This window comes from Rhinoderma darwinii, chromosome 1 (genome assembly GCF_050947455.1).
Source record: "Rhinoderma darwinii isolate aRhiDar2 chromosome 1, aRhiDar2.hap1, whole genome shotgun sequence".
NCBI classification, from domain to species: domain Eukaryota; kingdom Metazoa; phylum Chordata; class Amphibia; order Anura; family Rhinodermatidae; genus Rhinoderma; species Rhinoderma darwinii.
The window spans coordinates 283,613,237-283,757,415 of record NC_134687.1 but is presented as its reverse complement, the minus strand read 5'-3'; the positions used below and the strand labels follow the sequence as shown (position 1 = coordinate 283,757,415).

Here is a 144,179-nt window from a genome sequence, read left to right as displayed (position 1 = left end):
TTGACCCTATCTGATACTGTCCCATAGCAGGGTAAGACAACAGCTTGGCAGCAGACCAAACGCTCAGGAAAGGCAAACTAGTGGAACTACTGATCCCAGGATACGCATAAAACCACTATACAAAAACTAGATCTCTCAGAGGACCAACAGGCCCCACAGTACCAGCAAACAAGTAGACAAGAACAAAGTCACCAACTAGAATCTGAAAGCGTTTAGCACATTTGAGAAGCAGTATAATCAGCACCTGAGTAATCCAGGCCTGAAATATATATAACCCCAAGAAAAATACTCTGACCTAATCAACCAGGCAAAGGTAAATCATGACCAAATCCAGAATCAGACCAAAGGTATTGTCTAGCAACGCCCAAACACAGAGATAACTGAAATCATTGATTAGAAGCAGTCCTGCTGCTAATCGTAACAACATACAGATACTGTCAATAAATAAAGGGGTTGTCCGGTTTTAGCAAATACATTTTTTTTGTAGAATTAAAAGTTATGCAGTATTCCAATATATTTTCTTTATTAATTCCTCATGGTTTTCAAGATCTCTGCTGGTTGGTTCTTAGTGCAAACATATATTGTTTACTTCCAGTGGATAAAATTCTGTCCATGGTCATGTGACGGACACAGGTGCACAGCTCGTTACAGTATGTGTATCAGAGCTGTGTCCGTCACATGGCCGCAGTAGGAACAATAGACCCCAAATGGGGCTATTCACACGGCCGACTTTTTAACTGTGCCATCAAAAATTGCAGCATGCCCTATTTTGGCCCGTTCCCCCGGCCGCACGGCTCCCATAAATGTCTATGAGGCCGAGTAAAGCACGGCTGCCATTTGAATGTGATCTGAGTGACGGCTGTGCTTTCTGACACCCGTTTCGCTCCCTTCTCCTCCTCACAGTACAAAGTGCATGTGAGGAGGAGGAGATTTTTTTTGATCACTGCAGGAGTGGAATTCCTAATCAGTGGCCACAGCGTTGCCGAAACTTTTTTTTTTACATCATGCGCCGTGCAGTATAACTAATAAATGATGTTTGTTCTACGGGTCGTTACGATTGCAGCGGCACCTAATACGTAGATTATTTTTTTACAGTGACCCATTTTTAAAGAAACCTAAAGATTTTTAAGGGAAAATGCTTTCGTTTACTAATCAAATTTTATTTTTTTTGTCCCACTAGGGAACTTGAAGCAGCTATTCTTTGATTGTTTGTATAATGCTATGGAATACATAATATTCCAAAGCATTACTGCTTGTCAGTGTAAAGGTATGTTCACACGAGGTCATTACGTCCGTAATTGACGGACGTATTTCGGCCGCAAGTACCGGACCGAACACAGTGCAGGGAGCCGGGCTCCTAGCATCATAGTTATGTACGATGCTAGGAGTCCCTGCCTCGCTGCCGGACAACTGTCTCGTACTGAAAACATGATTACAGTACGAGCAGGGGCGTAGCTAAAGGCTCATGGGCCCGGGTGCAAGAATTCAGCTTGGGCCCCCCTACCCCTCCCCAGCACCACCATCATCATCAGACCCCTGCACGCTCCTATGCCCAGACGCCTGGCCCAACAGCCCCCATAGTATAATGCCCCCACACAGTTAATGCTCCCATAGATGCCCCCACACAGTATAATGTCCCATAACGTATACTGCCCCCCCATAACAGCCCCATACCGTATAATGCTCCCCATATCAGCCCCCCATACAGTATAAAGCCCCCATATGTGCATAATTACTTACCTATCCCCGTTCCCACGTCGAGTGGAGGATCCTTCGCCTCCTCCGGTGTGTGCTATGAGTGACTCAGCGAGGCAGGCGTGATGATGTCGCTACATCCCGCCTGCGTCGAGCCGCTCAGGGCACAGGGAATGCTGGATCAAGGAGATGTCAGCTCCTTGCTCCAGCATTGATTGGAACCGGGACCTCGGTGAGTGACTCACGAACCCCCAGGGGGACGCGATCCACAGTGTAGGGATGTCACGATACCAAAATTTGGACTTCGATACCGATACTTCGTTTACTTTGCCAACAGTAATAAAAAAGTTCTTTCGTTTTCTAATGTGAGGCGCGTGGTGTGATGATGAATTTTGAATGTGCCCCACATTAATAGTAATTAACCCCATCATGTTTCTCAGTCATAATGGGTTAATATGTAAGGTACATGATTGGGTTAATTACTATTAATGTGAGGCACATGGAGGTTAAATTCATCAACTCACCTTGTGCCTCACAATTAGGCCCCATGCACACGACCGTAAATAACAAAAACGGACCCATTCACTTTCATTGGGCGCGGACACATTTCCGTAGCGCTACGGATGGGTGTCCGTGCCGTAGAAATGTTCCGAAAATTATGGAACATGGCCGTCCTTTTGCATTTTGCGGGCCGTGCTCCCATACTTTGTATGTGAGCACGGCCCGAAAATGCGGGTGGCAGTCGGTGGCCGGCCGTGCCCGCAATCGCGGGCCGTGATTGCAGGCACGGTCGTATAAATGGGGCCTAAGTGATAGAAAGCAATTTTTTTTAAATTTTTTTACAAAGTACACATCATAAATGATGCAAAAGAATAGTTGTGCAGGTTATTACGGCCGCGTCAAGACCGATTATGTGCATGTTTTATGTATTGAGACTTATTTTAATGTTTATTGTAAAAAAGGTGTATGTGTATTTTTTTTAATTTAACATTACTTTGTTTTTACTTTATTTTTAAACGTCAATGTACTGGCCTATAGCTATATACCTGTACATTAGCCTGTGTACTGATAGTACACAGGCAGTTGTTAGGACATAACTCAGTATGCCCTAACAGGAAATATGGTAGGACAGCCCTGGGGTCCTTCAATAGACCCTGGGCTGTCTGCCCATATATGGTATGTCCCGTAAATCGCGTCACAGGAATTCCCTGTGATGCGATCCAGGGGCATCCCCCCTTCTCATTTTACCCTGAATGCTGCAGTCAGCTTTGATCGCAGTATTCAGGAGAATAGCGGTGGAGATGAGAGGTTTCTATGATCTCCGCCGTTATAGAGCGGGGCTGCGGCTGTGTAATACAGCCATTGCCCCGCTCCTGACAGGAAGTGTGCGCGCGGTCAGCATGAGGAGATGTGGCCAGCGCTGCACTAATGAGCGGCGGTTCAGGCACTGAGGACAGAACATGGGGGTGTTTTGTAGTGTGCCCGCCATGTTCTGTCTTCAGTGTCGCAGATCATTAGTGCAGCGCCGGCCGCATCGCATCATCCTGACGGCGCGCACATGTCAGGACTCAGGAGTGGGGCAGTGACTGTATTACACAGCCGCAGCCCCGCTCTCATAGTCATGTGTACTATACTGTATTGTGCAGTTTGTGGTGGAGGAGGGGGGGGCTGTGATTTAACACCCCCCCCCTCTCCACCGCAAACAACACAAGGCATCACAACACAACACAATACATTACATTACAACACAATACATTACATTACACTGCAGCTTACCTGGAGTCCTCCGCACCGACTCTTCTGCTCCGTCTGGAAGCCGTGTCACGTGACAACACGGTCACATGGTACACTAAGTGTACCATGTGACCGCAATCAGGAAGTGCCGGCTTCACGGCACAGAAGATTAATAGGAAACATGCTGTATGGCAACGGGGGCCCGTGGGCCCCCCAGGCTTAGGGGCCCGGTCGCAACTGCGACCGCTGCGACCCCTATTGCTACGCCACTGAGTACGAGACAGTTGTCCGGCAGCGAGGCAGGGACTCCTAGCATCGTACATAACTATGATGCTAGGAGCCCGGCTCCCTGCACTGTGTTCGGTCCGGTACTTGCGGCCGAAATACGTCCGTCAATTACGGACGTAATGACCTCGTGTGAACATACCCTTAGGGTATGTACACATGATAGCGACCATTACGTCTGAAATTACGGAGCTGTTTTCAGGAGAATCGAGCTGATCTGCAGGTATGGGATGACTTCTTGGGCCAGTATAACGGTCGCTCGCTTTGGATGGCTCCAGCACAGGATACGAGTGATTTAAATATTTTTACGGATGCGGCTGGGGCGGGCGGTTTCGGAGCATACGGAGGGGTCCGTGGTGCGCAGGTCAATGGCCGGCTTGCTGGGTGTCCAGTGGACTCACGCAGAATCTGGCCCTGCTCGAGCTGTTCCCCATCGTGGTTGCGGCAACCATTTGGGGGGACAGGCTCAAGGATAAGAAGGTTCGTTTTTACTGCGACAACATGGGGGTGGTGCTGGCCATTAATAACATCACGGCATCCTCTCCTCCGGTAGTTTAGTTGTTGCAAAATTTAGCGTTGGTGTGCTTGTCGTTGAACGCGTGGGTGGTGGCGGTTCATGTGCCGGGAGTACGGAATTGTGTCGCTGATGCTCTTTCTCGCTCGCAGTGGGACCGGTTTCGGCAATTGGCACCGGGAGCGGACCATCTCGGTTTGGCTTGTCCGGAACATCTCTGGGATCTGGTCTCGGTCCCGTAGAACGATTGGTGGAAAGGTCGTTGGCGCGCACAACGTGGAGTGCTTATTCTGCTTGTTGGAGACAGTGGGAGGAGTGGGTAAGAGAGTTGGGTGACGTCAACACGGATAGAGACAGGTTTGTGGCACTTTTGTACTGGTTAGGGGACGCCTGGGAGGCGGGGTTTTCATTGGCAAAGGTTAATCGTTTCATGTCGGCGGTCGCGTTTGGTTTTAAGTTGCGGGGTTTTCGGGATATGTCTAAGGAATTTTTAGTGGGACAGGCTTTGAAGGGTCTGCGCCGAGGTAGGGTCGAGGTGGATCGTAGAAGGCCTGTGTCGTTTGCTCTGCTTAGCTCTTTGGGCGGATCTTTAGCATCGGTCTGTCGTTCTTCGGCCGAGATGGAGTTGTTTCGGTTAGCATTTTCTTTGGCGTTCTTTGGGGCATTTAGAATTGGCGAGCTGGTGTCGCCTAGTACCAAGCGGGCAGGGGGGTTGAGACTGGGGGAGGTGAGCCTACATACGGATCGGCTCGAGGTATGGTTGCGCCGGTCAAAAACTGACCAATTGGGAAAGGGAAAGCTGATAGTTTTGTTCGCCCTCCCGGGTTCGGCTATGTGCCCGGTCGCTTGCATGAGGGGTTCTAAGTCACAAGGGGGGTCTCCAGAGTTGCCATTGTTATGTCATGAGGATGGGTCATTTTTGTCCAGATTTCAATTTGGAGCTGTATTTAAAAAATGTTTGGCGTCGGTCGGTGTCGCGGCGGGCCTGTATTCATCTCATTCATTCAGGATTGGCGCAGCTACAGAAGCAGGGCGCTGGGGGTTGGATGATGAAGGGGTGCGGCGCATCGGTCGTTGGGAGTACAACAGATTTAGGTCTTATGTCCGCCCCCATTTGTTATAGTCATGTTGTTAGCGGTTAAAAAATGTTGTGTGCTGGTGTCTAACTTTCTTTTCCGTTTCAGATCCCCCTCTGTGTCTGGTGTGGTTGTTGGGCCACTCGTACGTGCATTGGGGGGCTTTGAGGGCGGATGTCCGCCCGGACGGTCGCCAGTTGCGCATTCCGCGGCAGGATGCGGTTTTGCATTGGCTGGGATTTAGAGGTATGTCATGGAGCAGGGTGTTAGCAGAATTCCAGACATATGCCCGGCTGGATAGGGTCCCAGAGGTTTTGGTATTGCACGTGGGTGGGAATGACTTGGGGGTCCGCCCCTTTCGTGAGTTGGTGCGGGATATTAAACACGATATGTTGTGTTTGTGGGTTTCTTATCCCAGGTTGGTGATAGTGTGGTCGGACATTGTCCCAAGGAAACATTGGCGACTGGCTAGGTCAGTGGAAAGAGTCAATAAGGCTCGCATTAAAGTTAATCGGGCGGTGTCCCGTTTTGTAGCCAAAAATGGGAGCATTTGCGTGCGGCACAGGGATTTGGAGTCAGGAGTGGGTAACTACTGGAGGAGTGATGGGGTTCATTTGACCGAGGTTGGGATTGATCTGTGGAGCCTGGCAATAGCAGAGGGAATTGAAAGGGCGGTGGTGGTGTGGCGGAACTCACAGGCTTAAGGTGGTCAAGGCCTGTTTTGCTGTGGCGGGGGGAGTCCTTGAGGTCAGTCAGTACAAAATGGTGGGGGGGTCGCATCGGGGGTATGCGTCCCCCAATAAAGGTACATGGTTGAAGACTTCATCGGGTGTTATCCCTTTGAAGTGGTCTTCTGGTGGTTGGAGCCATCTGCAGAGGTGAGCGGTGCCTCCGAGCTGGTTTACGGCTGGAGGTAAGGTCTTGGTGGTGGTTGCAGATGGCTAACTCGGGGTGTTTAAAAAGGAATATCTAAAATGGCTTCAAGGACTTCCCCTGCTCGGATTAATGTTAACGTTAAATTGTTATTTATGATTCTGACCCATGTTGGGTCATGTGAATTATTAGGAGGAATTCTCTGGTTGGATTCCTAATTAGTTATCCGAATGTTTCGGATTTAAATTGTATTCTATAAACTGTGAAATTAATAAACGGCTGCTGTGGCCATTTCACATCCAACCTCGGTGTCACGTGTCTTTTCTAAAAGGTGGGGTGGAAGGATAGGAAGGGATAAGTGAAGGTTCACTAACACACGACTCTACTTAGGCAGGTCAAGAAGAGGCTGGAAGCAGCCTGCAGGGCTTAGGAAGGAAGCCTCCATGACGGACCTAGTAGGGAAAGGGTTAACTAGGAGGGAGAGTTAGAAGGAGGTGGATTAGAGGCAGGGAGGAGTTAGGGGCCATTACCAGGCTTCCCGCTGTTTTCGGCATTGAGCCGGAAGCAGCGGGAGGAGTAACACGTACAGTAATAAGCTCCCACCCTCCCGCCCTTTGTTCGTTATCCCTTGTGGGCTTTATGTGAGTCCGTCTATGAGTGTTAATTTTTACTGTGTGCTTATCTAACATGTTGTTTTTATTTTCATTCGGAGCAGGTCCAGGTGTCATAGCAGCTGGCGGGGGGAGTCCTTGAGGTCAGTCAGTACAAAATGGTGGGGGGGTCGCATCGGGGGTATGCGTCCCCCAAAAAAGGTACATGGTTGAAGACTTCACCGGGTGTTATCCCTTTGAAGTGGTCTTCTGGTGGTTGGAGCCATCTGCAGAGGTGAGCGGTGCCTCCGAGCTGGTTTACGGCTGGAGGTAAGGTCTTGGTGGTGGTTGCAGATGGCTAACTCTGGGTGTTTAAAAAGGAATATCTAAAATGGCTTCAAGGACTTCCCCTGCTCGGATTAATGTTAACGTTAAATTGTTATTTATGATTCTGACCCATGTTGGGTCATGTGAATTATTAGGAGGAATTCTCTGGTTGGATTCCTAATTAGTTATCCGAATGTTTCGGATTTAAATTGTATTCTATAAACTGTGAAATTAATAAACGGCTGCTGTGGCCATTTCACATCCAACCTCGGTGTCACGTGTCTTTTCTAAAAGGTGGGGTGGAAGGATAGGAAGTGATAAGTGAAGGTTCACTAACACACGACTCTACTTAGGCAGGTCATGAGCTTTCAAATTGATTTGCCTGGGCATGCACAGTATTCTAATAAATAAATTGGGCAGAGCACAGACTTCTGAGTGGGGCTTGCCGACCAAATGTGAATTTCTTGTAGATGGGAAGGGCGACCTAGAACATGTATGCATTAACCAAAAAAACAATACTTTATGATTGCTCAGAAATGTAGAAATCACTGCCGCATTTACGCAGGCCTCAATGCATAGCCTTCCTCCTGAAGGCTGTACAAAAGGTGACTCAAACAAGTGTATAAAGCAGTGGATTATCTCTTCCTGCTTCAAGGACAACATAATAACGTTGCTGTAGAAACATATTTGCATTTAAATGCTCACATTACATTCATTTTTTCTTTTTGCTATTCTGGTCCATCACATCATAACAGCATAGTGTTGCAAGATGACTGCGGAAGTCTCAAACACCTTAGCAAAGCATCAAGCTAAATAATATGTAGCCACAGCTATGTACTGCATAGGAATATGAGCGTATAGGTCAGGGGTCTCAAGCACGCGGCCTGCGGGCTGCATGCGGCCCCTGGGGCTGTCATCTGCGGCCCGCGGGACACAGAGCCGCTAGTATCGGCTCTGCTCCGAGACTCTGGAATTCCCTGACATCTCTGTCCACATATGAGCAGCGATGTCTGGGGCTTCCCCAGAGCCGGAGTCCCGGGCAGAGTGCTAGTGCAGGCTCTGCTCCGGGACTCTGTGGAATTCCCTGACATCGCTGCCCATATGTGGACAGTGTGTCAGGGTCTTCCCCATAGCGGAGTCCCGGGCAGAGCGCTAGTATAGGCTCTGCTCCGGGACGCTGCGGAATTCCCTGACATATCTGCCCATATATGAACAGCGATGTCTGGTGCTTCCCCAGAGCCGGAGTCCCGTGCAGAGCGCTAGTACAGGCTCTGCTCCGGGACTCTGTGGAATTCCCTGACATCGCTGCCCATATATGGACAGTGTGTCAGGGTCTTGCCCAGAGCGGAGCAGAGCGCTGGTGTCGGCTCTGCTCCTGGACTCTGTGGAATTCCCTGACATCACTGTCCACATATGAACAGCGATGTCTGGGGCTTCCCCAGAGCCGGAGTCTCGAGCAGAGCGCTGGTGTCGGCTCTGCTCCTGGACTCTATGGAATTCCCTGACATCACTGTCAACATATGAACAGCGATGTCTGGGGCTTCCCCAGAGCCGGAGTCCCGGGCCGAGCGCTAGTACAGGCTCTGCTCCGGGACTCTGTGGAATTCCTTGACATCGCTGCCCATATGTGGACAGTGTGTCAGGGTCTTCCCCATAGCGGAGGCCGGGGCAGAGCGCTAGTACAGGCTCTGCTCCGGGACTCTGTGGAATTCCCTGACATCGCTGCCCATATATGGACAGTGTGTCAGGGTCTTGCCCACAGCGGAGCAGAGTGCTGGTGTCGGCTCTGGTCCGGGACTCTGTGGAATTCCCTGACATCGCTGCCCATATATGGACAGTGTGTCAGGGTCTTCCCCAGAGCGGAGTCCCGGGCAGAGCGCTATTATCGGCTCTGCTCCGGGACTCTGTGGAATTCCCTGACATCGCTGCCCATATATGGACAGTGTGTCAGGGTCTTCCCCAGAGCGGAGTCCCGGGCAGAGCACTATTATCGGCTCTGCTCCGGGACTCTGGGGAAGCCTCTGACATCGCTGTCCATACATCGACAATGATGTCATGGGCTTCCCCAGAGCAGGAGTCCCAGTGATGTCAGGAGCACAGCTGGAGTCCCAGGAAGAGCCTACTAGCGCTCTGCCTGGGACTCCAGCTCTGGGGTTGCCCCTGACATCTCTGTCCATATATAGACAGTGATGTCAGGAGCAGAGCTGGAATCCCAGGCAGAGTGCCAGAAGCGGCTCTGCTCCGGGACTCCAGCTCTGGGCAAGTCCCTGACATCACTGTGGCAGCATCTACAGAGGGCACTGTGGCAGAATGTACAGAGGGCACTGTGGCAGCATCTACAGAGGGCACTGTGGCAGAATGTACAGAGGGCACTGTGGCAACCTCTACAGAGGGCACTGTGGCAGCCTCTACAGAGGGCACTGTGGCAGCTTCTACAGAGGGCACTGTGGCAGCCTCTACAGAGGGCACTGTGGCATTATCTACAAGTGGGTGTGTGGCAGTATCTGAAGAGGACACTGGCATTATCTAGGGGTGTGTTGCATTATTTACAGAGGGCACTGTGGCCTTATCTACAGAGGGCACTGTGGCCTTATCTACAGAGGGCACTGTGGCCTTATCTAGGGGTGTGTTGCATTATCTACAGAGGGCACTGTGGCCTTATCTACAGAGGGCACTGTGGCCTTATCTACAGAGGGCACTGTGGCCTTATCTAGGGGTGTGTTGCATTATCCACAGAGGGCACTGCGGCAGCATCCACAGAGGGCACTGTGGCAGCCTCTACAGAGGGCACTGTGGCATTATCTACAAGTGGGTGTGTGGCAGTATCTGAAGAGGACACTGGCATTATCTAGGGGTGTGTTGCATTATCTACAGAGGGCACTGTGGCCTTATCTACAGAGGGCACTGTGGCCTTATCTACAGAGGGCACTGTGGCCTTATCTACAGAGGGCACTGTGGCCTTATCTAGGGGTGTGTTGCATTATCTACAGAGGGCACTGCGGCAGCATCCACAGAGGGCACTGCGGCACTATCTAAAAAGGGGCTGCCCAATCTTGACACGTGGAGAAATATCTCAAATTTTAAACCTAGCGCTATTATTATAGTAATGTAGTATTATTATTCTAGTAATATAGTGTTATAGTAGTTCAAACAACTAATTGATTAACAATAATTTTGTATTGTATCAAATTTGAAAGTAATGCGGCCCGTCAACTTCCCATTTTTTCTATATGTGGCCCACTTACCTGGCCGAGTTTGAGACCCCTGGTTTAGGTTGAGTACTAGGTTGCAAGAAATCATTCTAGTTTATGCTTTTTGTTGTAGTATTTCTGTGGCAAATTTTCTAGTTTAGCAATCAATTTACATAATGTCACACACATTACGTACACCGAAATAACCAAACAGTAAAGGGTATCTGAAAACTTAAGCATGAACTGTATGTGATAGGAGGATGTGAACAAGATAAGGATTATAGGGAGGGCAGAAGGGGCAATTACCCAGTGGCCTTCATTACCTAGTTCCCCCCAGTCATTTCTAGATCATTTCAGCAGCAAGACATGGAAGTTTGAAAAGAGTTAAAGTTTATCTGCAACAATATAAGTTTTAGGCTTCGTTTACATCTGCATCGGGACTCCGTTCATGGGTTCCGTCTGAGCTTTCCGTCAGGGGAACGCATGAATGGAATCCGAACTGAAACAAATGGAAACCATAGCTATTCGTTTGCATCCGGTGCAAATGGTTCCAGATCCGGATCCGGTTTAAATGGTTTCCGTTTGTCACCGTACTGCTAGGGTTCCGCCGCTTTGGCGGAATCAATACCGTAGACGACTACGCTATTTATTCAAAAAGTTGAGTCTCATTGCAGCTATTCTCCAGGAAAGATAGCAGGTGGTTTTAAAAGTGTTTTCTGGGATTATTTTTTTAAAATTTATCCCTCTTATTATAAGAGGGCTTTGCACTTATATGTTTTAAAAGTTTCCCCTTTACCTCCCTAGGGTGCCCGCTGTCCTGATCTCTGCTGCATGTAAACATTGCACAGAGAGTGTGTCCCCGCTGCAGCCATGTCGCATTATATCAGTTTTTGACACGGCTGGAGTGGGAACAGCTTTTTCTGTGCAGAGTGAGAGCGGGAGGCCCATGAACATGCAGCAGCACTCAGGATAATGTACACACTAGGAAGGGATGGGGGGAATTTACAAAACCCTCTTATTCCTAATGAAAGAGAGAGTTAAATAAAAAATCACGGACAACCCCTTTTGACTTCCATTAAGCTTATTTGTTGTAAAGAAGTAGTTTGGAAGAGTGGTAAGCTTGCTGTCTTGCTCTCTCTCTCTCTCTCTCTCAGAGATAGATGGAGAAAGAACCCAACCAGATACCACATGTCACGATCTGTGGGTATGTGGACCCACTGGGCCGTACTGCCGTAGCGGGATAGCAGTTGGCCAAACAGTGTACCAAGTAAAGACTATAGTTCGAGCAAGGGTACCTGTGGTAGTACAGACAGTGGCGATGACTAGGCTCAGAATGGAGCTTGGCAGCAGACACCATGCGTGGTGTAACACAACAGGACTTCAACTCTTTTAAGGCACAGGAACAAGGTAGCACGGGATACAGGATACAGGTAGCAGGAACAGGAATACTGGGAACAGGAAAACACTAAGGGACCATTTGCTAGACTAACATGGGAAAACACAACAACGCTTAGGCAATGAGTGAAAGGGCAGGGCCCTTCTTATAGTTCAGGTGATCATGGGTTGATTAGACAATTCTTAACATGTGTGCACGCTGGCCCTTTAAGGCCGGGACTGAGCTCGCGCGCACACCTTAGTGGTCAATGCAGGCCAGGACGGCCGCATGTGCTGGCATCTCCAGGGAGGAAGGCGTCGGCAGGATGAGAGGAGTCTGCGGTCTGCGACAGCGGACGTTACACCACAATTTATCTAAAGGACCTCCTTTTCCTGCCTCTTTGGCAGAGGTTTAGGTCTTGGTACTCTGATGCTAGAAATATTGAAAAGCCACTATAACTGCCATCAGTCAGGTGCCAGAAGCAGATACAAACACTGGCGTAGCTATAGGGGTCGCAGCGGTCGCAATTGCGACCGGGCCCCGAAGCCAAGGGGCCCACGGCCCCCCGCACCACATCAATAAAAAGTTACTATAGTAACTCGGGCCGCGGGCCCCTGTTACTATAGTAACATACTTTATTTACCTTCCTGGTTCCGGATCGCAGCGGAGGTCCTGACGTCAATCGCTGTGCGCAGTGCATGACGTCATAGCGCTATGCGCCACGCACAGCATCGAGACGACAGAACTCCCGCCGCGGCTGAAGAGGAAGGTAAGGTTTGCCCTGACTGAATCAGCTGTTTTGAAGGGGCCGCAGCACTCGTACGAGAGCTGCTCCCCTTCATTCCTGTCACTTCATTCCGGTCACACTGTGAATCCGTGTCGGCGATTCACAGTGTGAGCGAGTAGTGAAATGAAGGGGAAGCAGCTCTCGTACGAGTGCTGCGGCCCCTTCAAAACAGCTGATTTGCGGGTCCCGAGAGACACATCAGCTATTGATGGCCTATCCTGAGGATAGGCCATCAATGTTTAGGGACCGTACAACCCCTAAGCCTACGATGTAGCAGGCTTAGGGGGCCCATGAGACAGGATCACAGATTGTGTGATCCTGTCTGCTGGGCCCTGTATCTAAGCCAATCACATGGTAGGCTTAGATACATGGCCCATGCGTGATACTGTCTGCTGGGCCCTGTATCTAAGCCAATCACATGGTAGGCTTAGATACATGGCCCATGCGTGATCCTGTCTGCTTGGCCCTGTATCTAAGCCAATCACATGGTAGGCTTAGATACATGGCCCATGTGTGATTCTGTCTGATGGGCCCTGTATATAAGCCTACCACACTGTAGGTTTAGATACAGGGTCCCAGCACACAGTAATCTTATACTGTATAAGATTACTGTCTGCTGGACCCTGTATCTAAGCCTACATTGTGGTAGGCTTAGATACAGGGTCCCACAGACAGTATCACACAGGGGCCCTGTATCTAAGCCTAACACATGTGTTACTAATAATTTTTTGTGTGTTTTCTCACAGGTTCGGTCGTTAGACTACGTCGGATTCCAGGACTACTTCGATGACAGCTTTTTTTTTATTATCAATAAAATGGTTAATGAGGGCTGTGTGGGTTTTTTTTTTATTTCAATAAAATATTTTTTCTATGTCTTTGTGTTTTTTTTTAAACTATATTACTACCGCCTTTGTAATGGCCGCCGGCTGATTGACAGCATCCATTGCTAAGGCAGGGCTTAGTGTTAGCCGGTGCAGAGGCTATCACTAACCCCCTTTATTACCCCAGTACCCACCGCCACCAGGGGTGCTGGGAAGAGCCGGGTACGATCCAGTACCTGACCATCTGTAGTGATGGTCGGCCACTGGGGTGGCCGCAGGCTGGTGTTATCAGGAGGGGAAAGGCCAAAAACAGTGGCCCTTCCCACCCTGGTAATGCTGCTTTATTGTATCTGGCTGGTTATGAAAAATGGGGGGAACCCCACGTCATTAAAAAAAATAAAATTGGAAAGAACGATGTGGGGTCCCCCCCAATTTTCATAACCAGCCAAATACAGCACGGCAGCAGCAGGCAGCATTACAAGGGTGGGAAGGGCCACTGTTTTTGGCCTTCCCCAGCCTAATACTACCAGCCTGCGGCCACCCCGGTGCCTGCCCGTCACTACAGATGGTCGGGTACTGGTTCGTACCCGGCTCTTCCCAGTACTCCTGGTGGTGGTGGGTACCGGGGTAATAATGGGGGTTAGTGTTGGCCTCCTCACCTGCTAACATTAAGCCCCGCCTTAGTAATGGAGGTTGTCAATCAGCCAGCGGCCATTACTAAGGCGGTGATAATAAAGTTTAAAAAGATACAAGCACATAGAAAAAATATTTTATTGAAATAAAAAAAACACAACCCTCATTAACCATTTTATTGAGAAAAAAAACGCCGTCATTGAAGTCCTCGTATCCGAAGTCCAACAACCGAACCTGTAAAAAAAACACAAACACACAAAAATAATCAGTAACACATAAAGAAGCAAAATTATTATTCTTACCTATCCTGGGTCCAGCGCTGGAGACGCAATGTCAGCGAGCTGGGCCCTGTATCTAATCCAATCATGTGTGATACGGTCTGCTGAGCTGTGTATCTAATCCAATCATGTGTGATACTGTCTGCTGGGCCCTGTATCTAATCGTATCTTGTGTGATACTGTCTCCTGGGCCCTATATCTAATCCGATCATGTGTGATACTGTCTGCTGAACCACTGTATCTAATCATATCATGTGTGATACTGCCTTCTGAGTCCTGTATCTAATCCTATCATGTGTGGTACTGTCTGCTGAGCCACTGTATCTAATCCTATCATGTGTGATACTGTCTGCTGGGCCACTGTATCTAATCCTATCATGTGTGATACTGCCTTCTAAGCCACTGTATCTAATCCTATCATGTGTGATACTGTCTGCTGAGCCACTGTATCTAATCCTATCCATAGTTTATAGGGTCGTAGTGCTATAGATATGCTATGCTGTCTCATATACACACTTTTTTTTGGGCGGACACATATGTATTGGGGCTATTTCCCTGACATTTTAAGCCCTGAGGGTATGTTCAGTGGCGTAACTACCGCGGTAGCAGCAGTGGCGGCTGCTACGGGGCCCGGGGCTTGAGGGGGCCCGGTGGCGCCGCTAGCAGCCGTTATGGCTACTACAGCGGTAGCGCCGCTACTGTGGGGCCCGCGACGCCGAGCCTTACACAGGCCCTCTCATGCCTGTAGGTGTCGCTAGCACCGGAGGGGGCCCCAGTGCTAGCGGCAGCCAAATACATGTATTAGCACTGAATGGCCGGGCATGTTCCGTGCCTGACCATCCAGTGCCTTACAATGACACTGATTGGCTAGCGGCGCGATGACATCATCGCGCCGCTTCCATGCTTGGAAGGTGCTGATTGGCGGGGCAAGTCATTCTGCCCCGCCAATCGGCGTCATTGGAGGACGCTCGTTCAGCTCCTGCAGACATGCTCAGAAGAGAGCATGTCTGCATCGCCAGTGAACAGCGTGGGAACCGGCGAATGTGAGTATGTCAAGTTTTTTTTTTTCCCCTCATAAAAATGTGAATGGCATTATCTATAGTGGGGGGGGGGGTCATCTTTATGTGGGCTATTATATATAGGGGGTCTATATGTGGGGCAGTAGCTACAGGGGGGTCTATATGTGGGGCAGTAGCTACAGGGGGGTCTATATGTGGGGCAGTAGCTACAGGGGGGTCTATATGTGGGGTAGTAGCTACAGGGGGGTCTATATGTGGTTGTGTGGGCCATTATATACAGGGGGCTCTATATGTGGGCCATTATATACAGGGGGGTCTATATGTGGGGGTGGGGGCCACTATATACAGGGGGCTCTATATGTGGGCCATTATATACAGGGGGCTCTATATGTGGGCCACTATATACAGGTGGGGGTCTATATGTGGGCCACTATATACAGGGGGGTCTATATGTGGGCCACTATATACAGGGGGGTCTATATGTGGGACACTATATACAGGGGTGGGTTACCTGTGGGGCACTATATACAGGGGGGTCTATATGTGGAACACTATATACAGGGGTGGGTTACCTGTGGGGCACTAGCAACAGGGTGGCTATATGTAGTGCACAGTCTACAGGGGTGGGCTATATGTGGGACACTATATACAGGGGGAGCTATATGTGAGACACTATATACAGAGGTGGGCTATACGTGGAGCACTAACTATAGGGGAAGCTATATGTAGGGCAGCACGGTGGCTCAGTGGTTAGCACTATTGCCTTGCAGCTCTGGAGTCCATATGTGGGCACTATCTATAGGGGCTTCTATGTAGGTCACTATCTACAGGGGGCATGTTGTGTGTTTGTGACAGTTATATTTAGATGTGTTGAGAATTTTAACTTTGTTTATAGGAGCAGAAATGTTTTAAAAGTGAGAAGCTGAAGACATCTGAACGGAAAACTGCAGAAATGGGTCATGGCCGGGAGAAATCCATCATAGATGTCTGAACCGGAGGGAGAAGAAAAGAACTAGAATCTGAGACGTCACCGGTGAGTCACTTAATGTAAATGTTTATTCTGCCTCTAATCAGTATTGTAGTCACTGTATGATCTGCAGCGAGATGATGGTGATAGGATTTTTTTTGTGAAACCGCATCTCCCAGCATATCCTTACCATTGTTCAGGCCATGCTGGGAGCTGTAGTTTTCCGCCGTACAAACCTATACGCAGTGGCGTAACTACCGCTATAGCAGCCGTAGCGACTTCTACAGAGCCTGCAGCATGAGGGGGCCCGTGCCACCCGCCGGCACGGCCCCCTCCCATGGCCGCAGGCTCCGCTAGCAGCCGCTATAGCTGCTACAGCGCGACGCCACTGAAGGGGTTGTTCCTACATAAGACATGTATCCCCTATCCACAGGATAGGGGATACATGTGTGATCGCTGGCAGGGATGAGGAGAACAGGGGACCAAAAGTCCCCCCTAAGTTCTCCATGACAAACCTCAGACTTCCGGGGTCTGTGTCGGCAGCTCCGTAGAAATGAATGGAGCGCCGGTCGCGCTTGTGCGCATGCGTGACTAGCGCTCCTTTCATTTTTATTGAACTGCGCAGACGCCGGAAGTCCGAGGTTAGTCATGGAGAACTTCGGGGGACTTTCGGTCCCCCGTTCTCCTTATCGCTGCCAGCGATCACACATGTATCCCCTATCCTGTGGATAGGGGATGCATGTCTTTTGTAGGACAAACTATAGGCCGTTTTTTTTGGGGGGGGGGGGGGGCTATATGGCGTTATCTACAGAGGGGTTCTGTATGGCGTTATCTACAGGGGGGGCTGTATGGCGTTATCTACAGGGGGGGCTGTATGGCGTTATCTACAGAGGGGGTCTGTATGGCGTTATCTACAGGGGGGCTGTATGGCGTTATCTGCAGGGGGCTGTGTATGGTGCTATCTATAGGGGGGCGCTGTGTGGTGGAATCTATAGGGAGGCACTATCTACAAGGGGGGGGGGGTTGTGTGATTCCCAGCAGAGGGGGGGCCCCAGTCAAAAGTTTGCTATGGGGCCCAGTCTTTCCTAGTTACGCCCCTGGGTATGTTCACACGGCAGCGTCTGTTACGGCTGAAATTACGGTGCTGTTTTCAGGAGAATATGGCATGTGCAGGCGTCTTTCGCTGCGTCCATTACGGACGTAATTGGAGCTGTTTTTCTATGGAGTCCATGGAAAACGGCTCCATTTACGTCTGAAGAAGTGACAGGCACTTCTTTGACGCGGGCGTCTTTTTTACGCGCCGCCTTTTGACAGCGGCGCGTAAAAAAAAATGACCTTCGGCACAGAACATCGTAAGACCCATTCAAATGAATGGGCAGATGTTTGCCAACGCTTTTGAGCCGCATTTTCGGACGTAATTCAATGCTAAAACGCCCGAATTACGTCCGTAAATAGGGTGTGTGAACCCAGCCTTAGTGACGCTAGTGCTGCATTGTTGGGGGGTCATTTAGGAGACCCAGCGATGCAGCTGAAAGCTGCGGACCGTCGGCCATGAGAAGTTTGCGGGGGGGGGGGGAGGGCAGTAAGAATTTTTGCATCGGGGCCCATGAGCCTTTAGCTACGCCCCTGGATACAAATAACGGTGGCTTAACGTTGATGGCCGAGCAGCTGTTCACAATGTACATCCTGGACAGCTTTCTTTCCCAGTGCACAAAGCTCAAATCGGCTGCCATGGACAGGCCTCTAAGATTGGGATTTCAAGTTGGAAAGGAATATTAGAGAGATGAAGTGAAAGGATTGAGCACATTTTTTGCATTATGTTTCATTCTTTAGTTATTAAACAAAATGGAACTATTTATGGGTGAGAGGGCACTTGGGTTAATAGCAGCTAAATATGATGCAACACTACGAAGACCATCTGTATTATATCTTATGTGTAAAAGTTTAGATTTATTTGGCGCCTCACAAATATATTGTTGTATTTTTTGCGAAGACCCAAGAAATTAGGTTGAAGCGGCATGGTAGGATATGCTTACTTATTGAAGCTGTGAAGAGTGGAACAACTAACTCAGCTATTTCACTGTAACCAAGACACTGTATTAAAAACTCAAAAGCATCAAATAGTTGTGTCACATAGGATTAGGAGGAGTTCCATGTAACAACGAATCAAAATAAATGTATTTTTCGGAGCTTCACCAGAAGGTTACTATTGATATCCAATCTCAAATTGATGAAGCAATGTAAAGGTCATTTTGGACAACCTGATACTGGTCGGAAAAATGAGTGCTGATCAACGATACAGCATGTCGATCAGTGTTTGTTAGTTCCATTCACAAGGAGTAATAGTTGGTAATGTACAGTATGGGGACGAACAATCGTTACTACGATCATTTGTCCCTATTGTAACATCTATGGCCGCGGTCCGTCGTTCTAACTTACCCCTCGACGACCGCGGCCATGAACATCCTGCTGCTGTGCTGCCTTGTCCCTCTGTGAGGCGCCGGCACTCACTTCCGGCCAGCGAGACGGTCTACCGGAGGGTGCACGCGCGCTCGTGCCCGCTCTTAAAATCATCATCATCAACCCACATGATTTCCTGGACTATCAGAAGGCCACCGCCCTTCTGATCCTCGCCTGAGCGTTGTTGTTGTTTCCCAAAATCTGTCTTGCAAATGGTCTCCTAAGTGTCTTCCAGCTTCCCAGAGTTCCCCGTACTTGTATCCTGTATCCCGTGCTATCCAGTACTATCCTGATTTACTGCCGTGCTGAGCTGTTGTCGTGCTGTGCTGCATTTCCACGCCTGCTCTGCTACTCCACGCCTGACGTCTACCTGCCGCCTGGTCCCAGCCGAGCCTGCCTTGCTACTGTCTACATTGCCTGGTAACCTTTCTGGACTATAAACTCTGTACCATACCTGTTTGGCCAGCTACCATCCCGCTATGCGGTACGGGCCAGTGGGTCCACACCCCACGCCGTGACAGTATGCTCTGTCAATTTAATGGCATGTCACCCTCCCAAGCCATGCAGGCGGACCTGCAGGATCTCCGAGCAAGACAGGAGCAAATTCTTGTGGCAGTGGACTCCATGGTGCAGCAGCTAGGGGCGCTAGCTGCTTCCCTTCCTGCTTCTATGCAAGCTCCTCCGACTGACCCTCCTGCTACACCTCCTGGCGGTTCCGGTTCGGATCCTCGGTTCTCACTGCCATTACCTTCTCGGTTCCATGGAGACGCAAGTACGTGCAGGGGATTTCTGAACCAATGCTATATCCATTTTACCCTGCACGCCCGAGCATTTCCGTCAGACGGAACCAAGATCGTCTTCATCGTGTCTCTACTTGCTGGAAAGGCCCTGGCATGGGCGAACCCAATCTGGGAACGTCAGGGACCTGAGACTCAAGATTTTCAGGGGTACATGGGGTTGTTCCGTACTGTTTTTGAGGAGCCAGGATGTGTCTCGTCAGCAGCCACTGCTATCTTCAACCTGCGCTAAGAGGACACCTCCGTGGGCGAATACACCATCCTGTTCCGGACCCTGGCACGAGAGCTGTCCTGGAACAATGAGGCCTTGGTAGCATCCTTCTGGCATGGCCTATCGCCCGAGATCAAGGACGAACTTGCTGCCCGAGATCTACCACCTGCCTTGGACGACCTGATTCTGCTGGCTACCCGGGTGGAGATAAGGCTCAGGGAGAGATCTCATGAGGTTCGACAGGAGAGACGGCTTCCTACATTGGCGCCCAACTTCCAGCAACCAGTCTTGCCATCCTCTACTGCCTTACCCGAGGTGCCTTGCAGGTGAATCATCTAAAATTGTCTGTACAAGAGAAATAGCGCAGGCACATATTGCGGCCTCACTGGCCATGTCGTGCGTCTGTGTCCACAAAAGTAAAAAAAAAACGCCTAGGTTTGGTTGGAGAGACAACCCTGGGCGCCACTGCATTTAATCATGAACTGTCTTCCAAACTGTTTATTCCCGTGGCCATCATTGTTGGCCAGAAACCCCATCTGGTCTCTGCCTACCTGGAATCTGGCTCTGCAGCTAATTTCATCTGTCAAGACCTTGTGGATCTTCTCCAGTTGCCCACTGTCCATCTGGAAAGGCCGTTGATTGTCGCCTCGGTAGATGGACTGCCATTGCCTGACCCAGTTTTGTCTGTGACCAAGCCATTGAGACTACAAGTGAGAGCTCTTCACACTGAGCTCATCTCCCTGTTTGTCCTGCCCAAGGCCATCAAGCCCGTGCTGCTGGGTTTGCCTTGGCTCTGTTTGCACGCCCCAATCCTGGATTGGAACTCTGGAGAGGTTCTCCAGTGGGGTCCCAAGTGTCTCGACCGCTGTCTGGGTCATATCTATCCACCGCAGTCTTCGCCGCATCAGTCATTGGCAGGGTTGCCTTCTTGCTTCTCTATGTTCTCTGATGTCTTCAACAAAAGGGAAACGGAGACCTTGCCGTCACATCGAGCATATGATTGTCCGATTAACTTGGTTCCTGATTCCTCTCTTCCTCGCGGTAGAGTATACCCACTCTCCCTGCCAGAGAGTCAGTCTATGTCGACCTACATCAAGGAGCATCTGGAGAGGGGCTTCATTCGTAAGTCCTCATCCCCGGCCGGAGCTGGGTTCTTCCGACCCTGCATTGACTACCGGGGCCTCAATCAGATCACGGTGAAGAACAGGTACCCATTTCTTTTGATTTCGGAACTGTTTGATCGCATACGGGGGCAATTTTTTTTCCTAAACTGGACTTACGGGAGGCCTACAACCTGATTCGGATTCATCAGAGTAATGAGTGGAAGACCGCATTTAATACACATGATGGGCACTATGAATACCTTCGGCCTGTGTAACGCCCCCGCTGTGTTTCAAGAATTTGTCAATTAAATTTTTCGTGATCTCCTCTATGCCTGTGTTATGGTGTATCTCAATGACATTTTGATTTTTTTCCCCAGATCCGGTAACTCATCAGAGTCATGTCCGCCAGGTGTTGCTTCGTTTAAGGGAGAATCATCTTTATGCCAAGCTGGAGAAGTGCATGCTTGAAAAAAAGATCTCTTCCCTTCCTGGGTTATATCATCTCCGATCAGGGCCTCAAGATGGACCCGGAGAAGGTAAAAGCTGTCCTGGAGTGGCCACGCCCCCAAGGCTTAAGGGCCATACAACGCTTCCTGGGATTCGCCAACTTCTACCGGCTGTCATTCCCAACTTCTCGTCATTGACAGTCCCCATCTCTACCCTCACAAAAAAGGGTATGAATGCCAAAGTGTGGATTCCAGAGGCAGAAGCCGCATTTGAGACCTTAAAAAAAGCCTTTACGTCAGCCTCTATTCTTCACCATCCTGATGTGTCCCTACAGTTTTCTTTAGAGCTGGACGCTTCCTCTGTTGGAGCAGGTGCACTGTTGTTCCAGAGAGGTTCTAAAGGCAAGACTGTGGTATGTGGCTACTATTCCAAACGGTTTTCTTCCGAAGAGCGCAACTACTCGATTGGGGATCGGGAGTTACTGGCCATCAAGCTGACCCTGCAGGAGTGGAGACATCTACTGGAAGGCGCAGTCTGTCCTATCCTGGTCTTCACGATTCACAAGAATCTGACCTATTTACAAAAGGCTCAACGGTTGAACCCTCGTCAAGTCAGGTGGTCGTTGTTCTTTGTTCGGTTCCGGTTCCGTCATGGACTTTGTCTCCTCTTGTACGGTGTGTGCAGCAAACAAAGTTGACCACTCCAGACCAGTCGGTCTGCTCCAACCACTGCCTGTGCCCGATGCCCCCTGGCGTCATGTTGCTATGGACTTTGTCACAGATCTGCCTCTCTCTGCAGGATGCAGTGTAATCTGGGTGGTGGTGGATCGATTCTCTAAAATGGCTAATTTTGTTCCCCTGACTAGTCTGCCTTCTGCTGCTCGACTGGCTGACCTCTTCATACAACACATCTTCCGTCTGCATGGCTTGCCTCTGCATATTGTCTCGGATCGAGGTGTCCAGTTCACCTCGAAGTTTTGGAGAGCACTCTGCGGCCTCCTCGGTGTAAAGTTGGACTTTTCTTCGGCCTATTATCTCCAGTCCAATGGGCAAGTCGAGAGGATTAACCAAATTATGGAGAACTATCTATGTCACTTTGTTTCCAGGCGACATGATGACTGGGTGCAGCTGCTCCCGTGGGCAGAATTCTCCTATAATAACCATACTAGTGAGTCTAACACCTCCAGCCCGTTCTTCATAGTCTACGGCCAACATCCTCGAATAACTCTTCCTGTCTCTACTATGTTCCAGGTGCCTGCAGCTGACTCGACCATCAGGGACTTTCTGCAAATATGGCAACAGACCCGATCTTCTATTCTGCTGGCAGTTGACCGCATGAAGAAAAAAGTAGATACTAGAAGACGGGATCCTCCTCAGTTTCTTCCAGGTACGAAGGTCTGGTTGTCCTCAAAGAATATCCGGCTGAGGGTGCCGTCCTGCAAATTTGCTCCCAGGTTCAAGATCCTGCTACAAGTTACCCCGGTCTCTTACAAACTGCGGCTGCCTCCTACCCTCAAGATCCCTAACTCCTTCCATGTCTCCTTGCTGAAGCCTGTGGTCCTGAACCGCTACTCTAGGACTCCTAATCCTGCAGTGGCTTGTCTGGGACTTTCGAGGTAAGGGAGATTCTAGCCACCAAGAAGGTGGAAGGAAGGAGGTTTTATTTGGTGGATTGGAGGGGATTCGGTCCAGAAGAGAGGTCTTGGGAGCCAGAGGAGAACATCGATGCCCTTGTCCTCATGAGGAAGTTTTTCTCCCGCTCTGGCCCCAAGAAGAGGGGGCGTAAGAGGGGGGATACTGTAACGTCTATGGCCGCGGTCCGTCGTTCTAATTTACCCCTCGACGGCCATGGACATCCTGCTGCTGTGCTGCGTCGTCCCCCTGTGAGGCTCCGGCACTCACTTCCGGGTATCGAGACTGTCTCCCGGAGGGTGCTCGTGCCCGCTCTTAAAGGGCCAGTGCGCGCGTGAGAAGACATTAGACACATCCAATGCATTCACATGAGCTGCCCTTCCACCCTTTCTCACCAGGTAATGGTATTCCATGAGGTAGCCATAAGCCCATGCCCTTCCCCCCCTTGCACGTGCATGAGCATGTGATGTCACACAGATGTGCATGGGAGGGTTTAAAAGGACAAACGGTCCCAAAGTTCTCTCTCATTTCCTGCTCCCAATGGACTCGCCTTCCCTCCTGGTCTGCTCTTGCCTCATGGCCCTTCCTGAGAGACCACACCAACTTGGACCACATAAAGCGCTAAGTATCTTCTCCCCTATACACCCTAAGTAACCCTTTCTCTCCAGCTTCTCACCTGCATATTCCCATACCCTGTTAGCCCTGAGTTCCCTAAGTAACCCTTGCAGGCTTGAGTTCCCCTACTACCCCTTCCGGCCCTGAGTAACCCCTGCAGTAACCATAGTAATCCCTAAGCAACGTGGAAAAAAGTTTGGGAGGATTCCTCCAGCTCACCTTATCGCATGTGTAGACTTGCGCACGGGTCCTCGTGTCGGCACACGTATGGAATACAGAGAAAAACAAAGAGATGGATCCAGCGCTGTGTCCTTGAGGATTGTTTAAAAACGGAAACTATTTCCAAATTTTAATGAAAATTGGTATAAAAACAGGTAGCGTTACAATGGATATTCTCAAATAAGTAGTAGGATTTATGGCAGTGTGAGCGGTCACACTGCCATAAATCCTACTACTTATTTGAGAATATCCATTGTAACGCTAACTGTTTTTATACCAATTTTCATTAAAACTTGGAAATAGTTTCAGTTTTTAAACAATCCTCAAGAACACAGCGCTGGATCCATTTCTTTGTTTTTCTCTGAATCCCTAAGCAACCCCTGCAGTAACTTGCTAGCCCTGCAGTACCTGCTATTCCCTGGTATACAGCAACCCTGAAGTTAATCCTTGCAGTCCTAAGTTAACCCTTGCAGTCCTAAGTTAACCCTTGCAGTCCCTGTTACCTGATTAACCCTTACTGTACAGGGATAGTTATTGCTAGGTGGGAGTGGGACAGAAACAGTGAGCATGTGCATGTGTGTTGTATTGTAACGTAACTTCTATGTATGTTTAGGTAAGTGGGTGGCGGTATAATTAGGATCGTGATACCGGGTTTATACTGTACTACGTATAGTGTGAGTATACTCAATATATATTAACGTCTTATATGTATTGGGGTATACTGATACTATACCGTGATCAGTTACTGTGTTCTGTGTTTGGTGTATTTTATATGTAAGTGTGATTATTGTTAGTAATAAATATTACCCTTTTGTAATGATGGGGGCAAGGAAACCGAAAAGTGAGCCCTAATCTACCCGCAACTCAGTCCCTGCCTACTTGCAACGACCCACCCTAGGCGACGGGGTACAACTGGACGATGGTCCCTACGCTCAATAAGTGCACGACAGACAAACAGACAAGGGTACACAGAAGCAAGGGAAAAGGGGCAGTTGCCCACGGCAACACCGTGAGCAACAAGAGTGATGAACGAGCCGAGTCAAACCAGGAGTGTACGAGGTACCAAACGCAGAGTACGAGAGCAGTGAACAAGCCGAGTCAAACCAGGAGTGTATGAGGTACCAAACGCAGAGCATGAGAGTAGTCAGTAAGCCAGGGTCAATATAAAGCAGGGTCAAATGGTACAAGAAGCTGCAGCAGGGCCAGGAAACAAAACGAGAAGAATCACAAGCAAGGAGGAACAGGAAAGGCAGGTATAAATAGACAGAGGGCGGGAGCTAGCTCTGTCTGGCCAGGCTGTGATAGGCTCTCCCACTCCTAAGCCTGCCATCCTGAGTGGTGGAAGATGGAGTCAGTCTCACAGACATAGAAGCAGGTGCAGACTGATTACCTATGGGCGTGGATACAGAAGCTGTGCCTGGCAGATCCTTAACAGTACCCCCCCTTTTATGAGGGGCCACCGGACCCTTTCTAGATGGACCTGGTTTATTTGGGAAACGAAGGTGGAACCTCCTGACCAATACCCCAGAGTGAAGATCCCGGGCGGGTACCCAAGTCCTCTCCTCAGGCCCGTATCCTCTCCAATGGACAAGGGTACTGGAGGGAGCCTTGGACCATCTTGCTGTCCACAATCTTGGCCACCTCGAATTCTACCCCCTCAGGGGTGAGAACGGGGACAGGAGGTTTCCTCGAGGGAGCTAAGGACGGGGAGCAGCGTTTAAGGAGGGAGGAATGAAACACGTCGTGTACTCGAAAAGATGGGGGCAACTCCAGTCGGAAGGAGACAGGATTGAGGACTTCAATGACCTTGTACGGCCCTATAAACCGGGGAGCAAACTTCTTGGACGGGACTTTAAGGTGCAAGCTCTTTGACGATAGCCACACCAGATCCCCGACCATAAACAAGGGGTTAGCAGAACGTCTTCTATCTGCCTGAGTTTTTTGTATGCTCTGGGACGCCTCTAGGATCTTCTGAACCTGGGCCCAGACTGTGCACAGTTCCCGATGAACGACCTCTACCTCGGGATTGTTGGAACTACCAGGTGAAATGGAGGAGAACCGTGGATTAAACCCAAAATTACAGAAAAAGGGGGAGACCCCTGACGAGTAACTGACCCGGTTATTAAGGGAAAATTCGGCGAGGGGAATGAATGAGACCCAATCATATTGACAGTCAGAGATAAAACACCTTAAATATTGTTCTAGAGACTGATTAGTCCTCTCAGTTTGGCCATTAGTTTCAGGATGGAAGGCAGAGGAGAAGGACAGATCAATCTCCAACTTTTTACAGAACGCTCTCCAAAACAAAGAAACAAATTGTACCCCTCTGTCAGAAACAATATTGACAGGGACCCAATGGAGACGCAGGATGTGTTTGACAAACAAGGTAGCTAACGTCTTAGCATTGGGTAGTTTTTGAGGTGCACAAAGTGGCACATCTTACTGAAGCGGTCTACTACAACCCACCGACTTGCCTTGAGATGGAGGCAAATCGGTGATAAAATCCATGGAGATATGGGTCCAAGGTCTCTGGGGAATGGGCAAAGAACGTAGTAAGCCCGCTGGTCGGGACCTGGGAGTCTTGGACCTAGCACAAACCTCACAAGCGGCGACGTAGGCCTTAACGTCTTTAGGCAACCCAGGCCACCAATAGTTTCTGGCAATGAGGTGCTTGGTACCCAGGATGCCTGGATGACCAGATAGTGCAGAGTCATGATTTTCCCTAAGTACCCTTAGCCGGAATTGCAGGGGAACAAACAGCTTGTTCTCAGGAAGGTTCCCGGGAGCTCAACCTTGATCAGCAGCAATTTCAGAGACTAAATCAGAATCAATAGAGGAAATGATTATACCTGGAGGCAAAATACAAGCAGGATCTTCCTCCGAAGGAGGGCTGGCCATGAAGCTACGCGACAGTGCATCAGCCTTAATATTTTTAGACCCAGCCCTATAGGTAACCAAAAAATTTAATCAGGTAAAAAATAACGCCCATCGAGCTTGTCTCGGGTTTAGCCTCCGGGCAGATTCTAGGAAAACCAGATTCTTGTGGTCGGTAAGGACCGTTACCTGGTGCCTAGCCCCCTCCAGGAAGTGATGCCACTCTTCAAATGCCCATTTAATGGCTAAGAGTTTGCGGTTGCCAATATCATAGTTACTCTCAGTGGGCGAAAACTTCCTGGAGAAGTAGGCACAGGGAAGGAGATGGGTGAGGGACCTGGTACCCTGGGACAAGACAGCCCCCACTCCCACCTCGGACGCGTCAACCTCCACGATAAATGGCTCCATTTGGCTGGGCTGAACCAACACCGGGGCCGAGATAAGGCACTTCTTAATGACCTCAAAAGCCTGGACAGCCTCAGGAGGCCAGCAGAGGAGATCAGCACCCTTGCGAGTGAGGTCCGTAAGAGGCTTAGCGATGACCGAGAAGTTAGCAATAAATCTCCTGTAATAATTAGCGAACCCCAAGAAGCACTGTAACGCCTTCAGGGAGGCAGGTTGGACCCATTCCGCCACAGCCTGGACCTTGGCGGGGTCCATGCAGAATTTATGAGGAGTGAGGATTTGACCCAAAAATGGTATCTCCTGCACCCCAAACACACATTTTTCGGTCTTCGCAAACAGTTTGTTTTCCCGAAGGACCTGGAGCACCTTCCTGACATGCTCAATATGGGAGGACCAGTCCTTGGAAAATACAAGTATGTCATCAAGGTAGACTACAAGAAATACCCCCAGGTAATCTCTTAAAATCTCATTTATGACATTCTGGAAGACCGCGGGAGCATTACACAACCCAAAGGGCATGACGAGGTAGTCGAAATGACCTTCGGGCGTGTTAAACGCTGTCTTCCACTCATCCCCCTCTTTAAAACGGATAAGGTTATACGCCCCCCGTATATCAAACTTAGAGAATCATTGGGCCCCCTGAACCTGATTAAAGAGATCAGGAATCAAAGGAAGGGGATACTGGTTCCTTACAGTGACCTTATTCAAGTTACAGTAGTCAATGCATGGCCTAAGACCACCATCCTTCTTCCCTACGAAGAAGCCAGCACCTACCGGAGAAGTAGAGGGCGAATGTAACCCTTGGCCAGGCATTCCTGGATATACTCTCTCATGGCTTCACGTTCGGGACAAGAGAGATTAAATATCCTACCCTTAGGGAGCTTAGCTCCCGGTACCAAATCGATAGCGCAATCGTATTCTCTATGAGTAGGTAACACTTCGGAGGCCTCCTTACAGAAAACATCAGCGAAGTCCTGAACAAACTCAGGTAGCGTGTTCACCTCCTCAGGGGGAGAAATAGAATTAACAGAAAAACATGACGTCAAGCATTCATTACCCCATTTGGTAATATCCCCAGTATTCCAGTCAAACGTGGGATTATGCAACTGCAACCAGGGAAGGCCTAAAACCAAATCGGACGATAATCCCTGCATCAACAGTACAGAGCACTGCTCCAAATGCATGGAGCCAACAAGGAGTTCAAAAACAGGGGTATGCGGTGTAAAATAACCATTAGCAAGAGGAGTGGAGTCGATACCCACTACCGGGACAGGTTTAGGCAAATCAATCAAAGGCATAGCTAGAGACATAGCAAATTCCACAGACATGATATTAGCAGACGACCCTGAATCCACGAAGGCACTGCCGGTAGCAGACCTACCACCAAAAGAGACCTGAAAGGGAAGCAAGATTTTATTACGTTTCATATTTACGGGAAATACCTGTGCGCCCAAGTGACCTCCCCGATGATCACTTAGGCGCGGAAGTTTTCCGGCTGCTTATTCTTACGCCTAGGACAGGTGTTCACTTTATGCTTGTCATCCCCACAATAGAAGCAGAGACCATTCTTCCTGCGGAACTCCCTACGTTGTTGGGGGGACACGGAGGCCCCGAGTTGCATAGGTACCTCCGAGTCTTCCATGGAAGAACGAAGCAACGGAACCTCGGGAGGCATCATAGGGGAGTCAGAGGAGAAAACACAAAAACTTTCCAGTTGTCGTTCCCTGAGACGTCGGTCAAGTCGTGCCGCTAAAGCCATAACCTGGTCTAGGGAGTCAGAAGAGGGATAGCTAACTAGCAGGTCTTTCAGGGCGTTCGACAGACCCAACCTAAACTGGCACCTTAAGGCAGGGTCATTCCACCGAGAAGCTACGCACCACTTCCTAAAGTCAGAGCAATACTCCTCAACAGGTCTCTTACCCTGACGTAAGGTCACCAGCTGACTCTCGGCAAAGGCAGTCCTGTCAGTCTCGTCATAAAGGAGTCCGAGAGCAGAAAAGAAAAGATCAACGGAGGAAAGTTCAGGGGCGTCAGGAGCCAAGGAGAAGGCCCATTCTTGGGGCCCTTCCTGGGGCCGGGACATAATTATACCCACCCGCTGGCTCTCAGAACCTGAGGAGTGGGGCTTTAAACGAAAATAGAGCCTACAACTCTCCCGAAAAGGAGAGAAAAGTCTTCCCCTGAGAACCGGTCAGGCAACTTGAGGTGGGGTTCAAGAGGTGAGGTGAGGGGCACTACCATGGTAGCATCAGGCTGGTTGACCCTGTGAGCCAGGGCCTGGACCTGTAGGGAGAGACCCTGCATTTGCTGAACCAGGGTCTCAAGGGGGTCCATAGTAGTGTGAGGGACCAGGGTAGAGTAGGTATATGGGCTTGTGATTATGTAATGATGGGGGTAAGGAAACAGACAAGTGAGCCCTAATCTACCCGCCACTCAGTCCCTGCCTACTTGCAACGACCCGCCCTAGGCGACGGGGTACAACTGGGCGACGGTCCCTACGCTCAATAAGTGCACGACAGACAAACAGACAAGGGTACACAGAAGCAAGAGTGGTGAATGAGCCGAGTCAAACCAGGAGTGTACGAGGTACCAAACGCAGAGTAGGAGAGTAGTGAACAAGCCGAGTCAAACCAGGAGTGTACGAGGTACCAAACGCAAAGCAGGAGAGTAGTCAGTAAGCCAGGGTCAATATGAAGCAGGGTCAAATGGTACAAGAAGCTGCAGCAGGGCCAGGAAACCAGCAGAGAAGAATCACAAGCAAAGGAGGAACAGGAAAGGCAGGTATAAATAGAATGCTCCGTCTGGCCAGGCTGTGATAGGCTCTCCCACTCCTAAGCCTGCCATCCTGAGTGGTGGAAGATGGAGTCAGTCTCACAAAACATAGAAGCAGGTGCAGACTGATTACCTATTGGCATGGATACAGAAGCTGTGCCTGGCAGATCCTTAACACCTTTATTTACTATACAATTGTATTTATTGTACGGTCTTATTCCCTTGAGTAGCAGCAAAGCAAATAAATTAACGTTAGTATAAGGAAAAGGTAGGGGAACTAGGCATAACCCTAGTGATCCTGATTATAAAGAAGGTAGTAATAGTGGGTGACACAAGTAGGTGAAATCCACCATTTGTGTGTGTGTGTGTGTGTGTGTGTGTGTGTGTGTGTGTGTATATATGTATATATATATATATATATATATATATATATATTATTTATTTAGATATTTATTTATATATTTATTTATATAGAGCCCTTTTACAGTGCGCATGAAAATCATCATCATCAACCCACATGATTTCCTGGACTATAAAAAGGCCACCGCCCAAAAACTGGAAGTCAGTCTCGGTCCCGTCCTTGAGGGAAATTATAGAAAAGGTCTCATCCCATTGTGTATATGAAAGATTATTTGCACGTCGTCAGAACAGAATGAATAGGTTTGAGGCTCAGTGGCAAAGGTGGACTGACATGTTCCCGGGGTGAGCCAGACGAAGGTAATGGGGGACTTCCATGTGGAATACATTGACTATAAGAGGAGAAGCGGTTAATAATAATAATAATAATGGTGGAATACAATACAATAAAGGATACAAGAATGTTTTTGAGAAAACTCTCCCTGTTTTCCTATCCCTCCCTTCCTTCCCACCTTCCCTTACAAGTTGATATTCTCAGGTTGCCTACCTCAGTTGTACTGGATGGTATTATTGTGTTTTGGGACCATCTTATTGATGGTATAATTTGTATGCTTATGTACAACAATGTTTTTCTGTGTTTAAAACCAATAAAAATTCAATGTTGAAAAAAAAAAAAAAGCCCACCGCCCTTCTGATCCTCACCTGAGCGTTGTTGTTTCCCAAAGTCTGTCTTGCAAATGGTCTCCTAAGTGTCGTCCAGCTTCCCAGTGTTCGCTGTACCTTTATCCTGTATCCCGTGCTATCCATATCTACTGCCGTGATGAGCTGTAGTCGTGCTGTGCTGCATTTCCACGCCTGCTCTGCTACTCCACGCCTGACGTCTACCTGCCGCCTGGTCCCAGCCGAGCGTGCCTTGCTACTGTCTACATTGACTCAGGTAACCTTTCAGGGCTAAAGACTCTGTACCATACCTGTTTGGCCAGCTGCCATGCGGCTACGCGGTACGACCCAGTGGGTCCACACCCCGCACCGTGACACCTATGCATTTTCATCATGTCGGCGGCACATCTCCCTGTTTACACAGGGAGATGTGCTGCCGACTAGCAAACATTTTTTTTAAATCGCATAAGATGCGATCAGCCAGTGAAAAAGCATTGGCTCGTTCTTCGGCTGACCGCTGCCCTGTTTATAGAAGGCAATAATCGGGAATGAGCTTTGGGTATGGGTGCTCATTCAACTAATCATTTGCCCGTGTTAAGTATTGTAAATGTTAACTTATACCTACAAAGAAATGGGTCAGTTACTAAACTGATAATATCCCTAAACATCAATTGCACCTTAAGAAAAGTGTATAAACAAATTTAAGGTCTTAGATTGGCCCAGTCCATAATCTGGTCCAAATTTAACGGAAGATTTTTGGGACAAACTGAGCCGTTGTATTAGATATCGCAATAAGAAAAATAATGAATTAAATTAATTAATTAGATCTATGGGGGCCACTATATACAGGGGGATCTATGTAGGGCACTATCTACAGGGGCACTATCTACATGGGGCTCTATAGGGCAGTATTTACAGGGAGCTCTATAGGAGGCACTGCATATGTCTACAGGGGTCTTTATCTGGAGCACTGCCTACAGGAGGCTCTATGTGGGGCACTGCCTACAGGAGGCTCTATGTGGGGCACTGTTTACAGGGGGCACTAGAAGGGTGGCTCTATCTACAGGGGACACTGTGTGTGTGTGTATGTTTGTCGGACACTGTGCATGGTGCTATTATAATCAGGGACACAGTGTATGGTGCTATTAGAATTAGAGGTGCAGTGTATGGCGCTATTATAATTAGGGGCATAGTGTGTGGCACCATGAGAATTTTATCTTGGTTTATAGGTGCAGAAATGTTGAAAAGTGAGAAGCTGAGGACATCTGAGCGGCAAACTGCAGAACTGGGCTGTGGCCGTGAGAAGTCATCATAGAGGTCTGGATCCGGATGGAGAAGAAAAGAGAAAAAGAACAACCAGAATCTGGGAAAACGTCACCTGGGAGTCACTTAATGTAAATATTTATTCTGCCTGTAATCAGTACTGTAGTCACTGTATGATCTGCAGCAAGATGACCTGACAATATTTCCAAACATTTCCCTGTATGTCTTTTGCAGATGCAGCAAAATCTATAAATCTTTAAAACGGCGCACACTATATGCTATTTATTAAGGGGTCATGGGTCGGTGCCGAAATCCTCAAGAGTCACATAGTCCTGCCTCAAAACCCACCTTTCCATGCTTGATTGACATTCCGCTGGCTGTTCTACGTCACTACCAGTTAGAACTTTCGCAGCAATTTCTCATATTTTAAAGAAAATTTCAAAAGGCTATTTTTTTCAGGGACCAGTTCAGTTCTGAAGTGGCTTTGAGGGCATTATATATTAGAAAGTCCCCGTAAATCACCCCATTTTGAAAACTGCACCCCTCAAAGTTATCGAATCAGCATTCATAAAGTGTTTTAACCCTTTTGGCATTTCAGAAGAATTAAAGCAAAGTAGAGGTGAAATGTACAACTTTGTTTTTTTGCCGAAATTCATTTATAATAATAAAAAAATTGTACCACAGAAAGTTTTACCCGAGAAATGCAACTCAATATTTTAATGCTCAGATTTTTCAGTTATTAGAAGTATCCCACATGTGGCTCTAGTCTGGTAAAGGAGCACCTAGAGGATTTTGGGCCTCCTTTTTGTTTTTTTAGAATTTTAGGCACCTTGTCAGGTTTGAAGAGGTCTTGTGGTGCCAAAACAATGGAAACACCCAAAAAGTTACCCCATTTTGGAAAATACACCTCTCAAGGAATTTATCTAGGGGTATAGTTAGCATTTTGACCACACAAGTTTTTTGCTAAATATATTGGAATTAGTGTGTAAAAAAGAAAATCTACTTTTTTTCTAAAAAAACATAGAATTTTTTTTTAATATTTACAAGGAATGAAGAAGAAAATGCACCCCTACATTTGTAAAGCAATGTCTCCCGATTACGGAAATACCCCATATGTGGTAATAAACTGCTGATTGGACCCACAGCAGGGCTCAGAAGGGAATGAGCACCATTTCGATTTTGGAGCACAGATTTTGCTGGAATGGTTTTCAGTGCCATGTTGCGTTTGCAACGCCCTGGAGGGACCAAAATAGTGGAAACACCCCAAAAGTTAACCTATTTTGAAAACTACACCCCTCGAGAAATTTTTCTAGGGGTAAAGTTAGCATTTTGACAACCCAGTTTTTTTGCAGAATGTAGTGGAATTAGGCCGTGAAAATGAAAATCTACTTTTTTTCTAAAAAAAACATAGAAATTTTTCATGTTTACAAGGAATAAAAGGAACCACAAGATTTGTAAAGCAATTTCTCCTGATTACGGCAATACCCCATATGTGGTAATAAACTGCTAATTGGACCCATAGCAGCGCACAGAAGGGAAGGAGCGCCATTTGGATTTTGGAGCACGGATTTTGCTGGAATGGTTTTTGGTGCGATGTCGGGTTTGTAACACCCTGGATGGACCAAAACAGTGGAAACACCAAAAAGTGACTCCATTTTGGAAACACCCCTAGAGGATTTTTCTAGAGGTATAGGTAGCAATTAGACCCCACAGGCCACGAAAATGAATATCAAAATTTTTTCCACTAAAATGTTGCATTTTCTCATTTTCACAAGGGATAAAGGTGAAAAGAGACCCCAACATTTGTAAAGCAAATTCTCCGCAGTACGGAAGTACCCCATATGTGGTCATACATTTTTTTCATTAGAAATGAATTAACCCTTTCAGGACTGATCCATTTTTTGCTTTCTTATTTTCGTTTTTCACTCCCCGCATTTCAAGAGCCATAACATTTTTCCGTGAATAGAGTGTTGTGAGGGCTTATTTCTTGTGGGAGGAGTTGTAGTTTCTATTGACACCATTTAAAGTGCCATAAAATGCACTGGGAAACTGAAAAAAAAATCTTTACGGGCTGAAATTGGGAAAAACTGTGATTCCTCCATTTTTTGGGGGTTTCGTTTTTACAGCTATTGCCGTGCGGTAAAAACGAAAACTTTACTTTATTCTGCGGCTCAAAACAATTATGGTGATACCAAATTTATATAGTTTTTTTATATTTTACTACTTTTACAAAGAAAAATCTATTTGTTAAAATAAAAAATTGTTTTGTTTCACCACATTCTGAGAGCCGTAACTTTTTTATTTTTCGATTGAGCGGTGTGAGGGCTTATTTTTTGCGGGACGAGCTGTAGTTTTTATTGGTACCATTTTTTGGTACATAAAAACTGATCGAAAAGTTGTATGAAATTTTTTTTTTGAGAGCTAAGGTGCCAAAAAAACAGAGTTTAAATTATTAATTTTTTTATGGTGTTCACCGTGCGAGTTAGATAATGGTATATTGTAATGGTTCGGACTTTTACAGATGTAGCAATACCAATTTTGTTTATTTTTTTACATTAGTTTAGAAGAAAAATGGGAAAAGGTGTTTTTTTTTTAACCTTTAAAAAAATTCTCTCACTACTAATAACTTTAACTTTTTTACACATTTTATTAGTCCCCTTAGGGGATTTGAACCAGCGATCATTGGATCGCTGGTACAATACACTGCAATACTAATGTATTGCAGTTTATTGTTAATTTTACAGGCTTCTCAACAGCACGATCGCTGTTCCTGTCCGTTAGTCCCAGGTGTCAGCTGTAATACACAGCTGACACCCGCAGCGTATGGAGCAGGCTCAACACGTGAGCCGGCTTCATACATCAACCCCCCGCACCATGACGTGCTCTTAAGTCATAGTGCGCAAAGGGGTTAATGCACAGCAGATGGTGCAAAGTGAAAATTGCAATTTTCCACTGATATGCCATTTTAGTGCACAATATGTTGTGCCCAGTTTGTACCACTAAAGACAAATACCTCATAAAATGTTAAGCGGGTTCTCTCGGGTATAGCGATGCCATATATGTGGGCGCAAACTGCTGTTTGGGCACGCTGCAGGGCTCAGAAGAGAGGGAGCGCCATTTTGCTTTTGGAGTGCATATTTAGCTTGGTAGTAGTTTTGTTTGGGGTTTTAGGCCCCCATGCACACGAACTTGCTTTTGCGGCCTCAATACCCACGAAAATCCACGGGAGAATTGCGGCCCCATTCATTTCTATGGGCCCATGCACATAACCATGGTTTCCACGGTCTGTGCATGGCCCAGGAGCCCGGACCGCAGAAAGAACGGCCATGTCTTATTACGGCCGTGTTCTGCGGTCCGGGCTCATAGAAAATAATGGACGTGGCTATGTGCACGGCCCGCGATTTGCGGGCGGCTCGCGGGTGGCACTCCGCCCCCGGCCGACCCGAAAATCACGGCCGTGCACATGGCTACGGTCGTGTGCATGAGGCCTTACTGGTATTTCAGTTTATAATGTGGGGGCATATGTAAGCTGTGCAGAGTACATCAGGGCATAATAAGAGGGTATAATAATGCGGTAAATAAATAATAATCCGCAGATATGTGCCCGGGGTCGCACTGATAAATTGCGCCCGATCTTATCCGCTTTTAGAACACTCTGCACATTTTGCATCGCCATATTCTGAGAGCCAGAACTTCTTTATTTTTTCACCATCGGAGCTGTGTGAGGGCTTATTTGTTGCGGGACAATCTGTAATTCACATTGGTACTATTTTGGGGTTCCAGGCGATTTTTTTATTCCATTTTTTTGCAAGCCGGGTGACCAAAAACCAGCAATTCTGACAAAGTTTTTTAATTAATTTTTTTTTGCAGCGTTCACCGTGCGCTATAAATGCCAATTTGACCTCATTCTGCGGGTTGGTACGATTACGGCGATACCATATGTATATAGGTTTTTTTTATGTTATGTGGCATTTGCACAATAACATATCTTTTTTATAAAATTATTTATTTTCTGTCTCGCCATATTCTGAGACACAACTTTTTTATTTTTCAGTCAAAAAAAGCTGTGTAAGGGCTTGTTTTTTGCGGGACGGGTTGTAGTTTTTATTGGTACAATTTTGGGGTACATGCGACTTTTTGATCACTTTTTATTCTCTATTTTGGGAGGGGTGGTGACCAAAAAAAATAGGAATTCTGACATCGTTTTTTATAGATTTTTTGCGGTGTTCATCGTGCGGGAAGAGGTTAGGGCCTAAAATAAGAGGGTCACTAGGGGGTTAAATAAAATTGTATTATACTGCCACCTTTAATACAAAGGCATTGAATGCAGAGAATTATTAGTGTAAGTCAGAATTCATGGCAGCAGTCTGAGGTACATTTCCTTTGATTTTTCTTGTTATATGTGCTATGGATACAATTTTCGGGTTTAAAAAAAAATTTTTTTAAAAAAAGTGAAAGCATATTTCTTGTACCTCCTTTTAAGAGCTTCAGAAGATGTGGGCTTTATAGCCGCATTTTTTTTCATGTATAAGCCCCTCCTCAAATATTTGCCTTATACCTCCACAATTACTTCTCAGCCCCCCCCCCTAATATCAGGACCAGCAACGGTGTACACAAGCGTCATGGCTTCCATTTATAATGAAACCATGACAGTTATGCTAGATACATTTTCTATAGGGATTAATGGTGTCCATCAGTATTTCTGAAAGCAAAACTAGTGCTGCAGACTGCTATTCATCCTGTCAAAAATACCACAAAATCCCATGGAAACTCAGACATACGCCATTAATGCTAATGTGAGTAAAACCTTAAGCAGAAAAAAGAATAACTATAGAAAAATATACTAACCTCCTCCCTGGTTAAAACATTTTTCATTTGAGCAGACAACTTGCATGGCTTGTTCTCCCTAATTTCAGGTCTGTACAGGAAGGTGGTTAACTGCATATACTCATTAGATTATAGCCAATTATCTAACGTGTATGGGTGAAGTTCAACTTCATAGGAAAGTTGGATTTCAATGCTTTCAATTCTTTGTACCCTTAGAAGATAAGGGCTGCCAGAAGGATGCAGTAAACATGTACGCCTTGCCGATCAAAACATTCAGCCATCTGTCTACAGATATATGGCCAGCTTTTGGGATGTTTATGTACGTGGTCTCCTGGGCAGGGAGGTTAGGAATGTCAAAGTACTCCTTCTTGCCCATATGGGCAAAAAAGGTACCAAAGGTGAAATAAAATATTCTGTTCCTCCTCATCTAACTTAATCTCGGAATTTGTGGGAGATGTGAAGAAAGAGACCTTTATTTTGGTTTAATATCTTGGCTCCTAAAAACTTCTGGATAAATCAAGAAACACATTTAAAGGATGTGAAGCTTATAACAGTTAGTGAGAAGTATTAAAACACATTACTTAATTAACATACTTTCTGAATAAAATTCTAAAAATAGCTAAATATTAAAAATCATTTGTAATCCAGTTGCCTAATAATGGTTTACCCCTGTATTTTAGCGATTATTGCTATGCATAAATGGGCCTTTAATGATGAGGCACGAAATATACTAACCAATGTCACATATAGTACAATAAATTTGGTGAAAATTTTACCCTTTTCAAAAAAATTGTAAATATGCAAGGTCATACTTTGAGTTTAGAGAACTGGACGTTTCAAAGCTAAGCAGGTTCATAATTGTCGGAGTTATGTTGTAGAAAATGATGTAAAAGGACATTACTCAAAGTAGTATCCCAACAAACCAGTTTCATTTAAAAACTTTTATTTGCATTATGTGTTTACATAAAAACCGGCATTGCATCCTTTACATATTATTTTAGAATTTACAAGATTATGGCTCACTAAAGCTTTGGCCCAATGTTTAGACAAACTCCTTACATATGAACAGCACATACAAGTCTACATCTTTTAAGAAAAACGTGTATCATTATTAAGCAGTTGTACAATATATGCATATAATGTTAATACCACAGAATTACCTCACCAATATCTAATTCACCACTGCAAGAGTTACAAAAGAAACGGTGAAATTAACATTCACTAATAAGATGCCCTCGGATCCTTGATAAATTAGTGTTAAAGCAAAGTCTATAGTGTGAAGTAGGATAACAATTAGACAAGATAGTTGTCTTGTCTATAACTATACATATAAAATAAAAGTCGATATCGTTCCGCCAGCTTAGAAACCACATATGCAGTAGGAAGACAGCTTAGTACGAACCTATCTGCATAGTACTCAAATTTAATAGAACTTCGAAATAGCAGAACAAAGAGTAAAGTAAAGAAAAGCTTAAAACTGGACTGCCATAAAATTAAGCATGCCAAACACACCAATCATTTCAGAAGATGTATAAATTAATCCTCAAGTACAGAAACGTTATGTGCGGCCAATGAAGATGTTAAAACCAATATTTACTCTGCACTTCTGATATTTACACATGCTGCATCTGAAGTTTTGCTTTTGATAAGTGTGCTTAGAGGTTTTCGAAAAGTCGCATTTGTGTTGGTCATCTGATCTGTGAAGAACATGGCTTGGTTAGTGCTTATTGACTGGTTGATCCAGAAAATGGACAGAAGGTCATTTCATGGGCTTCTCTTAGGCTACAAGAACCGGAAGGAGATCATTAGGCACAGAGTTCCTCAGGCCATGCCCTTCTCAAGTGAAGATGGCCACCAAAAATTTGATTAAAAGAAAAAAGGCAATTGAAGGTCTAGGATTATTCCATAGTGTTGTATAGACAATACATAACATAGCCTTTGAGTCTACTTTGCAGACGTATTACCCCAGAAAATCATACAAAAGGCTACTGAGCTTCATAGTGTAGCTTAGTCATACAAATGACATCCGTAACTTAAAATGGGTTGCCTGAGATAAAATCAAAAGTGCTTGCCCATCGGTTGTGTCTAGAATTGCAGCTCAGCCCATTGAAGTGACTGTGGCGGAGCTACAACACCCTACACAGCCAATGGATAAGAGTGGTGCGGTTTCTGGAGAAAAAGTAGACACTCTTGTCTAATCTTATACAACTTCTTTAAACTAAACCCAATCAAATATTGATATATAGACTTATGAGGAGATGTTGCGGTAATAAAGGAATAGTACGGTCTTAATAACACAATAGCAAAGAAACACTTAAAAATGCAGAATATTTGAGCAAGGTATTTATCACACAACGCTGTCACTCACTCAATATTACTAAAGCATTCTACTAAACATGAAGTATTTTATAAAATGAAAATCAAATATGAAAACATAAAATCTCTTGAAATCCTAAAACAATGAAAAAATGATTATGACATCTATATATTATTTTTATTAACATATTGGTCACAAATGTTAGTAATGTACAGTAAAGGTTGCACTCACACGGCCACATATAATTTCTGTGTTTAGTCTATTTTAAGCCAAAAGTGGCATCCGATTCCTATTTCGAGAAAAGCAGTAGTAACTTTCCTTTCCAGCTTTCCACTTGGGGAACTGGACCACATACCATTTTTGGCTCAAAATAGATGGTGCTCACACAGAACGCAAATATAGTTGTGTGGGTAAAGCGTAACAGTCAGTTTAGACATAACACATCAAGTCAAAATCACCCGCATTCTCAATTAAGACGGGCACTACTTTGCTTGAGAATGCCCAAAACGCACCCTGTCCACTGACAGCTATTTAAATAGTTTGGTATCAAAAGGAAAAAAAAAATGAAAAAAGGGTTAGCATTTTGCCCCAGAAACAGCCCAACATTTCTCAATGGGATGTGTTCACCCTTTCAGATGAATAGGGATAAACTGCAATACCAGACATTGAAAAATGTGGTGCTGTTTCTGGAAAAATAAAGCAAAACCTTTTTTTCTAATCCTGGACACCTTTAAGTTAATATCAGTACATTGGTTTCCGTTAACTGACCTCATCCATCCACAAATCTTTGTCCAAGCACACAAACCGATGCAAAGTGCAAATAGAATGACCCCATCTTATTCATTCATATACCTTAGCAAATAGAAGTCAACGAATAAGAGGTGGTTTTATTTATTTTTTTATTTGATGGACTATAAAATAATGTGCCGTGATGTCATTTTATTTACCCTTTCTCTGCCAGTGAAATCTTTCCATAGCCATTATAATGTTAGACAACTCGTACCAATGAACCAAATTGATATTTTTTAGAATTAGGTTTTTTGTTTTACTGTAGTTAAAAACAATAGTATCGGTGCGGTTAAGTAAGAGTTTCACGATTACCAGCACAAGAATTCTCCCAGGAGCCGCGTACATAGGGAAAAATACGAGGCCGATTTTAAGAGAAATCCAGGCGTTTTGAGAACTGATTTTCAAAGCGTTTTGGACTTTTGCAAGCGTTTTTGAAGAGCATTTTCGCAGCGTTTTTTGAAGTTAAATGTGAAAAATCAGCTTGTAAAACACTTAAAGTGACGTCACTTCTTTTTTACAAAGCGTATATTTACAAGGCGTTTTTTTAATACAGCAGCGTAAAAAAAATATGCCTCGTATGAAATACATAGTGTATATCCCATTGAAATCAATGGGAAGCGGTTTGTAGACATATTTCAAGTGTATTACGGAGCGGAATACGAGCGTTTTATGCTCGAAATACGCCTGAAAACCATGGCCTTACTGATAAACTCATTAAAACAAGTTTCTTTGAGATGACACAAATTGTATAGTTATTTCTGAATTAAGAAAGTATGCGCAGACAGTTATTAGACATTGCAACATGAGTAAATACTTTGGTAATCAGATCACTGCTTCCTTTGCCAGGTTTTTACGGCTGACCTAAATGGGAAAAAATGTGGTATTGAAACCAGTGCTTGGGACTGAGCCCAATAGATGCCCTTTTTTTTTTTTTTTTTTAAATAGCAGAGGGTGTGAAGAAGTAAGTGCCTGTCCGTAAAGGGGTTTTCCGAGCCATTCCAAAAAGTGGCAGGACTAGGAGGGATGCATAAAAAAAAAAAAAATAAATAAATAAAAGCCACTACTCACCTCATAGATCCCCAGCGTTCCAGCGCCACAGCTCCCGTCCTCCCTGCCACTGTTTACTGACATGACTGAAGCGATGATGTGCTTGTATACCCACATGAACGCTGCAGCCAATCACTGGTCTCAATGGGTATACGGAACAGGATCGCTGAGGCCAGTGATTTAGCTGCAGCGATCACGTGGGTAAACGGGCAAGTTATCACTGAAGCTATTTCAATAAACAGAGATGGGGAGGACCGGAGCGGCAGCGCTGGAATGAAGGCTCTGTAAGGGGAGTAATAGCTTTTTTTTTTAATGCATCTCTCCTATCCCTGCTACTTTTTGGAATCACTCAGAAAACCACTTTAAAGAGGCTCTGTCACCAGATTCTCAAATCCCTATCTCCTATTGCATGTGATCGGCGCTGCAATGTAGATAACAGTAACGTGTTTTTGTTTTTTTTTTAAACTTTCATTTTCGGCCAAGTTATGAGCCATTTTATATATATGCAAATGAGCTTTGAAATGGACAATTGGGCGTTTTTTTTTCATTATGTCCAACTGGGCGTGTATTGTGTTTTTAACTGGGCGTGTTTACTGTATGACGCTGACCAATCAGTGACTAGTCAGCGTCATACACTCCTCTCCATTCATTTACACAGCAGCGATGTGCAGCCACATACACAGAGATTAACGTTAATCAAGTGTCCTGATAATTAATACACATGAAATCCAGCCTGGACGTCATGTGTACTCAGAATCCTGACACTTCTGAATCTTTTCTGTGAGATTCCAGCAAGCCACGCGTAATCTCGCGAGATTACGGAGGTAAACGAGATTTCGTTTCCCTTGCTGGAAATCTCAAAGAAAAGAGTCAGAAGTGTCAGGATTCTGAATTCACATGACGTCCAGGCTTGGAGGTCATGTGTATTAATTATCAGGACACTTGATTAACGTTAATCTCTGTTTATGTGGCTGCACATCGCTGCTGTGTAAATGAATGGAGAGGAGTGTATGACGCTAACTGGTCACAGATTGGTCAGCGTCATACACGTAAACACGCCCAGTTAAAAACACAATACATGCCCAGTTGGACATAACGAAAAAAAAAAACCCCAGTTGTCCATTTCAAAGCTCATTTGCATATATATAAAATAGCTCATAACTTGGCCAAAAATGAAAGTTTTAAAAAAAAAAACAAAGCGTTACTGTTATCTACATTGCAGCGCCGATCACATGCAATAGGAGATAGGGATTTGAGAATCTGGTGACAGAGCCTCTTTAAGGATTCAGGGCTGTAGGGAAATATTACTTGGCTGCTCAGCCAAGAGGACTCACCGCTGTATAGAATATATTACATCTATTTTTCATCTCTCTGTTCATCCCCTAGGAAGGTGGGTTTAATGGGCACAATTGCCCCCACAAGTTGAAATTTAGTATGGTGCCTGTTGGTTGCCCTAATGTAAAGGGCCTGTCCTGGTGAAACAGTTATAAAAGTAGTAATAAAACAGCCTATTGCAATTCAGGCAATAAAAAAAAGCAAGCATTAGAAGTAGACAGATGGTCCAAAGTGATTCATCCTTGGATTTTTAATTGACAAACTTTAGCAATGTAAACAGCAGCAATAAAAATGGAACATAAAACAAGATCTAACACCAAGACTGCTTTATCAAAAACTGTTTTTATAAATGAGGAAGATACGTTTGTGGAGAGAAAACCATCCCCATGTACCAGTGGACATCAGTATGATATGATGTATCAGAAATAGAGGTACTCACGGTATGGGAAAATAATAATGATTATGTAAAGATAATATGTACACATAAATGATATGTCTGTAAGATCAAAGACCAGGATTATCCAGGCTATGGTATTTTCTGTGGCTCTGCATGGATGTGAAAGTCAGATAATAGGGTAGTGAGTAAGAAATCATTAACATATCAATAAGAAGCCTAAAGACATTCTGGAGGAATCTTCCTGTCACGACTTATGATGTCGAGAGTTTTTACCAATAACATATGGGATGTCAGTGGTGGTGTGCATTGTGCATTCCTTCATGAGCACTCACTAGGTCTTTGTAGGGCCTCCTAAATCTTGTCATTTACCAGAGTTCTTTCTACGAGTTTCTCTTACCGCCATAGCAGGATGACACTCACTGGATTACGAGATTCTTTATAGCGCAACCTTATAGTACAATACATTGCCCATAACTGCTCACAGCTTAGTTACCAAATAATATGCAGGTGTAAAATAATATACAGGAAACGCATAAGCCCAGGATGAATATGCCATTCAGAGGTTTCCCAGTGCTGCAAAACAACAGCGATAACCATCAAATATTTTCTCATTCATTGCATTAAAAAAAAACAAGCCAAATATAAGAATGCCTAATAGAAGCAGTGTAAAAACTTTCTATACTACAGATTGAATCGGTTTACAAAAAGTGCCTACGGTATCTTCAGTCGATCATTAAATCCCTCGCTTATTATTTTTTAATATATTGCCAGTAAACTAATTGTGCTAATAACTTTACATTAAACATGTTGAAAAAGGGAAGTCTTGTACCGTGCCTTCCTTGAAGGAATGGCTGACTGAACGGAATGAGATTATGAGTATGGAGGAGTTAATGTCTGCTGATCGTGGTAAGTCCGAGGTTTTTGTTCGAACTTAGTCAGTATGGTCCGAATTCCGGGGGGGTCCTGATATGAGACTTTGGTTGGATGGCCTCTATTGAACACTCATTTCGCCAAATTCTGTGTGCTTTTGTCCGTCTGTGTTTCCCTTCGTTGTCTTGTGTATATGTAACTGTGTGTTAGAATTTGCACTTAAACGTGTCATTAATACTCGTCTTTGGGACTGGTTTCCCTAAATATTGCACTACTTTTGCTGTAGTTATGGTATTGTTACTTAACATTAGATTTTATTATTTAGTTCCTCTTACTTTGATGTTTAGGAGGCTACCTCCTACCATTACTCATATGTTTTTGTAATATTTCTTACAATTCGACTTTCTTGTATTGCACTATGTGCCAACTTTTGCAATTTTGTGTAATGTTTTATATGCTTTGTTTATTTTCTAATAAAAAATGTTTTGATAACGAAAAAAAAACAAAAACATGTTGAAAAAGCTATTTGAATACGGTGACCGACCGCCAGATGGCCATCCTATCAATTCCATAGCACAATTATCAGGCAAGATGTGAAATGCAATCGGGAGTTTTCATGAGTACAGTGTATGGCATCCTCTTCTGAACACACCAGTTTACTGCTATGAACTATTCAAGCTCTTTTTCACAAAATGGTAATATTTCAACAGATTTGGCCAAACAAATGTATGGCAAATCAGACATTTACCTTTTAGTTAAGCTGCAGGATCCAGCCAAGTTTGATAGGTGATAAAGGTCTGATCGCTGGGGGGCCTCACCGCTTAGAGACCCACACTGATCACGCAAATCGGGGGTCTCGAACCCCTATTCCCCCTCAGTGCACGATGGCAGTAAGGAGAAACTTGAATGGAGCGGAGGACGAGAAAGTAATCGGTCATCATCTATGGGACTGATGGAGATAGTCAAGTACAGCGCGGCTGTTTCCATTAGCCCCATAGACATTATATGGAGTGTCAGGGCACATGCTCACCCTACGCTCCTTTCAAGCTCCTCCTCACTGTGATTGTACAGTACGAAGGAATGGTTGGGGGGTCATGACACCCATTCTAGTGATCAATGGGGCTCCCAGCGATCAGACATTTATCATATATCCTACGGATAGGTGATAATTGTTAACATGTGATTGTCAGGGTTCCCAGTGGAACTCCCTGAAATCATATGTACTCCTGAGGACCTTCTTGCACAAAAGGAAAAATAGATATGTTTTTTTTATGTAAAGGAAACAAAGGGACATTGCAGTTGATGGAAAACATACTGTTATGTGCAACAATTAACTGCAATTCTACGTGCAAAGAAAATACCAAAAGGCCTACAGAATATCTCACATCCCAAAGAGCAGAGGAAACCTTAGCCTGCTTACATAATGAATTTAGCAATCTACTTGGTATAAAGAAAATATACAGCAAGGGGCACATTTATAAAAATACATTTCCTTTGTGAAAGCTGCATTGAACTTTAGCTTCACCATAATTTTTTGAAAAACAAAATACATATAAATAATGATCACTGGCACAGAAGCTGGTTACAATGGTTCATGCAGTACCAGTAGTGTCTTCATAGAGATAGAAAGACACACGCCAATATAGTTTATTGAAGGTTGCTAAAAATTGTGAAGATTAGTGTTTGTGAGTCAACCTGAGCATGTCTCTTAGCTGTAACGGACATCTTCTAAATTGTGAATAATATTAAATTATTTTATAATGAACATTTCTAGAGATCTTACAAACGGTATAGCTCCGTAAATTGCCTTCGTACATCAGAAGACACAAACAAGAGGTTTTCATAGCGTTGTGGGAAAATTAGATCCATGAAAACCTTTTAAACCGATAAAGGAATATCATTGTTATCAAAACCAACAACGTAACAGTCACCCCACAGTAGACACCACAAGATTCGGAGCATTTGTGGTGGGTTCTACATCTGTAGATCAATCATCCTAGATGCTTTGCAACAAAAGGAAGCAAAAGAGTACAGTTCATGAAACCAGTATAACGAGAAAATTACCCCCTTTGATGCATTGTGGTCTACAAACCCCTCAAGCACTAAAGGTGTAAAAAAGACCGTTTTAAATTATGGTCTTATCTAGGTCCACTTTCACTGGCAGTGGTCCAGCTTCCTCACTCTCTTCAGTAGGGCAGATTGTAACAGCCACAACGGAAGGCAGTGGAAAGGGGTCTGGCTTTTCCATGTCTTCCAGATACTCCTTGTCTCCATTTATGCTCAGTGGCTGTCAGGAATCAGAGATAAAAAAAAAGAAAGGGTTTACTTCCTCATAAATTGACAACAGGTACATTATATTATTTGAAGCTCATTGTATTGTAATATGCCCACAAGGCTGTCCTGATCAAAAACCCATAATGCATAAACAGTAATTTGCCTAAAATCTATGGAAGCTTGTTACATACAGTGCATTCAGAAAGTCTTCAGACCCTTTCACTTTTTTCCCATTTTGTTATGTTGAGGCCTTGTGCGAAAATAAAAAAAATAAAAATCAAGTTTTCCCCATCATTCTGCACTCAAAACTTTGCATGGACATAAGTATTCAGACACTTGAAATTTTAGCTCTGGGGGCCACTCATTTCTCTAGATCATCTTTGAAATGTTTCTACACCGTGATTGGAGTTCACCTGTGGTAAATTCATTTGATTAGACATGATTTGGAAAGACACACCCCTGTCTATATAAGGTCTCAGCTGAAAATGCATATCAGAGAAAAACCAAGCCATGAGGAGGAAAGAACTGCCTGTAGAGCTCAGAGACTGGATTGTGTGGAGGAACAGATCTGGAAAAGAGTACAAAAAAAAGTTCCCAAGAGCACAGTGGCCTCCATAATTCTTAAATCCAAGAAGTTTGGAACAACCAGGACTCTTCCTAGAGCTGGCCACCAGACTATGTAATCGGGGGAGAGGGGCCTTGGTAAGAGATGCATTCAAGAACCCAATTGTCACTCTGGCTGAGCTGCAAAGATCCTGTGTGCAGATGGGAGAAAGTTCCAGAAGGTCAACCATCACTGCAGCACTCCACCAATCTGGGCTTTATGTCAGAGGGGCCAGAAAGAAACTTCTCCTCAGTAAAACAAACATGAAAGCCCGTCTGGAGTTTACAAAAAAGCACCTACTCTCAAACGGTGAAAAACAAGATTCTGTGGACTGATAAAACCAAGATTGAACCTTTTGGCCTCAATTCTAAAGATCATGTCGGGAGGAAACCAAGCACTGCTTTTCACCTGCCCAATACATACCTACAGTGAAGCATGGTGGTGGCATCATCTTGCTGTGGGGGTGTTTTTCAGCCGCTGGAACAGGGTGACTGGTCATGGTTGAGGTAAAGATGAATGGAGCAAAGTACAGAGATATTCTTAATGAAAACCTGATCCAGAGTGCTCTGGACCTCAGACTGGGCTGAAGGTCCATCTTCCAACAAGACAATACAGGAGTGGCTTAGGCACACAGCCAAGACAACACAGGAGTGGCTTAGGGACAACTCTGTGAATGTCCTTGAGTGGCCCAGCCAGAGTTCTGACTTGAACCCAATCGAACATCTCTGGAGAGACCTGAAAATGGCTGTCCACCGACGATCCCCATCCAACCTGACGGCGCTTGAGAGGATCTGCAGAGAAGAATGGCAGAAAATCCCCGAATCCAGCTGTGCAAACCTTGTGGCATCATACCCAAGAGGACTGGATGCTGTTATTGCTGCTAAAGGTGCTTCACCTAAGTACTGAGTAATGGGTCTGAATACTTATGTCAATGCAATATTTTAGTTTTTCTTTTTCAATATATTAGCAAAGATTATGAACATTCTGTTCACACTTTGTCATTATGGGGTATTGAGTGCAGAATGATGGGGAAAACTTTATATTTTTTTTAGGCCTCAACATAAAATGAGAAAAAATTGAAAGGGTCTGAAGACTTTCCGTATACATTGTACATATTTTATTAGTGATTTTATCAGTTTTCTGAAGGTTGTAGTTTATAACCAAATAAAACAAACTATACCCATACATTTACGGATAAGTACATGCAAAACCTGGAAGTATGGTTAGTTCTGAAAATCCATAGAAAATGTGGGTGATGATGATGATAAGTAAGGAAAACTACCACCTATACAGAAATAGAATGCCCATTGTAAACAAAATATTGTGATCAATCTTGGATTTTAAACAAACATTTCTTCTACTTTTGCCCAACACCGCTGCTCCTCGAGAAAAACCTCAAAGGAAGCCAACTTTCTTGGTATAATGACACATCAGTCTCAGTGTTTTGCTAGATCTCGTCCTAACCATAAAGCATACCTTTGGTTTGTACAGAATACCATTAAGGCATAATTCAGCCATTACATAACCCATTTGTTTGCATGTAATTTGGGTTCGGTTATGCATTTAGGCAGTCGAGTAGAAGCATCCCTCCAAATCAGGGGTCCACGACTTGCGACCCACAATGCTGTTCTGTGCAGCCGCCAGCTATCTCGGACATCCCTATATTTGGGGACTCCTCTCTCTACAAAGAGGAAGTGATGGGGTGGCTACGAATCAACCCGGCTCTTTCTATTAACGACATCTACAGTGGAGATGACAGAGGACCCTCATTCTTGCGATAAGTAGAAGTTCCAGAAGTGAGACCCTCACCTATTAGACATTTATGGCATAAACTGTCAATGTGTCGCACACTGGAATACCCCTTTAAGTTGTATTTTGGCCCTTTGGAGTGATTCAATCTATTAGTGTGATCCTTAGACTTAAAAAAGTTGTGCACTCCTGCTCTAAATACGAATTTGAAACCAGTAACTATTAGCTACAGCCGGATACATCCCTGAACTTCCCATTCAGAAATAGAACATTTTGCCATTTTAACTAGAACAGAGTGACATGATCAGCAATGTAGGAGGAACATTCCCTCTTATAATGTTCCCAAATTCAGGTGACCAGATATTAACCTCCTTATCAAAATGAAATTACAAACCAACAGTAACAAGAAGAGCATCGGTGTACTTATTTAAGTTCTTTTCTGTACCGTCTTAGGAACAGAAAAATTACAGAAGTGCTGAATCCTTCACATGACAGACACCAACAGTGCCCAATGTATCCCATTTAATGGCTTCCGTCGGCATTACATCATTTTGCTGGCCAAAATAGCGCAGCGTGCCGAACTAGTTTGTTCAGGATTTTTGATGGGATCTGCAACGCAAATGTGAACGAGGCCTAACTAAATAAGTATAAGACCAGGAAAGGAGGATAGCTATTTATCAAGATAACAAATGCTTAAAATAAGTAGGAAATAAATAATTTATCACAAAGAATTTATATAAAATCCTTAGCTTTCCACACAATTATCTAAAATGCCTTTACCCCCATAGAAGCAATAGTATTGTTCTAGATTTTAGATAAAGAGGTATGTAAGACGGATTAAAGCTCCATCCTGATGTGCATATTGTACCCCTTGTAAATAACTGTCCGTATTCATCTAAAATAGCATTTCCTAAGCAGCAAAAAAAGAGAGTTGTACACTACCTGAGCCTTTATGTGTTGGTCAGGGGCAGTCACCAAGCTGGCACAGCTAAGCCACAGCATCACCATGATGGACAGGAACAAGCATGCAGCCAAAATCCAACGTGGTAATCCAGAGCGCCTGCAGAGAAAATTGCAGAAAAAATCTCTGTCTAGACTAATAAGAACTTTAAACAATGTAATTCATGCTGCACATGGTATTGGAGTCTTTCTCCATGATTCGAAAAATGTTTTTTTTTTTTCAGAATCAAAGCCACTCTTGTCCATAGGATTAGTCTGGCATTGCATTGACGAATGGGGAAGAACTGCAATGCCAGGCACATTCCTTGGACAAGAGTGGCGCGGTTTCTGGAAAAAAGGCAGACATATTTTTCTAATCATGGACAACATTTTTAAATCTATTACTTTCATGACATAGCAAGGTTGGAAATGTTAAGTTAAGCGTTATTCACATCTGCGACCGAGGCTCCATTAGGGGCCTCGGTTGCAGACTTGGCCGAGATTACCGGAGACAAGAGCGCAGCTTGCTGCTCTATTGTCTCTGGTAAAATCATGGACACCCTGACAAAAAGCTGACAAAACCTATTAAAGTCAATGGGTTCCGTTGGCCGGCGGTGGCATCCGTTGTGCAATGGAAACGTTGATTCCGTTAATCCCTTGTTCTGCTCCTCTGACGAAGCAGAAAAATGGAGCACACCGACACAGGTGTGAACATAGCCTTAAATGTTGATCAAATCCATGTTATTCATGCTTGGTCTAAATTTGTCAATCCAGAAGTTGTTAAACAAAACACTAGTAAGGCAGATGTCAATATGTGTGGAAAGTCCTTCATATACAGCAATTAGCCTAATTCCATGTATAGAATGTCTAAGGGCTTATTCAGACGAGCTTTGTTAAAACTCGTTGAGTTCAGTCTGTGAAAAACTGATAATTTTGCATCAGTTTTTCTGCAATTGCCTTCAGTTTGTCAGTTTTTTTTCATCCAGATGGCGTCAGTGAGCCATCCAATTTTCACGTTCGTGAAAAAAAACCTGAATAATGTGCTCAATTGTCCCAACCCACTGAAAACACCCCCAGGAGGTTCCCATGACTGTAGAAATACCATTTTCCATTGCTTGTAGAATACGGAGCATTGTGACATTCTTCTCGTGCATATTTTTGGCTTCTGACCAGGCCTAATATTCAGGACCACAGAGAAAAAGTATAATGGAAAGAATTGCACCCCTTCCATGTTTTGCACCCTCTTCTGGTTTTAGCTTTCAAATACTGACCAAAATACTGACATGTGAAGGAGGCCTATATGTTTTTCAGAGAATAATGATCATTTAAAGACTGGCTGTTTAATCCAGCTGAACTGACGGCCGCGGCTTTGACGGAACGATACAGCTTCTATGCATGCAAGATACATAAAAGGTGTATCTTAAAAAGTAAAAAAGAATATAATACAAGTCAAATTTTGTTTCAAATCACATAAAACATTGATTTATAAAAAAAAATATGTTTTCCTTTCAAAGGTGTACATAGCCTAAATAGAATCCCCCTTTTCAAAGGGTTCTTCTCACAGGTCATTTGAACATTTCGGAAATCAATAGTGTAACCGCTCGATCTGTATAGGGAATAGGACGGTGATGAAAAAAACTAACCTGTATGCCTGTATATGATGTCAACTAAAAGGCTTAAAACATTTGAAAAACAGTTTACAATATTCACGGTTAAACTCTGTATAAAGTAACTCTATAAATACTTTGCTTTATTATATTATGCCGATTTCGAGTTCCATAAAATGTCTAAAGCTAAATTCTGAATTCTGCTGGTTTCCTGTTACTAGACTGGGAGATAGGATGACAGTTACTCAGTTAGAGCTAAACTATTAGGTATATTTCTGACAGATAAACTGCTTTCTGTTTCCAATAGCAACCAGGAGAATTCAAATCAAAAGTATTTACAAAGTTACTCAACTTTTTGTGTAAATTTAAGCTAAAATGTTATTGATACTAAAATAACACTTTTTATAAAGAACTACAAAAAAAGAAATTATTTGGATGCACAATGAGTGGTATAGGTAATTCTGTAGTACTAATTCTCATTACCCCTTTCCTAGGGAGCCCCCCCGAGGATGATACCACCAGTGACAACCTTAGAGTAGACAAAAGCATTACACTTCACTCTTAGTTCTAGTACACTAGGGCAAAGGAAAAGGGGAAGTGGAACGTAATTTGCCCAGGGGCCCAGTCAAAACCCTACTACCTTGTTCTCTAAATATGTAGGAGAGAGAAAAAGAGAGAGAGAGAACAAGAGAGCGCGAGAAAAAGAGAGCGCGAGAAAAAGAGAGCGCGAGAAAAAGAGAGCGCGAGAAAAAGAGAGCGCGAGAAAAAGAGAGCGCGAGAAAAAGAGAGCGCGAGAAAAAGAGAGAACAAGAGAGTAGGGTGAGATAGTGATGTAAGGAGGGAAAAAATGGGAGTAAGAGACTGGAAGAGGAAGTGGGAAAGGAGAGTGAACGAGGGGGAGAAGTTAAATGCTAAATTATCACGTGTACATAAAAATGTTTTAAATTACAAGAACAGTTTCTTCTCTGCTTACTTAGACATGCAGCCAAGAAAATCATGCTCTGACTGCGGGGTCTCCATGTGGGGTAACTTATGCTTCACTTTGGACTCCTTAACTGAATTCTTCTCAGTTTTGTCTCGTGCACCTATAAAAACGTAAGAGACACAATTAGATTATTTTAAAAATAAAGATCAAATACCGTGTGACCATTTCAGAATATTTCTATACTAATATATGGCAAACAAGGAGTGTTCATAAAGTCTTGATTAATAAAATATGCTTTTATGACAAATATATTTCAGTTCATTAGTAAAAGACCTTCAGAATATTTAAAGAATTATAAAATACTACATTTTCTTACTCAATTCTGTTTTTTACTACTGTACATGCAAGTTCACCTAAATATTTGAATGTCATTTTATTATTAACATGAAATATTAACAGATTATAATATCATGTACCTGTATGAGGTTTCAAGGTGTTGAATCGTGAGGAAAGCCAAGTCTTATCAGTAACCTCGGATCTTGGGGCTTGAAGCTCCAGCACTGGGTATTCTATTTCTGGCTGTGACTGAAATACAGATAAGTATCAGTTGACTTGACGGACTTGTAAATTTAAATACATAGTCGTAGCAGCGCACAAAAAGGCATTAGTAGTTGCTGTAGAAGTTATATCTCACCTGGAACACCACAACTTTCCCATCATCAGACTGCAGGTAGAAAGTCCAGGTGGATGAAATGAAGCTCTGAGCTGAACTCACAATGTCGCTGCAGAAGCCAGAGATCAGGTCGAACATGGAAAAGGAATTTGGAAGTCTGAGATCCAGCATCTACATTTTCGGGAAAAAGGCAACTGTCAGACACAAAAATAAGACACCAATGCTATAAACACATAATGTCGCTACAGCCATTGTGAGGGCGTGAAACTAGAGAGCTGTCTCGTCAATCGGTGCTTGTATTTACGGCCCATAAAGACCCTTAGAGATTCAATATGGTTGAAGGGATAGTGCCCTATGTGTAGGGCTAGATTTTCAAAACTGAATTCAATTAAAAGATAAATAAAAGCCATTTTGTTTGGATGGAGGTTACCCTTAAATGTTTTACCAGTAATACTGTGTATGCATATCTAACTAACAAGCAATACAATATTGAAGAACAAATCCAAAAGGTATCCCAGTCTCGAATGAGGGTGAGATGTGCTGCCAACATGATGGAAATGTATGGGGATGAACGATCGTAGTATCAGCCTCCCTTCCTGATATGATTGAAAGGATTCAGAACCACTAGTAGTCCCTTACATGAGCCGGTCTGTCAAACGACTATAACCAGTGAGCAGCAGAGTAAGGTGCATGCGCCGACTTTCAAATTCGGTACCCGTTCTAACATTGTATCGCAGTGGTGTTTTACCTACTGCGCAAGTGTAAATACTTAGAGAGCCAAGCTCTAGCGTATGTCAGGGGACTCAGGGTATGTTCACAGGCAGTGTTTTCAGACGTAATTCGGGCGTTTTATGCTTCGAATTACTCCTGAAAATACGGCTCCATTACGCCTACAAACATCTGCCCATTGCTTGCAATGGGATTTACAATTATCTGTTCCCACGAGGCTTAATTTTACACGTCGCTGTCAAAATACGGCATGTAAAAAGACGCCCGCGAAAAAGAAGTGCATGTCACTTCTTGGGACGTTTTTAGAGGCTTTTTTCATTGACTCCATTGAAAAACAGCTCCAATAACGTCTGTAAAATACGCAGCGAAACATGCGAGTTGCTACAAACACATCTGAAAATCAGGAGCTGTTTTCGCCTGAAAAACAGCTCCGTAATTTCAGACGTATTTGGTCACTGCTTGTGAACATACCCTTAAGAGTTAAAATGTTGATTGCTAAACAGCGCATGGCCTGGGACTTCGATGGATAGAAAGGCTTGCATACAGCAGATACCCAAAGGCTTAAATAGATTAAATGTCCCATGTAGGTCTAAGCATTTCAACTTTTCAAATGGCATGCAGCGTACACTGAAATGCCTAAAGGATGAACTACTTCATATGATGCATTTATAGGAGAACTTAAATGAGGGGCAACTTTTTGCCCCATTAGTGTAAATATATAAAATACTCTGTGACCTCACAGAAAGGAACATTTGCAATAACCATATAGACACAAAGGGCATAATTCGATGCCATATCAATTTTATAAATGGCGCTCTATTTTTTTTTTAAGGTAATTTGTCTTTACATACATTTTTATAATACTAGTTCTAGTGCTAAATTATTAAATAATGTTCGCAAATTCATGTCAAAGATTAAAATTCTGTTGAAAATTTAAAATCATAAGTCATAGACTAGATGTACACATTATTTTTATTCCAAGATTGTGTTAGGAGGCTTCTCTAAATTTGTCTAAGGAAATGAGATTTAGATGAAGGCTTAATACGAAAAACTTTTTAGAGAGCTCTAGTGCTAGAGACAGCCACATTCACTCGTACAGCTGTAGCCATCTTTAACTTGCTGCAGCGTGATATCACACAACAAAAGCCATTGAAAAGTCAAGATGAGAGATCTAGCCACTGTTTATTTAATGTGTTAAAAGTCAAGGTAAAGACGGCTACATCTGTATGTGCGTCCTCAGGACGCAGATACAAATGAATACTATAGGTTGCAGGCCTAACTACAGGGGGTCTGTGTGTGGCGCTATCTACATGGGGTCTGTGTGTTGCGCTATCTACAGGGGTTCTGTGTGTGGCGCTATCTACAGGGGGTCTGTGTGTGGCGCTATCTACAGGGGGTCTGTGTGGCGCTATCTACAGGTTTTCTTATTCTCTTATTTAGTACGCTATATTAGCGTTTACTGGGGGTATTAATTTTGGTCATCAGATCGCCCTGGAGACTCGCCCTGCTCCCCAACTGCCCCGCTCAGGAACTGCCAAGAATTAGAGGGAACATTGGTCATGTGGACTGCTATCCCCTGTCCACACCAATAGCACTTATAATGGGCATTTGAGCATCAAAGCTAGACCATGGAACAATGAAAGATGGTGGCCTAGTCTGGGACTTCTGGAATAAAGGCTGTGAGCCATGCTGTTACTATTGGGGGGAACAAAAATGCCTGTGACTATTGGGGGTAGAGGGACACTGGACAATTGCTGCAAGGCCAAAACTATGTGTGGTATTAAGGGGTTAAAGAAAAGAGAACAACTTCCCCTATCATCAGCTTCTTTTCTGCATTACCAATCTCAACCGTCTTCTATCTCCTTACCTGTACACATGTTCAGGTAAGCACCCACACGTATATTAATATGTCTGCAAAATATTCTGCACTGACAGCTAGAGGTTAGCAAATGTATTAAATAGAATTGTTTTACCAGCATTTTGTGCATATAACACAGAACAATCCAATGCAGAATCATCTGTAAGCCTCAGCTCTCCATCAGTATCTTCCTACACAAAGCTTTGTGATACATAGACATTGTTCAGAGCAAATGTCAAAGTCGGCATTCTGATGTGTCACTCATGCTGATGGATGGAGGACTATATGCACTGGTAGTTCCCCATTGTAATTTCTCAACAGAAACCTTTTGCTTGCTATGGACAGTGGTTAATAGTACGTGTTTTTGTCTCCTGGTCAATGACAGCTGCACTCTGAATACAGATTCAGCAAAGTAAGAGCACAAGTTGCATAGAAATGCCCAGTAAGGTTTTGAAACTTAAACGGACATGCTACTTTTTTATTATTTTTTTACTTGAATAATGGATTTAAAAATAAACCAAAAATAACACAATGTAGAATTATCACAATGTGTCATAGTCAACATGTTTCTTCATGTGCATCTCAAATGGTTCCAGGTAGATTTTCTATGCATCATACGAAGGTTTGTATACGAGAAACACAATGCCGAATGGCAAAATGGATTAGAAAGTCGGATCGTAAAACCGGAAACAGTCTAAAAACAGCTAGAAGGATGATCTATATATTTTAGCAGCCTTAAGCTGTCCACACTTATATATTAAAGTAGGCCACACCTGTCAATTTTGGGATCAGCCAGCAAACTAGAATGAAATGGGGCAGCCCAACGGTCCCCTGGCGGAACTATGGATTGCACCAGATCTTATGCCAAAAATGTCTGTCAGTGGCCCATTCTTTTCTCCCCATTGAAATAAAAAGGCCCTAATATTTTAATGTGTCAGGAAGAACATGTGACCATAACTAGTCATTTATTAGCAGAACAATACTGTAGTGGTGTGCAGCAGACATCTCAGAAGACGTTATGTATTGCATAACAATACATAACGGTATTCTCTTCAAAATGACGGACCTCACAAGAGAATGCTGACAGATCCCCATTGTAAGACAATGGCATCTAATCGGGCGCATTGGTATACGGTGTACGACGGATCTGATGGAGTGCTGTGGCTTCCGTTATGAACGTACCCTAACCCATATATGTATTCTATATTGTGTTTCTGTTCGACCAGCAGCAACTGGAAAGAAGGTGAGGGGAAAGATCATTCATCGATCACCCCACTCTTCATGGTCTTGGCAGGCTCACAACTATTAGGAACAGAGAGGGTGTGTGGTGTACGTTAGCAGTACTGAAATGGTCACAAATGGGGCCCTAAGTATAGAGAGTTCAGTCACATCTGGGCCCTGGTGCCTGAGGGGGCTCAATGCGCTCTAAGCCACATCAGGATAATGGTAATATAAATGCCACGTGACAAGTTTGTGGTCCATTTACAGATTGTGCACTGAAAATTTAACTTTATCTACATGCTTGAGGAGCCAAAGGTATTTTATAAAACACAAAAAAAAAACATACCTATAAAAAAATAGAACACATTTAGAATATGCACTGGTTAGAAATTAAATTTCATATGCGATGATTATTTCTGAACGCAGCGGATACCTTTTCCTTCTGGCTTTCCACTTCAACAAGCTGTTTTCTGCAGCCTGTTGTACAGCCATATTGTTCATCTGTTTTGGAATAGGCTTCAGCACATGCTATAACAAAAGGAAAATTAATGTTATATAAATGTAGCTGGTAAATCGTCCTTCTGTATAGAATTCAAAATAAATTTTGAAAGCTATTAAAACAAGTTTCAATAGATTTTTAAACATTTTAATTATTTGACAAATATTTGAAGTTATGAGCTGCAATCACCCTGGGGGGGGGGGGGGGTCGTGTGAAGCCCTCCAGAGGGTCGCGAGCCACTGACGGATGTCCTGATTATCACTGTATCTGCGTCCTTAGGATGCAGATACAGGTGAAATCAATGCTGGAGCATGGAGCTGACGGCTTTTGGCTCCAGTATTCACTTTGCCGAGGGCGCTGAGCCGTGACCGGTTCGGAGGAGACAGGTGCAGGACATGTAGTGACATCATCGCGCCTGTCTGAGCTGAGCCACAACACTTCACAGACCGAAAGAGCAGAAGGATCTTCTCCACCTGTCATGGGAACGGGCATAGGTGAGTATGTATTTTATTAGGCATTATTGGGGCTGTGCGGAGGCATTATACTGCGTGGGAGCAGCTGTGCCGCATTATGCTGTAAGGTGGCAGCTATGGGGGCACTATACTGCGTAGGGCAGCTATGTGGGCATTATACTGTGTATCCCCTGTCTGCACAATTGTCGCTGTTTTCGATGTTGCAGGCACTTATTTTTCTAATGGAGCCAAGTACCGGCATCTAACAACGAATGATGTTGACATACATCAGACGAAATGGGGCCGAGTACGGTAGTGGGGGTCCCAAACAAAAGTCTCGGCCAAAAGTGGGTCCTGGCCTCAGGAAGTTTGGGAACCACCGCTCTACATAAATGCAGCTGACGCAATTCAATAAACAGAATTTATACGCAGAATTTGAATCTAAGCCTTTGCCCATAAATCTAGAAACAATTTTTACAAAATAAAATTCCAACTCTTGTCCAAAGTCTCTGGAACAGTGTTTTGACCACATTACTTTTAATTCAATGCCATTCATTCCTTGTGACTTCCACTAATGTCTGTGCATGTTTTGGATACAGTTTTTTCTCTATTTGAAACTTTTCTTGGACCTTTGGTTAGCTTGATGTAATATAACCATGAAAATCATGACTAAAATTGTAGATTTGAACATGGTGCAGATACAAATATCTGGGCCAATTATGAACTTAAAAGGGTTTTCCCGGTACTTTAAAATTGGTCACCTTTTCTTAGGATAGGCCATCAGTATTTGACTGGTAGAGGTCCGGCTCCTGGGACCCCAGCTTCATTGCTTACCAGCCACAGCTGCATACATTTGGTAGTGGCTGTGCCTGGTACTGCAACTTTTTGCAGCTTAGTGGTTGCAGTACTAGGCACTACCAAATGTACGGAACTATACCGGGTAAGCAATAAAGAGGACGCAGCTTTCATCATAGTGCCATGGCCCCTTTAATTAGCTGATCGGTCGGAGTGCTGGGAGTCCGAACCCCACTAATCTGATATTGATGGCTTATCCTAAAGGATAGATCATCAATATAAAACGTCCATGAAAACGCCTTTGAATGGAAATAAGCTGCAGTACCAAGAACAGCCAGAACTGTATATATGGTGCTGTGCATGTGTAATTAATAAAGAGGAAACGCCACTTGCTGGAAAGCCGCAGACACTTCATACTGCAGATCGGTGGAGATGCCAGCAGTTAGACCCCACCGATCAAATATTTATGGCCTACCCTAAAGATGGGCCATCAATATTACAATCTTGGAAAACCCATTAAGTCACCTCCAAATATAAGCATTTATGCCTCATTGGTTTCAAATGAAACAGCATTATTTGACAAATCCAAACACACGCCTTAGTATTCTGATCAATAGTTACCTGACTCGCATTCAGCTCTTGTGGTATTGAGGTCAGCAGTGACATCCACAAAATGGCATATCGAAAAAAGTCTACATCCTCTGTAGCAGGCACCAAAGACATCATCCTGTCAAAACACAAAGGCACCATGAACAATCTCTTACAATGGAACAAAAAATAATAATAAATATTAGAAAGAAACATATGGGAGATACAGTATTCTCCCCAAGGCAGAAATAAGCTGGTACTAAAATATGACAGTGGAGATGAGATACTGGGAAATACACAACTTGCAAAGCGGTGTTGGAGATGAGAGTAGGACAGGAGTCCATCTTCTGCTCTCTAACTCCAGATTTCTGCAAGATCCATTTAGATAAAGTTTCTGCAACCAAATTTTCTGCATGTGAATCCACTAATAGTTCTTCTCATAAAATAAACAACCCTCACAGGACACAAGAAAACATAACAATTGTATAATTGTAGCAACACAAAAAAATGAAGCATATGGTACAGTGTTTGCAGTGGGCCGCACTCCTCTTCCTCACCAGCAGGCTTCAGTAGCTCCTCCCCCTCCCTTTGACATATCTGTGAATGCTGCAGGGCCAGTCACTCAGCACCTGCAGACTCCTCTTCCCTTCCTCTGACCACTCTCTCAGCATTAGGGGCGACATACTACCCATGTACAGTGGCCCCAATAGCTTGGGGGCATTTCTGCCACAGGAAGACAAGGGAGCAGAAGCTGTGGGCAAGGGACCGGAGTCATGACAGGATTTTTTAGAAAGTGGCAATGTCCGGAGAGCATGGCTTAAATCGCATAGTGGGTGGGGCTTACAGGACTTGAGGCCTTTGTTGCAACCTGCAGGTTCAGCAATTAAAAAACCCCACAAAAAAAACACCTGTAGTATGGTGTCTTGCGTGTGAGTGGTGTGCAGTTTTGCAGGCATTGAAAGGGGGGCATTAACTTCCTGTACGGAGGCCCTGTGCTATCAGTATCCGAACACCCGCTCTGCATGCTGCATCATCAGTACAAGGGAGGAGTGTGCTGTGCCTGCAGGAACAAGAGACGGTCCCATGCAGCAGCCTGAAATCAGTCTATAGCGCTGCCAAGATGCTGAGGAATCCGGAATTCTGCCTTCCAACACAGAAACAGCGGAGCTCGTTGCGCTACTGTTTCAGTAGCTCCTAGTAATTTCTATAGGCGTTACGGAAACAGCATGGCTCAGTGAGCGTGACTGTGTCAGGAACTCCTGTTCACCTCTGCAATGACTGACCGCCTGAATGCTGTGGCCAGCACCTGCTTCACTGTGGCGAGACGGAGTTCCGTTCCGGAGATAAACGTAGCAAAGCGCATTCGGTTGTTTTTGGAAAACCCAACCTCCTCGCAAGTTAGTGGACGGAGTCCAGTGGCAGAAGGAAGGACAGGGGTCAGGGGCCCCCTTCTAGATAGGTGCGAGTTCCAGAGAGGAGACCCGCATCTATATGGGAATACCCCTTCTAAAGTTCGGATGTCAGCGCTCAAAATATCCAGATATCCCTAACATCATATGTAAAGTGATTGACAGGACACTCGTCTTTACAACAATAATATACCAGATATAAAATAAAAATATGGCAAGTGGGCCTGTGTGCTTTAAAATGGCAGATATGACTTTCAGTCGCAGTCCGGCCCTTATGACACTACAGAAATATTCTTCAAGATGAGTGGGTTGGCAAGATTCCATATCAGTCACCATAGCTTCACTACAGCAGTCCTGCTCCAGCCTAGAAGAAAACATGGTGATGTAATAATCCTTCTTCCCTCTATCACTAATTCTCCAATATCCAGAAGTAATTTAACGCTACTTTCATGTCCTCACTTCCACATAATTGTGCCGTGTGATTATGTCATTCTTCAAGTCCATTTACTTTATTGGTGCAATAACAAGATTGTTGTGTCCAGATAAACTTCACCAATGTCTTTATAGTCACCCTGGGTATAGTGACATGCGCATGGCGCCACATTAGTACATAAGGGGAAAAGGGGATATGGATAAGAGAAAGAAGAGGGCAAGAAGTATAACATCAAAAGTATGAAAAACCGGCTATAGTAGATATAAACTACCTAGCAGGGATAGGGTGAGCGATCCCTTATTGCAGAACATCCTATTAGTAAATATCAAATCCCATTTGACTTTTATGTTTTAAGATTATCAACTTTATTAACCCCTTCCCACCGCAGCCATTTTTCGGATTTTCACTTTTGTTTTTTCCTCTCCACCTTCCAAAAGCCATAACTTTTTTATTTTTCCATCAATATTGCCGTACGAGGGCTTGTTTTGAGCAGGACGAGTTGTAGATTTTCATACCACCACTTTTTTTTTGGGTGGTTTTGTTTTTACGTCGTTCACCGTACGGTAAAAACGGCATGTTAACTTTATTCTGCGGGTCAATACGATTACAGTGATACCAAATTTATATAGTTTTCTTTATGTTTTACTACTTTTACAAGGAAAAAACTGATTGTTAAAAATAAAATTTGAGTTTTGTCGCCACATTCCGAGAGCCATAACTTTTTTATTTTTCCGTCGATTTATCGGTATGAGGACTTTTTTTTGCGGGGCGAGCTGCAGTTTATATTGGTACTGTTTTGGGGTAAGTGAGTCTTTTTGATCACTTTTTATTTCATTTTTTGTGGGAGATGAAGGGACCAAAAAACAGCAATTCTGAGGTTTTTAATTTTTTACGGCGTTCACCGTACGGACTAAATAATGATATATTGTAATAGTTCAGACTTTTACGGACGCGTCGATACCAGTTAGGTTAGCGTTTTCTTTTTTTTTACATTGTGCTTGAGGAAAAAAATGTGAAAAGGTTTTTTTTTGTAACTTTTAATTTGACTGTTTTTTACTTGTCCCCATAGGGGACTTTAACCAGTGATCGTTAGATCGCTTGCACGATATACTGCAATACTAATGTATTGCAGTAGATTGTGATTCTGACAGTCTCCTATGAAGCCCTGCCGGAGGGCAAAGATGGCGGACCTGGGGGACTTCATCAGACCCCCAGGCTGTCATGCCAAACAACGGCACCCCCCGATCTCGCAGCGGGCTGGCCGTTGGGACGTTACAGGGGGTCGCCCCCCTGTTTTTAGTCATTTAAAATGCTGTGATCGCTATTGACCGCGGCATTTAACGGGTTAAACAAACGGGATCCTGCTCGTTACCCGGAAGTGTCGGCTGTAACACACAGCCGACACACTCGCTCTATGGTGCGGGCTCAGCCCGTGAGCTCGCTCCATATTCCCCCACCCAGCGTGAGCTAAATCAGAATAGAGGGAAAGTTGGATTGACAGGTCTGAATTTTAACTTAAAGTTCTTACAGTAAACAACACTTTTTTTTTCTTTAGGTGTTGCCAACTGGAGCATGATCATTTATTGATTTCCTGCTGGCAAATTAGATTAGTAACCATGACGCCGGATAGATTAGTTGAGACCTCCATTGGAAGATACACCGTATGTATTATTGAGTTATGTTTTGGATACACAGTTGTATCTGCCAGTGGAAATAAATTGATCTTATGTATGAGCTTCAATGTTTCCAGCAGTAATGTTTGCAAGATAAACTGATCGGTTGGAACTGTAGCTATTATGACTGCCGCTCTCCCCTTCTGTTGACGCTGAGAACGGACTTGTCAGTGCTTACATGTGAACCAAGCGGCAGTCACAGGGAGTCAGCTACTCAGCTTGGGGAGCGGCGGTCAAGGCTATTGCTCTCTCCCCATGCGGTCACTGTAAAACAGACGTGCCGGACTTCAGCTGTGAGTGCACACAGCCGATGTACATGTCAGTGATTCAGTGAGAGCAGTGTGTGTTGCCACTTCTCTAGTATTGTTCCCCCGTTTGGCGATCGCCATGTGCAAGCGTTCCAGGGTAGGTAAGGTTCAATGCCGACTAGCAGAGCAATTGTAAACTATCCCTCAAGTGTACTGTTCCTGATCCAAAGCTGGGCTCGTCCCGACGCGCGTTTCGCTGACGTCCGTCAGCTTCTTCTAGGAGCCCCTACCTTGTCCCATAGAACTGAATGGTAGTTGCAGAAACAACATAGCTCGCATGCTATGCTGCTTCCATAGCTGCCATTCACTACTATGGGAGTTACGGAAACAGTGTAGCTCATTCCGTAATTCATGGTCGGAAATCACACGCTTCAGCCACAACACAGGGCAGTAGAAAAGGGTTTATGGGGCCCCGTTCTAGAGATAGGTGCGGGTCCCAGATCTATCTGACATTTATGACATATCCTGTGGATATGTCATAAATGTCTCTGATGGGGAAACCCCTTTAAGTATAAAATAGCATTGTAACATTGTAAAATAGCATATGCAACAAGGCATATTTTTATAAATCCACTGCACTTGTTGAAACTGGAAATCCATCCCCACACGACTGCGTCAATAAATGCCTTGTGGGGGCTTTATAAATAGAGAGAATAGTACGATATTGTCAAGTATGAAAATTCTATAGACAGCAACCCTCATATTGAGAAAAAGAAAACACTATGGGATTAGCACATATACAACACATATCATAAATACAAGCAAAGATATTTAAAAAGCGCACTGCAGTTGGGTAAAAACGTTCTCTATATCTACATGTACGTGCCCTAATCACCGAATATCTCTGACCCGAAGGTAACAATTCAAACCGACCGTGGGATGGGTGCGACTGATCCCTCAAGATTCTGTTTTCCGCACCTACACATCTTTTCAAAAAAATGCCTGACCGAAAACGAACATCGCAACCAATGACAGTATTACGTATGAACATTATTTTTTCAAATGTCAGAAAAGATTGCGAAATCTAATGCAGCGCCTTTCCTGCCAGTCCCATCTCTACCAAGTAATTCTATTAGACAATGCAAAATATAAAACCTTGTTAAATCATCAAAATTGTTAAATGGGTTATGTCATCGCAGACAACCCCTGAGAGTAACATGAGAGCCCAGAACTGTAGCTAGGCATTCCTACAACCGGCGTAAAGAATCAATGTGGCCACGCACACCAGACCAAAACCCCAAAATTATTTAGACCCCAGACCAGATCTCAAAATGAATTTATCTAGACTTCAGACCACACCCCTCTATATTCTGCACACCGGGCAAGTAGCCCCCCCCCCCCCCAGCTATGCCTCAAAGAGCAAGAGACCCTTGTCAAACAGCTGACTTTTCTGTGCGAACATCCTGTCGGCTGCTCATTTCCCCTGCAGTGACCACAACAGGGAAGAAATAGCATTACATGTAGCTTATTAAATAAATGGCCATGCTTGGAATACAAATATTTTACAGATGTTTTTACAAAAAGGGAGAAGACATCTAATCTGTGCAATGAATTATTATTGCTTTGCCTCAGATAAAGCAAAATCCGCTTTATCAACACGAAGTGCTTATGACATTGAAGTATAATGTTACTCAGTAGATTTACTTGAAGAATTAGGAGGCCCTAGCCTGCATTCAAATGAAACAGTTGCCACGGAAACTAACAAACGATAACCTTGGTGACAAGAGGATGCCCTTCCTTATATACAACTGTCAGATGTACAGTAGTAGAAAAAGAAATGCATTATTGTATTACTCCTGCCATGAAAATTGTGCAATAATACATCACAATAGGTCAACGGCTTCTGCTAGAAAGTGCCGCATTGCCAATTAAATGGGAAAAATGTATGAGAATGGACAGTCATGTTTTTTTTAGTTCTAAAAACGTAGGAGACATTACATATTTGATGGCAGATTCAGTCAATAGATGGTTAGAAGAGCCAATCAAATATGGCTGAACCAGCCAAGAAAATGTAACTTCAATGGTCACCATGTAATACCAATGTTCACCTTAAAGGGCCACTAAACACCCAGCATGTCGTTATGCAGCTAGGGTTTAGTGTTCCACACATGGCCATTTCAAAAAGTGCTGTTTCGGAAATAGTTAGTAAAAGAACTTACAAGTTAATGAGATAAGGCCAGGAGCGGCATCGGGCGCACATGAAGCCAGGGACAGTACACTGCGCATGCGTGAGTGATGTGTACGGTCCTCAATGTCATTTGTGCAATGCACGCTGGCCTCATATTACAAACTTGCAAGTTCTTTTACTAACTATTGCCAAAAAGTTTGTTTTTGAAGTGGGCATGTTTGGAACACTAAACCCCAGCTGCCTAATGACATGCTGGTGGTTTAGTGGCTCCAAACCTAGTGACAGGTTCCCTTTAAAGTATATGTCCACTTTACATATGAATAAAATGTACATAAAGGATCAAGTAACTTTGTGAACAAATACAGTACATATAATAATACTTCTCTTGTACTCTCCCTAAGTTAAAGCTTCTACTATAGTTCAGCGTTGCATTCACAATTCTGTTTGCTTTAGAGCTGAAATCTCCCAAGATTTTATGTTGTCTCAATTCTTGGTCTGGTTATTTGCCTTCTGGGAAAAGTAGTCTTTATATCAGGCAATGCACAGTAATCTGATGGGAAACCGCCATCAGAGGGGTCCCACCGATCAGAAAATCATCAACGTATTTCCTGTGGAGGTGAGATAATTTAGGATTTTGGGAAAACCCCTTTAACTGTTATTATTACAGTATTATTAACAGTATTTAACTACACTGACAATGTATCGATGGGTATTAAGTTTTAAAAACATAACTTTTATTTATACTATTAAACATAAATTAGCTTCAATTTGTAACTAACAGAATACATAAAACGTACTCTACTCTGAAGAATTAAGAGTCAGCCTGACTCAATGGCTAGTAGGGGCAAGAGTCTTGTCTTGGGAGCATAACAGGTGAAGTCCTGCCTGTCTTGCCAGGGCATAGGTCACGAGGAATATCACCATGCCTATAGGAGTGGCCATTATATCACTCCCGCTTTCAACCTAAGGGCTGTCTTAGCGCTGGAAGATAGATCGTCAAAGACACAGGCTATTAGGCTCTCTCTTCTTATTGATAAGAATTTCCCTTCTTTTCTATCTATATAAAGAGGGAAAAATAGAAATTGTCACTGTATCTGGATTACTATGCTCCCAGTGGCGTAGCTATAGGGGTCGCAGCGGTCGCAATTGCGACCGGGCCCCGAAGCCTGGGGGGCCCACGGCCCCCCCACCACATTTTCGGGAGGTTACTTATGTAAAAACGCTGCATAAGCAGCATTAAAGCTGGACAGATGCCGTTTTCTAAAGGACCTTTAATGACGTCATGCCCATGTGACCTGATTCGCCTTTGAGGAACAGAAGCCACGCCCACCGATCAGGTCCTTCTACCACAGTATAGCAGCAGCAGAGTCGGCAGAAGAGAAAGCACGTCCACCTCTCAGGTCCTGGTGAGCGCTTCCTTAACCCCCTCTCTCCCTGCATCCCCCATTGTCTCTTCTTTACTTGTCTCTCCTGACCCCAACTCCTGTAGGGTTTGTTAAGTTTTTTAATTCACCATGCGTTTTGCTGCGATTTTCGTAATTGCGGCAAAAATGGCGCGGTTTTGCCGCGATTTTCGTAATTGCGGCAAAAATGGCGCGGTTTTGCCGCGATTATGAAACTTGCAGCAAACCACACCATTCATATCACAAATTCGAAGATTGCTTAAAAGTAGTACAAGATGCATAAAAACATTAGGCTTAGGGCTTATTCAGACGAACGGGATATATTAGTCCGTGCAACGCGCGTGATTTTCATGCGCGTCGCACGGACCTATATTAGTCTATGGGGCCGTGCAGACAGGTGCGTGATTTTTACGCAGCGTCAATCCGCTGCGAAAAACTCACAACATGTCCGTTCTTTGTGCGTATTTCGCGCATCACGCACCCATTGAAGTCAATGGGTGCGTGAAAATCACGCGCACCACACGGAAGCACTTCCGTGGGACGCGCGTGATTCGCGCAACAGCAGTGAAAAGTATGAATGAAAACAGAAAAGCACCACGTGCTTTTCTGTTTACAAACATCCAAAAACGGAGTGTCATAATGATGGCCACTGGCCTAGCTATAGGGGTCGCAGCGGTCGCAATTGCGACCGGGCCCCGAAGCCAGGGGGGCCCACAGCCCTCCGCACCACATCAATAAAAAGTTACTATAGTAACTCGGGCCGCGGGCCCCTGTTACTATAGTAACAGACTTTACTTACCTTCCTGGTTCCGGATCGCAGCGGAGGTCCTGACGTCAAGCGCTGTGCGCAGCGCATGACGTCACAGCGCTATGCCGCCGCGCACAACATCGAGAGGACAGAACTTCCGCCGCGGCTGAAGAGGAAGGTAAAATTAGTAGCCCTGACTGGCGGAGTCCGACTCCCGGGAACCGCCAATCAGCTGTTTTGAAGGGGCCGCAGCACTCGTACGAGAGCTGCTTCCCCTTCATTCCGTTCACACTGTGAATCGGTGTCGGCGATTCACAGTGTGAGCGAGTAGTGAAATGAAAGGGAAGCAGCTCTCGTACGAGTGCTGCGGCCCCTTCAAAACAGCTGATTGGCCGGTCCCGGGAGACGGACCCCGACACATCAGCTATTGATGGCCTATCCTGAGGATAGGCCATCAATGTTTAGGGACTGCACAACCCCTTTAAGCCTACGATGTAGCAGGCTTAGCGGGCCCATTAGACAGGATCACAGATTGTGTGATACTGTCTGCTGGGCCCTGTATCTAAGCCAATCACATGGTAGGCTTAGATAAATGGCCCATGCGTGATACTGTCTGCTGGGCCCTGTATATAAGCCTACCACACTGTAGGTTTAGATACAGGGCCCCAGCACACAGTAATCTTATACTGTATAAGATTACTGTCTGCTGGACCCTGTATCTAACCCTACCTTGTGGTAGGCTTAGATACAGGGTCCCACAGACAGTATCACACATGGGCCCTTTATCTAAGCCTAACACGTGTTGCTAATCGTTTTTTTTGTATGTTTTCTTACAGGTTCGGTCGTTGGACTACGCCGGATTCCAGGACTATTTCGATGACGGCTTTTTTTTTTTATTATCAATAAAATGGTTAATGAGGGTTGTGTGGGTTTTTTTTTTATTTCAATAAAATATTTTTTCTATGTCTTTGTGGTTTTTTTTAAAACTATATTACTGCCGCCTTAGTAATGGCCGCCGGCTGATTGACAGCATCCTTTGCTAAGGCGGAGCTTAGTGTTAGCCGGTGCAGAGGCTAACACTAACCCCCATTATTACCCCGGTACCCACCACCACCAGGGGTGCTGGGAAGAGCCGGGTACCATCAGTACTTGACCATCTGTAGTGATGGTCGGCCACTGGGGTGGCCTCAGACTGGTATTATCAGGAGGGGAAAGGCCAAAAACAGTGGCCCTTCTCACCCTGGTAATGCTTTATTGTATCTGGCTGGTTATGAAAAATGGGGGGGACCCCATGTCATTTAAAAAAAATAAAAATTGGAAAGAACGATGTCGGGTCCCCCCCCCCAATTTTCATAACCAGCCAGATACAACATAGCAGCAGCAGGCAGCATTACCAGGGTGGTAGGCGCCACTGTTTTTGGCCTTCCCCAGCCTAATACTACCAGCCTGCGGCCACCCCGGTGCCTGCCCGTCACTACAGATGGTCGGGTACTGGTTCGTACCTGGCTCTTCCCAGTACCCCTGGTGGCGGTGGGTACCGGGGTAATAATGGGGGTTAGTGTTGGCCTTTGCACCGGCTAACATTAAGCCCCGCCTTAGTAATGGTGGTTGTCAATTAGCCAGCGGCCATTACTAAGGCGGTGATAATAAAGTTTAAAAAGATACAAGCACATAGAAAAAAATATTTTATTGAAATAAAAAAATACAACCCTCATTAAACATTTTATTGAGAATAAAAAACCGCCGTCATTGAAGTCCTCGAATGCGAAGTCCAACAACCGAACCTGTAAAAAAACACAAACACACAAAAATAATCAGTAACACATAAAGAAGCAAAATTATTATTCTTAGCTTTCCTGGGTCCAGCGCTGGAGCCACAATGTCAGCGAGCTGAGTCCTGTATCTAATCCAATCATGTGTGATACTGTCTGCTAGGGCCTGTATCTAATCCTATCATGTGTGATACTGTCTGCTGAGCCACTGTATCTAATCCTATCATGTGTGATACTGTCTGCTGAGCCACTGTATCTAATCCTATCATGTGTGATACTGTCTGCTGAGCCACTGTATCTAATCCTATCATGTGTGATACGGTCTGCTGAGCCACTGTATCTAATCCTATCATGTGTGATACTGTCTGCTAGGCCCTATATCTAATCCTATCATGTGTGATACTGTCTGCTGAGCCACTGTATCTAATCCTATCATGTGTGATACGGTCTGCTGAGCCACTGTATCTAATCCTATCATGTGTGATACTGTCTGCTAGGCCCTATATCTAATCCTATCATGTGTGATACTGTCTGCTCAGCCACTGTATCTAATCCTATCATGTGTGATACTGTCTGCTCAGCCACTGTATCTAATCCTATCATGTGTGATACTGTCTGCTGAGCCACTGTATCTAATCCTATCCATAGTTTATAGGGTCGTAGTGCTATAGATATGCTATGCTGTCTCCTATACACACATTTTTTTTGGGTGGACACATATGTATTGGGGCTATTTCCCCTGACATTTTAAGTCCTTAGTGACGCCCCGGCTGCTAGTGCTGCATTGTTGGGTCACTTAGGAGACCCAGCGATGCAACTGAAAGCTGCGGACCGTCGGCCATGAGAAGTTTGCAGGGGGGGGGGGGGCCCAATAAGAACTTTTGCATCGGGGCCCATGAGCCTTTAGCTACGCCCCTGTATGCTCCCACACCCATTTAAGAACAAAGAGCCAGTCTGACTACTGCAGAGTCTAGTACATTTTATCTATTTAGTGATTTCAAATTTACATATCCGTAGGGTAAGGGGTAACTTGCTGATCGCAAGTGCAAGCCGAACACTGCACTGGGCTATCTCCGGCGCTCCCATAGAGCATGAATGGAGAGACAGTGCGCATGAGTGACCTGCCGCTGGCTTCAAAATTGGGGTTCGGACAACTTCGGGCTCCCATTCTTGCAAACAGTGGGGGTCCGAGCTGTCGGACACCCACTGATCAGCAAGTTACCCCTTACACCCTATCCGTAGGGTAACTTGTAACCGGAATTCCCCTTTAAGCTACTTTATGTTTAATAGTACGAATAAAAGTTACATACGTTTTAAATTAATCCCCATCGATACCTTGTGTAATATCCGTGGTCGCTGACCACGAACTCCTTCCATCCGGTCGACACCCTTCTTCCACAGTGAGCACCAGGTTGCGCTCGCGAGCTCAGTCCAGACTTAAGGAGCCAAAGCGCACACAGGTGGGAGATTGAGCGGATTGTTCCCAGTGCACCCTGGACTATAAGAAGGGCTGCGCCCCTCCCTGCAATGCCTGAGCCTTGTTGTGGTTATCCTAGTATGTCTATGCAAATGTGTTTTCCAGTTCCCAGTGTTCCCCATTCCTGCTACCTGTAACCCGTGCTATCCTGATCAAGTGCCGTTTTGAGCTGAAGTCATGCTGTGCTGTGTACTACGCCTGTCCTGCTACACCACGCATGGTGCCTGCCTGCTGCCTACTCCTCAGCCGAGCCGGTCTTGCTACTGTCTGAGCTACCACAGATACACTATACGAATGATAGACTGACACCTAGGTGGTGTACGGCCCTCGCACGGTGGTCACGGAAAAGGATTGTATGGAGACCAGGAGTGATGGCAAAACTAATCTTTACTAGGGTTGCTGTTGTGTTACACCCAACCACAGCAACACGAACACCCTTTTTTCAGACTTAAATGGGTTAGTGAGGAATACATTTTATTTCTATTTTAACCTATGGTGACATGTACAATAAACTTTGTAATATAATGTATTTTTATTATTGGAACGGCTACTTACTTCTAATTAGCGGTCACGTCACCACATCCAGAGTAAACTTTTAATTTCCTGTGACGTTCTGTGTCTTTGTTCCGCCAGCACTTCAGACTCAGCAGAGGCACAGCGCGTCATTAACTAGGTTTACAGGCATTGGGCCAGGCGGATGTTTCATGAGCTCTTCAGAGCTCCGCCTCTGGTTCAACTGCCTGTAAACCTAGTACCTGTGCCTCTGCAAGCCGGAAGTGCTGGCTGAGCAACGACACGGAGCGTCGTCTCTCCAAAGTATACGCCCCCTCCTCCTATCTCGTCTTTCACACAACTTCTTTCTCGTCAGAGTTCCCTCACTGCCTGGTCGCAGCATGGACGATGAGAGAAGAGGAGGGGGGGGGGTGTACGAGGAGAGACATAGTGGCCAGGCAGTGAGGGAACTCCGAAGGAGAAGTGTGGAATACGAGATAGGAGGGAAGTAATGTCGGAGACTTCCCCAGAGGCGGAGTTCCGGGCAGAGGGCTAGTATAGGCTCTGCTCCGGGACTCTGTGGAAACCCCTGACATCACTGTCCATATATGAACAGTGATGTCAGGGGCTTCCCCAGAGCTGGAGTCCCAGAGCAGAGTGATAGTATAGGCTCTGCTCTGGGACTCCAGGGAAATGGTGATGTGGACAGTGATGTCAGGGGCTTCCCTGGACCCAGAGTCCCAGGAAGGGAACTAGCATAGGCTCTGCTCCGGGACTCTGGAATCCTCTGATATATGGACAGTGATGTCAGGTGCTTCCCCAGAGCCGGAGTCCCAGGCAGAGGGCTAGTATAGACCCCAATCTCTCCTCGTACACACCCACATCTCTTCTCTCATCGCCCACGCAAGGTTACTTAAATACATGGATGATGGGATTTATATAAATACATGGATGATGGGGTTATATATAGGGAACATGGGGTTATATACAGGAATGATGGGGTCACCATTGCTGAATTTAACTCCCATCATCCCTATGTATAACCCCCATCATGCCTGTGTATTACCACCAACATACCTGTATATAACCATTACCCCCATCATTCCTGTATATAACCGCCATCATCCCTGTATATAACCGCCATTATCCTTGTATAGGTTGTTGGGGGTAATACACAGGGATGATGGGGGTTATATACAGGAATGATGGGGTAATATACAGGAATGATCGGGTTATATACAGGGATGATGGGATAATACACATGGATGATGGGGGTTATATACAGGTTGTGTACAGGGATGATGGAGTTATATCATCCCTGTAGATTACCTTCGACATCCCTGTGTATAACCCCCATCATCCCTGAATATAACTCGCATCATCCCTGTGTATTAGCCCCAACATCCCTGTATATAACCCCATCTTCCCTGTGCATAACCTCCATCTTCCCTGTGTATAACCCCCATCACCCCTGTGTATAACCCCCATCACCCCTGTGTATAACCCCCATCTCCCCTGTGTGATTATTACTGGGTGTGTGTGACAGTGCAGGGAGCCGAGTGACTGTAATTAGAACAGGGAATGATCCTGTGAACATAGAGGGTGTGGAAGTATAAAATAGCCGAGTTGCTGTGGAGGAAGGGGGGGGGGTGTAGGCTGTCTGCTCAGATGCAGCAGGGGATCATGGGTATGGTGGGTTACAAGACTGGAAACAGGAATAGAAGCAAGGGATGTAAACAAAGAGAAAGAGCAGCAGTGACGATTGAGGTCAAACAGAAACTGTTTAGAAAGTTAGTATGAGGTTTTAGGGAAGGCAAACCAAGGCTGTGGGACACTTTTTTGAAAATATTTTTTCTGTGACCAACCCCTTTAAGACAAGTTCTTACTAGTTGCGGTTCAGGCAGGCGGATGACAGCTGACTGGCTCACACAGGTGGGACAGGGTCAAGGACACTCCTCCCTGATGCAGGGTTACGTTCTGTACAGATCTCCGGCCTAGCACTAGGCTTCAACTGGCTGCTTATTTGCTGTCTCACGTGGGGAGGCTCCTGCCTGTCACCCACTCTGAATACAGAGACTCTCACGACACAGTGGCTACTGGACCACATGGACTCTGAGCTTGTGCCGCCCTCACCAGCAGCAGCTCCCAGAGCTTTACTCGCTCTCGCTGCTCGTCAGACAGCAGAAAGTTCACAAGGGCTTTGCCCGCACACTGAAAACTAATTAGTAGTAAAACCGCCTTTTTATACAGTAAGCACCAGCATCAGGCCGCGTGGTAGCCATGTTGCGATGTCCTGGCGTAGTGGAGTCTGAGCCGTTCATCCCTGTACTAAACAATTTAAATGTACTCAGCGAGCCAACCATCATTCACCTGTCCTGCCAAAATAAAACAACATTACAGTGCAAAACAACATAGCATAAGTTCTGCTGTCTTCTGTTGTTCTTGCCAGAGATCTGTGGGCTCCGCTTATGTCTGAGAAAGCAATAGGATTGAACAGGTTAAAACCCACCCTATGCATTCCTCATTTTACCCTATGAAAAATGTTGCAAGTGTAACGATGCCACAAGACAGCACAGCTAGGCTTCACCTATAGCAATCCACTTTCCCTGGGGCAAACAGTGAATCATTTATCCACAGGACTTACAGTTACACCAAATTGTAAGCCAACCGGGCTGTCAAAGGAAAGAGAAATATAGGGCACGTATCAAAACTATCAGGCAACAGGAATACAAGAAACAGGAACACAACGAATGAAGAAAGAGACGGTAATAAGATGATGTCAGACAGATGATGGTAAACAACGGATGATGGGTAATGATAAAACTCAAATGATGGTAACAAACGGATGATAGACGCTGGTAAAAAGCTAACCCGAAGGCCTCATGCACACCACCACATTGGTTTTGCAGCCGCAAATCCACGGGTCTGTTGCGATCCATGGCACCACAAAAAAACCTTGTTGTGAATAGGTGTTACCTGGACTCACGGATCCACAACAATTTAGCTGTATTGGTGAACTCGCAATTGCGGACCGTAAAATTACTTGTCCTGAGTTTTTGCGGTCCGCAATTGCGGTCCCCACACTAGTCCATGTAAATCAGTCGTGTGCATGGGGCCATAGAAAAGAATGGGTCTGCAATTTATTTGCAGAAATGCAGATAAATTGCGGCCGCAAAAATACGGTTGATGAGGCCCAACTCTAGCTCACCCTATATCTATCTCTGGGACTATCACTAAGCCAAACACCAGGCAACACTCTGTCCCAAACACCCTAATGCTGAGCCAGGGACTCTTAACTCCTTAGTGACCACCAATACGCCTTTTCCCGGCGGTCACTAAGGGGATTAAGCTAGGCAGCCGCCTTTTCATGGCGGCCGAGTCTAAGTCCTGCACGGGTGACCCGTGCAGGCTGGAGCGGGTGCTCAGTGGTCTGATGACAGCCGGGCTCCTGCTCCAACGGTAGCGATTGAAGTTTACTTAGATCGTGGCCGTTTAACCCCTTAAAGAGGCTCTGTCACAAGATTATAAGTGCCCTATCTCCTACATAATCTGATCGGCGCTGTAATGTAGAGAACAGCAGTGGTTTTTATTTTGAAAAACCATGATTTTTTAACAAGTTATGAACAATTTTAAATTTATGCTAATTAGTTTCTTAAACCCCTTCCCTCCGCAGACATTTTTCGGATTTTCACTTTTGTTTTTTCCTCCCCACCTTCCAAAAGCCATAACCGTTTTATTTTTCCATCAATATTGCCGTATGAAGGCTTGTTTTTTGCGGGACGAGTTGTAGATTTTCACAGCACCATTTTTTTGTGCCATATAATGTAGTGGGAAATGAGAAAAAAAATATATGTGGGGTGGAATAGGAAAAAAACAGCGATTCCTCAACCTTTTGGGTGGTTTTGTTTTTACGGCGTTCACCGTACGGTAAAAACGGCATGTTAACTTTATTCTGCGGGTCAATACGATTACAGCGATACCAAATTTATATAGTTTTCTTTATGTTTTACTAGTTTTACAAGGAAAAAACTGTTAAAAATAAAATTTGAGTTTTGTTGCCATATTCTGAGCCATAAAGTTTTTATTTTTCTGTCAATTTAGCCGGGTGAGGGCTTATTTTTTGTGGGGCGAGCTGCAGTTTATATTGGTACCATTTTGGGGTGCGTGAGAGTTTTTGATCACTTTTTATTTCATTTTTTTTGTGGGAGAAGGGACCAAAAAACAGCAATTCTGATGTTTTAAATGTTTTTATTTTTTAAGGCGTTCACCGTGTGGAGTAAGTAATGATATATTCTAATAGTTCAGACTTTTACAGACGCGTCGATACCAGCTATGTTAGCTTTTTATTTTTTTACATTGTGCTTGAGGGAAAAAATTTTTTTTTGGAGCTTTCATTTTTTTACATTTTTTTTTATTTGTTAAAAAAAACCTTTATTCTACAGTTTTTTACTTTTTTTACTTGTCCCCCTAGGGGACTTTAACCAGCGATTGTAAGATCGCTAGCACGATATACTGCAATACTAATGTATTGCAGTATATCGCGATTCTGACAGTCTCCTAGGTAGGGCTTCATAGGAGTACAAAGATAGAGGACCTGGGGGACTTAGTCAGGCCCCCAGGCACGCGTGCCAACCAACGGCTCCCCCGATCTAGCCGCGGGGGGACATTACAGGGGGTCGCCCCCCTGTTTTTAGTAATTTAAATGCCGCATTCTCGATTGAACGTGGCATTTAACGGGTTAAACAAGCAGGATCATGCTCGAACGGGATCCCGCTCGTTACCCGGAAGGGTCAGCTGTAACACACAGCCGACACACTCGCTCTATGGAGCGGTCTCAGCCCGTGAGCCCGCTCCATATTCCCCCAGCCGGCGTGGACCGTATATATACGGCGGATGTCGGGAAGGGGTTTATGACCAACTGGGCGTGTTTTTACTTTTTACCAACTGGGCGTTGTACAGAGGAGTGTATGACGCTGACAATCAGTGTTATACACTTCTCATTGTTCCAGCCCAGCATCTTTCACTGCACAATCACACTGTAATAGTGGGCTGGAACAATGAGAAGTGTATGACACCGATTGGTCACTGATTGGTCAGCGTCATACACTTCTCTTCACAACGCCCAGTTGGTAAAAAGTAAAAAAACGCCCAGTTGCCTATTAAGAAACGAATTAGCATAAACCTAAAATGGTTTATAACTTGCTCAAAAATGATCGTTTTTTTAAAATAAAAACCACTGCTGTTATCTACATTACAGCGCCGATCAGATTATGTAGAAGATAGGGCACTTATAATCTGGTGACAGTAGCCACCGCAACATTTAAGTTGTTTATAGAGAGACGGAGCTCCCTCTCTCACCCATCGGCGGCCCGCAAATACAATCGCAGGCCTCCGATGGGGTATTATGGCAGCCGGGGGCATAATAAAGGCCCCCAGGCCTACCCTGACAAAATGCCTATTAGGCCATGCTAGAGGTCTGGCCTAATAGATTGCCTGTCAGTTTTAGGGTATGTTCACACGGCCTATTTTCAGACGCCTCGAATTACGCCTGAAAAAACACCCCTAATACGCCTACAAACATTTGCCCGTTGCCTTCAATGGGAGTTACGATGTTCTGTTCCCACGAGCCTTTATTTTACGCGTCGCTGTCAAAATACGGAAAATGACGGCTTGTCAAAAGAAGTGCAGGACACTTCTTGGGACGTTTTTGGAGGAGTTTTTCATTGACTCCATTGAAAAACAGCTCCAAAAACGGCTGTGAAAAACGCAAGTTGTTAAAAAAAACGTCTGAAAAATCAGGAGCTGTTTTCGCCTCAAAACAGCTCCGTATTTTCAGACGTTTTTGGTCACTACGTGTGAACATACCCTTACACGGACAGGCAATAATGCTCTAGTATACTAAGTATACCAAAGCATTATATCTGTGATCTAAAGATCGCATAGTGCAGTACCCTAGTGGGACTGAAAAAATAAGTAATAAATGTGAAATAAAAATTAGTAAAGGAATTAAAACGTGGATTTAGTAAAAGTGTAAAAAAATGAAAGTGCACATACTAGTCCTTCTCAATAAATTCGAATATCATCAAAAAGTTAATTTCAGTAATTCAATTCAAAAAGTGAAACTCCTATTATATAGATTAATTACACACAGAGTGATCTATTTCCACCATTTTTTTATTTTAATGTTGAGGATTATGTCAACTGGCTTTTACGTCTGAAATTACAGACTGTTTTCAGGAGAAAACAGCTCCGTCGTTTCAGACGTAAATGCTCCTCCTCGAATTTTGCGAGGCGTCATTGACGCCCGTAATCTTGAGCTGTTCTTCATTGAATTAAATGAAAAACGGCTCAAATTACGTTTCAAAGAAGGTGTCCTGCACTTCTTTGACGAGGCAGTCATTTTACGCGTCGTCGTTTGACAGCTGTCAAACGACGACGCGTAAATGACAGGTTGTCGGCACAGTACGTCGGCAAACCCATTCAAATGAATGGGCAGATGTTTGCCGACGTATTGGAGCCGTGTTTTCAGACGTAAAACGAGGCATAATACGCCTCGTTTACGTCTGAAAATAGGTCGAGTGAACCCAGCCTAACCGTTAATGAAAACCTAAAATTTAGTGTCTCGGAAAATTAGAATATTATATAAGCCCAATTTATATAAGCCCAATATTATATAAGCCCAAAATGTTGTCCTACTGAAAAGTATGTGCAGTATATGCACTCAATACTTGGTCAGGGCTCCTTTTGCATGAATTACTGCATCAATGCGGCGTGGCATGGGGGCGATCAGCCTGTGGCACTGCTGAGGTGTAATGGAAGCCCAGGTTGCTTTGATAGCGGCCTTCATCTCGTCTGCATTGTCGGGTCTGGTGTCTCATCTTCCTCTTGACAATACCCCATAGATTCTCTATGGGGTTTAGATCAGGCGAGTTTGCTGGCCATTCAAGCACAGTGATACTGTAGTTATTAACCCGTTCGTGCTCAGTGACATACTATTCCGTCATGGTAACCATAGCGTTCGCGCTCCATGACGGAATAGTACGTCACAGGAGGATCGGCCATTTCGGCCGTCTTCTCGACACATACAGGAGCTGTCACAGCTGCTGTCTCGTACAGCAGTTGCCGCAGCTCCTACAGCTGGGACCGATCGCTTTGTCCCCGCTGATTTACCCTTTAGAAGCCGTGTTCAATAGCGATCGCGGCTTCTTAGGGGTTAAACTACCATCGTCAGCCCGCTACACGATAGCGGCCGGCGACGGTGGCTATGGCAACCGGACGCCTAATAATGGCGTCCGGCTATGCCATGGACGGAAGCCTAGTGGGTCTTGACAAAGTCAGGACCCACTATGCTTGCTGTCAGCGAGTACCTGACAGCTCTAATACACTGCACTACGTATGTAGTGCAGTGAATTAGATTAGTGATCAGTGCCTCCTGCCCTCAAGTTCCCTAGTGGGACAAAGTTAAAAAATGTTAAAAAGTTAAAAAAAATGATGTGTAAAAATAAGAAAATAACAAGTTTTAAAAGTAATAAAACTAAAAATCCCCCTTTTCCCTGATCAGTCCTTTATTATTAATAAAAAATAGATAAACAAATAAACTATACATAATTGGTATCGCCGCATCCGTAACGGCCTGAACTACAAAATTATTTAGTCATTGATCCCGCGCGGTGAACGCCATGAAAGAAAATAATAATAAACCATACCAAAATCACAATTTTTTGGTCACTTCACTTCCAAAAAATTGAATAATAAGAGATAAAAAATTTGCATGTACCTAAAAATGGTACTGATCGAAACTACAGTTCGTTACGCAAAAAACAAGTCCTCACACGGTTTTCCTGATGGAAAAATAAAAAAGTTCTGGCTCTTAGAATATGGCAACACAAAAAGTAAATGATTCACCACAGCTCTTCAAAATAGAATAAAAACTGATGAAAAAGTTGCATGCACCCCATGAAAACGGCAATGAATTCCTCAAGGGATCTAGTTTCCAAAATGGGGTCACTTTTAAGGGGTTTCCTCTGTTCTGGTACCTCAGAAGCTCTGAAAATGCAACATGGCGCCCAGAAACCAATCCAGCAGAAACTACATGGAGCTCTGCTGTCTGTCCAACCTGCCGTATATGCCCACATATGGGGTATCACCGTAATCAGGAGAAATTGCTTTACAAATGTTGGGGTGCTTTTTCTCCTTGTCAAAATTTTAAATTCTTACCTTTTATTGGAAAAATTAGATTTTCAATTGCACAGCCTAATTCCACAAATTGCAGCAAAAAACCTGTGGGGTCTAAATGCCCACTATACCCCTCGATAAGTTCCTTGAGGGGTGGTTTGCCAAATAGGGTCACTTTTGGGAGGTTTCCAACCGGACATGGTGCATAATAAAAAGGAGGCCTCAAAATCCACTAGGTGCTCCTTTGCTTCGGAGGCCGGTGTTTCAGTCCATTACCGCACTAGGGCCAGATGTGGGATGTTTCTAAAAACTGCAGAATCTGGGCAATAAGAATAGAGTTGCGTTTCTCTGGTAAAACCTTCTGTTTTACAGAAAAAAATAATGGAATAAATAGGATTTTCAAACAAAAAAATGAAATCTGTAATTTTCACCTCTACTTTGCTTTAAATTTCTGTGAAACACCTAAAGGGTTAATAAACTTTCTAAATGCTGTTTTGAATACTTTGAGGGGTCTAGTTTCTAAAATGTTTTATGGGGGTTTAGAATATATAAGCCCCTCAAGGCCACTTCAAAACTGAACCGGTACCAAAAAAAAAAAGAGAGGCTTATGAAATTTTATTCAAAATATGAGAAATTGCTGCTAAAGTTCCAAGCCTAGAAAAAAAAAAAAAGAATGTTCACAAAATGATGGCAACATAAAAGTAGACATATGGGAAATGTGAACTAGTCACTATTTTGTGTAGTATTACGGTGTACAAGCAGATGCATTTAAATTCAGAAAAATGCTCTTTTTTTTAAATTTTGCTATTTTTCACAAATAAACACTGAATATATCGACCAAATTTTACCACGAACATAAAGCCCGATGTGTCACGAGAAAACAATCTCAGAATCGGTTTAAGCAGAAGTTATTACCATATAAAGTGAAATATGTCAGATTTCAAAAATGGACTCTGAGCCTTAAGGCCCAAAGTAGGCTGAGTCCTTAAGGGGTTAAACCAGGTATTGGTACTTTTGGCAGTGTGGGCAGGTGCCAATTCCTGCTGGAAAATGAAATCAGCATCTCCATAAAGCTTGTCAGCAGAGGGAAGCATGAAGTGCTCTAAAATTTCCTGGTAGGACTGCTGCGTTGTCTCTGGACTTGATATAACACAGTGGACCAACACCAGCAGATGACATGGCTCCCCAAACCATCACTGACTGTGGAAACTTCACACTGGACCGCAAGAAACTTGAATTGATGCCTCTCCACTCTTCCTCCAGACTCTGGGACCTTGATTTCCAAATGAAATGCAAAATTTACGGTCATCTGAAAACAGGACTTTGGACCACTGAGCAACAGTGTTGGGCCACTGTGTTATATCAAATCCAGAGTCAACGCAACCGTCTACCAGGACATTTTTGAGCACTTCATGCTTCCCTCTGCTGACAAGCTTTATGGAGATGCAGATTTCATTTTCCAGCAGGACTTGGCACCTGCCCACACTGCACAAAGTACCAATACCTGGTTTAACCCCTTAATGACCAGCCTATTTTAGACGTTAATGACCAAGCCATGTTTTACGTTTTTCCATCGTCTCAAAGAGCTATACACTTTTTATTTTTGCGTCGACATAGATGTATAAGGTCTTGTTTTTTGCGGGACAAGTTGTACTTTTTAATAGCACCATTTTGGGGTACATAGAATTTATTGATTAACTTTTAACTTTTTTGGGGGGTGGGGAATAGAAAAAAACCAGCAATTTCGCCACACTTTTTTGCGTCCTAAATTTACGCCGTTTACCGTGTGGTATAAATAATACAATAACTTTATTCAGCAGGGTTGTTGCGATTGCAACGATGACAAATTTGTATAGTTTTTGTATGTTTTACTACTTTTACACAGTGAAAACACTTTTTTTTTCAAAATTATTGGTTTTTGTGTCTCCATATTTGAAGAGCCATAACATTTTTATTTTTTCGCCGATGCAATTGTAGGAAGGCTTTTTTTTGGGGAGATGACTTGTAGTTTTTATCGGTACCATTTTGGAGTAGATGCGACTTTTTGATCACTTTTTATCACATTTTTTTTAAGGCTGGATTTAAAGAAAACAGCAATTTTTGCATGTTTTTTTTATTTTATTTTTTACGACGTTCACCGTGCGGGTTAAATGATGTAATAAGTTTATAGTTGGGGTCGTTACGGACGCGGCGATACCAAATATGTGTAACTTTTTAACTTTATTTTGTTTGTTAATAATAAAGCAGTTTGTAAGGGGGAAAAAGTGGATTTTTCATTTTTTTTCCCACTTTTTATGCAACTTTTTTTTTCACTTTTTTACTAGTCCCACTAGGGGACTTCACTATGCGATAATCTGATCGCATTTATAATACACTGCAATACTTCTGTATTGCAGTGTATTATGCCTGTCCGTGTAGAACGGACAGGCATCTGCTAGGCCATGCCTCTGGCATGACCTAGCAGGCATTCTCCACAGGCAGACCTGGGGGCCTTTATTAGGCCCCCGGCTGCCATCGGAGAAACAGACACTCGGCGATCTTATCGCCGGGTGTCAGTTGGATGAGAGGGAGCTCCCTCCCTCTCTCCAAAACCACTCAGATGCGGTGCACGCTATACTAATATCGATCTCACCCAGCAGAGCAGGGACGCCCCCAGCCCTCAGCTACCTCTGGTAGCTGAGAGCAGGGAGATTTGACAGCTCCCTGCTCTGTTTACTTATTCCGATGCCGCGACGTAAAAAGTCTATGGCATCGGAATAAGGCCCGTTCGTGACCGACGTAGAAACACTATGGGCCGGTCACTAACGGGTTAATAACCACAGTAACCACAGTATCACTGTGCTTGATTGGCCAGCAAACTCGTCTGACCCAAACCTCATAGAGAATCTAATAAATGGGGTATTGTCAAGAGGAAGATGAGGCCCAACAATGCAGACGAGCTGAAGCAACCTGGGCTTCCATAACACCTCAGCAGTGCCACAGACTGATCGCCTCCATGCCACGCCGAATTGATGCAGTAATCCATGCAAAAGGAGCCCCGACCAAGTATTGAGTGCATATGCCGTACATACTTTTCAGTAGGCCAACATTTCGGTATTAAAAATCATTTTTGAAATTGGGCTAATTTAATATTCTAATTTTCTGAGATACAAAATTTTGGGTTTTCTTTAACAGTTAGGGTATGTTCACACGATGAGAGGCATTTACGTGTGAAAAGACAGACAGTTTACAGCTGCCTCGTTTCACACGTAAATGCTCCTCGTAATTTACGAGGCGTCTGAGACGCTCGTAAATCTTAAGCTGTGCTTCATTGAGTTCAATGAAGAACAGCTCAAATTACGTGGCAAAGAAGTGCCCTGCACTTCTTTGCCGAGGCAGTCCATTTACGCGTCGTCGTTTGACAGCTGTCAAACGACGACGCGTAAATTACAGGTTGTCTGCACAGTACGTCGGCAAACCCATTCAAATGAATGGGCAGATGTTTGCCGACGTATTGCAGCCCTATTTTCAGACGTAAAACGAGGCATAATACGCCTCGTTTACGTCTGAAAATAGGTCGTGTGAACCCAGCCTTAGGGTATGTTCACACGTCTTAACAAAATACGTCTGAAATTACGGAGCTGTTTTCAGGCAAAAACAGCTCCTGAATTTCAGACGTTTTTGCAAGTGCATGCGTTTTTCGCTGCGTCCATTACGGACGTAATTGGAGCTGTTTTTCAAAGGAGTCAATGAAAAACAGCTACAATTACGTCCCAAGAAGTGACATGCACTTCTTTGAGGCGGGCGTCTTTTGACAGCGACGCGTAAAACTACACTTCGTCTGAACAGAACATCGTGAGACACATTGCAAGCAATGGGCAGATGTTTGCAGACGTATTAGAGCCGTCTTTTCAGGCGTAATTCGAGGCGTAAAACGCCCGAATTACGTCTGAAAATAGGCCGTGTGAACATACCCTTAGACATAATCATCTACATTAAAAGACAAAAATGCTGGAAATAGATCACTCTGTTTGTAATGAATCTATATAATATAGGAGTTTCACTTTTTGAATTGAATTACGGAAATAAATTAACTTTTTGATGATATTCTAATTCATTGAGAAGGACTATATGGTATTGCCGTGACCATAAATGACCCAAAGAATAAAGTTTTGCTTTTTTAAAGGAAGTTTTATTAAGGCCCCATATCCAACAGCGGTACAAAATATAAAAGTACAAAAATTGCATACAGGAAATAATACCGCAGTACCAAGTGTATAAAGTCAGTTAGTAACAAAAACATACGGATATGCGACATCAGATATTAATAAGTGCATATAATAGAGACCAAAAACAAAACCTAAACAAACCGCATTTCTTCATCAGATGAATATGTAAAATAAAATCTTGCGAGGACCAGGCAATAGAGTTTTTAGTGGAGGAACGGGGGACCGCAGAGACGTCAGAAAATTCCAGGTCTAATCAATCTGAGCAATATCAAGTTAGGAGCTAGTGTCAGGGTTAGCTATTCAAGAGCTCCACACTTTCAGAAATTTATCAGGGCACCCATGTACTTCATAAGGGAGCTTAAAAAGTGGTAAGGTAGAATTAACTAGCGCAATCCATGCTGACATGGATGTTTCCAAATTCAGGAGTATAGTCTTTTTAGCCTAGAACAATAAGGGTATGTTCACACGCAGTAGCAAAATACGTCTGAAATTGCGGAGCGGTTTTTCGCCTGAAAACCGCTCCTGATTTTCAGACGTTTTTGTAACTACTCGCGTTTTTCGCAGCGTATTTTACAGACGTTATTGGAGCTGTTATTCAACGGAGTCAATGAAAAACGGCTCCAAAAACGTCCCAAGAAGTGACATGCACTTCTTTGACGCGGGCGTCTTTTTACGTGCCGTCTCTTGACAGCGACGCATAAAATTACACCTCGTGGGAACAGAGTAAAACCCATTGAAAGCAATGGGCAGATGTTTGTAGGCGTAATGGAGCCGTTTTTTTCAGGCGTTAATTCGAGGCGTGAAACCCCCGAACTACATTGGAAAACAGTGAGTGTGAACATACCCTAAGAGATTTCATTAGAGATCTGATAGCGACAGTAGGCACAATTTCTTCTACCAATAATGAAAGACAATTTCTGGGATCTAATATACGAGGGAGTCCTACTTTAAGCTCAAGAAATCCAAAACCTCAGCCCAAAATTTATGAATAAATCGGGCGTTCTCAGAACGTGTATGAAGAAGGCCTCAGCTCTGTGGTACCCTGGACAGACAGGAGTAGGTATGCATCCCATTCTAAATAATTTGGAAGGGGTGTAGTAAATTTGATGGAAAAAATGTAATTGAATGAGTCGGTCCCTTGCAGATATCAAAGGACCTGTTAGGGTGCATAGCCATTCCTTATGATCGTCTGTGGATACTGATGTAAAGGATCTGCCAGGCACCGCTTCGGGGTTAACTCCCTTAATTAATCAGTCAGCACCTGAATCTACATCCCTGAGACTGACTCCAGCTTCCACCACTCAGGCTGGCAGGCTTAGGAGTGGGAGAGCCTATCGCAGCCTGGCCAGACTCAGCTAGCTCCCACACTCTGTCTATTTATACCTGCATTTCCTGTTCCTCCTTGCTTGTTATTCTTTTTCGTGTGGTTTCCTGGCCCAGCTACAGCTCCTTCTATTTTGTTCCTGCTCCATACAGACCCTGGCTTACTGACTACTCTTCTGCTCTTCGTTTGGTACCTCGCACACTCCTGGCTTGACTCGGCTCGTTCACCACTCTGGTTGCTCACGGTGTTGCCGTGGGCAACTGCCCCTTTCCCTTGCTTGTATTCCCTTGTATGTTTGTCGTGTTTGTCGTGCACTTACTGAGTGCAGGAACCGCCGCCCAGTTGTACCCCGTCGCCTAAGGCGGGTCGTTGCAAGTAGGCAGGGACAGAGTGGCGGGTAGATTAGGGCTCACTTGTCCGTTTCCCTACCCCCCGGTCATTACAACTGAGGAAAGAGTCTGAGACCAACGATCCAAGGCCATATCAAGCTTTGTAGAGGATACAGTTAGCAGCTGTCTGTACAGTGTGGATAATGGTTTCGTCAAAGTCTCCTGTGTCACACAATACTCCACCGGGGATGTACAAAGTCTAACTTTATACCCTGAAAATTGTGACCAGAGGGCATGCCTAAGTTGGAAATAACGGAACCTGAGATGAGTCAGGATCAGATGTTTGGACCGAAGTTGTGCAAAAGTGACCATTTGGTCATCCACTACAACGTCTTTCAAATTCAATATACCCATGGTTGCCCACTCACTAGGGTTAGGGAGGCCTCAGAACTGCGGCAAAAGTAGGTTATACCAGCATGGACTCCTCGGAGTCAAAGAGCAACAAAGATCTTTGCCAGACCTTCAGAATAGTTTGCATTGGGACCGTAAGTGCATGTCCCGGACGGGGGTCTGCCTATAAATAGAGTTCACCAGGGGCTTATAGGAACAGAGAAGTCAAGCCCCCAGCTCAGTACAATGGTTAAAGTGTCTATGGATAAACCGCCACCAAACATACGAACTCACTGGCAAGGAAGTAGAGGTATAAATTCGGGAGAGCCAGTTCACCCTGCTCAGTGGGCTATAGTGAGCCTAAAGCTATTCTAGGAGTACCTCCTGCCTAAATAAAAGATCTAAGATCTACGTCAATATTGGAGTACAGGGATAATGGTAACCAAACTGGAGATTTATGAAAGTGGTACAAAAATCTAGGCAGCGCCTTCATCAACAAATTAATTCTGCCTGTAACTGTAAGGGGGAGGTATTTTCATCTATCAAAGTCTACTTTGACGTTGTACAAAGGAATGACATTGTCAGGTATAAAAGTACAGATATCTGGGCTGATGACTATACCTAAATAAGTAATTTTGTCTGCCCATTGTAATGGAGAAGGGAGTGCAGTGTCTCGAGCCGCATTGCCTATCGCCATTATCAAAGACTTCGACCAATTCACACGGAGGCCAGAAAAGGACGTAAATAAGTCAAATAGAGATAACACCTCCTGTAAGGATGGACCTGGATCATTTAGGAAAAGAAGTGTATCATCTGTGTTTTTTATAACACAGAAGGTTTTTACCAGAGAAACGCCACACCAGCAGTGACTAGCAAGGAGGGAGGTTGTGTGTTTGGGAGCTGCTGAGTGTGTGCTGTGAGTGTGGACCACACCCGGAATCCAGGGAGTTTCCTTTTTTTCACCAGCCCAGGTTTCTATCACCTGCCTGGGCTAAGGAAGCTTCCCTGAAGGAGGCTCCATTCATACATGGAGCCTCAGACCTCTACCCCCTGGAGCATGCAGGCGGGGGGTAGGGGGTCTTCCCAACCTGCTGGGAGCGTGCAGCCAGCATCAGGGGTGAGAAGGTCATCCCGTGGAAAGATCTGTGCGGCCCCCCCTGATGCTGGGGCTCTGGAAGGAGCCAGGAGGAGAGACATGGCAGATCATCCAGGTGGAGGACCAGAAGGCCCAGCAAGGCCAGATGCCAGACCTGAGGACCAGAGCACGGTAGAGGAATGGGGGCTACTGCGGTCGGGAGAGTCGGTGGAAACCTTCAGCTCCCGCCTAGCTGCCCGGCTGGAAGAATACCGGGACCTCGGTAAGTCCCTGCGGCGGCTGCGGGAAGATCTGGCGGCCGCAAGGGGACGAGCAGCGAAAACATCAGGCGCCAAGAGGTCCCGGTATAATCTACAGGTAAAGGAACTACTTGAAGAAATTAATATGGTGGAGGAGAGAAAGATGGAGATTGTGGTCGGTGGGGGAGCCTTCGGGGAGAAATTGGAGAATGATGAAAGGTTTTCCCTGATGGCGTCCCCCACGCAAAGTAATGAAACCCCCTGCAAAAGGGGAGTAAAAGCACTGGCTGCTAAAGGTGCAGTGGAAGCTGCAGAGAAGGAGGCCGCAAAATTGGAGGCCGCAAAAATGGAGGCCGCAAAAATGGAGGCCGAAAAAATGGAGGCCGCAAAATTGGAGGCCACTGAAATGGACGAAAGTATGGAGAGGACGCCAACCCGGGAGGAGACGGGCTCGGAGGACCCCTGGGAAGGCAGTAACGGAGGGGCAAGTGGGGAACTTACCTGCAGCCAAGGTGTGCATGACATTGAATCGGGCAGTGGGCACCCCCCGGGGTTGCTCACGCAAATACGGCTGCAGGAGTCCCCAGTGTCCCTCCAGAACTTTACTTTTGGAGCGGAGTTGCCACCAGAGGAGGACAAAGTGCAGAAGAAAAAGTTATGGAAGTTAAGGCGGAAGAAAACAAAGGCGAAGACAGGTGGGGTATCCTATAAATATTCCTACCTGTCTTCCTTGCGTTCCGGACCGGGTGAGAGCTCGGTTCGGGACGCAAACCCCGCAAATCCCCCAGCTCCGGCCTCTGCAGTGGGGTCGTGGCGGGTATGTGGGCAGAAAGATATGGTGCTGGTTTTGAGCAATGTGGCCAAGATGGCGCCAGACGCCGTCTCCTGTAAAGGAGGTGGTGTCGATGGCCACGTGGCGCTAGGGGGCGTGTCCCCGTGTCCGGCGGATGGGGAACCTCAGAAGCCGGTCTCTGGCGCAAGCCGGAGGCCGGGGGACGGGGGGAACTGGAAACCGGATGTGGCGCCGGAAAACCGGAAGTCTGCTGGTCATGTGACTCGGCCAGCAGACGCACCAGAAAGTGTTGCGGCAGCGAGTGGTGGCGGTAGGAGAGGCTTCGGCACTGCTGGCCACCCCCCGACGGGAGGGGGGGGTGGTTTGGTGCCGGGAGCGGCTCTAGCTGTGCCTGCGGCCCCTCCATCTGCATCGCCGCAAGGCGGTGGGAGGGGTTTAGCGGGCACGGGGGGTGACGGCACCCCTCCTCCCGAACATTGCATTGGTGGCGCAGCAGAAATGGAGGTCGGTGAAGCGGAGGGTGCTGAGGGATTGCCGCCTGAGATATCCGGCGGCGCCCCAGAAGTAGCGGCACCTGATGATGTGGAGACCCCAAAAACAACATATAAAAAGCCAGTGGACAAAAGGAAGAACTCCGTAACCAGCCTGGCCGGTATGAAAGTTGTGGAGAGGAATGAAAGTGGAAATGTAAATATTGATGGTAATGTTAGTAGTGTTGGTAATATTGTTGGTGGTGGTAATGTTGTGGATATTAATGTGGGTTGTAATATTGTGGGGGGAGTGTCAACCAGTGGCGGGCCGGTTGCTCCTTCTGCCAGAGCGCCCGGCAGGTCGTATGCGGGCGTTGTGGTGGGGGGACCGTTGGCCCACCCATCCTCATCTTCTGGGCCCGGGGACGGCAGTTTGCAACAGCGCCTCCTAGAAGCCTTAAGGGAGGGGAAGCAGACAATAACAGTAGGGGGAGTGCAGAAGGACCTATCCTTTTGGATAAATAGGTATGGTCTGGATGCCTTCCGAGAGAGACGGGGAGATCAGTGGTCGCTCCCAACAACCGGGCCGGCCGTGGCCAGGAGGAATGTGGTCCGTCTCCAGTGGCGTGGCAATGATGCGTGCCCTCCTCGTAAGAGGGTGGTGGAGCTGCTGCTGGAGATGGGCTTCAAGGCGAGTGACATCTACGCCTTGATACATCCTCATGGTACGGCTGAGTTTGACATCAGCTTTGTTCAGCCGGGGGGCCTTGAGGTCTTCTGGGGGAACTATGAGCTGGTGAAGAGCGAGCCCGGCTGGCGGGGGTTTGCTGCGCAAGCAATCTCTCGCCAGAATGGTCTCAGGAAAGTGACCGTTCTTACCCGTAACGAGTCGCTTTCCTGTGTGGACATCATGACCTGGTTGGGAAGATACGGTGAGGTAGCAGAGATGCCACGGAAGAACTGCGATGAGTTTGGCATCTGGTCGGGAGCCTGGACGTTTATGGTCAAACTTAAGCGTCTGGGGCAGACGGTGTCCCACATACCATCATCTGCTTTCTTGGGAAGAGATCGGATCCTTGTCTTCTACCAGGGGCAGCCGAAGCTGTGTCACCGGTGTGGCGACCCCTCACACTTGAGCGCAGGCTGCACTGTGCAGAAGTGCGCTCATTGTGGGGGGTAGGCCATCTGGCCGCATCGTGTGAGCAGATTAGGTGTAACCTGTGTGGTGACCTAGGTCACCCTTTCAGTCGGTGTCCGCGCTCAGTCGTCAATGTCTGTTCCAACCCTACGGAGAATGTAAGGAGGGAGGTCTACGTGGGCGAGGGGGTGGACAGAGACGATAGAGCCCAAGAGCAAAGGACGAACGCCAGGAGGGGACCCCCTTCTCGTCAGAGAAGGGCGGAAAAACGCAGAAGGGAACGAGAGCTGAGGAGGACCCAGGAAACTGGGGACTCCTCTGGCTCGGACCTGGATGCCCCCCAGGATACTGATGCTCTTGGGGGGGCCGTACTGGACGAGGAGATAAGGAGGATAGAGAGAGAGCAGAGGGCTGAGGACTCCCAGTCCTCCCACTATGAAAGTGTGGAAGAGGAAGGGAGGTCACAGCCTAAAACAAAACAGGGGACACCGGGTAACATCAAAACAGGGCTAAAAACCATCTGGCCCTGCCCCGGCCAAGGAAGGCAAAACCTGCACCCCCCTGGTGTGCTCCCCCAACCGATACCGTGTTCTCATGGATATTCCAGACCCCCAGGCCGGGGGGGAGAGCACGGTAGGGAGTCTAGGAGTCGTTGAGCCTCCTCTTCTGCGGGGGCCACTGTCCCCGGGGGAGGGGGTCGGCCCGGACCCAGGAGATGAGAATGGGAGGGGGGTGGTGGAGGTTATGGACTCCTCAACAACAAAAAAAAGAGGTAAAGAGGGTGAGTGGTCCTCCTCAGAGGAGAAAGCAAGGGGTGGGAAGAAGAAAACCGTCTAACTCAATCATTTATGATGGCGGCACCCACTCCGTTGACGCTGGCATCGATTAACGTTGCCAGCATTAAGTCGAATATGGCTAGATTTGCAGCCTTTGATTTTCTCGGCCGGGTTGAAGCTGACATTTTGTTTTTGCAGGAGACCAGACTGTCAATTTTGGCAGAGGTCGTGAAAGCTAGGAGGGAGTGGCGACGTGGGCCCTCCTACTGGTCTCTTGCGGCTGAGCCATATAGCGGGGTGGCGGTACTTTTTACCGCACCGGTCACATGCCGGCGGATGATCGAGTTAGAAATGGGGCGGTGCTTGATCTTAGATGTTCTCATGAGGGGACAAGAACTAAGACTCATTAACATCTACGGTCCCCAGACAAAGTGGGACCGGAAAAGTCTCTTCATGAGGATTAAGCCCTTCCTTTTTACAGGCCGACAAGTCATTTTTGGAGGGGACTTTAACACTGTCGTTAGGCCCCAAGACAGAGGAGGTTCCAGAAAGGTACTGGCCTATGATAGTGTTGAGTTGAATAGAATAGCTAGTGATGCTCGCCTGGAGGACATCCACATTCGGTATACCCCAGGCCACTCGGGATTCACCTATCATAGTGGTAGTCGTAGGTCCAGAATAGACAGGTTTTTTTTAAAGGAGGACGCCATCTCTTCGGCAGTGTTCGTCGTTGAGGTGGAGTTCTCCGATCACTGTATGATTATGTTTTCTTTGAATGTTGCAGAGTCCCTCCAGATGGGAAGAGGTATATGGAGGCTGAATTCTACTCTCCTGGAAGAAGCAGAGATAAGACAGGCCTTCAAGGATTTTCTTCAGAGCCAGGTACCTTTATTGGATCTAGGTGGTACTAAGTCTGAGTGGTGGGAGGTGTTCAAAGAACGGGTGGCTGAGTTTTTCCGTCAGATCTCGTGCCTCAGGTCTATGAGCAGGTATCGCCTGTATCAAGACATGAGGAGGAAACTCGAACATCTAGTCTCAACCGGAGGTAGCCGTGAGGAAATCTCTGTGGTGAAAGCTCTGCTCAAAAGATGCCAATATGATAGGCACACGTCTTTGGTTCTTGAACGGGATTTCGGGAGGTACCGCTCGCCCGACCCTTACAAGAACTGCAAGATGTCAGTGAGTCGTAAGGTGGTGACAGGACTGGTAGATAGTACAGGCTCCCTGAGGAGATCCAAATCAGGGATCCTGGAGGTCATCAGATCCTTTTATTCGCAGCTTTTGGGTGAGCAGGATCTAAACCGAGACGAAATGTCGGCTTTCCTGGCTGAAACCATCCCTGAGCCAGGAGCAGACCCTTCGCTTGGTGTTTTGACAGAGTCGATCAAGGAAGAGGAAGTGATGCTGGCGATTGATGGGTTGGCCATCAAAAAGTCGCCAGGCCCAGATGGCTTAACATCTGAGTTTTATAAGGCTTTTAAGGGAACCTTAGTTCCCCTCTTGACTGCGGTTTTTAATGAGTGCCTCTCCTCGGGCGCTCTGCCAAAGTCAATGGGCAAGTCGGCCTTGATCATTCTGTCAAAGGGTAAGGATTCGACCCGTATTGAGAACTGGCGTCCCATAGCGCTCCTCAATACGGACAGAAAGGTTCTCGCAAAAGTACTGTTTAATCGGCTGGTAAAGTTTGCACCCCGGCTCCTTTCGTCGGCCCAGCATTGCTCTGTTCCAGGCCGTAGCACCTTTAGTGCTGTCCTCAGTGTCAGAGAGGCAGTGGAGCAGGGACATTCTGGCCGATGGGAGGGGTACATGCTGTCCTTGGATCAGGCCAAAGCTTTTGACCGGGTGAATCACAAGTACCTATGGTCAGTCCTTCTGAGGTATGGCCTACCGGGTGAGTTCGTTAATTGGCTCCAGACCCTATACGCTGGGGCTGAGTCTTTTGCACTGGTGAACGGTTGGACTGGAACCCCCTTTGAGGTTGGGTCTGGTGTCCGCCAGGGTTGTCCCTTAAGCCCCTTGCTGTACGTTTTCGCGATCGACCCCTTTCTTAGGCGGCTCGATCGTGGGCCATTGGCGGGGGTGGGGATGGACTTGGAGGAGCCGGAGGCCACTCAGAGGGTGGTTGCGTACGCGGATGACGTCACTATCTTTGTCTCCTCGAGAGGGGAGGCAGAGTGGGTGATGTCAGAAGTTGAGCGCTACTCACGGGCATCTGGGTCCAGGATCAACCGGGACAAGTGTGAAAGTCTCTGGCTGGGGGGAGGGGATCCTAGTTTTGATCTCCCGGACACCCTCCCAGAGCCCAAAGGGTCTGCTAAAATCTTAGGCATTGAATTTAGTCCGGGTGATTACCCCAAGAAAAACTGGGAAGGTAGGCTATCAATAGCTGCCCAGAAGGTTGGCCAATGGAAGGGATGGTCTTTGTCCCTTAGGGAAAGGGTTCACCTGGCCAAGGCTTACCTGATGCCCATGTTGCTCTACCTTGGCAGCGTGTGCATGTTGCCAGAGCCTCTCTGGACTCGGGTCTATAGCCTGTTCTTCCAACTGTTATGGGGAAACAGGCTTAACCTAATCAAGAGGGAGGTTACTTACCTACCGAGGAAACTAGGTGGGTTAGGTATGGTTAACCCAGTGGTGTTTCTAGTAAACACCTTCATTAAAATTAATTTGGCGAACCTCTTTGAAAGAGAAAGGGCTCCTCTGTGGATATCCTCCTGCAGGGGATGGTTTCGGCCTTTCTTCCAGGAATGGGAGACAGGAGGCCAAGCGAAAGACCTGCGTGTACCCCATGGGCACCTCCCGGCTTATGCCGCCCCGGTTCTGAAGGTTGTTCGTCGGTGGGGTCTGGAGGCGAGGGAGATCAAGACCATGTCGAGAAAATTTCTTGACAGAAAGGTCTTGTTGACCTGCTTCCAGAAGCCCCTGGCGCTCAGGGACTGCCCAAGTAGCGACCTCGGGGTGGGATTAAAACTTTTAAACTCTGTGAGGATTCCCCAGAAGTTTTGGGATCTGGCTTGGCGCTGCTTCCATGGGAGGCTGTATGTAAGGGGCAATCTGAAGTTCAGAAACTCCGATGAAAGAGGTTGTCCTCGGGAGGAGTGCGATGACACGCTGGAAAGCATGGACCATTTCTTGCTTCAGTGTCCCTTCAATGCAGAGGTTTACAAACGGGTGGGTGCCTCCATCGGTTGGCCCGGTCTGACCAACCTCTCCTACGCTGGTTGGGCCTATGGGGCATTCGGAGACCTGGGTGGAAGGGATCATTGCACTTCTTTTTTAGTTAGTTTAGTGATCAGGTATTTCACGTGGAACGCACGGTGCTTAGTATCGACTCAGTGTAAAATCCTCCTGGAGGACGAGGTGTGTAGGAATATCATGGGTGACCTGGTGAAGGTCCGGTCTCTGGAGGTTGAGAAACTGGGTGCATCCAAGGCCTCTCGACTTTGGAGGGGCTTCAATTTTAGGGTGCCCTAGGTGGAACCAACCTTCAGGGGGAGGGGAGGGAGTGCCCCTGGGTATTAGACTGGAGGTGGGGGTCTGCACCTGGCCATGACACCGGGAAATAGCGATAGGGACAGAATGAGAGACAGCAGGAGGGACAGATTAGTTTATAAAGTAATAAGGGATAGAGATAGGGCAAGCAGCATAGGTTTAGCGATAGGGACCGGGGTGGTGGTTGGGGGTTGGCTTTGGCCTCTGGGCTGGTGCTCTAGTGGGGCTTTCCTCTCTCTCTCCTCTGGTGATGGGCTGAGTAAGCACAAGTAGGTTTTTGTTTTGAGCTTTTTTGGAGACAGAAAAAGGGCTTACAAGCAGCCAAACTTAGGTTTTCGGGTTAATGTATACAGTATGATATTTTGTTATAGTTATGTGTCGGTATGATTATATGGTGTATAGGTGTATGCATGGGTTTGTGTGAATGTTTAGGTAAGATGGGCAGTAGATAGGTGGGGTGGGGGGGCCTGGGGGTGTGCCCAGCCCGATTCTGGACTACGTGGACGTGAGGAGGACATGAGACGTGGGATCGGGCTGGGTGGGTGATGTGTTGGGTGGTGGGGGCCAGCATCTGAACTATGCGGACATGGAAGGACATGAGGCGTGATGCTGGTTGGGGGAGGTGATGGGTGGTGATGGATAAGTTAGTGTGTACAGGGTTAGGTATGAATGTGGATAAGTTAATAAAATAAAAAAAAGTAAAAAATATGTAAAAAAAAAAAAAAAAAAAAAAATATATATATTTTGGGTTTGTTTTGTATTTTTTGTGTTTTGTTCTTTTCTTTTCATTTACATGGTGCACTGGAGTAAGTGCCCCATGGGATGGTAACTTTTATTTTCAGAGTTTATTATTATTATTATTATTTTGTTTATATTATTATTGTGATTATTATTTATTTTGTTTTATATATGTCTTGATTTTTTTTTTTTAGGGGGCCATTGGTTGGCACATGGTTTTTAAGAGTATGTTGTATATAGTGTTATAGTTATGTTTTCTTGGGGTTGGGGGGGTATAGGTGTGTGTACGAATGAGTATGGGATTATAGTTATGTATGCATGGGGATTTATGTAAGAAGGGCCAGGATGGGTAAATTGTACAGAAATGTACATAAGTTTTGTTTTGTTGTGTTTGTTTTGTAAATACTGTTTATTTTGTAATGTTTTATATTTTTCTATTAAAAGAGTACCAGAGAAATGCAACTCAATATTTGTTGCCCAGTTTCTGCAGTTTTAGGAAATATCCCACATGTGGCCGTAGCGTGCTACTGGACTGAAGCACCAGCCTCAGAAGCAAAGGAACACCTAGGGCATTTTGGGGCCTTATTTTTGTTAGAATAAATTTTACGCACCATGTCAGGTTTGAAGGGCTCTTGCGGTGCCAAAACAGTCAAAATCCCCCAAAAGTGACCCCATCTGGGAAACTACACACCTCAAGGAAATTATCTAGGGGTACAGTGAGCATTTTGACCTCACAGGTTTTTTACAGAAATTATTGGAAGTAGGCCGTGAAAATTAAAATCGAAGTTTTTTCAAAGAAAATGTAGGTTTAGCTTATTTTTTTCTCATTTCCACAAGGACTGAAGGAGAAAAAGCACCACAAACCTTGTAAAGCAATTTCTCCCGAGTAAAACAATGCCCCACATGTGGTAATAAACGGCTGTTTGGAGACACGGCGTGGCTTAGAAGGGAAAAAGCGCTATTTGGCTTTTGGAGATCACATTGAGCAGGAATGGTTTGCGGAGGCCATGTCACATTTGCAAAGCCCCTGAGGGGAAAAAACAATGAAAACGCCCAAAAAGTGACACCATTTAGGAAACTACACCTCTTGAGGAATTCATCTAGGGGCGTAGTGAGCATTTTGACCCCACAGATGTTTCATAGAATTTATTAGAATTGGGCAGTGAAAATAAAAACAATCCTTTTTCTTCAATAAGACGTAGCTTTAGCTCAAATTTTTTCATTTTCGCAACAAATAAAGGAAGAAAAAAAAAGAACCCAACATTTGTAAAGCAATTTCTCCCGAGTATGGCAATACCCCATATGTGCTCATAAACTGCTGTTTGGGCACACGGCAGGGCTCAGAAGGGAAGGACCGCCATTTGGAGTGCAGATGTTGCTGGATTGGTTTCTGGGCGCCTGTGGGCCCAAAACAGCGGAAACCGCCCAGAAGTGACCCAATTTTGGAAACTACACCCCTCAATGCATTTACCTAGTGGTGTATTGAGCATGTTAACCCTGCAGGTGTTTTGTAGAAATTAGTGTGAACTCGATGTTGCAGAATGGGATTTTTTCCACAGATATGTGGAAAATATGTGGTGCCCAGCTTGTGCCACCATAACAAGACAGCTCTCTAATTATTATGCTGGGTTTCCTGGTTTTAGAAACACCCTACATGTGGCCCTAATCTCTTGCCTGGACAGTCGAACAGGCTCAGGAGTGAAAGCGTACCATGTAAAATTGAGGCCTAATTTGGCGATTTACAAAGTATTGGTTCACAATTGCAGAGGCTCAGATGTGAGATAATAAAAATAAACCCGCAGAAGTGACCCCATTTGGAAACTGCAAGGCATTTATTAAGGAGGTGTAGTGAGCATTTTCACCCCACAGGTCTTTTCCATAAATGAATGCGCTGTGGATGGTGCAAATTAAAAATTAATATTTTTCCCTAGATATGCCATTTAGTGGCAAATATGTCGTGCCCAGCTTATGCCACTGGAGACACACACCCCAAAAATTGCTAAAAGGGTTCTCCCGGGTATGACGGTGCCATATATGTGGAAAGAAACTGCTGTTTGGGGACGCTGTAGGGTTCAGATGGGAGGAAATGCCATTTGGCTTTTGGAGCGTGGATTTTGCTTGGTAGTAGTTTTGTTTGGAGTCTTACTGGTGTTTCCGTTTATAATGTAGGGCATATGTAAGCCGGGCGGAGTATATAAGGGGCATAGTCAGGTGGTATAATAATGGGGTAAAAAAAAACAATAAAATGATCCATAGAGGTGTGTTACGCTGTGACCCAATCCTTTCTGCACAGGCCGGTGTCGCACTGATATATGGCGTCCTTTATTATCCCCCTTTTGATCCACAGTCCGCGCCTTTGCAGTCTGGGGAATTGTGCTGGGAAGTGTTGTCCTGGTATAATACGGGCACCGTCGCTTCCAGCGGATATGTTTGGGCCCTCCCTTTCCTGGTTCCCTAATTTTAGGTCCTTGATATATCGCCTCTTCAAACAGAAGAAATGTTCCCCTCGGGCACAACTGCATATTTTTTTATTTCCTGACTTATTGGAGCCATAACTAATTTTATTTTTCATAGACGTAGCGGTATGAGGTCTTGTTTGTTGTGGGGCGAGCTGTAGTTATTATTGGTACCATTTTGGGGTACATGCAACTTTTTGATCACCTTTTATCCTATTTTTTGGGATGCCAGGTAAACAAAAAAAACGCAATTCTGGCACAGCTTTTTTCGGTTTTTTTATACAGCGTTCACCATGCGTTATAAATTACATGTTAACTTTATTCTGCGGGTCAGTACGATTCCGGCGATACCTAATTTATAGCACTTTTTTATGTTTTACAACTTTTTGCACAATAAAATTACTTTTGTAAAAAGAATGTATTTTTTCTGTCGCCAAGTTGTGAGAACCATAACTTTTTAATTTTTTTGTGGACGGAGGTGTATGAGGGCTTGTTTTTTTGCGGGACGAGCTATAGTTTTTATAGGTACCATTTTTGGATACGTGCGACTTTTTGATCACTTTTTATTCTAATATTTGTAGGGCAAAGTGACCCAAAAACAGAAACTCTGGTAAAGTTTTTTAAGTTTTTTTTTTTACGCTGTTCACCGCGTGCAATAAATAATATAATATTTTGATACCTCAGGTCGTTACGGTCGTGGAGATACCAAATACATATGGTTTATTATTATTTTTCAATAATAAAAAGGACTTGATAAGAGTAAAAGGGGGATTGTGTTTTATTTGATTACTTGAAACTTATTGTTTTCAAACTTTTATTTTTTGCACTTTTTTTTTACACTTTTTCTCAAGTCCCACTAGGGGACTTGAAGGTCCAATGGTCAGATTTATTTTTTTCTAATACATTGCACTACCTATGTAGTGCAATGTATTAGATCTGTCAGTCATTCACTGACAGCAAGCCGATTAGGCTTCGCCTCCCGGCGGGGCCTAAATCGGCTTCCGTAATGGCAGAGCAGGAGACCATTGTGTCTCCTGTTGCCATAACAGCAGTCGCCAGTCCTGATTGCCTGTCAGGGCTGGCGATCTGCTAGTAACCGCTACGATGTAGCAATCGCTTTCGATTGCTGCATCGAAGGGGTTAATGGCAGGGATCGGAGCTAGCTCCGGTTCCTGCCGTTACAGGTCGATGCCAGCTGTACAGTACAGCTGACTTCCACCGCTGATGACGCCGGATCAGCTCCTGACCCGGCGCCATCTTGCCGGCAGCTACGGAAGCCGATCAGGCTCAGCCGCCGGGCGGATCTTGACCGGCTTCGGTGCTAGGCAGACCGGGAGGCCAGTATTAGGCCTCCGGTTGCCATTGCAGCCACCGGAACCCCGGCAATTTCGATCGCGTTTGAGCGCTGCACTTAAGGCGTTAATGGCGGGGATCGAAGCTAATTTCGGTCCCCGCCGTTACAGCTGGATGTCAGCTGTAAGATACAGCTGAGATCCGGTGATGATGGCACCGGCTCAGCTTCTGAGCCGGTCCCAAACATTCGGCGTATGGGTACGGCAAGATGCGGGAAGTCAATGCTTTCCATGACGTACCCATACGGCAAATGTCGGGAAGGGGTTAAACAACTGAGATGCATTTGAAGTGTAGACTTTCAGGTTTAATTTAAAGATATCCTGTGAAACGTTTACGAATTGCAACCATTTTTCTACACTGCCTCCTCATTTCAGGGGCTCAAAAGTAATTGGACAAACTAACATTACCATAAATAAAATAGACAGAATAGATGCAGCGGAGGGCACAACACGACTCCAACTCTTGACGGCACAGAGGCACGGTAGCATGGGACACGGTACAGGCAGCAGGAACGGGTAACACTGGGAACTGGAAAACACTAGACCATTTGCAATGACAAACTTTAGGTAACACAACACTCAGGCAAGGATGGAGAGGGCAGAGCCCCTTTTATAGTCCTGAAGCATTCTGGGCAGATTGCAGTATTCTGCAACTGTGCACGTACTGGCCCTTTAAGGCTGTGCGCGCGCACCCTGCAGGAGACCGTGTCCGGACCAGCAAGTGAGTGCCGGCGTCTCTCAGGAGGGAGATGCCGCCGGGAACTCACTTGTCCATGGCTGCGGCTGTCAGAGGGCAAGTCAGGACAACGGTCCGCGGCCATAGACGTTACAGTCAGGCCTTTACTGCAGCTGTCTTCAGTTGCTGCTTGTTTGTGGGTCTTTCTGCCTTAAGTTTTGTCTTAACCCAATCGAGCATGCATTTCATTTGCTTAAGATCTGGTGATTGACTTGGTCATTGCAGAATATTCCACTTCTTTGCCTTAAAAAAACCAAACTCCTGAGTTGCTTTCGCAGGATGTTTTGGGTCATTGTCCATCTTTACTGTGAAGCGACGTCCAATCAACCTTGCTGCCTTTGGTTGAATCTGAGCAGAAAGTATATCCCTGAACAATTCAGAATTCATCCGGCTGCTTCTGTCTTCAGTCACATCATCAATAAACACTAGTGACCCAGTGCCTTTGGCAGCCATGCATGCCCATGCCATCACACTGCCTCCACCATGTTTTACAGAGGATGTGGTGTGCTTTGGATTATGAGCCGATCCAAGCCTTCTCCATACTTTCTGCCTCCCTTCATTTTGGTACAGGTTGATGTCTGTTTCATCTGTCCAAAGAATGCTGTTCCAGAACTGGGCTGGTTTCTTTAGATGTTGTTTGGCAAAGTCCAATCTGGCCTTTCTATTTTTGAGGCTGATTAATGGTTTGCACCTTGGTGAACCCTCTGTATTTGCGCTCATGAAGTCTTCTCTTTATGGTAGACTTAGATACGGATAAACCTACTTCCAGGACATTTTTCTTCACTTGGGTAGATGTTGTGAAGGGGTTTTTCTTCACCATAGACAGGATTCTGCGATCATCCACCACTGTTGTCTTCTGTAGACGTCCAGGCCTTTTGGAGTTCACGATCTCACCATTGCGCTCTTTTTTCTCTAAGAATGTACCAAACTGTTGATTTGGCCACTCCTAACATTTGTGCTCTCTCTCTTAAAGTGTAGCTAAACGTTTGACAAACTTCTGACGAGTCATAGTGACATGTCAGAGGTTTGGATTGGTGGGGGTCCGAGCACTGAGACCCCCACCAAGCGCTAGAACAAAGCAGCTGAAGCGCTCATGTGAGTGCTCAGCCGCTTCGCGTCTGTTCGGCTTTTTCCGGAAAGGCGATGTATAATAGACTTTCTATGGAGTCCGTACACCAATACATTTATTTCAGGGAAAAAGCCGTACAGACACAAAGCGGCTGAGCGCTCCCACGAGCGCTTCATCTGCTTTGTTCTAGCGATTGGTGGGGGTCTCCATGCTCGGACCCCCACCAATCCAAACTTCTGACATGTCACTATGACATGTCAGAAGAAGTTTGTCAAACGTTTAGCTACACTTTAAGGATTTCTTATTTTTTTTCAGCCTAACGATGGCTGTTTCACTTGCATTGAGAGCTCCTTTGACCTCATGTTGTGGGTTCGCAGCAACAGCTTCCAAATGCAAATGCCACACTTAGAATCAACTCCAGACCTTTTACCTGCTTAATTGATGATTGATTAACGAGGGAATAGCCCATGAGCCCATTAAATAGCTTGAGATAATTGTCCTATTACCTTTGGTCCCTTCGAAAAAGAGGCAGCTACATATTAAAGAGCTGTAATTCCTAAACCCTTCCTAAATTAGGATGTGCATACCCTGAAATTAAAGCTGAGAGTCTGCATTTAAGTCCATATTGATTACATAACTGTATATTCAATATGTTTTGGTAAACAGCAAAAATGCCAAAACTTGTCACTGTACAAATAATTCTGGTTTTAACTGTAATTAAGGTCAAAACAGATCCTCCCTTATGTATTGCTAACATCTGGAACATAAAGACTACGTCCCCTTTGGGAATTTCCAACTCCAGTACTACCAGAGATCAGTTCACCAGTCTACATGGTCAGAAAATCTACATATACATAAGCAGACAGGTATGAAAGGCATAAACAAATAAACCCAACCCAAACCCACCCTACCCATCCCCCTGAACTCGAAACAGGTTTCCAACCCAATTGCAGCATGTATCAAAAAACGGAAACAAAACTTAAAAAGGTATATTTAAACAATTAACGAAAAGGTTTTTCCAGAATGCCAGGAGGCTCAATATAACTAGAACATGGAAGAGAGGAGAATTATGGCAATATATCCAAGTCCTGGTATATCTCCCGACATCCATCATGACTAACGACATCAACGAGGAAAACAGAAATCTGCATAGAAGAATAGCAAATCATTCAACGGTGTAGAGCAAGTTACTGCTGCATAGTCCTTCATAGCATAGGAAGATAAAACACAGGAGCAAATAAATCGGAGTCCATGACGTTCCAACCAGGCAAAGACTTCTTCCGGTTTGTCAATGAATACCGCAGAGCCATTGTACACCAATCTGAGTTTGGCGGGGTACACCATAGAGTAGACAATGTTTTTCTCCCTCAAACATTTCTTGGCCTCCGCAAATCGCTGCCGTGGTTTTTGTACCTCCAACGAATAATCAGGAAAAACTCTCACATCCTGGTTACTGTGTTTTAGAGGCCCCTGCTTTCTTGCAAGTTCCAGCAATTTGTCTCGGTCTTTGAAATTCAAAAACTTGGAGATGAAAGTGCGTGTCGGTGCCCCAGGTGGAGGAGCTCTAGTCGGGATCCGATGTGCCTGTTCCACACAAAACATAGGGGAAAAGGCCATTTCCAAATAAGGACTTGAAAAAAAGTTTCCAAAAATGTAGCAGGATCGGTTTTTCCACACCTCCAGGGAGGCCAATGAAACGGATGTTATAAACTTTAGCACGCCATGTGGACTGCTGTGCTTCTAGAGTGTCGACTCTCGATCTCAAGGGAGTCACCACCAAGTCAGAAATGCGCCTCTCAGACTCAGCAGCCCTTTCGCATAGCGTGTGTACATCAGCTCTAAGGAGACCAAAGTCAGTCTGGAGGGCATCAATTTTCTCAGTCCGAACCATGCAAGATTCAGTAATGGCCTTCAGCATGTTCAACATGGACGGTTCAGGAGGGGAGTCATCTGGAGTGGAGGGAGAGGCGGAGGCCTCAGAAGGCCGTGATGCGCGGGGCCTGGATGTAGGATCTTATCCATCTAGTCCATGATTTTAGGTTGCTTAGAAGGAGCCATTATGGGAGCACCCCCGAGTAGCAGGATAGTGGAAAAACGGAGAATCACCTCAGACCGGTGCACAGCCAAACATACGTTAAAGAAATATAAGCATAAGGAAGGGGGAAGATCCTCCACGTGTTTCATAATGTCCGGATCACATCCGGACAAAGTATAGATGGGCAGCAGGGAGGTGGAAGCGTACCACAGGTTTCAAAATGTAACCCTGGCAGATCTTGATGGTGGTGTACACCCAGGGGAGTGAGCGGTCGTAGGATACACTCACCGCTATGTATCCGGCACGTCTGGCAGGTCCGTAAGGTGATCACTAGGCAGGCAGACTGAATCCAAATTGGCGGCCACGCCCCATCCGCGGTCACCGGCACCAGAATGAGAGGCGCCCTCAGGGCTTCACCAGTAGCGAAGGAAGCAGCATAACAGCCGTTCAGGAGTCCAGCTGGCAAGCCATCCAGGAACCTGCTGCTTCAGGGGCCGTTATTAGACCTCACTGGGCCTCAGTGCGCCCAACCTTAAGTGCGGTCCGCGCACTTCCGGTTCTAAATCTAGGCAGGGGATCCGGCTCGGACACTAGGCCTCCACGCTGTAGCACCACCAAACGGCGTAAAAAAAAACCTCAGAGTTTAGCTGTACCCACGGGGAGCACCACTGTGTGCAGCTCCTCGAGGGAATAGACATTTCAACGGAGCATGGCTACAGATCTCAGGCGCTCGCGGAACTCTCCTATCTCACGTCTGTTCCCGCCAGTGCCCATGTCACGCCCCTCCCAAAACAATAAAAGTTAACATGTCATTTAAACCGCACGGTAAATGCCGTAAAAAAGAAAACAAAAAAAACATTGGCAAAATTGCTATTTTTTCAATTGCCCCCCCAAAAAGTCCTAATAAAAGATAATCCATAAGTCCCATGTACCAATGAAAACTACGTCTTGTCCCGCAAAAAACAAGCCCACATACATTGACGGAAAAAAAAAAAATAGTTATGGCTCTTGGAATGAGACTATAGAAAAATAAAAAATAAAGTGCTTGGTCATTAGGGCCTAAAATAGGAAAGTCACTAAGGTGTTAAGGAGAGGCAGACCAATCAGGTCGCTTTCTCTTAACGCGCCCACATCAGTGTGGTCTTATGACCTGCACTGATGAATCAGCTGTGAAGAAGTTGTCTTAACAACTACCCCAGCTGCTGAATAACCCCTTCACATCAGCCATACGTCTATACACGTTCCAACTGCCGATGCCTCACAAACCCAACTGCCGATGCCCCGTGAAGTTGTCACGTATATAAATGGGAACAGGCTTTAATATGTGAAGCGCTGCACTTTCCGCTCTGCCGGCTTTCTCCCCAAAGGAGTCCTCGGCCAGAGAAGCGCAAGTGCTCTGCCCGGGGACTCCTGTCTTGGGAAAGCCATTGATGTCACTGTCCACATGTGGGTAACGCTCTGGTCGGTGATTCCGCTCCTAAATTCCACTGTCCAAATATGGAAAGTAATGGCAGGGGCTCCCTCTAGGAGCGGAATCCCTGGCCAGAGCGTCAATGTATTTATGAGATGCAGGTTGATTAACAGCTTTCTCCCTATGCACAGTAATAGGGATAAATCTGTCCATCAGCGGCTAAGGGAACTCACATCTCATGAATATATCGAACTTTGACCTCTGAACCATTGCATTCCACAAAACAAAAACATTTTCACACATATGTGACACCACCGAAATCAGGGTGTCTGTCACTTCTTGCTGCTCTCAGGTAGGGCAGCATAAATGTGGTAACAGATTCTCTTCAAAAGGGTAGGATACTGAATTACAGGGTAGCCGCCTATTAGAAGTTTTTTTTTTACTTCTGGAGGAGAGACCTTTTGCATACATAGATGTGTCCTCCCTTAATGTATCTCTCAACCTGAAATAATCCAAGATTTGTGGCGCAAGATGTTAAAACAAACATAACAAAAAAATTACCTCCGACTTCAGCCATCGGTCGCCAATAGACTTCCATGTTAAAATACATATACGTTTTTTTTTAACTGGGTGGTGCGAGATTTAATTCAGTTGGTATCATGAAAAATTGTATAACTTAACACAATTCAAGAAAAGGTAAAGGTGGACACATCTGTAACTTTAAAGCACTTTACTATTTTTTTTTATACTAAATCCTAAAAAGAGGACTTCTCACCACTCCGAACATGTCTGTCTTAGCAAATAAATGTATTCCCCTCTTTAATCCCTTCAGGAAAGCAGGATTATTTTTGTTTTAGCTTTGCTGCATTCCCAGAGCCATAACTTTTTTTTTTTCTCCCTTGACATACACTATATGGACAAACGTATTGGGACATACCTATCAATCATCTAATTCAGGTGTTTCATCAAGTCCCATTGCCACTGGTGTATAACATTAACCCCTTCCCGACATTTGACGTACATGTACGTCATGGAAAGTACTGACTTCCCGCATCTTGCCGTACATGTACGTCAAACGTTTGGCACCGGCTCAGAAGCTGAGCCGGTCCCATCATCACCGGATCTCAGCTGTATCTTACAGCTGACATCCGACTGTAACGGCGGGGACCGAAATTAGCTTCGATCCCCGCCATTAACCCCTTAAGTGCAGCGCTCAAACGCGATCGCTGCACTTAAGGTGTTTGCAGCTCATCGGAACCCCAGTAATGAAATTGCCGGGGTTCCGGTGGCTGCAATGGCAACCGGAGGCCTAATACTGGCCTCCCGGTCTGCCTAGCACCGAAGCCGGTCAAGATCCGCCCGGCGGCGGAGCCTGATCGGCCTCCGTAGCTGCCGGCAAGATGGCGCCGGGTCAGGAGCTGATCCGGCGTCATCAGCGGTGGAAGTCAGCTGTACTGTACAGCTGACATCCACCTGTAACGGCAGGAACCGGAGCTAGCTCCGATCCCTGCCATTAACCCCTTCGATGCAGCAATCGAAAGCGATTGCTGCATCGTAGCGGTTACAAGCAGATCGCCAGCCCTGACAGGCAATCGGGACTGGCGACTGCTGTTATGGCAACAGGAGACACAATGGTCTCCTGCTCTGCCATTACGGAAGCCGATTTAGGCCCCGCCGGGAGGCGAAGCCTAAACGGCTTGCTGTCAGTGAATGACTGACAGATCTAATACATTGCACTACATAGGTAGTGCAATGTATTAGAAAAAAAAAAAATCTGACCGTTGGACCTTCAAGTCCCCTAGTGGGACTTGAGAAAAAGTGTAAAAAAAGTATAAAAAAGTGTAAAAAAAAGTGCAAAAAATAAAAGTTTGAAAACAATAAAAGTTTCAAGTAATCAAATAACACACAATCCCCCTTTTACTCTTCTCAAGTCCTTTATTATTGAAAAATAATAATAAACCATATGTATTTGGTATCGCCACGACCGTAACGACCGGAGGTATCAAAATATTATATTATTTATTGCACGCGGTGAACAGCGTAAAAAAAACCCGTAAAAAACGTTACCAGAGTTTCTGTTTTTTAGTCACTTTGCCCTACAAATATTACAATAAAAAGTGATCAAAAAGTCGCACGTATCCAAAAATGGTACCTATAAAAACTATAGCTCGTCCCGCAAAAAACAAGCCCTCATACAACTCCGTCGACAAAAAAATTAAAACGTTATGGTTCTCACAACTTGGCGACAGAAAAAATACATTCTTTTTACAAAAGTAATTTTATTGTGCAAAAAGTTGTAAAACATAAAAAAGTTCTATAAATGAGGTATCGCCGGAATCGTACTGACCCGCAGAATAAAGGTAACATGTAGTTTATAATGCGTGGTGAACTCTGTATAAAAAAAAACCAAAAAAAGCTGTGCCAGAATTGCGTTTTTTGGTTTACCTGGCATCCCAAAAAATAGGATAAAAGGTGATCAAAAAGTCACATGTACCCCAAAATGGTACCAATAATAACTACAGCTCGTCCCGCAACAAACCAGCCCTCATACCGCTACGTCTATGAAAAATAAAATTAGTTATGGCTCCAATAAGTCAGGAAATAAAAAAATATGCAGTTGTGCCCGAGGAGAACATTTCTTCTGTTTCAAGAGGCGATTTATCAAGGACCTAAAATTAGGGAACCAGGAAGGGAGGGCCCAATCATATCCGATGGAAGCGACGGTGCCCGTATTATACCAGGATAATACTTTCCCAGCAAAATTCCCCAAACTACAAAGGCGCGGAGTGTGGACCAAAAGGGGGATAAGAAATGACACCATTTATCAGTGCGACACCGGCCTGTGCAGAAAGGATTGCTTCACAGCGTAACACACATCTATGGATTATTTTTATTTTTTTATACCACCTGACTATGCCCCTTATATACTCCGCCCCGCTTACATGTACCCCCACATTATAAAACACCAGCAATACTCAAACAAATATAGTACCAAGCAAAATCCGCTCTCCAAAAGCCAAATGGTGCTCCCTCGGCCCTGAACCCTACAGCGTGCCCAAACAGCAGTTTCCTTCAACATATATGGCACCGTCATACCCGTGAGAACCCTTTTAACAATTTTTGGGGTGTGTGTCTCCAGCGTCATAAGCTGGGCATGACATATTTGCCACTGAATGGCATATCTAGGGAAAAATATAAATTTTTAATTTGCACCATCCGCAGCGCATTCATTTATGGAAAAGACCTGTGGGGTGAAAATGCTCACTACACCCCTTAATAAATGCCTTGAGGGGTGCAGTTCCATAATGGGGTCACTTATCAGGGGTTTCTTTTTATTATTTCACATCTGAGCCTCTGCAGTTGTGAACCAATACTTTGTAAATCGCCAAATTAGGCCTCCACTCCGCATGGTACTCTTCACTTCTGAGCCCTGTCATATGTCCAGACAAAAGATTAGGGCCACATGTAGGGTGTTTCTAAAACCGGGAAACACCGCATAATAATTAGAGAGCTGTCTTGTTATGGTGGCACAAGCCGGGCACCACATATTGGCATATCTATGGAAAAAAATCCCATTTTCACTCTGCAACATTGAGCGCACACTAATTTCTACAAAACACCTGCAGGGTTAAAATGCTTACTACACCCCTTGGTAAATGCATTGAGGGGTGTAGTTTACAAAATGGGGTCACTTCTGGGGGGTTTCCACTGTTTTGGGCCCACAGGCGCCCAGAAACCAATCCAGCAACATCTGCACTCCAAATGGCGGTCCTTCCCTTCTGAGCCCTGCCGTTTGCCCAAACAGCAGTTTATGACCACATATGGGGTATTGCCGTACTCGGGAGAAATAGCTTTACAAATGTTGGGTTCTTTTTTTCCTTTATTTGTTGAGAAAATGAAAAAATTTGCGCTAAAGCTACGTCTTATTGAAGAAAAAGGACTGTTTTTATTTTCACTGCCTAATTCTAATAAATTCTATGAAACATCTGTGGGGTCAAAATGCTCACTACACCCCTAGATGCATTCTTCAAGAGGTGTAGTTTCCTAAATGGAGTCCCTTTTTGGGCGTTTTCATTGTTTTGTCCCCTCAGGGGCTTTGCAAATGTGACCTGGCCTCCGCAAATCATTCCTGCTAAATGTGATCTCAAAAAGTCAAATAGTGCTCTTTCCCTTCTAAGCCCTGCCGTGTGTCCAAACAGCCGTTTATTACCACATGTGGGGTATTGTTTTACTCGGGAGAAATTGCTTTACAAATTTTGTGGTGCTTTTTCTCCTTTAGTCCTTCTGGAAATGAGAAAAAATTAGCTAAACCTACATTTTCTTTGAAAAAATGTAGATTATTATTTTCAGGGCCTACTTCCAATAATTTCTGCAAAAAAACTGTGGTGTCAAATCGCTCACTATACCCCTAGATAATTTCCTCAATGGGTGTTGTTTCCAAAATGGGGTCACTTGTGGGGGGTTTCCACTGTTTTGTCCCCTCAGGGGCTTTGTAAATGTAACATGGCCTCCGCAAACCATTCCTGCTAAATGTGAACTCCAAAAGCCAAATGGCGCTCTTTCCCTTCTCAGCCACGCCGTGTCTCCAAACAACCGTTTATTACCACATGTGAGGTATTGTTTTACTCGGGAGAAATTGCTTTACAAATTTTGCGGTGCTTTTTCTCCTTTAGTCCTTGTGGAAATGAGAAAAAAAATCGCTAAACCTACATTTTCTTTGAAGAAATGTTGATTTTAATTTTCACGGCCTACTTCCAATAATTTCTGTAAAAAACCTGTGCGGTGAAAATGCTCACTACACCCCTAGATAATTTCCTTGAGGTGTCTAGTTTCCCAGATGGGGTCACTTTTGGGGGATTTTGACTGTTTTGGCACCGCAAGAGCCCTTCAAACCTGACATGGTGCCTAAAATATATTCTAACAAAAATAAGGCCCCAAAATCCACTAGGTGCTCCTTTGCTTCTGAGGCCGGTGTTTCAGTCCAGTAGCACGCTACGGCCACATGTGGGATATTTCCTAAAACTGCAAAAACTGGGCAACAAATATTGAGTTGCATTTCTCTGGTAAAACCTTCTGTGTTATAAAAAAAATTGTATTAAAAATGTATTTCTGCAGAAAAATATGAAATTTGTAAATTTCACCTCTACTTTGCTTTAATTCCTGTGAAATGTTTAAAGGGTTAAGACATTTTCTAAATGCTGCTTTGAATACTTTGAGGGGTGAAGTTTTTAAAATGGGGTGACTTTTTTGGGGTTTCTAATATATAAGGCCCTCAAAACCACTTCACAACTGAACTGGCCCCTGTAAAAATAGCCTTTTGAAATTTTCTTGAAAATGTGAGAAATTGCTGCTAAAGTTCTAAGCCTTGTGAGGTCATAGAAAAATAAAAGGATGTTCAAAAAACGATGCCAATCTAAAGTAGACATATGGGGGATGTTAATTAGCAACAATTTTGTGTATTATAACTGCCTGTCTTACAAGCAGATACATTTAAATTGAGAAAAATGCTAATTTTTGCAATTTTTCGCTAAATTTTGGTGTTTTTCACAATTAAATACTGAACATATCGAGCAAATTTTGCCAGTAACATAAAGTCCAATGTGTCACGAGAAAACAATCTCAGAATCGCTTGGATAGGTGAAAGCATTCCGGAGTTATTACCACATAAAGTGACATGTCAGATTTGAAAAATGAGGCTCTGTCAGGAAGGTCAAAAGTGGCTAAAGAGGGAAGGGGTTAAGCACCTAGCCATGCAGTCTGTCTTTACAAACATTTGTGAAAGAATGGGTCGTTCTAAAGAGCTCACTGAATTCCAGCGTGGTACTGTAATAGGATTAAACCGTTGTAACAAGTCAGTTCATTAAATTTCTTAGCTCCTAGATATTCCATGATCAACTATGAGTGATATTATTCAAAGTAGAAGCATTTAGGAACCACAGCAACTCAGCCACGAAATGCATAAAAGTCGCCAACGCTCTGCGGACTCAATAGCTGCAGAGTTCCAAATCTCCTCTTGCTTTAACATTAGCACATAACTGTGCCCCCGAAACTTTATGGTGTGGGTTTCCATGGCCGAGCAGCTGTATGAAAGCCATGCAGAACCAAGCACAATGCCAAGCATCAGATGGAGTGGTGTAAATCACGCTTCCACTGGAGTCTGGAGCAGTGGAAATGTGTTCTGTGGGGTGACGAATCACACTTTCTGGCAGTCTGATGGACGAGTCTGGGTTTGATGAAATGTCAGAAAAACGTTACCTGCCTGTCTGCATTGTGCCAACTGTAAAGTTTGGTGAAAAAGGGATAATTCTATGGGTTGTTTTTCTGAAGTTAGCCTAGGCCCCTTAGTTCCAGTGAATGGAAATCTTAATGCCTCAGCATACCAAGTCATTTGGGACAATTGTATGCTTCCAACTTTGTGGGAACAGTTTGGGGTAAGGCCTTTTTTTGTTCCAGCATGACTGTGCCCCAGTGCACAAAGCAAGGTCCATAAAGGCATGGTTGGTTGAGTTTGGTGTGGAAGAACTTGACCGGCCCGCACAGGGCCCTGAAATCAATCCCATCAAACACCATTGGGATAAACTAGAACGGAGATTGCAAGGCAGGCTCTCTCATCCAACATCAGTGTCTGACCTCACAAATGCTCTTCTGGATGAATGGGCAAAAATTCCCACAGACACAATCCATAATCTTGTAGAAAGCCTTCCCAGAAGACTAGAACCTGTTTTAATTGCAAAGGGAGGAATAACTCTATATTAATGTCTATGGATTTAGAATGGGATGTCATTAAAGCTCCAGAAAGTGTAGAGCCGGTTTCACACGGGCGTGTTCAGTCCATAAAATACGGTCCGTATGTTGGAAGTATTTGTCACGTTGGGTTCGTGGACCCACTGGGCCGTACCGCCTTGGCAGTATGGCAGCTGGCCAACAGGGCGCAGGTAATAGTCTATAGTTCGTATAGGGTACCTGTGGCAGCTCGGACAGTAGTAAGACCGGCTTGGCTGGGATTAGGCCCCAGGTAGACGTCAGGCGGAGTAGTAGGACAGGCGTGGAATACAGCACAGCATGACTACAGCACGGCACTTGACCAGGATAGCACGGGATACAGGAACAGAGAACACTGGGAACTGGAAGACACTAGGAGACCATTGGCTTAGACAAACTAGGATACGACAAACAACGCTCAGGCATGGAAGCAAGGGGCTGGGCCCTTCTTATAGTCCAGGGCACTCATGGGCTGATTACACATAAAATCCGGTGTGCGTGCTGCCCCTACGGGACCTGGCCAAGGTGAGTGGAAGTGAGCGCTGGCGTCTCTTGAGGTGGAGACTCGGGCCAGCGCTCCCAGACCCATGGCTGCGGCCGTCAGGAGGTGAGTGAACCTGACGGCCTGCGGCCATGGACATGACAGTATTTCCCGGACCGAACACAGTACAGGGAGCCGGGCTCCTAGCATTATAGCTACATTTGATACTAGGAGTCCCTGCCTCCCTGCGGGAATACTGTCCCATACTAAAAACATGATACAGTACAGGACAGTATTCCCACGGGGAGACAGAGACTCCTAGCAGCATAAATAGCTATGATGCTAGAAGCCCGGTCCCCTGAACTGTGTTTAGTCCGGGAAATATGGATGACATACAGTCCGTATATCACGGACCGAACACAGCCGTGTGAATCCAGCAATACGTATAGGTGTCAACACTTTTGTTCATATAGTGTGTCACGATGCGGGGTGTGGACCCACTGGGCCGTACCGCGTAGCGGGATGGCAGCTGGCCAAGCAGGTAAAGTACAGAGTCTATAGTTCAGAGAGGATACCTGAGGCAATGTAGACAGTAGCAAGGCAGGCACGATAGGGACCAGGCGACAGGAAGACGTCAGGCGTGGCGTAGCAGAACAGGCGTGGAATGCAGCACAACACGGCAACAGCTCAGAACGACACTAGATCAGGATAGCACGGAAACAGGATAAAGGATCAGGGAACACTAGGAAACTGGAAGACACTAGGGGACCATTAGCAAGACAAACTTTGGGTAACAAACAACGCTCTGGCAAGGAACAAGAGGGCAGAGCCCCTTTTATAGCCCAGAGCATCCTGGGGTAGATTGCAGACTTCCTGCAATAATGCGCACACTGGCCCTTTAAGACCGTGCACACGCGCCCTCCGGAGACAGTCTCGATATCCGGAAGTGAGTGCCGGCGCCTCACAAGAGGACGACGCTGCAAGGAACTCGGATGTCCATGGCCACAGCCGTCGAGGCATAAGTCAGAACGACGGGCCGTGGCCATAGACGTTACAGTATCCCCCCTCTTACGCCCCCTCTTCTTGGGACCAGAGCGGGAGAGAAACTTCCTCATGAGGACAGGGGCATCGATGTTCTCCTCTGGCTCCCAAGACCTCTCTTCTGGACCGAAATCCCTCCAATCCACTAAATAAAACGTCCTTCCTCCCACCTTCTTGGTGGCCAGAATCTCCCTTACTTCAAAAGTCCCAGATGAGTCGCCAGGGACCACTGTGGAACTAGGAGTCCTGGAGCGGTTCAGGACCACGGGTTTCAGCAAGGAGACATGTAAGGAGTTAGGGATCTTGAGTGTAGTAGGCAGCCGCAGCTTGTAAGACATCGGCTTGATCTGTAGCAGGATTTCGAAGGGTCCGAGGAACCTAGGGGCAAATTTGTAGGACGGCACCCTCAGCCGGATATTCCTTGAAGACAACCAGACCTTTGTACCTGGAAGAAACTGAGGAGGAGACCGTCTTCTTGTATCTGCCTTTCTTTTCATGCGGTCCACTGCCAGCAGGATAGATGATCGGGTCTGTTGCCATATTTGCAGAAAGTCTCTGAAAGTAGCGTCAGCTGCAGGCACCTGGGACATAGTAGAGACAGGAAGAGGTATACGAGGATGTTGGCCATAGAAGTGGTAGACTCACTAGTGTGGTTATTGTAGGAGAATTCTGCCCACGGGAGCAGCTGCACCAGTCATCATATCGCCTGGAAACAAAGTGACGCAGATAGTTCTCCATAATCTGGTTAACATTCTCGACTTGCCCATTGGACTGGGGATGATAGACCGAAGAGAAGTCCAACTTGACACTGAGGAGACCGTAGAGTGCCCTCCATAACTTCGAGGTGAACTGGACCCCTCGGTCCGAGACAATATGCAGGGGCAAGCCGTGCAGACGGAAGATGTGTTGAATGTAGAGGTCAGCCAATCGTGTAGCAGAAGGCAGACCGGTCAAGGGAACGAAATGAGCCATCTTAGAAAATCGATCCACCACCACCCAGATCACACTGCAACCCGCAGAAGGAGGGAGATCCGTGACAAAGTCCATTGCGACATGCTGCCAGAGAGCAACTGGCACAGGCAGTGGTTGGAGGAGACCAGCAGTTCTGGAGTGAGCAACTTTATTTGCTGCGCATACCGTGCATGAGGAGACAAAGTCCATAACGTCTTTGGGCAGCGTGGGCCACCAGAACTGGCGGCGATTAGAACTTGGGTCTTACGATCACCCGCGCGACCTGCCAGCTTGGAACGGTGACCCCAGCAAAGGATTCTTCCTCTGTCTGCCAGACGCACAAAAGTCCTTCCCGGAGGAATGTCTCTAACTTGCAGGGGCTCACAGAGAAGATGCAGAAAGGGTCAATAATATTCTGTGGGGACTCCAGTGTCATCAGTTTCAAATGCCCTAGACAAGGCATCGGCCCTCACATTCTTGTCGGCAGGTCGGTAATGGAGCTCGAACCGGAACAGAGCAAAGCACAATGACCACCTGGCTTGACGAGGATTCAACCGCTGGGCCGTCTGTAGGTAGGTCAAGTTCTTGTGATCCGTGAAGACCAGGATAGGAGGGACTGCGCCCTCCAGAAGAGGTCTCCACTCCTGTAGAACCAGCTTGATGGCCAGTAACTCCCGATCCCCAAATCGAGTAGTTGCACTCTGCGGAAGAAAACAGCTTGGAATAGTAGCCACATACCACAGCCTTGCCTTTCGAACCTCTCTGGAACAAGAGTGCACCAGCACAAACAGAGGAAGCGTCCACCTCTAACGAAAACTGTAGGGATACATCAGGGTGGTGAAGAATAGAGGCTGACGTGAAGGCCTTTTTCAAGGACTCAAATGCGGCTTCTGCCTCCCGAGTCCACACTTTGGCAAGGACAGGCAATTTATTAGGCCATGCCTTCAGCACGGCCTAATAGGTATACAGCTATAGTGGGCTAGGGGCCTTTAGCTAGGCCCGAAGTTGCCACAGCAACAAATTTGTGCCCCACGTTTGTCTAACCACCCTAACCATCCTTGTCTAGCCACATAGATGTCGCGGTCTCTATTGACTGCAATATCTAAGGTGCTAAACTGCAGGGATCGGAGCTAACTCCAGTCTCGGCCGTTGCAGTGAGATGTTGGCTGTACATTACATTCCATTACTGGTGGTGGTGAGGATAGGGTTTCTCCAGTATGTCCTGTCTTCTGCTTGAGTCTTCAGTTTTTTCTGGGGCAAGTTCTTAATTCCTGTGATTCCATCCAACCACCTTGTTGCCATCCTCTTTCTCTTTTTCCTTTAACCCCTTCAGGACCAAGCTCATTTTGGCCTTCAGGACCAGACCCATTTTTTCAAATCTGACATATTTCACTTTATGTGGTAATAACTCCGGAACGCTTTTACCTATCAAAGTGATTCTGAGATTGTTTTCTCGTGACACATTGGACTTTATGATAGTGGAAAAATGTGGTCGATAAATTCAATATTTACCAGTGAAAAACACCAAAATTTGGTGAAAAATTGCAAAAATTTGCATTTTTCTAAATGTAAATGTATCTGCTTGTAAGACAGGCAGTTATACCACACAAAATTGTTGCTAATTAACATCCCCCATATGTCTACTTTAGATTGGCATCGTTTTTTGAACATCCTTTTATTTTTCTAGGACGTTACAAGGCTTAGAACTTTAGCAGCAATTTCTCACATTTTCAAGAAAATTTCAAAAGGCTATTTTTACAGGGGCCAGTTCAGTTGTGAAGCGGCTTTTAGGGCCTTATATATTAGAAACCGCCAAAAAGTCACCCCATTTTAAAATCTTCACCCCTCAAAGTATTCAAAACAGCATTTAGAAAGTTTCTTAACCCTTTAAACGTTTCACAGGAATTAAAGCAACGTAGAGGTGAAATGTTCAAATTTCATTTTTTTTTGCAGAAATTCATTTTTATTCTATTTTTTTTGTAACACAGAAGTTTTTACCAGAGAAACGCAACTCAATATTTATTGCCCAGATTCTGCAGTTTTTAGAAATATCCCACATGTGGCCCTAGTGTGGTAATGGACTGAAGCACCGGCCTCAGAAGCAAAGGAGCATCTGGTGGATTTTGGGGCCTCTATTTTATTAGAAAATATTTTAGGCTCCATGTCAGGTTTCAAGGGCTCTTTCGGTGCCAAAACAGTGGAAATCCACCAAAAGTGACCCCATTTTGGAAACTACACCCCTTGAGGAAATTATCTAGGGGTATAGTGAGCATTTTGACCCCGCAGGTTTTTTGCAGAAATTATTGGAAGTAGGCCGTGAAAATAAAAATCGTCATTCTTTCAAAGATTATGTAGGTTTAGCTAATTTTTTCTAATTTCCACGAGGACTAAAGGAGAAAAAGCACCACAACATTTGTAAAGCAATTTCTCCCGAGTAAAACAATACCTCACATGTGGTAATAAACGGATGTTTGGACACACGGCGGAGCTTAGAAGGGAAAGAGCGCCATTTTGGCTTTTGGAGCTCAAATTTAGCAGGAATGGTTTGCGCAGGCCATGTCGCATTTGCAAAGCCCCTGAGGGACCAAAACAGTGAAAACACCAAAAAAGTGACTCCATTGAGAAAACTACACCCCTTGAGGAATCCATCTAGGGGTGTAGTGAGCATTTTGCCCCCACAGGTGTTTCATAGATTTTATTAGAATTGGGCAGTGAAAATAAAAAAAATCCTTTTTCTTCAATAAGACGTAGCTTTAGCTCCAAATTTTTAATTTTCTCAACAAATAAAGGAAAAAAAGAACCCCAACGCTTGTAAAGCAACTTCTCTGGAGTACGGCAATACCCCACACGTGGTCGTAAAATGCTGTTTGGGCACACGGCAGGGCTCAGAAGGGAAGGAGCGCCATTTGCTTTTGGTGTACAGATTTTGCTGCATTTGGTTTCTGGTCGCTATGTTGCATTTGCAAAGTCCATGTGGGACCAAAACAGTGGATCCCCCCCAGAAGTGACCCCATTTTGGAAACAACACCCTCAAGGTATTCACCTAGGGGTGTAGTGAGCATGTTAACCCCACAGGTGTTTTGCAGAAATTCGTGTGCACACGATGTGGGAGAATGAAAATGGGAATTTTTCCTTAGATACGCCAATATGTGGTGCCCAGCTTGTGCCACCATAACAAGACAGCTCTCAATTATTATGCGGTGTTTCCCTGTTTTAGAATCACCCTACATGTGGCCCTAATCTTTTGCCTGGACATTCGACAGGGCTCAGGAGTGAAAGAGTACCATGTAAAATTGAGGCCTAATTTGGCGACTTATAAAGTATTGGTTCACAATTGCAGAGGCTTTGATGTGAAATAATAAAAGAAACCCCTGAGAAGTGACCCCATTTTGGAAACTGCACCCCTCAAGGCATTTATTAAGAGGTGTAGTGAGCATTTTCACCCCACATATCTTTTCCATAAATGATTGCGCTGCGGAAGGTACAAATTAAATAGTTTCCCTAGATATGCCAATTCAGTGTCAAATGTCATGCCCAGCTTGTGCCACTTTTTTTTATATATACACCGTTCACCGTACGTTATAAACTACATGTTACCTTTATTCTGAGGGTCAGTACGATTCCGGCGATACCAAATTTATAGAACTTTTTTATAACTTTTTGCACAATAAAATTACTTTTGGAAAGAGAATGTATTTTTTCTGTCGCCAAGTTGTGAGAGCCATAACTTTTACATTTTCTCATCGATGGAGCTGTGTGAGGGCTTGTTTTTTTTTGCGAGACGAGGTATAGATTTTATCGGTACCATTTTTGGATACATGCGACTTTTTGATCACTTTTTATTTCAATTTTTGGAAGACAGTGACCAAAAAAACAGTAATTATGGCAGTGTTTTTGAGGTTTTTTTTTACGGCGTTCACTGCGCTGGATAAATAACATAATAATTTTATAGTTCAGGTCGTTACGGTCGCTGCGATACCAAATATGTATGGCTTTATTATTTTTTTCAATAATAAATGACTTATAAGGGAAAAAGGGCGATTGTGTTTTGTGTTATTATTTGAAACTTTTATTGTATGTTTTCCAACTTTTATTTTTACTTTTTTTACACTTTTCTTTAGTCCCACTAGGGGACTTGAATGTCCAACTATTTGTTTGATGTTCTAATACATTGCACTACCTATGTAGTGCAATGTATTGGAACTGTCAGTTGTTCACTGACAGCAAGCCGATCAGGCTCCGCCTCTGGGCGGGGCCTAATCAGCTTACGTAATGGCAGACAGGAGTCCATTGTTAGGGCTCCTGTTGCCATGGTAGCAGTCGCCAGCCTTGCCATCGCATGGCAAGGCTGCCGATTTTCTACAAACCTCTAGGATGCAGCGATCACAATGGATCGCTGCATCGAAGGGGTTAATGCCAGGAATCGGAGCTAGCTCCGGTTCCTGGCGATAGATCGGGGTGTCCGCTGTAACATACAGCGGACACCCACTGCTGATGACGCCGGCTCAGCTTCTGAGCCGGAAGCTGAGCCGGCGCCATCTTGCCGATGTTACCGGAAGCCTCCTGGGCCCCGCCGACGACGGGGCATAGGAGGATTCCGTTGCTGGCGGACCGGGAGGTAAGCATTAGCCCTCCGATCGCCTTTGCAGCCACCGGCAACCCAGCGATCACGTTGCTGGGGCGCCGGTGGCTATAAACTCCTCACATGCTGCGATCTCTATTGAACGCAGCATGTGAGGGGTTAATCGGTCCGATCGGAGGCTAGCTCCGGTCCTGGCCGATACCTTAGGGTGCCAGCTGTAACATACAGCTGTCACCCGGCGGTGATGTCGCTGGCTCAGCTCCTGAGCCAGCTTCATCTCCATGACGTATATTTACGTGAAAATGCGGTAAGCCACCGATTTTAATGACGTATATATACGTGATCCGGCGGGAAGGGGTTAACTTTTCCAAGCATAATTTTCTAGTGAAGTTGGTTTACTCATGATATGTCCAAAAGAAGAGCTACAGTCTGGACAACTATGCTTCAATTGATTTAATAGCACAGTATTACGATTCCTTACCACACAGATCCGTAATATAGCCATGTGTGTGAGCCTGAGGCACATGTGTAAATGAAGCTTCAGGCTGGTGATTGACAGTATGATACTTAATTCATTATAAAGGCTAAACTGGAAAAATCCAAGATATTAGGGGAAACTGGTCTTTATCTCTGTAGGATATCAAAATAAGTAACAGAAAACCGTAGAAATTGAACAAGAAACCATAGATAAGCAGTTGGACCGGACACCTGTTGATAGTGTAGCGTCCTAATAACTATATCTCCTGCAATTAAACCATTAAAAGGGGTTTCATATCTCATAAATTGATGACATATCGCGAAGATATGTCATCACTTTCTGATTGGTGGGGGGGTCTGACCTCTGGGACCCCCACCGATACTCAGAGTGAATGGGTTGTAGCACTGCTTTAGCATCCCCTTCAAAGTTTGCCCAGCACATCGGCACTCCCGGCCACTAGTCGTGCACGAGAGGAGGACGCAACGCCAAATCAGCTCTGCAGTCAGGATCGGCATATCCTAGCCATCACTTTATGAAATTAGAATAACACTATAACCCCTTCCTGAACACCCAGTCTTTTGATGGCTGATGTGCACTTCCGGAGTCTACAGCGACGCCTTCTATAATAATAATAATAAAAAAGTCATTATTTGTCATAAAGTGTATTTTATTGCCCCTACATTACATAAAAACCTACACAGATATCTACACGACCCTAATAACCTGAATAATTAATTTAACAGGTTATTTTGCGTGAAATGTTGAGATAAAAAAAAAACTAAATAAACAAATATCTATATTCACACCGCAAAAATAAATTACATAATATTGTACCCTACTCCAAACTGCGCAGGACAAAAAAAAAAATACAATTTTCCTGCATAAAACTGGGCCTCTCACAGCGACGTCAATGAAAAGATAATAAAAATGGTATGGCAGAAAGGCAGAGAGGCGAAAAATAAAATAAAAATAGCTGGTCTTTAAGGCCTTTTCAGGGCTGGTGATTAAGGGGTTAAGAGAAGATGAAGCATGTTATCCTGAGTGCTTTTTAATGCATTAACTTTTTTTGTTATTTATTACACTTATATCAGCAGCTTTATGTCTAGAGAAGAGTATTCAAACAGCATATCCTGCTGCTCACATTCATTACCCCACTTGACCACACAGCAGGGTGTCTTTTTTTCATTTTCATTTTGAGAGATAAGAGGTCGTAATGGTAAAAAAAAATAACGGCATTAAATTAAAGAGTCTCTGTCACCACATTAGAAGTGGCCTATATTGTATATGATGTGATCGGCGCTGTAATGTAGATAACAGCAGTGCTTTTTATTTAGAAAAACTATCATTTTTGACAGTTATGACCTATTTTAGCTTTATGCTAATGAGTTTCTTAATGGGCAACTGGGCGTGTTTTACTTTTTGAATCAAGTGGGCGTTGGAGAGAAGTGTATGACGCTGACCATTAGTATAAAGCTAAAATAGGTCGTAACTCTGTCAAAAATGATCGTTTTTCTAAATAAAAAACACTGCTGTATTCTACATTGCAGTGCCGATCACATCATGTACAAGATAGGCCACTTATAATGTGGTGACAGAGCCTCTTTAATTACAGCATACATCCTAGTTTTTATAAATGCTTTCCAAGTTTCATATGTCACAAAGAAAAGGTTGCAAAAAGTGAAAACATAGCTTAGGTTCGTTCACATCTACGTCGGGACTCCGTTCATGGGTTCCGTAAGACGTTTCCGTCAGGGGTACTAATGAACGGAATCCAAACTGAAACCATAGGTTTGTGTTTGCATTACCATTGATTTCAATGGTAACGCATCCGTTGCAAATGGTTTCCGTTTGTCACCGTTCTGTAAGGTTTCCGTTGTTTTGACGGAATCAATAGTGCAGTCGACTATGCTATTGATTCCGTCAAAACAATGGAAACCTTACAGAACGGTGACAAACGGAAAACATTTGCAACGGATGCGTTACCATTTAAATCAATGATCAATGGTAATGCAAACGGAAACCTATGGTTTCCGTTTATGGGTTCCCCTGAAGGAAAGGTCTGACGGAACCAATTAACGGAACCCCGACACAGATGTGAACAAAGCCTTAGTTTCACAATAAGGCCTCATGAACACAAACTTATTTTTGTCCTCCCGTAAATACTGGCGTAAATACGGGTCCTTGGTCACACGTATTCGCCCCATATTACATAGTTACATAGTTACATAGTTAGTACGGCTGAAAAAAGACACATGTCCATCAAGTTCAACCAAGGGAAGGGAAAAGGGAAGGAAAAATTTCTACACATAGGAGCTAATATTTTTTTGTTCTAGGAAATTATCTAACCCTTTTTTAAAGCCATCTACTGTCCCTGCTGTGACCAGCTCCTGCGGTAGGCTATTCCATAAATTCACCGTTCTTACTGTAAAGAAGCCTTGTCGCCTCTGCAGCTTGAACCTTTTTTTCTCCAGACGGAGGGAGTGCCCCCTTGTTTTTTGAGCGGGTTTTACAAGGAACAGGATATCACCATATTTTTTGTATGTGCCATTAATATATTTATATAAAAGTTAATCATGTCCCCCCTTAGTCGTCTTTTTTCAAGGCTAAATAGGTTTAATTCTTTCAATCTTTCCTCATAACTTAAATTCTCCATGCCCCTAATTAGCTTCGTTGCTCTTCTTTGTATTTTTTCCAACTCCAGGGCATCCTTTCTATGAACTGGAGCCCAGAACTGAACTGCATATTCTAGATGAGGCCTCACTAATGCTTTGTAAAGTGGCATTATTACATCCCTGTCCCGCGAGTCCATGCCTCTTTTAATACACGACAATATCCTGCTGGCCTTTGAAGCAGCTGATTGACACTGCATGCTGTGTGCTTTTCGATTGTCATGTGTTATTCACACACTCACAAAGCCAGCACATTTTTTTCATCTAACAAATTGTGTAAATCACGCACCAAACACGTGTGTGCGGTGCGTGGTTTTCACGCATGCATTGACTTCAATGTGAGTGTAGGTGCAGGATAACGCACCAATAGAGGACATGCAGTATGTTTCACGCAGCGGACTCTCGCTGCGTGAAAAGTCACGCATGTGTCAACGGCCCCATTGAAATAAATGGGTCGCGTGTGTTGTGCGTTTTTTCAAAGCACAGCACACGGACGTGATTCACGCTTGTGTAAATCGTGCCTAAGGCCCCATTCTCAACAGGGTGAATCTCGCCCGTGTGCTGATCGTGAAAACCACGCACAGCACACGCGACCCATTATTTTAAATTGGCCTGTTTTCATATGCGTTTCTCACGGGCGTCAATCTTACACGCAAGTGTGCATGAGGCATAAGACGGGGCTGGACGAACGCAAAAAAAGCCGCAAACAACGCCGCAAAAAACAATAAAAAAACAACGCCAAAAAGGCTACGATAAACGCAGGGAAAAACATTTTTAAAAAAAACGTGAAAAAAACAGCAAACAAAGAGGCAAAGAACGCCACGAAAAACGACAGGGAAAACGCCACGAAAGACGCAACGAAAAACGCAGAAAAAAAAAACCCCAAAAAAATACGCGAAAAGCGTAGAAAAAATGGCTATGATAAACGACACGCAAAACGACGAAAAAAATATCGTGGAAAATGACGCGAAAAAAGCCGCAAACAAAGAGGCAAAGAAGGCTGCGAAAAAAAATGGGGAAAACCACACGAAAGACGCAACGAAAAACGCATAAAAAATTTCCGAGAACAACGACGCAAAAAAAGAAACGATAAACGACGCGAAAAAAAGGATACGATAAACGAAACGGAAAACACATTCAAAAACATCGCAAAAAAAGACGCAAACAAACAAGCAAAAAACGCCCCGAAAAAAATCGGCAAAGAAAAAACGCAAACAGCGCACAAAAAACGCCAGGAAAAACGACGCAAAAAACAACGTGCAGGGAGAGGTAAATCTGCCGCAAACTTCAAGACGGAATTTTGAGGCAGATATTGTTCCTGCCAAAAAACTCTGTGTGAACATAGCCTTAGTGGAGAGAGACATGAGATAGAGGAGGGCGGACAAGGGTTAGGGTATGTTCACACGAGGGCGTCCGTAACGGCTGAAATTACGGGGATGTTTCAGCCTGAAAACATCACCGTAATTTCAGCCGTACCGGCATGTGCAGGCGCTTGAACGCCGCGTCCATTACGGCCGTAATTAGCGCTGCTATTCATTGGAGTCAATGATAACGGCTCCAATTATGGCCAAAGAAGTGACAGGTCACTTCTTTGACGCGGGCGTCTATTTACGCGCTGTCATTTGACAGCGGCGCATAAATATACGCCTCGTGTGAACAGACAAACGTCAGCCCATTGCAATTAATGTAAATCGCATTATTTCAGCCCAGCATTTTCCCACAGAAATGCCCCCTACGGAGAAAAAAAATGAAGACCCCAAAAAAAAGTAGGGTGTGTACAAAAAGAGGGATCAGAAGGGATACCACCTACCAATGCGATACATGCCGCAAAAACCCGGCCTATGCATAACAGAATGCTTCAAAATTGATCATAGAGTTTTAAATAATTTTTATTTATCAGTCCCCTCGTTCTTCATATTGGCCATTATAAAGTAATTTTATTTATTTTGCCATTTTCTGCCGACTGACTAAAATTTTAATAACCCCAAAACTATCACTATACCCCTAGATGAATACCTTGGGTGGTGTCGCTTTACAATTGGTCACACAAAATTAGAATAACTGCTAAAACCTTAAATCAAAACTAACAATTCTCACTATACCCCTAGATGAATACATTGGGGGTTGCAGTTTTTAAATGTTCGATTTTTTTGTTCTGCCTATAATTATGATTATGTCCTGCCATAAAATCCACTTATTTTCATTCTTATTACTTTTTGGTGATACGGGCATAGCTCTTTTTATCTGGAGGGTATACGAGCTGTTCCTGATCAGTGCAGTATGGGCTTGTTTGGCTATGCTCACACAGAGTTTTTTGCAGGCGGAATTTCTGCCTCAAAATTCCGTTTGGAAGTTTGAGGCAGATTTTCCTCTCCCTGCACGCCGATATTCACGGCGTTTGTCGCCCACGGCCATTGAGCGCCGCAGGCATAAAATGCAGCGAAATACGCTTTCTCTGCCTCCCATTGATGTCAATGGGAGGTCAGAGGCGTAAATGCCCGAAGATAGGGCATGTCCCTACTTTCTCCCGCGAGACGGTTTTACCGCTCGCGGGAAAAAGACGCCTCCACCTCCAATTGAAATCAATGGGAGGCATTGTCGGGCCGTTTTTGACGAGTTTTGCGGCGCGGTTTCCGTGTCACAAAAGTCAGTGTGAACATAGCCTTTTATGGTTTTGTGCAACTTGTTCTACCCGATAATACTGCTGGTAAAGCTGACAATAATTTGTGGATTAGTGATCCATTACTATATCTATACATACGGTGTTGGACACCACTCTATTATATTTTCTGCAGGTGATCGGTTGTTTTGCGCACATTTCAGTTCCTACCTTGCCGGGAAGGGATCTGTTATGGAGTGCCAGCGTCACTTGGCACGTTTGTCCCTCATATAGGGATTGATGATGCTAATGAGACGTTGTACAACCAGTCCCTTTAAATTAAAAAAATTATATTGCCCAATGGCTGTCCTTTTATTGTGTGAACATGCTCAGTATTTGTTTCCTCCAATTTTCAAATATATTGCCTTTCACTTCAAAGCAGTTTCAGATATTTTTTAAAAATTTTCCCAATCTAACTTACTATATTTCAAGAAAAAAAGAACGAACCAAGATCCAGCGCTGGGTGTGGGTTAAAAAGGAACTCCTGTTCCAATTTTATTGATATGACAAAGGTTAAAATTGGTTGAACGGTATAGAGTAGTTCTGTGGCAGAGTACAGGAATGAATGTTAGGTGAAGGATTGCAGTAAGCCCTGTTCAAATGTGCCTACGCGTTTCTGACACGTCTGTGTCCTTATTCATGGCATGCATGGGTCATTTTTCATGCCAGATTACCACAAGATTCTGCAAAAAAACTATGGGGTTAAAAAAAAGTGATCGCACCACTAGAAAAATTCCGTGAGGGGTGTATTTTCCAAAATGGTGTAACTTTTTGGTGGTTTCCCTCCAAAGCGTTGCAAACGCGACATGGCACCGAAAACCATTCCAGCAAATTCTGTGCTACAAAATCCAAATGGCGCTCCTTCCCTTCTGAGCTCTGGCGTGGGTCTAAATCAGGAGAAATTGCTTTACCAATGTCCTTTATTCCTTCTTTCTATGTTTTTTCTGAAAAAAAGTAGATTTTCATCTTCACAGAATAACTCAAATAAATTTAGCAAATGTAGTTTCAAAAATGGGGTCACTTTTGGGGAGTTTCCACTGTTTTGGTGGTCCCCACAAGACCACTTCAAACCGGACATGGTGCCTAAAATATATTCTAAAAAAAAGGAGGCCCCAAAATCCGCTAGGTGCTCCTTTGCTTCTGAGGAATGTGTTTCAGTCCATTATCACACTAGGACCACATGTGGAATATTTTTAAAAACTGCAGTCTGGGCAATAAATATTGAGTTGCATTTCTTGGGTAAAACCTTCTGTGGTACAGAAAAAATGTATTACAAATGAATTTTGGCAAAAAAAATGAAATTTGCTTTAATTCCTGTGCCTGAAAGGGTTAAAACACTTTCTGAATGCGGTTTTGAATACTTTGAGGGGTGCAGTTTCAAAATGGGGTGATTTATGGGGACTTTCTAATATATAAGGCCCTCAAAGCCACTTCAGAACTGAACTGGTCCCTGAAAAAATAGCCTTTTGAAATTCTCTTGAAAATGTGAGAAATTGCTGCGAAAGTTCTAAGAATCGCTTGGATAGGTGAAAGCATTCCAGACTTATTACCACATAAAGTGACCCATGTCAGATTTGAAAAAAATGGGGCTGGTCCTGAAGGCCAAAATGAGCTTGATCCTGAAGGGGTTAATAAGCGATAATAAATTGACCAGCAGTGCGGAATTTAAATCCGAAGCATGTCAATTTATGATGCGTTTTCGTTGCTTTTCTGTTGCGGATGCAAAACCCGCAACAGAAAGCCATGTGCTGCAACTTTTGCGGCGGAATCGCAACTCGGGAAGAAAAAGAATAAATCATATTTACCCAAGACCTGAATCCGTCAGTCCCGTGAACCCGATGGGTTCAGTGTCAGGGGGTCCAGCATGTCGGACATGCAGGATCCACCTGTAATCTATCACATTTAAGTTATGAATTTAGATGTGATGGATAACAGGTTGATCCTGCATGTCAGAGACACACAGGACCCACTTTCACTGAATCCCTCAGTCCAGCGGGACTGACGGATTCAGCAAGTCTTAGCGAAAGATACAGGTGCTCTGTATACAAGATACAGAGCAGCTGTATCTCAAAAAGTAAAATGGATTTTTTTTTAAAACTTATTTGAAAGTTGCACCAAACACACTGACATTTTTATTAAAAAAATTAAATCACTTTTTAAAGGTTTACATAGCCTTTAAAGGAAGTCTGTCCCCAGAACTTCATTTTGAACTAGCACTATGCTAATATAGTTCATGCTAACCAGATTTTAAATGTGTTTTCCTTGTTCCCCAGGGTACCTGCTTTGCATTAAAAGCACACTTAATTTTATTCAAATTAGCATTTCGGTGCAACAAAGGCGTGTCCGTTGCATCACAATGCTAGAGCATCATTGCCCTGTTCAACCCCCCCAGTCCCTCCCTGCTGGATATGATTGACATGGGCAAGGCAGCATACTCGGCGAGTTCACGCCTGACCCCCTAGTGTAGTGAACGCGCATTCCTGCCTCTTAGTCGGCGCATGCGCAGTGTAAACAATATGTCCGCTACTGTAATCGGCACTACTAGGCATGCGCCGATGACGTCATCAGCGCATGCGGAGTAGTGTCGATTACAACGGCAGACATATTGTTTATACTGCGTGTGCGCTGACTAAGATGCAGGAACGCGCGCGCATTCACTACGCTACGGGGTGTATCTGCCTGTTTTATCTCCAAGCAAAGGCAAATGTGCTCTGGAAATAATAATAATGAAATCTATTGCGGAAAATCTGCAGTGTTTACGATACAGGAGGACATACCCTTACGGTAAGTGAATTGTAACAAACAGGAATGTGGCTGCTTATAGCAGTAAAAAATTTAGAAGGATGGCATAAGTGATCATGGGCACCAAGAGACCTATGACAACCCTGAAGGAGCAACGAGCTTTCCAGGAAAAAAAACTCAAATGCCATTTCAACTACAGCTTGCCAAAAAGTTTTAGGAGATTCTAGAAATCAAAAGTTATATGGTGCAACACACCATAAAGCATGGTGGTGGTGGCAGCATCGAACGGGGATGTTTTCTCCTGCAGCAGGACCTGGAAGGTTTGTGAGATTCATTTTCCTGTCTACTTACATAGACAAAGCTATAAAGAACTGGATTAAAAACTAATGTTAGTGTCCTGGAGAGACCATGTAAGGCTCTGTTCACATCTGCGTTGCGGATTCCCGGTTCTGCTCCGTTATAGGACCAGAACAATGAGCATACCGGAAGCGGCAGATCCATCGCAGGATGAAAACCAATGGCGCCCATCAGACCCTATTGACTTAAATGGGCTCCGTCGGGGTTCTGTCATTTGTTGGTTTCGCCGGGCTATTTTGTCCGCCTAAGGGTATGTTCACACACTTAACAAAAAACGTCTGAAAATACGGAGCTGTTTTCAAGGGAAAACAGCCCCTGATTTTCAGACGTTTTTTGAGCAACTCGCGTTTTTTTACGGACTTTTTGGAGCTGTTTTCATTGGAGTCTATGATAAAACGGCTCCAAAAACGTCCCAAGAAGTGTCCTGCACTTCTTTTGACGAGGCTGTAATTTTACGAGCCGTCTTTTGACAGTAACGCGTAAAACGACAGCTCGTCGGCACAGTACATCGTAAAGCCCATTGAAAGTAATGGGCAGATGTTTGCCGACGTATTGGAGCCGTTTTTTCAGACGTAATTCGAGGCATAAAACGCCTCCATTACGTCTGAAAATAGGTCGTGTGAACCCAGCCTAAGGCCCCATGCACACGACCGTGCCCGCAATCACGGCCCACGATTGCGGGCACGGCCGGCCGCTGACTAACAGCTGCATTTTCGGGCCGTGCTCCCATACAAAGTGTGCGAGCACGGCCCGCAAAATGCGAAAGAACGGACATGTTCCATAATTCCAGGAACATTTCCACGGCACTGACACCCTTCTGTAGTGCTACGGAAAGGTGTCAGTGTTCAATGAAAATGAATGGCTCTGTTTTTGCGGACCGCAATTGCGGTCCGCAAAAACTGAGGTTTTTTACGGTCGTGTGAATGGGGCCTTACACTACAAAACCTGCGGCAGAGGCCCCTAACAGAGTCTCCAACCTAGATGTGAACATGTCCAAAATTGTAGGACTTACTGTAGTTGAGAATTTGTTACTTGACGTTCAATAACTTTCTATGCAATTTGCAAATAAAAATTGGGGCAATTGTCAGGTTCACATAAGAAATAGCCAATATAAACATACCTATCCACACAAATGCAAGGCACAAATTGCTGCCAAAAGTATATCTACTAAGTATTGACATAAAGGGGAGAATACCTTTTTTTTATTTGGCGTTTATTGATAGAACATCATCGTGACAAAACGAACGATTATGAAATAACTGGGGTACACACAACATTTGATCATTCTGCTTCCTCTAATGGCTTTATTTACGGTGCCCGTACACATTGCGGATTACCGCTAATTCACGTGCTTCACCTGTACTTGGCGTGATTGCAAGTTGCAAATACAGGTGAAGAATAAGAAACTTCTCTCACTCCCAGAGTTGGGCAAATATTTCCCAAAATATAGGTTACCAGAGGCATTAAAGCAAAATTCAACTTAATCCTGAAAATGGACATACTTGCAAGGCTCCAAGAACCTGTAATATGAGGAGTTATTTCAGGACCTCCTCACTGGATTGTCGGCCTAGCTGCCCATGTGCCTACCTGGTATCAGTCTGTGGTGATTTTCTTTTTCTAACAAATAGTGGCACTGCAAGGACAACAAGTCAACAAGTTTTGACTTGTGGCTACCTTTTAGGGTATGTTCACACATAGCAAATTTGTTGTAGGAATTTCTGTGACTGAAAATCTGCCCCATACATCAGAATGGTGTCATTTCTGCATTTGTATGGATTCCAAATGTATGGGACATTTGAAAAAATTTGCAAGAAATCTGCTGCGTGTGAATATACCCTTATATTATCCATGTAAGTTTTACAGGCCCAAGGACAGCGGAAACCTCCATTTTTAAGTTTTGAGTGGTGTTATGCTTTATTTCTTAAATGAGACATCCACAAAGCCACATGGGAAAAGAAGACATATGCTCCATGCCCTTCAGGACAGGCTTGACATTATCAATACTAGAATCGGGGAAAGTGAGAACCTAATAGACTGGTGTCAACTGACAGCACAGGGTTCAAATGTGGCCCTTGAGTAGCACCTAACTTGACATGAAAATCCAGCATATACACGCACTTTTATAAGGCCAAGATCACACACACAGTTTTGATGCAGTTTCTGGCTCAGTTCTCTTAGCCAAAGCCAGAAGTGAATCCAAAAGGAAGGAAAGGTCTAAAGAAAAGACTGATGCGTCTCCTTTCTTTTAGGCCCAGTTCACACAGAGTTTTTTTGCTACTGAATATGACTGCGTTGAAATAAGCGCAAAAAATGGCCGAAAATGCCTCCCATTGATTTCAATGGGAGGCGGAGGCGGTTTTTTTTCTCCCGAGCGGCTTTTAGCAGCTTGCGGTGGAAAAAAAAAGAAGCATATCATTTCTTGCCGCAGTTCAACCTCTGGTCTCGCATTGAAATCAATAGGTGTCAGGAAAAGCGTTTTTTTCCGTCCGCGATGCTCAATGGCCCCAGGCGAAAGACGCCGCAAGAAAGTGAAGGCAGGTCAAAATCTGCCTTAAAATTCCTGAAGGAATTTTGAGGCAGATTTTTATTTTTTTTTGCCTGCAAAATACTCTGTGTGAACAGGGCGTTATGTCCCGTTCTGTGTTTGTCTCCAAAAAACTGAGCTAAAAAAATATTTGTACCATCTGAAATGAGCAATGATGCAGGAATCACAAACATGGACACTATAATCGATAGAAGTGGAGACTCAGTGATATATCGGAACAAACATCTTGCGGCTTCAGTAGTTATCCGCAATGTTACCTAGCAATAAATAAGTACACCCTTTGTCCAAGTCATTCCGTGACAAGCCAAACACATGGAGAAATGATTCCCATCCTCATCACTGACCATTGTACATACAAGAGAATAGAATCCGGCTACAAATCCTATAAAACGGATCAGTCACATGCTGGAATGGCTGCGGGAACACATCAGCAGTCATGGGTGCTGTAAGCATATACGAGCTTTCCTCAATGTACAATGGCTGAAAGCAACGCAGCCACATAAAGAGGTTTCTAGCCAAGCTCGTATTCAGTACATACGTTTCCTGCGGAGGATATGGTTTATTCTGAAATCATTCTGTCTATGGTAAATGCTACAACAATATGTGACCATTATATAAGCATGCACCATCCGAGTCATCTACAAGCATCTGGTGCTGTATTAGCTTATATATTCATTGCTATAAATAGGTGCTGCATATACCCGACCACTATATAGATGGAAGTGGAAGCATCAGTAATATTCCATAGCACACCAGGGATCTGCCATTGAGAAGATAGACAATTAGAAAGGACAAGCAAATAAAAGAATCAACATACAGTAGAGGTTGTAATGACAGCAGCACACCAGGAGTAACCGTCACATGTCAGTGACCACCATCTAATTCCAAAGTGGCATGTTAATGGTTAAATCCCACTGCATAGGAGGAGGATGGTAGAGATGGATGCAGGCAGTTAGCTTTAATATGGATGCCCAAGTATTGGCATTAATGAAAACATATATATATAATTAAGGGCTATTATGTAAAAAAAAAGCAGATAGACAGACAGATATATACATATATATCAGGGCACTTACTTGTGAGGAGCTCTTGAGCTTGAAGTTGAGCTGACACTGACGGCTGCAGATGTTGATGTCTCCTAGCTGGGCATCAAATGGGTCCCCTGCACTGGCAGCAGACACTACAACTATGAGAGCCAGCAGAAGGCTGAGGTCACAGCTCCAGTGCTCCGGGGCTCCCATCCTGCAGGGCTTTATATAGGATCCAGGAGCCGATGCTCAGCCGGAGAGACACACAGAGGAGCAGTGCTGTACAATGTCAGAGCTACTCTGACGTCATGTGTATAGTGCAAAGGACTCTGGGAGAGAGAAGGAGGGGTAGACGCTGCTGCACATGTGTGTGCCTCGTCGTTGTACAGAGCTCTGGTAGCGACATCTGCAGTGCTCCCACCACTTACACCAACAGCTACGGTAGGAAAAATGGGCAGTTACTCCATGTCTATCACCCTCTTACTGCCAGCTGTTTCTGGTGCCCAAGGCATTTCTGATACAACAAATGAATAGGGTTTGCATAAAGTCTCATAAATTCATTGTACACACACACTTTATATTGCAATAAGTAAATTTATGCACACATATATACACTAATATATATATTATACACGCACACATACAGTGACTATAAAAAGTCTACACACCCGTTAAAATGCCAGGTTTTTGTCATGTTAAAAAAAATCAGTCTAAGATCAATAATTTCAGAAGTTTTTCCACCTTTAATGTCACCTATAATCTGTACAAGTGTATTGAAAAACAAATTAAAATCTCTTAGGGTGGATATAAAATAAAAATAAAGAACAAAAATAATATGCTTGCATAAATCTGCACACCCTTAACCCCTTCCCTCTTTAGCCACTTTTGACCTTCCTGACCAAGCCTCATTTTTCAAATCTGACGTGTCACTTTATGTGGTAATAACGTCGGAATGCTTTTACCTTTCCAAGCGATTCTGAGATTGTTTTCTCGTGACACATTGGACTTTATGTTACTGGCAAAATTTGCTCGATATGTTCAGTATTTAATTGTGAAAAACACCAAAATTGTGCGAAAAATTTCAAAAATTAGCATTTTTCTCAATTTAAATGTATCTGCTTGTAAGACAGGCAGTTGTTATACCACACAAAATTGTTGCTAATTAACATCCCCCATATGTCTACTTTAGATTGGCATCGTTTTTTGAACATCCTTTTATTTTTCTATGACATCACAAGGCTTAGAACTTTAGCAGCAATTTCTCACATTTTCAAGAAAATTTCAAAAGGCTATTTTTACAGTTGTGAAGTGGCTTTGAGGTCCTTAGATATTAGAAACCGCCAATAAGTCACCCCATTTTAAAAACTTCACCCCTCAAAGTATTCAAAACAGCATTTAGAAAATGTCTTAACCCTTTAGGGTATGTGCACACACACTAATTACGTCCGTAATTGACGGACGTATTTCCGCCGCAAGTACCGGACCGAACACAGTGCAGGGAGCCGGGCTCCTAGCATCATAGTTATGTACGACGCTAGGAGTCCCTGCCTCTCTGCAGGACAACTGTCCCGTACTGTAATCATGTTTTCAGTACGGGACAGTAGTTCCACGGAGAGGCAGGGACTCCTAGCATCGTACATAAGTATGATGCTAGGAGCCCGGCTCCCTGCACTGTGTTCGGTCCACTACTTGCGGCCGAAATACGTCCGTCAATTACGGACGTAATTAGTGTGTGTGCACATACCCTTACACATTTCACAGGAATTAAAGCAAAGTAGAGGTGAAATTTACAAATTTCATATTTTTTTTCAGAAATAAATTTTTAATACAATTTTTTTTATAACACAGAAGGTTTTACCAGAGAAATGCAACTCAATATTTGTTGCCCAGTTTCTGCAGTTTTAGGAAATATCCCACATGTGGCCGTAGCGTGCTACTGGAATGAAGCACCGGCCTCAGAAGCAAAGGAACACCTAGTGGATTTTGGGGCCTTATTTTTGTTAGAATATATTTTAGGCACCATGTCAGGTTTGAAGGGCTCTTGCAGTGACAAAACAGTAAAAATCCCCCAAAAGTGACCCCATCTGGGAAACTAGACACCTCAAGGAAATTATCTAGGGGTATAGTGAGCATTTTGACCGCACAGGTTTTTTACAGAAATTATTGGAAGCAGGCCGTGAAAATTAAAATCAACATTTCTTCAAAGAAAATGTAGGTTTAGCGATTTTTTTTCTCATTTCCACAAGGACTAAAGGAGAAAAAGCACCGCAAAATTTGTAAAGCAATTTCTCCCGAGTAAAACAATACCCAGCATGTGGTAATAAATGGATATTTGGACACACGGCAGGGCTTAGAAGGGAAAGAGCGCCATTTGGCTTTTGGAGCTCAAATTTAGCAGGAATGGTTTGAGAGGCCATGTCACATTTACAATGCCCCTTAGGGGACAAAACAGTGGAAACCCCCCACAAGTGACCCCATTTCGGAAACTACACCCATTGAGGAAATTATCTAGGGGTATAGTGAGCGTTTTGACCCCACAGGTTTTTTGCATAAATTATTGGAAGTAGGCTGTGAAAATGATAATCTAAATTTTTTCAAAGAAAATGTAGGTTTAGCTAATTTTTTCTCTTTCCACAAGGACTGAAGGAGAAAAAGCACCGTAAAATTTGTAAAGCAATTTCTGCCGAGTAAAACAATACCCCACATGTGGTAATAAACGGATATTTGGACACACGGCAGGGCTTAGAAGGGATGGAGTGCCATTTGGCTTTTGGAGTCCATATTTAGCAGGAATGGTTTGCGGAGGCCATGTCACATTTACGAAGCCCCTGAGGGGACAAAACAGTGGAAACCCCCCACAAGTGACCCCATTTTGGAGACTACACCCATTGAGGAAATTATCTAGGGGTATAGTGAGCGATTTGACCCCACAGTTTTTTTGCAGAAATTATTGGAAGTAGGCCCTGAAAATAATAATCTACATTTTTTCAAAAAAAATCTAGGTTTAGCTCATTTTTTCTCATTTCCAGAAGGACTGGAACATGTGGTAATAAACGGCTGTTTGGACACACGGCAGGGCTTAGACGGGAAAGAGCACTATTTGGCTTTTTGAGATCACATTTAGCAGGAATGGTTTGCGGAGGCCAGGTCACATTTGCAAAGCCCCTGAGGGGACAAAACAATGAAAACGCCCAAAAAGGGACTCCATTTAGGAAACTACACCTCTTGAGGAATTCATCTAGGGGTTTAGTGAGCATTTTGACCCCACAGATGTTTCATAGAATTTATTAGAATTAGGCAGTGAAAATAAAAACAGTCCTTTTTCTTCAATAAGACGTAGCTTTAGCGCAAATTTTTTCATTTTCTCAACAAATAAAGGAAAAAAAGAACCCAACATTTGTAAAGCAATTTCTCCCGAGTACGGCAATACCCCATATGTGGTCATAAACTGCTGTTTGGGCAAACGGCAGGGCTCAGAAGGGAAGGACCGCCATTTGGAGTGCAGATGTTGCTGGATTGGTTTCTGGGCGCCTGTGGGCCCAAAACAGTGGAAACCCCCCAGAAGTGACCCCATTTTGGAAACTACACCCCTCAATGCATTTACCAAGGGGTGTATTAAGCATTTTAACCCTGCAGGTGTTTGGTAGAAATTAGTGTTCACTCGATGTTGCAGAATGAAAATGGGATTTTTTTTCCATAGATATGCATATGTGGTGCTCGGCTTGTGCCACCATAACAAGACAGCTCTCTAATTATTATGCGGTGTTTCCCGGTTTTAGAAACACCCTACATGTGGCCCTAATCTTTTGCCTGGACATATGACAGGGCTCAGGAGTGAAGAGTACCATGCGGAGTGGAGGCCTAATTTGGCGATTTACAAAGTATTGGTTCACAACTGCAGAGGCTCAGATGTGAAATAATAAAAAGAAACCCCTGAGAAGTGACCCCCATTATGGAAACTGCACCCCTCAAGGCATTTATTAAGGGGTGTAGTGAGCATTTTCACCCCACAGGTCTTTTCCATAAATGAATGCGCTGCGGATGGTGCAAATTAAAAATGTATATTTTTCCCTAGATATGCCATTCAGGGGCAAATATGTCATGCCAAGCTTATGACGCTGGAGACACACACCCCAAAAATTGTTAAAAGGGTTCTCCCGGGTATGACGATGCCATATATGTTGAAGGAAACTGCTGTTTGGGCACGCTGTAGGGTTCAGAGCCGAGGGAGCACCATTTGGCTTTTGGAGAGCGGATTTTGCTTGGTACTATATTTGTTTGAGTATTGCTGGTGTTTCCATTTATAATGTGGGGGTACATGTAAGCGGGGCGGAGTATATAAGGGGCATAGTCAGGTGGTATAAAATAAAATTAAAAATCCATAGATGTGTGTTACGCTGTGAAGCAATCCTTTCTGCATAGGCCGGTGTCGCACTGATAAATGGTGTCATTTCTTATCCCCCTTTTGGTCCACACTCCGCACCTTTTGCAGTTTGGGAAATTTTGCTGGGAAAGTGTTGTCCTGGTATAATATGGGCACCGTCGCTTCCAGCGGATATGTTTGGGCTCTCCCCTTCCTGGTTCCCTAATTTTAGGTCCTTGATAAATCGCCTCTTGAAACAGAAGAAATGTTCCCCTCGGGCCGGCACAACCGCATATTTTTTTATTTCCTGACTTATTGGAGCCATAACTAATTTTATTTTTCATAGACGTAGACGGTATGAGGGCTGGTTTGTTGCGGGACGAGCTGTAGTTATTATTGGTACCATTTTGGGGTACATGTAACTTTTTGATCACCTTTTATCCTATTTTTTGGTATGCCAGGTAAACAAAAAAACGCAATTCTGGCACAGCATTTTTCTTTTTTTTTTACACAGCGTTCACCATGCGTTATAAACTACATGTTAACTTTATTCTGCGGGTCAGTACGATTCCGGCGATACCTAATTTATAGCACTTTTTTATGTTTTACAACTTTTTGCACAATAATATTACTTTTGTAAAAAGAATGTATTTTTTCTGTCGCCAAGTTGTGAGAACCATAACTTTTTAATTTTTTTGTCGACGGAGGTGTATGAGGGCTTGTTTTTTGCGGGACGAGCTATAGTTTTTATAGGTACCATTTTTGGATACGTGCAACTTTTTGATCACTTTTTATTCTAATATTTGTAGGGCAAAGTGACCAAAAAACAGAAAACCTGGTAAAGTTTTTTACGTTTTTTTTTTACGCTGTTCACCGCGTGCAATAAATAATATAATATTTTGATACCTCAGGTCGTTACGGTCCTGGCGATACCAAATACATATGGTTTATTATTATTTTTCAATAATAAAGTACTTGATAAGAGTAAAAGGGTGATTGTGTTTTATTTGATTACTTGAAACTTTTATTGTTTTCAAACTTTTATTTTTTGCACTTCTTTTTTTTACACTTTTTTTATACTTTTTTTACACTTTTCTTCAAGTCCCACTAGGGGACTTGAAGGTCCAACGGTCAGATATTTTTTTTTCTAATACATTGCACTACCTATGTAGTGCAATGTATTAGATTTGTCAGTCATTCACTGACAGCAAGCCGATTAGGCTTCGCCTCCCGGCGGGGCCTAAATCGGCTTCCGTAATGGCAGAGCAGGAGACCATTGTGTCTCCTGTTGCCATAGCAGCAGTCGCCAGTCCTGATTGCATGTCAGGGCTGGCGATCTGCTAGTAACCGCTACGATGCAGCAATCGCTTTCGATTGCTGCATCGAAGGGGTTAATGGCAGGGATCGGAGCTAGCTCCGGTTCCTGCCATTACAGGTGGATGTCAGCTGTACAGTACAGCTGACTTCCACCGCTGATGACGCCGGATCAGCTCCTGACCCGGCGCCATCTTGCCGGCAGCTACGGAAGCCGATCAGGCTCCGCCGCCGGGCGGATCTTGACCGGCTTCGGTGCTAGGCAGATCGGGAGGCCAGTATTAGGCCTCCGGTTGCCATTGCAGCCACCGGAACCCCGGCAATTTCATTGCTGGGGTTCCGATAAGCTGCAAACACCTTAAGTGCAGCGATCGCGTTTCAGCGCTGCACTTAAGGGGTTAATGGCGGGGATCTAAGCTAATTTCGGTCCCCGCCGTTACAGTCGGATGTCAGCTGTAAGATACAGCTGAGATCCGACGATGATGGCACCGACTCAGCTTCTGAGCCGGTGCCAAACATTTGCCGTAAATGTACGGCATTTTGCGGGAAGTCAATGCTTTCCATGACGTACATTTACGACAAATGTCGGGAAAGGGTTAACCCCTTCCCGCTTTTGAGCGTGACTGTTTGTCCAAATTCAAATTGCGTTCCCGCACACGGGCGTACAGCCCTGTAGATAAAGCCGGCACAGGAGCTGTGCGCGCTTTATCTTCAGCGGCTGTCAGCTGTTATACACAGCTGACATGCCGCTGTAATGGCTGCGATGGCTGTTACCACCGATCGCAGCCATTTAACCCCTTCAATGCGGCTGTCAATGGCGTCCGCCGCATTGAAGCGGTTGACAGAGGGAGGGAGCTCCCTCTGTATCCCCCCCAGGCCACCCCGCGATGGTTGCTATGGCAACTAGGAAGGCCAGGTAAGGAAGCCTATTAGGTCCTGCCCGAGGCATGACGTAATAGGCTAACTATCAGATGAAGAATGACAGTTACAGTACACTGCACTACATAAGTAGTGCAGTGTATTGTACCGAGGATCAAAAAAACAGATCTTCAAGTCCCCAGGTAAGGCCTCATTCACACGACCGGGTCCGAGTGTCGGCCGGGTAAAATCGGCCGTTTTTGGCCGATTTTCCCGGCCGGTTTGCATCCGGTTTGCATCCGTTCCGATTCCGTTCCGGGCCGAGTTGCCATTTTTACCGGCCGATTTGGACTCGAGTTGCATCCGTTTTTTTCCCTGTCCGTTTTAAAATCGGATGAATTTCACTTAAATTTGTTGCCACACACAGCCCTTTGTAGATAAGGCCACAGCCCCCTGGTAGGTAATGCCACCCAGCCCCCTGTAGGTAATACCACCCAGCCCCCTGTAGGTGATGCCACCGAGCCCGGGGTGATGCCACCCAGCCCCCTGTAGGTGATGCCACACAGCCCCCTGTAGGTAATGCCACCAAGCCCCCTGTAGGTAATGCCACCAAGCCCCCTGTAGGTAATGCCACCAAGTCTCCTGTAGGTGATGCCACCAAGCCCCCTGTAGGTGATGCCACCAAGCCCCCTGTAGGCGATGCCAGCCTGCCCCCTGTAGGCGATGCCACCCTGCCCCTGCAGGCGATGCCACCCTGCCCCCTGTAGGCGATGCCACACAGCCCCCTGCAGGCGATGCCACCCACCCTGCCCCCTGTAGGTGATGCCACCATGCCCCCTGTAGGTGATGCCACCCTGCCCCCTGTAGGTGATGCCACCCAGCCCCCTGTAGGTGATGCCACCCTGCCCCCTGTAGGTGATGCCACCCAGCCCCCTGTAGGTGATGCCACCCAGCCCCCTGTAGGTGATGCCACCAAGTCCCCTGTAGGTGATGCCAAACAGCCCCCTGTAGGTTGCACCCATCCCCCCCCCTTCCAGGAGAAGTCACTGACTTCAATGTCCACAGGTCGGGAATTCCGCTTCAGAAGTGAGTGACGTCACTGTGTCCATATATGGACAGTGTAGTCACTCACTTCTCCTGTAGCGGAATCCCCGGCCATAGAGTCGGGGATTCCGCTGCAGAAGTGAGTGACTTCGCTGTGTCCATATATGGACAGTGTAGTCACTCACTTCTCCTGTAGCGGAATCCCCGGCCATAGAGTCGGGGATTCCGCTGCAGAAGTGCGTGACTTCGCTGTGTCCATATATGGACAGTGTAGTCACGCACTTCTCCTGTAGCAGCATTCCCGGCCATAGAGTCGGGGATTCCGCTGCAGAAGTGCAGGGGATTGGGATTGGGGATTCCGACTCCTACAGGGAGCAAAAGAAGACCCTCCTCCTCCTCCTCCTCACATGCACTCTGCACTGTGAGGAGGAGTAGAGAGAGTGCGCGAGCGATGGTAGACCCGGCCATCACTCGAGACACATTCCGGTGATGGCCGTGTATTACCCGGCCCCATAGACTTCTATGGGAGCCGGGCGGCCGGGCACCCGGCCGAAAATAGGGCATGTCCCATTTTTTGACGGACGGTTTTCCCGGCCGTCAAAAAATCGGTCGTGTGAATTGCCCCATTAGGGGTCTATTATTCCTAATGCAGCCAGGTGCCGGCCGATTTATGAACGGCCGGCACCCGGCCGGGAAACCCTGCCATGTGAATCCCGCCTAAGTGTAAAAAAAAAAATAGTGAAAAAATTTGAAAGAAAAATAAATAAATAAAAGTTAATAAATAATAAATAAATAATAAAAACAACACTTGCCCTGTTTCCCTGATCAACTCCTTTATAATTAGAAAAAAAAATGAAAACATGAAAAAAAACTATACATAATAGGTATCGCCGCGTTCGGCACAGCCTGATCTATAAAACGATCACATTATTTTTACCGCACGGTGAACACCGTAAAATTTTTTAATAAAAAACAATGACAGCATTTTATTTTTTGGTCATCTTGTCTCAAAAAAAATGTAATAAAATGTGATCAAAAAGTTGCAAGTAACACAAAATGGTACCAATAGAAACTACAGTTCGTCACGTATAAAACAAGCCATCCCGCAGCGATATCAACGAAAAAATAAAAAGTTATGGCTGTCAGAATATGGCGACACTAAAACATGATTTTTTTTAGAAAAGAGTATTTTTATTGTGGGAACGTAGTGAAACGTAAAAAAACAATATCAATTTGGTGTCGCTGTAATCGTATCGCCCCGCAGAATAAAGTTAACATGTTGTTTATACTGCACGGTGAACACTGTAAAAACAAAAACGTGTTAGCATTGCTGTTTTTTGGTTTCCTCATCTCCCAAAAAATTGAATAAATAGTGATAAAAAAGCTGCACGCACAGCTTACATATACCCTGATGTACTCCTCACATATTACATATACCCTGATGTACTCCTCACATATTACATATACCCTGATGTACTCCGCCCAGCTTACATATACCCTGATGTACTCCGCCCAGCTTACATATACCCTGATGTACTCCTCACATCTTACATATACCCTAATGTACTCCGCCCAGCTTACATATACCCTGATGTACTCCTCACATATTACATATACCCTGATGTACTCCGCCCAGCTTACATATACCCTGATGTACTCCGCACAGCTTGCATATAGCCTGATGTACTCCGCCCAGCTTGCATATACCCTGATGTACTCCGCACAGCTTACATATACCCTGATGTACTCCGCCCATCTTGCATATATCCTGATGTACTCCGCACAGCTTACATATACCCTGATGTACTCCGCACAGTTTACATATACCCTGATGTACTCCGCACAGCTTACATATACCCTGATGTACTCTGCACAGCTTACATATACCCTGATGTACTCCGCACAGCTTACATATACTCTGATGTACTCCGCACAGCTTACATATGCCCTGATGTACTACGCACAGCTTACATATACCCTGATGTACTACGCACAGCTTACATATACCCTGATGTACCCGCACATATTACATATACCCTGATGTACTCTGCCCAGTTTACATATACCCTTATGTACTCTGCCCAGCTTACATATACCCTGATGTATTCTACACAAATTACATATGCCCCCACATTATAAACTGAAATACCAGTAAAATACCAAGCAAAATCTGCGCTTCAAAAGCCAAATGGTGGTCCAACTGAGCCTGGCAGTGTGCCCAAACGGCTTATTTATGACCACATATGGAGTATTACTGTATTCTGGAGAACCCGCTTAACAATTTATGGGATGTGTGTCTACGGTGGTACAAGCTGGGCACAACACATTGGGCACTGAAATGGCATATCTGTGGAAAATGGCAATTTTCAATCTGCAACATCTATTGTTTACTCATTTTTGCAAAACACTTGTGCGGTCAAAATGCTCACTACACCCCTAGATAAATTCCTTGAGGGATCTAGTTTCCAAAATAATTTTTCGGGGGTACCACTGTACTGGTACTATAGCTCAATGCAACATGGTGTCAAAAAAACGAATCTTGTAAAATCTCCACTCCAAATACTAAATGGCGCTCCTTCCCTTTAGAGCCTTGCTGTGTGTCCAAATAGCAGTTTAGGACCACATGTGGGGTATTTCCCTACTCTGAAGAAGTTGCTTTACAAATGTTACGGTACTTTTTCTCCTTTATTTGTTGAGAAAATGAAAAATTTTTAACTAATGCTACGTCTTATTGGGAAATAATGTAATTTTTCATTTTCACTGCCCATTTCTAAAATCTATGAGACACCTGTGGGGTCAAAATGCTCACTACCCCCTAGATGAATTCCTCAATAGGTATAGTTTGCCAAATGGAGTCACTTTTGGGGAGTTTCCACTGTACTGGTACCTAAGGGGCTTTGCAAAAGCGGCATGGTACAGAAAAACCAATCCAGCAAAATCTGCTCTCCAAAAGCCAAATTGCGCTCCTTCCCTTCTGATCCCTGATGTGTATTCATACAGTGCTTTATTACCACATATGGGGTATTTCCGTACTCCGGAGAAGTTGCTTTACAAATGTTATGGTGCTTTTTCTCCTTTATTTGAAGAGAAAATGAAACATTTTGACCTAAAGCTACGTGTTAGGCCGGATTTACACGAGCTTGTGCGTTTTTCGCGTGCAAAAAACGTGGCGTTAGCGCACGCAAAAGGTACTTAACAGCTACGTGTGTCAGCAGCGTATCATGCGTGGCTGCGTGATTTTCGCGCAGCCGCCATCATTATGACACTCTTTTTGTATGGTGCTTTTCTGTTTTCATTCATACTTTTTACTGCTGTTGCGCGAATCACATGGAAGTGAAGATTTTCACGCACCCACTGACTTCAATGGGTGCGTGATGCACGAACAACGCACAAATGTAGGACACGTCATGAGTTTTATGCAGCGGACACGCTGCGTGAAACTCACGGACAGTCTGCACGGCCCTATAGACTAACATAGGTCCATGCGAGGCGCGTAAAAAATCACGCGCGTTGCACGGACGTATTATACTTTCGTCTAAAAAAGCCCTTAGTGGAAAAAAATTTAATTTTTCATTTTTACTGCCCAATTCTAATGAAATATATGAAACACCTGGGGGGTCAAAACGCTCACTACACCTCTAGTTGAATTCCTCTAGGGGTCTAGTTTCCCAAATGGAGTCACTTTTGGGGGGTTTCCACTGTACTGGTACCTTAGGAGCTTTACAAATGCGACATGGTGCCGAGAAATCAATCCAGCAAATCTGTACTCCAAAAGCTAAATGGCGTGCCTTCCCTTCTGAGCCCTGATGTGTATTCATAGAGTGGTTTATTACCACATATGGGGTATTTCCGTACTCTGTAGAAGTTGCTTTACAAATGTTAGGGAGCTTTTTCTCATTTATTTGTTGAAAAAATTAAAAATTATGAGGTAAAGCTACATCTTATTGGAAAATAATGTAATTTTTCATTTTCACTGCCCAATTCTAATGAAATCTATGAAACACCAGTGGGGTCAAAATGCTCACTACACCCCTATATGAATTCCTCTGGGGGTGTAGTTTCCCAAATAGAGTCACTTTTGGGGGGTTTCCTTTGTTTTTGCACCACAAGACCTCTTCTAACCTGACATGGTGCCTGAAATATAATTTAAGAAAAGGAAGGCCGAAAAATCCACTAGGTGCCCCTTTGCTTCTGGGGCTTTTGTTTCAGGCCCGTAGCACACTAGAGCCACATGTGGGATATTTCTAAAAACTGCAGAATGAGGGCAATAAATATTCAGTTGTGTTTCTCTGTTAAAAACCTTCAGTATTACAGGAAAAATTGATTAAAATGGAATTTCTGCAAAAAAAATGAAATTTGCAAATTTCCCTTCCACATTGCTTTAATTCCTGTGAAACGCATAAAGGGTTAGGAAACTTTCTAAATGCGGTTTTGAATACTTTAAGGGGTGCCGTTTTTAAAATGGGGTGATTTGTGGGGGTTCCTAATATATAAGGCCCTCAAAGCTACTTCAGATCTGAACGGTTCCCTAAAAAAATAGCCTTTTGAAATTTTCTTGAAAATGTGAGAAATTGCTGCTAAATTTATAATCCTTGTAACATCCTAGAAAAATGTACAAAAAATACATAAAGTAGACATATGGGAAATGTTAACTAGTCACTATTTTGTGTGGTGGAACTATCTGTCTTACAAGCAGATACATTTGAATTTAGAAAAATGCAAATTTTTGCAAATTTTCGAACAATTTTGGTGGTTTTCACAAAAAGTATTGAATTTATCGACCAAATTTTTTCACTAACATAAAGTACAATATGTCACGAGAAAACCATCTCAGAATCGCTTGGATAGGTAAAAGCATTCTGGAGTTATTACCACATAAATTGACACATGTCAGATTTAAAAAAAATGAGGCTGTGTCATTTGGGACAAAAGTGTCTGCGTCCTTAAGAGGTTAAACTAATACTTTGTTGAATTACCCTTTGACTTTATGACAGCAATCCATCTTTTTGGGTAGAAGTCTATCAGCATGGCACATCTTGACTTGGCAATTGTTGCCCACTCTTCCTCGCAAAAGCGCTCCAAATCTGTCAGATTGCGAGGGCATCTCCTGTGTACAGCCCTGTTCTGGTCACCCCACAGATTTTCAATGGGATTCAGGTCTTGGCTCTGGCTGGTCCATTCCAAAACGTTGATCTTCTTCTGGTGAAGCCATTCTTTTGTTGATTTGGAGGTATGCTTTGGGTCGTTGTCGTGCTGAAAGGTGAAATTCCTCTTCATTTTTAGCAGAGGCCTCTGGGTTTTGTGCCAATATTGCCTGATATTTGGAACTGTTCCTAATTCCCTCCACCTTAACTAAAGCCCCAGTTCCAGCTGCAGAAAAACAGCCCCAAGCCATAATGCTGCCTCTACCATGCTTCACTGTGGGTATGGTGTTCTTTTGGTGATGTGTATTGTTGGTTTTGCGCAAAACAAACCTTTAGGAACTATGGCCAAAAAGATCAACCTTGGTCTCATCAGACCATAACACATTTTCCCAAATGCTTTTGGCAGACTTTATGTAGGTCTTTGCAAAACATAGCCGGGCTCAGATGTTTTTCTTTGTTAAAAAAAGGCTTCCATCTTGCCACCATACCTCACAGCCCAGACATACGGGAGATTGTTGTCACATGCATTACACAACCAGTACCTGCCAGAAAGTCCTGCAGCTCCTTTAATGTTGCTGTAGGCCTCTTGATAGCCTCCTGGACCAATTTTCGTCTTGTCTTTTCGTCAAGTTTTGAGGGACGTCCAGTTCTTGGTAATGTCACTGTTGTAATCCACTTCTTGATGACCGTCTTCACTGTGTTCCATGGTATATCTAATACTTTGTAAATTCTTTGGTACCCTTCTCCTGACTGATGCCTTTCGTTTCAATAGTTTTTATTAAAGGATTTTGTTGTCAAACATATAAACAAGGAAGTATACATGTGTTACCTCGTGGAAAACAGCATCCACATATATTCATACAGTAGTATTTATAATGGGTAATACACAATTAAAGGAGTTTTGTTCTGGGATCAGAAAAGGACAAAATATGCAGTCGCTATATTCATATCCCAGAACCAATCGGGGTGCACACATTAATGCAACGTAAACATCAAAAATACAATATTTTGACCCAACTCCGACATCTTTGGGGAAAAAGTACACGATTATCAATTACCAGTCTCGACATTCCAATAAAAACAATATTATGGTGTAAAGGAAGAGCTCTGGGTCCACGGATCCCATATGGAAGTAAATTTGTGGTAGTCGCCATTACCCAAGGCGATGTTTTTTTCATAAATATAAGTGGTGTTTATTAGGCCTTTCAGTTCTACCAGGAGAGGAGGAGAGGTCTCCTTCCAGTGGCGAGTTATGACCAACTTCGCCATTGCCAATATTTTGCATACCAAGCATCTAAACTTCATAGGGAAATTGTCTAAATCGAGAAAGAGTAAAGCTAATTGAGGAACCTGAGGAATTCGGTAGTGGGAAACAGCATATAAGAGACGGAACGTTTGATTCCAATATGTAGTCAGTTGAGGGCATTCCCAGAGTACATGATATAGTGACCCAATATGTCCGCATCCCCTCCAGCACATTGGAGAGGAGCTGGGGGACATTTTATGAAGCCCATCTAGTGTATAGTACCATCTCAGGGACGTCTTAACCGCAGCCTCCTGATGTTGGACACAAGGAAGCGCTACGTATATAAGTTTGAAGGAAGCCATCCACGTAGAATCCGTGAATGAGAGGCCGATTTCCTGTTCCCAAATTTTCAGAGGACGGGATTTGGAAAAACTACAGTTAAAGTTCAGCGTGTTGTATATACCTTTGAGCCCTTTTTGGCGGTTTGAGAAGATCCCAAATAAAGTAAAATTGCATGAGGCCGTGAAGTTGTTGTTTTTTAAGGAGCAGTGCCTAATCTGTAAATACTTGTAGAAATCAGAGTTAGGGAGGTCGTATCTGGAAACTAGATATTCAAAAGTAACAAACTGATCTTCCTCAAACAGTTGAGAAATGTTAAGTATACCTTTATCTACCCAGTGAGAGATGTCCAAGTTAGGGATTAAAAGCATGAGGAGGTCCCAAGGGACATATTTTTTAGGTAGCGTGACCCGAGTGTGTGCGTTACTCTGACTGTGTGACCAGCATTCCAGGGAGGTTTTTGTCATTGGCGACATATCGCAAGAGGGAAAAGCCCCCCAATAACCCAGAAACAAAACTGTCTTTAGACTGATTGGAGCTAAATATGGTGCTTCTATTTGCAGCCATTGTTTATCTACGTCACTGTTCCACCAGCTAGAAATCTGGGCTACCTGAGTGGCTATGTAGTAGCTGTGAATATCCGGGACTCCCAAGCCACCCACTTTTCGATCCTGCGACAGGATCTTAAACGCTATTCTAGGTTTATACCCCTGCCATACAAATTTAGAGAGAGTGGATTGGGCCGCAGAGAAGAATTTCTTAGGTACTTTAATAGGAAGGGCTCTAAATAAGTATAGTAATTTAGGAAGAAGCATCATTTTGAAAGCCGCTATCCTACCTAGCCACGAAACTTCAAATTTAAGGAGATTTTTCGTGTCGGTTTGTATGGTCTGTAGTAAAGGTTCATAATTGGTTTTATATAAATCTCTAAAAAAAAGAGTTAAAGTGATGCCAAGGTATTGAATTCCCTTCAATTTCCAGTCAAACGGGTATTTTGTTTTGAGAAAATGTGATATAGACTGGTCTATATAG

The 144,179-nt window shown here is 44.7% G+C and overlaps 1 protein-coding gene across 1 annotated transcript; it reads right to left on the bottom strand.

Annotated features, from left to right (window-relative positions):
* Positions 1-42,526: 42,526 nt before the first annotated feature.
* On the bottom strand, positions 42,527-129,163 carry TMEM59L (transmembrane protein 59 like). Its single transcript, XM_075864523.1, has 8 exons — positions 128,888-129,163; positions 58,508-58,613; positions 56,574-56,668; positions 52,354-52,503; positions 52,136-52,244; positions 51,708-51,819; positions 49,131-49,248; positions 42,527-45,848 (listed from the first exon to the last, which is right to left on the bottom strand). The coding sequence occupies exons 1-8, from the start codon at positions 129,050-129,052 to the stop codon at positions 45,687-45,689; spliced, it is 1,017 nt and encodes a 338-aa protein (XP_075720638.1). The 5' UTR covers positions 129,053-129,163; the 3' UTR covers positions 42,527-45,686.
* Positions 129,164-144,179: the final 15,016 nt, after the last annotated feature.

Excerpts from the sequence above, each read along its gene's own strand:
- TMEM59L (XM_075864523.1), bottom strand. The coding sequence starts at position 129,052 with ATGGGAGCCCCGGAGCACTGGAGCTGTGACCTCAGCCTTCTGCTGGCT. Across the intron at positions 51,820-52,135 it reads CACCTTGAAACCTCATACAG|GTGCACGAGACAAAACTGAG; the intron begins GTACATGATATT and ends ACGTTTTTATAG. Across the intron at positions 49,249-51,707 it reads TTTCTTGGCTGCATGTCTAA|GCGCTCTGGATTACCACGTT; the intron begins GTAAGCAGAGAA and ends TTTTCTCTGCAG.